This window comes from Marmota monax, unplaced genomic scaffold (assembly GCF_021218885.2).
Source record: "Marmota monax isolate L192 unplaced genomic scaffold, Marmota_monax_Labrador192_F-V1.1 WCK01_AAM20220418_F8-fsc00184, whole genome shotgun sequence".
NCBI lineage: Eukaryota > Metazoa > Chordata > Mammalia > Rodentia > Sciuridae > Marmota > Marmota monax.
This window is the reverse complement of record NW_026695008.1, coordinates 1771826-1916004: the sequence shown is the minus strand read 5'-3', so window position 1 is coordinate 1916004 and position 144179 is coordinate 1771826.

The window sequence follows — 144179 nt, the reverse complement described above, 5'->3', positions numbered from 1 at the left end:
TTTGACATTTAGGATTTTGATGCATTCTGAGTTAATTATTATATAAAATGACATGAAAGTATTCAATATCTTTCTTTTTTATGGAAATCCAGTTTCCCATGGCAATTTATTTTAGGTGGTCCAGTTCTCATTAAATGGTCTTTACACCCTTGTGAAAAATAATTTTATCAGATTTATTTCTGGGGATCTCTCTTCTATTCTTTGGTTTTTATGTCTGTCTTATTCCAGTTTAACATTGTTTTTGGCTTACTGTAGCTTTGTAGTAAATTTTGAAATCAGTAAGTATGAGTTCTATAACTTTGTTCTTTTCCAGGAATACATTGATTATTTGAGGTTCTTTGAGGTTACATATGAATTTTAGGATAGGTTTTTCTACTTCTGCAAAATACGACATTGAGATTTGTGTAGGGATTAAATGGAATCAGTCAATCACTTTGGGCACTACTGACATCTTAACCATATTAGATCTTCCAATTATAAACATGGAGTATGTTTCCATTTATTGACATCTTCTTTAATTTCAACAATACCTTATAATTTTGATTGTACAAAGCTTTCGTCTCTTTGGTTAATTTCTAAGTAGTTTGTTCTTTTGGATGCTATTGAAGATGGAATAATTCTTTTCCAAGTTTCTTATTGTTAGTGTATAAAAATGCACCTGATTTTTTAATGCTAGATTTGTCTCTTACTAACTTTCATAATCTGTTTATTAGTTTAAATAGGTTTCTTTTTCCCCTTGTGGGTCACTAAGGGTTTTCTACATATAAGATCACATCATCTATTAACTGTGATAATTTTATTTTTTTTCTTTCCAGTTTGAATTTTTTTAAACTAGATTTATCTAATTGGTCTGGCAAAAGTGGTCATTGCCTTGTTACTGATCTAAGAAGAAAAATTTTCAGTGTTTCACCACTGAATATATTTTCTGTCGATTTTTCATGTCTGGCTTTTACTATGTTGATGTAATTTTCTTCTATTCTTAGTTTGAATGCTTTAATGATGAAAGGGTGTTGAAATTTTGTCCAATGCATTTATCATCCATTATCATCCAGACTCTGTTCACTTTTCCTCAGATTTTTCCCCTGGTTTTCTGTTTTTTTCTCAGACTTAATAAATACCATTTTTCTATCTTCAAGTTCACTGATCTTGTTTATTCTGCCTGTTCAAATATGCAGATAAATTCATCTATTGGAATTTTCATTTCAGTTATTGTGTTTTTAGCTCTATAATTTCATTTTGTTTTATTTTTAGATTTTCTGCATTTTTATTGATATTTATATTTTGTTCATATATTGTTTTCTTGACTTTATCCATATACTCCTTTAGATTTTTGAAGGTCTTTAAGATACTGTTTTAATCTCTTGGACTAATAGGTCTGTCAGCAGGCTTTTATCTAGGAAAGTTTCTGTTGTTTCAATTTTTTTCCTTTGGAATGGCCATACTTTTCTGTTTCTTTGTGTGTCTGGTGTTTTTTGTTGTTGTTGAAGCCTGAACATTTGAATCTACTAATGCAGTAACTCGAATTGAGTTCTCCTTTCCCAGGGTCAACTGTTTCTATTATCTTTTTAATTCCTATTTTTTAAAAATTGTTTTATGTCAGATCTGCACAAATGATATCAACTTGAGATATAAACTCAAGGTCTTCTCAGTTTATTTTTCTGATACTGCATCTTTTCCTGGGTATGTAATCACTTTCTAACTTTCCTTGTTTATGCAGCTGCTGATGACTACCCTCCCTTTTAATGTCTGATCCCAAAAGGAAAAAAAGAGGAAAGTTAGTGGTAGGAGGAATATGAACAAGGTCCAAACCTTTAAATTCACTGGAAATCATTTTGGTCTGATAGCAAGGAGCTTGCAATGAAGACAGGCACTGCGGCCAACAATGGCTACTAATCCCTTGTCTGTACCTTGATAATCAGAAGTGGCAGTGATCTGAATTCAGATCCCCAACATTGAAGGACAGGCTTCTTTAACATACCCTGTGTCCTGCAAACTATGTGCAGCCTGCCCCAGGAAGAAGGGCACACCTTCCTGCCACTGCACTAGATGGGAAATAGTAGTTTCTATTGTGTTGAGAGCTAAAGTTGACTGAAATGAACTGCATTTTACTATACAAACCTTTCCCCAGAAGTTGAAAGCCTTCAACGGAGCCCATAGTTCTTTATCCTCTCTGAATCCTCTCTTGAGACCATCATCATTTTCAACTGTTACTCTACCATCTACAGAAGTAACTACAACCTGTAGGTCCATTAATAAACACTTAATAAATGAATGGCTATCATCTTTTTATGATTGTTATATTTTTAGGTACCATATCACAATTTCAGAATTTCCAAAGCTTTTAATATTCTAAATTTAATTTCTTTAATTTGTTTTTAATTTGTAAAGGCTTTTAATATTCTTCTAAATTAAAAAAAGTTGTTCATTCTCTTTACTTACAGGTTTCACTGAAATTTCATTGATAATATGTCTATTTTAAGCTATCTTATAAATAATTTGTAAAGAAGAAAACAAAGAAAAAAACTTTTGATCTTGAGATAGACATAGATTTCTTAGATCCTCATAAAAGAAAAACAATGATTGATAAATTGGACCTCATCAAAAAGAACACATCATTCTATAAATGACACTTTTAAAATAATTAAAAGACATAGATTTGGAGAGAATATTTGAAATCTCTTAATTGAAAAATAATTTCAATCCAGCTTACATTGCTTTTACAAGGCAATAATAAAAAATTATCAATTAAAATCAGAACTGAAATCAATGAAATTGAAACAAAAAAATTAAAAAATTGACAGAACAAAAGGTTGGTTCTTTGAAAAAATAAATATAATTGAAAGATCCTTAGCCATGCTAATAAAGAGAAGGATTTACAAAACTCAAATTCTAACATAAATGATGAAAAAGGAAATATCACAACAGACACTATAGAAATACAGAAGATAATTAGAAATTATTTTGAACACTTGTATTCCAATAAAATAGAAAATATTTAAGGCATCAACAAATTTCTGGAGTCATATAATTTGCGCAAATTGAATCAGGATGATATACGCAATTTAAACAGATCAATTTCAAGTGACAAAATAGGAAGACTCCATCAAAAGTCTATCAACCAAGAAAAGCCCAGAACCAGATGGCTACACAATCGAGTTCTACAAGAACTTTAGAGAAGAACTAATACCAGTACTCTTCAATTTATTTTAGGAAATAGAAAAAAAAAAGGAGCACTTCCAAACTCATTCTTTGAGGCCAATATCACCCTGATTCCAAAACCAAGCAAAGACAGATCAAAAAAAGAAAACTTTAGACCAATATCTCTAATGAACATAGATGCTAAAATTCTGGCAAATCGATTACAAAAATATATCAAAAAGATTGTACACCACGATCAAGTGGGATTCATCCCAGGATGCAAGTTTGGTTTAACATATGGAAATCAATAATTGTAATTGATCACATCAATAGACTTAAAGATAAGAATCATATGATCATCTCAATATACACAGAAAAAGCATTTGACAAAATACAGCACCCCTTTATGTTCAAAACACTAGAAAAATTTGGGATAACAGGAACATATCTCAACACCATAAAGGCTATCTATGCTAAGCCCCAGGCCAACATCATTCTAAATGGAGAAAAATTGAAGGCATTTCCTCTAAAATCTGGAACAAGATATGAATGCCCTCTTTCACCACTTCTATTTAGCATAGTTCTGGAAACACTGGCCAGAGCAATTAGACAGATGAAAGAAATTAAAGGGATACATATAGGAAAAGAATACAAATTGGCCCTATTTGCTGATGATATGATTTTATACCTAGAAGACCCTAAAAGTTCCACTAGAAAACTTCTAGAACTAATAAATGAATTCAGCAAAGTAGCAGGATACAAAATTAACACTTATATATCAAAGGCATTTCTGTATGTCAGTGATAAATCCTCAGAAATGGAAATGAGAAAAACTACCCCATTAAAAAAATAGGTGGGAATCAATTTAACAAAAGAGATGAAAGATCTAGATAATGAAAATTACAGAAGCCTAAATAAAGAAGTCAAAGAAAACCTTAGAAGATGGAAAGGTCTACCTTGCTGTGGATAGGCAGAATTAATATTATCAAAATGACCATACCGCTAAAAGCACTATACAGATTTAATGAAATTCTGATTAAAATTACAATGACATTTCTTATAGAAATAGAAAAAGCAATTATTAAAATCAGGTGGCAAAATAAGAGACCCAGAATACCTAAAGTAATCCTTAGCAGGAAGAGTGAAGCAGGGGGCATCACTATACCAGACCATAAACTATACTACAGAGCAATAGTAACAAAAACAGCATGGTATTGGCACCAAAACAGACTGGCAGACCAATGGTACAGAACAGAGGACACAGAGACTAACCCACAAAATTATAATTATCTTATCTTAGACAAAGGTGCCAAAAGTATGCATTGGAGAAAAGATAGCATCTTCAACAAATAGTGCTGGTAAAACTGGAAATCCATATGTAACAAAATGAAATTAAACCCTTATCTCACACCATGCACAAAACTCAATCAAAATGGATCAATGACTTAGGAATAAAACCAGAGACCCTGCATATAATAGAAGAAAAAATAACCCCTAATCTCTATCATGTGGGATTAGGCCCCAACTTCCTTAATAAGACTGCTTTGGTGCACAAATTAAAATCAAGAATCAATAAATGGGATGGACTCAAACTAAAAAATTTCTTCTCAGCAAAAGAAACCATCTGTGAGGTGAATAGAGAGCCTACATCTCGGTAACAAATCTTTACACCTCACACATCAGATTGAGCACTAATTTCTATGGTATATAAAGAGCTCAAAAAGTTAAACACCAAAGAAACAAATAACCCAATCAGTAAATGGGCCAAGGACCTGAACAGACACTTCTCAGAAGATGATATACAGTCAATCAACAAATATATGAAAAAAAAATGTTCATCATCTCTAGCAATTAGAGAAATGCAAATCAAAATCACTAAAGATTTCATTTCACTCCAGTCAGAATGGAAGCTATTACAAAGACAAACAACAATAAGTGTTGATGAAGATGTGGGAAAAGGTACACTCATACATTGCTGGTGGGACTGCAAATTGGTGCAGCCAATATGGAAAGCAGTATGGAGATTCCTTGGAAAATTGGAAATGAAACCACCATTTGACCCAGCTATCTCTCTCCAAAGGACTTAAAAACAGCATACTACAGGGACATGGCTACATCAGTGTTTATAGCAGCACAATTCACAATAGCTAAACTGTGGAACCAACCTAGATGCCCTTCAGTAGATGAATGGATTAAAAAAATGTGGAATATGTACACAATGGAATAATACTCAGCATTAAAAGAGAATAAAATCATGGCATTTGCAGGTAAATGGATGGAGTTAGAGAAGATAATGCTATGTGAAGTTAGCCAATCCCAAAAAACCAAATGCTAAATGTTTTCTTTGATATAAGCAGGCTGATTAATAGTGGGATAGGGAGAGGGAGCATGGGAGGAATAGACGAACTCTAGATAGTGCAGAGGGGTTGAAGGGAAAGGGGGGGCATGGGGTTCGAAATGATGGTGGAATGTGATGATCATTACTATCCAAAGTACATGTATGAAGACACGAATTGGTGTGAGTATACTGTGTATACAACCAGAGATATGAAAAATTCATTGTATTATCATGAGCAATTAATAAAAAAATTATCCTCTATATATGTAATAAGAGTTGCAGTGCATTCAGCTCTCATGTATAAATAAAAAAAAAGAAAAGAGAACTAAGGATAAAAGAGAAGAAAAATAAATGGAATGGGAGACAGAAAAAATTATCAACCCAATTTTAAACAATGAGCAAAATATTTAAATAGACACTTCACTAAAGAGAATATAAGAATGACATTTAAGCATATTAAAGATGTTTAAGATTATTATTCATTAGGAATTTCAATCACAATCTGAAACCATAACAGTCCTATTAGAATAGCTAAAAGACACACTTAATATAATTGATAATGTCAAGTGCTGGGAAACATGTGGAGCAACTGAAACTCCCAAACATTGCTTGCAAGAATATGAAATAGTTCAGCTACTTTTCAAAATAGTTTGGAAGTTTTTTTTTTGTAAAAATCAAACATATACTTACTATGTAAGCCAGAGTTATCTCCATAGGTATAAATTAAAGCCCACATTTACAGAAAAACTTATAAGTAAATATTTATAGAGGCTTTACTAATCACCAATGAGTGCAATTAGTTCAAAATTTTATTGCATACCCATGCAATAAAATACTACGTGGCCAAAGAAGAAAAATACATAACAGTAACTTGGATGGGTCTTAAACACATTTTTATATATGAGAGAAATCAGACTTACAAGACAATATTCTGAACTTAAGGGAAAGGAGGAAGAGAGGCAAAGAAGAAATATTGGTAAACAATATTGACAAAATCATATTGTGATGTGCATGTATGATTATGTAACAATGACATTTATAATATATAATTATAATGCACCAATAAAATCATGGGGAAAAAGACTATTTAACGAATAATTCCATTATATGATATTCTGGAAAAGATGAAACTATAGGGATGGAAAACAGATAAGTGGCTGTCAGGGACTTGGAAAGTAAGGAGTGTTTCATTACAGAAAAGTAGGGAGGAATGGGGAGAATAATTGAGCTATTCTTTATTTTGACTAGTGTTGGTAACATGGCTATCTGTGTTTGTCAAAATTCACAAAGCCTTATGCTAAAAGGTATAAATTTTACTGTATATAAATCATGCCTTATTATAGAAGTGGCAGACACTTTTTTTTCTTAAATAATTTATGCTTTCAAAGCCCAGGTGCTATAACCATTTGCCTTCCCTGTTCTGAATACAAGCAATGTGGGCATGTGTGGTTGCATGCCTGTTTAAAAAGAAATGTAGGACAAATTATAGATTTAAATAGCCCCAACTGTTGTCTAAAAGTAGAAGTCATTAAAAGTTATTTGACTAATAGCAGCTTGAAAAATCCAGATTCATGCTGGAGTATTACATTGTGAGTGGCTGGATCCCAGGTGAAGTGATTGATTGCATTATTGAGGTACACATGTTTTACTGGTCTACCCATAAATTACCTTTAGCTCCAGGGCTATAGTAATAGGTTTTCATTTTAGAACATTTTCCTCCATTTAAAATTCCTTGATTTTTCAGTCTGATCCTTTGCTCATTTTTATCTTGTTCATTTGCGGAAATAATTTCAGTTTTGTATTATTTGGTGGAGAGCTCTCCCATTATGTAGAAATGCCTAAAATGCTGGTGGTAACTATTTTGAATGACTGATTTCTAAAGGAACAAAAAAGAATGTGAAGTTCTTTCTTGGCACATTCTCATTTCATGGGGAAAGGTCAATAATTCAAGAGAAATCCTATTTCACATCTCTATTAGGGGGCAGAGAGGGCCAGTCATTCTCATATATTGAAAAAGTCTCACCCCATGTTATAGTAAAGAACAAAAATTCTTGCATATAGATATGACTTTTAACATTTGAGGTTAGATCATTTAAACACACACATTATTTATAAAGCAGAGATAATTTGCCTTCTAAATGACAAGGTTTCATTCTTCATTTTCCTTTCCAATAAAATGTCTACCAAAGTATGTGCCCAATAACCTTAAGTTGTTTAAAAGAAGAAGAGCACTGTGGAAACCATGCTAACATGTATTGTATACTGGACCTGTAGAATGGTCATTCAGTTATCTCCACCAGGCTATTGAATACATGATGGCTCTTTTGTCACAAGCTCTGTTCCTTTCAGTAGTTTTCACAACTAAACCTTCACCCCTTCATCCCTTATTTATTCCAGTATATACCTATTCATTGACATTTAAAGCCATTTCCTTTATGCAGATCTGGATTTGTTATCAGAAATCAATATTTTGAAGACATTTTTCTTCATAGATCACTATCATTTTCAAATCAAAATATTTTGCAGTTGCTGAAAGCTCACAGAAATATTCTGTGCCTGAGCTGACAGGAAACTATAATCAAATTGTCAAGCAATTGCTCTGGCTGTGGCAAAGTGAGAATGTTAGATTACATGTGTCAGCACGTGAAGATAACGGCTGCGCAGTGAGCAGCTTGCGGAAGGCTTGATTGGAGATGGCAAGTTCATTGCTACAAACTGCAACCCATTGTAGACGGTAGCGCCATCTCAGCAGTCCCTCCCTTATATTAGGAACCCTTTATGATCAATAAAGTAACTCAGCTTAACCATTTGGAAAGCATTCTGAAAATTCCCAGAAAAATGTGTTCTGTCATTTTGTGCTAATATGCAAGCCAGCACATCATGGTTTTGAATGGGTAATATTGGTCCATCTTTCTTAGACTAAATCCAACAGCATTAATATATTCAGTTCAAATCAGTGATTCTTTTAGCAAGAGAACAAATGCTCTTCTGCTATCATGGATAAAAATCTTTAGATGTACTATTTGGGAGGTTATTGAAAGATTTATTATCAATCTTGCCTCTGGTTTTACCCTAGACACCACAAGACCCTTGAAGTTCTTCAACATCTTCCCTTCCTCCATAGCGGTCTTGCAGCCTCCACCAAGAGCTCCCAAGCATATCCATTATTCAGCACCTATGCGTGCTGCTGCTACCTCTGTGCAGCCTCTAGCACCCTCAGTCTCTTCTTCCCCAGAGACTGGAAGCTGTGGAATTTGAGGTCAACTTACTGCCTTCTCTGCTCTTTTATCCATCTTGGCAGTCAGGTATTTTAAGGTGCTGTATTTATTATTCAGTTGCAAAACCAGGGTGATTTTTGTGTGATTGCTGTTGTGGTACACTAGGTGTTTACTAAATAAATACATATTTTATGTTATGCATTATTTATATTAAGTTAAAAATTATTCTACTCAAGTGTATCATTGACATTTTTTTCTTTAATTTTTTTTCTGTTAGTTTTATGGATGGATTCCTGCTCATTGGCCTCAATAGTCTGTATGCCTGAGATAGTCTCTAGGAGGAGTTTGGAAGCTTGGGAAGCTACATGAGCTCTCCTAGCTATCTGGCTATCATTTTAAAATTTATTGTTTCAACACCCCAAAAGGGATCTTATCCTTCTGAGAGCAGATGCCTTTCCATGGAGTATTAAATTTCCTCCAAGAAGCAGACAGACTGTGAAGCAAGTTTTTAAAACAGATATATACAGATCTTTTCAGAATAGACTTAGATTTGGGCAATGTTTTTTGAAGCCTGGGATTTTTCAGTACCTGAAGAAGAAGTCGACTCAGAAACTCACAAAGTCTATGATTTGGGTGTTGACCATCCCCTATTCTATTCCCTACTTCCCAATCCTTGTTCCATTCAGTATTGTTCTGGCCTTGAGGCAATGTGGGTAACTTTGGGAAGTAAGTGACATGAATAGTTTTAACTTAAAAAAGAACTTCACAGAGGAATTCAATCACCATTTCAATGGAGGACCTGAAAATAGTTACCTGGTGGATGCTAAGGTTTCTATCATAGGTTACGAGTTCCCCAAAACAGTATGGAATTGGGTGTGTATCTCACTCTATCACCCTCAAATATATATTATATTAGAAAAATGCATTATTTTAAAATTATTAGGTAAGCAGCAGTCTGTGATAGTACTAGGGGACATCAAATGAACTGAAGATCAAATAGGGACTCCTATATCTTCCATGTTTTTTCTATCCTCCTTCCAAAAATCCAGTGCAGTAATACATACTGGGGTTCCTGCTTCATAAGACTGATCACAAGAAAGCCATGGGCAACTGTATTATGGGTCCCAGGACAATAACAAGTTCACACCTAATATTTGTAGTTTGTATCTGGGGTCATAATATAAACAGAGTCCCTTGGCCAGCATCCCAGACCCTGTGATACAAATGTCTGTGGAAGAGGCCCCGTTGTTGACCAGAGCTATGGGCAATACAGAAGATCCACAGCAACAATTACCTGTTGCCCAGCCTTATTTTCCCTGTGTCTTCTAGAATATGTCTTTTTTTATGACTTTCTTTTAAAATAATTCATTTATTTTCCATTTGTACTTTGAAAATGAAAATGTAAATCAAACATAAGATTTCTATATTATGGATCTACCTAGAGTTCAAGGTCTTCAAAGCACCATTAATGGGGCTTTTGCAGTCTTCACAATGCTTGGAATATGACTAGGGACAGAGTGATGATAATAATGATATAATAATTTTACTATGGTATAACTTTGGAATTAACTTGGTTTTATAAAAATCCATAATTCTTAAGACTGTGAGATAAATATCAGATACAGAGGAACTATATTTTTACAAGAAGTGACTTAGAAAATGTACTCCTTCCTATACCTTAAATCCATTTTTTAAAAAAAATATTGTAATTATACATAATAGTGGATTCACTGTGACACATTTGTACATACACACAACAAGTTGATCAGTCTCATTCTCTAGTACTTCATATTATCATTTCCTCCTACCTTCTCTGGTCCTCTTCTTCTAATCTAATTTTTTTATTTTTGGTACATTATAATTATATATAATAATGGGATTTTCTATGTCACATTTGTAATGCACATAGTTTGCTCAATGTCCTTCCCTATTCTACTGGTTTTTAATTAAGCTTTACTTAGTCTTCTCCTTCCTCAACTAGGCTTCAAATAAACATCTTCGGGTTTAGCAGAAATTAACCTATATTTCATCTTTGTACCCCTAACAATTTTTCCATGTAACCCTTTTTAGCAATTCTTAGATCTTATTTTTGTTATTGTTATTTGTGCATGCGTCTTTAGCTCCCCTTCTGAAACATGAAATGTTCAGGCAGAAAGCAAGCCTTACTCTTATCCTGTAAAGATGCCCCTGGCAGGCCTTCAGTAGATGTTTGTTTGTTTGAAATGAATTCTGAGAATCGCCTAATGCAACATCTTCATTAAATGTACTTTATAGTGAAGATAAGTATTGAACCAATAAATTGTCTTTCATACTTTGTAGAACCTAACATATGCTCAAAAATACAATGCTGTGGCATGGTGATTATTCACATGTAAGTAATGCTTTTGTTTAAAAGTGATTTTAAACTTGAAAACTGGCTCAGTGTTTTTATACAGTAGATAGCTCATTGATTAAGACTCTACCCAGATTTATTTGCTAAAAGAGCTGATTAATATAAAAATAACACTTTTAAAAATTATAAATTGAAAAGTGATAAAACATTACCTTCTCTGAATGTGGTGTAAGAAGTATTAGGATGCCACTTATCATCTCTACATCAATTTCCAGCAGAGTATTTGTTCTTTAGGCAAAGTTATTCATGATTAAGCAAGAGAGGATGATAACAGATATATAAGACTTCAAAACTGCATGAAATTTTCTATTGCAGTTATACAATGTGAACAGCTTTTAACTTCAACAATGAAGTAGATTTCCTTCCATTATGCAAAGACTTTTTTCACATTACACTATGAAATTCACTTTTACCTTTCCACCCACTCATTATATTTTTTAAATTATTGTTTAACAAATTTTGACAGTACCTCCCAGATGACGTTTGAATAATGCTCATCTTTCTCTATATCACCTGTACTTGCTGATGCTCAAAAAAATCATATGATGAGATCTTATAGCTATCAGTAGAGGAATTATAAGCTGGAAGTGGGGAGGCAATAGATGTTTATGGGAAACCTAATTACTGACATATCATTTGTGTTAAGTGATTCATATCCCAAAGGGGTCTTAAAGTTCTGGGAACTGCATATCCTTGTATTCTCTTTCCCCTGAACACCACATTATACTTCTAAATCATTCCTGCACATTTCTTCTTCTTCCAGATAGGAGCACATCCTTCCTGAAGTGACAAGACTTCTGGGAGATACTTTGAGATAACTTTTTTTTTCCTTACCAAAGAATTAATGCATGTTCAACAATGAAAAAACCCAAACTGTCTTTACAAGCTGAGAAATAGCACTGAATAGCCGTGTTACTAATTTTCTTTTAAAATAAACAAAGATTACCTATTTATGGAAACATTTCTCACTCTGCTTCTATTATTTGGAAAATACGGTCAAAGTTTGCTGTCTATAAAGGTTGATGAATCTGACTGTTCTCAATGTAACTCTGAAATCTCCTACCATTGAGCCCTATTCCTTCCAAACTCAGATTCAATGACCCCTTCTCAAGTTTATTGTCTATGACCTCTCAGCACAATACTGCCTTGGACTATATTTGCTTTTCTTTAAAGTCAAGCTCTTTCTCACCCAGGATCTTCAAATGTATTCCCTCTTCAATCTCAAATGTTCTACTTTTGTCTCTGTTTTCTCCTTCCCTCCTTCTCCTTAATGCACTTCATTTATTTTTCCCAGTCTGAGTAGTATTCCACTTTTAAGTCCTAGCTTGGATGTTACCTCTACCAGGACTTTCTTTTGAGAAGGGGTATTAACAAATTAAGGGACTGGATAAAGTTTAACAATAAAGGCACCCAAAATTAATTTTCACAAGAGCAGAATGTCAAACCTGAGCAAAAAGAGAAGACATTTGGAACTTTAGGTGGCCCATTCTTTACTTAGTAATACCTCTTCTCCCCAAACTTATACAGCTACACCTCTCCTAGTGACTTTCCATTCTTGGGTATTTCCAGCATCTGCTTTGATGATCTCAGTGTTTGGACCTTCTGAGAGAAACACAGCCTTTCTAGTGTCAAATTTTGATGGAAACAAAATTTGATAATGGGAAATTTTGTAGCAAACATATTTATAATGGGGTTTAAAATATTTTTATTAACTTTTCTTTCTCAGAGAAAGGCTTAGATGTGACACTGATTATTCCTCAAGGTATCGTGACTGCCACGTAATCAATATGATCTCCTGTCATTCTTAAAACTAAATGGTCTCTACCTTCTTTTCCCAGGCTAATTACTCTAGGATTCCTAGGGACCATGGATTGTGGGCTCAATAAAATCAAAGCAAAGGGAAAAACAGCTGATAGTTTTGGAGGCAGAGCTTGGAAATATTCCCTGAGACAGTAGTTAAGCATTTGGGGAAGTTTGGGGCAGGGTAGAGACTGGGACAGTGGTCACAAAGTGGTGGGGAAATTTTATGGAGCTCCAGTAGTGGGAGAGAAGTTCATGGTATCAAGATTTTACAGACATGAGCCATATAAAGAAGGGTAGGGGTGTGAGAGAAATGTAAAGGACAATCTTAGAATTTAGTAATGTGGTTGGTGACATGGAATTAAGCCTGAGGTTGCTAAACATCCATGTAGATAAATGTATGGTTAAGTGACCAAGTAAGTGCTAAGGGAATGAGGTGAAAACAGGATGGGTACAACCATCTAAAATGCAGGAAATTTGAAATATTTTTCTTTTTTCCTAATCTTTTAAATTTCCTTATTCTTGTACTTGTTAGTGTCTATGGGATAGGGGATTAGCCCCACCATCCCACAATTTCCATCAGAATTTTAGGCAAAAGTAAAATTTTAATAAAATACGTTAAAAAATGATGCATGCTGTGAAAGCACAATTTCAAGTAAAGTCTCTTATCCTAGGTTTCCCAATTGACATGTCATGAATCCTACAAATTAGCAGTGGTAGCCATTTTGTTTTAATAGTGAAGAGGATTTAATCACTTAAAATGTTATAAATTTGTAAAGGTTGACATTATGTCTGAATAATGTGTAAGAGGTACTGTTAGGTTTGTAATAGGGTACTTATGGTTTTATTACTTCAGGATTTACACATATCATCCATTACACAGACCCCTCTATTGGAGCTTCACCCCTGCATCATTTCCTACTCACCCTCATATTGAACAATCCCTATTAATCCATTAATTATTTTTAGCTGGTGTTTTTTTTTTTTAATAGAGAACTAAACTTGAAACTATACTACTATACTACATGTCTACATGAGTTCAACCCTTGGCTTTATCACTTCTTTTACATTTGGTAAAATTATAAATTTGTTTGGCTTCATTTTTTCATCTGTGAAATATAGATAATAATATGTACCTTATAGGATTATTGGTAAGATTAAATAAGCCCTATATAGCCTATCATATTGTCATACTCAGTGTTAGAAATTATGACTATGCTTGTAATTATTATCAGTAATACATAAAACCTAATTATTAAAGTTTTTTCAAATTACTTTTTTCTTTTTTATATAGTAATAATTAAGATTTTTATGTTAACAGTGAACAAGTCTGGTGCTTGATTAAGTTTTATAATGAGTTATTTTTGTTTCTGTAAATTAAAACATCAATAGTTTATAATAATAAAAAACAATTAAATTGTTTTTTTTTAAAAAAAAATTGTAGTTGTGTGTATGGACAGTGGGCCTTTATTTTGTTTGTTTATTATGGGGGCTGAGCATGGAACCCAGTGCCTCACACATACTAGGCAAGTGCTCTGCCTCTGAGCTACAGCCCCATCCCCAATTAAATTGTTTTTAAAAGGTACTATAGGTCACAAAAGTTACAGAAATCAATATATATGATTATACATATGTGACTATTAAGAATGTTTTTATAATATGTTTTCAGAATTTTAATTTTTAAAGTAAATTAAAATTAATATTTATTACTTCCAGTTTAACTTAAAATTATTATTCATTTTTAAAAAATATGTTATAAATTTTCATATGAATACAAATGATATAAATTTAATCTTAAATAAATTTTTGAAAATTTAAAGTCTATAGTCTTTTAAGTATTTTCTATTTAGTTGATTTTATATTTGTATTTGTTTATATTTAATAGAAACCCTTTCATTTGAAGTGGAAAGCTATCATATTCCCAAGGACCCAACAGTGCAAAAATATTAAGTCCTCATTAAGCAACATAATGAGAATTTTCTCAAATGTACATTGCAGAGTCCCTATAATTCTTTTATGCCTTACCTGGAATACCATATTTGCATGGAATATTATTAGCAAATGAATTAATGATCATAAGTAAATTCTTTGGCATCTTCATTTTTCTTAAAAATACTTTTCGACTTTCAGAGTATTTTACTTATCTATTGCTGCATAACAATTGATAATAAATATAAGGGCTTAAAAACAACAAATATTGATTATCTTCACAATTTCTGCAGGTCAGGAATCCAAGTAGGCTTAGCTAGGTTCTCTGGCTAGGGGTTAGATATAATGTTTATTTATCCAAGTTTTGGGATTGGGATGCTTTGTTATCTGCAGACTTGAAGAGGGGAAGTTAACTTCTGAATTTTCTCCTGTAGCTATTGGAAGGATTCAGTTCATTGTGGGCTTTGGACCTTAGCCTTGGTTCCTCACTGGCTTCTGACCAAAGACATCTCTCAGTTTCTTACCATTTGAATCTGTTCATAGAGCAGTTTAGATCATGACAGTTGCAAAAATGAGAGAATCCATGACTTTAGTCACAGTCTGTCATTAACCTAGTGTTGTAATTGACATTGCATCACTTAAGCTGTAATGCACTTGCTAAAACAAATCACTAGGTGCAACCTACACTGAAGAGGAAAATATTCAAGAGAACAAGACTACCAAGAGATGGGAGGCATTAGGAGTTGTTTTAGAGAGTGCTTATAAGAAAGACTGTGCTGAAGACCTGCTTCACTAACAATCTCTTCCCTCTCTAAACTGATAGCAACACTTCTTTTTAGGTACATAATCAAAAACTACTGAGTCATTCTTGAATTGCCTTTTTCTTCACATGTATGTGAAAAGAGCTCATTAGGTTCACTTTAAAAAATAAATGTAGACTTCTATTTCTTTCTTACACTTCCTCTCCTATTTACCTGGTCCAAACCCCACTACCTTGTGTCTGAATTATGAAAATAAACCCCTAATAAATCTTTCTTCTTTTATCCTTACCTTCCAAAAGTCTATTAACTCTACAGCAGATAGAGTGACTATTGTAAAACAGTCAATTTACATTGCTCTATGCAAAATCTGTCCTGGATCTCCATTTCACTCAGAGCAGGAACCAAAGTTTACAAAATTTGCAATGGCCTATAAAGCTCTATATGGATTTACTGTGTATTCTCTCTGACTCCTTCTACTTGTGTCTTCTGTCAGGCATACCATGGTCTGCAACAATCATGCTGCCTTACTTGACATTCCTCAAACTGAGTAGAGTGCATTGGCCCAATAAATAAAATCCAAGTTGTCCTAACTTGTTTGTTTATAGCTTATGTAGAGAAATAAGATCAGACACCATTTTATGCTATTTCATAATGAATTGTGGTGCTCATCCAAAGATAGACTTTTTTTAAGAATGTGTAAGTTGTAAGAATAAAATTTTTTCCAAATAATTTTCACATTGGATATTTTTTTAAGCATAGTTATTGCCGTGCTAAACTTTACCTTAGTGAGCCTCCAAAGGAACTTATTGAAAAACAGCAAGGAGCCCATGGAGATATTAACATGTACAGAATTTATAGATTCAAATAAAAAATTAAATCTTGAAAATACGAAGGGGAAAAATGATTTTCTAATAATGTTTAGTTGATCCTATAATTTGAATCTTAGTGATGAATTATTAAAGTCCTATAGGGCAAAACTGGCTGTAAGTAAGGAAAAGCTTTATCATGCTTTTAAAATACTTGATATGAAAAAATTGTATTGATATAAAATTCAATCATGCATTATTGGAATATTTTTCAAAATAATATTGGTCAATGAATGAAAACACAGGGCTATTAGAGTTCATGACATGCAAGTAAAAAAAAGTAAATGATCTAAATTCTAGCAACAGTGAGAATTGCATCCATTACTCAAAAGGTCATTAATAATCTTCTGATATTTTCTACTTCTGCTTGTATGAACAAATTTTCTTATCAATGGTTGAGTATAAAAAATTGAGAAATTGTTCTGATTATTTATTTTTATATAGCCAACTAACCAAAAGCTTTATGGTTTGAAGTATAATTAACTATTATTACTCATTTTTCTGTAGATTAACTGAATGTGATGTGTGGTTTTGGATCTCTTGTGTGGCAGCAGTAAATATGAGCTGGGCCTACTGTCATTTGAGGTTTCATTAGTCTGGTGTTTAAGATGCCTGGGAGTTGATGCTGGCTGTCAACTGATCACTCAGTTGGAGCTATCAACACGAGTGCCTGGCATTTGGCTTCTTTATGCAGCTTAGACTTCTCTTATATGGCAGCTAGGTTTTGAAATAAGTCATCCACAGAATAAGGATTTATAGAGACCCAGATGTAAGTGGGAAAACTTCTTAGAAATGTTAGTTTCAAAAGTTCAAGATTATTATCTCTACTGCATTTTATTGGTTAAACAATTCACGAAGAGTCCCTAACTCAAGGGATGAGGAACTTAATTTTATTTCTTGATGTAGAAGCAGTATTCATGTACAGTGAGGGTAAAAAACTCACAGAGGCCATCTTGGAGATGCTCTAGCAAATAACGAACTTTTAATAGAATTTATTTCTTTGAATCAGTTTAAGGTTTACAGAAAAATTGAGCAGAATATACAAATGTTTCCCACAAATTCCCTGCCTTTCCACATGCCTCAATGGATATATTTCAATCTATGTGTGTCAATATAAGTTTATTTGTAACAAATGTACCACTCTGGTGAGCCCATATTGACACATCATTATCACCCAAAGTCCATAGTCTACCTTAAGGTGCAGTCTTGGTGCATTCTATTGGACAAATTTGTACTGACAAGTGTCTACCATTATAATATCATACAGAGTGGTTTAACTGTCCTAAAATTTTCTATGTCCTATCTAGTCATAAAGTTTTGATGAGAAATTGAATATAAAAACTTAGAGGATAAAATATAAATTGAAATATGCCCACTGAAGCAAATTTAAGTTAATAATTAATAATATGAAAATATTTCATTTAAAAATAGGATTTATCTTATAGATAGGACTAATGAGTGCCTTTCTCATAAGATAGGCTCAATAAGTGTTACCTATTACTGGATGTTACCTTTTCAATATTGGACTTCTGGTTAAAGATGTCAAAATAGCAGTGATAATACTTATATAGTCATTTTTCAAGTATCAAGTACAATTGAACATACTTTGTAAATATTAACTTATTTAAAGCTTCCAAATCTCCCTCCCTTGTGATAGGTTATTATTGAGAGTTTCATAGCATAGATGATAGAAATGAGGTACACACAGATTGGGAAATTTGCACAAGAGCAAGTAAGCAATAGAACCACCATATAAACCCTGGCTCTGGTTTTAGGTACCAGAACTAACCAGTATGTTTTATTATACAGATTCTAGTTTTTTTTGTGGAAAAAGAAGCAAAAATTGTAGGTAAAAAAATATTATTCAATTTCATACTCTCTTGCATTAAACTGTGCTTGGTAAATAATTTATTGGGTTATTACATATTGTGTTTCCATTTAAAGGATAATACTCAGAACTCAGATCGTGGTTTCTAATACCATTCTCCAATAAAAGAAAGTAAGGCTCTTTTGAGAAATGGCTGAGTCTTAGGGACAAGGGCAACAAGCATAAAGCATCTTGTATGGCCAAGAAGTAAAGAAATGCTCTCAAAAAAAGAAAAAGAAAAGACAAGACTAGAAAAAAAGCGAGAAAAGTAAATTTTGAAAGGATATAAGAGCAGACATAAAGAGCTCTCAATGGCCAAATTGGGATCAATTTGAGCCACAAAATAAACAATACAATGTAACAAAAAGTATGAAATAAGTATACATGAGTCCATACTGACAAAAATAAATAATGGGATAAATAAATGAATCAATAAGTAGAAGAGATAATTTATCATTGGGGAAAAATCCAAATAATATTTGAAGTTACTCTTCCTAGAGGAGGTGCAACTTAAATCTCTGTCTTTGGGGTAGTCTGTACAGAGTATGGAAAGGAGAAAAATAGAAGCCTGAAGAGAAACCACCTTGATCAAGGGATCAAGGTTAAGTTCCCCAGTGATAATTACGTTGATATAATGTACTCCTCGTTATGATGTGATGAGAAGGAGACTTATCATGAGGAAAAAATCTAAATTTATGGACAACCTGTGGAATACCTGACCATTTCTTCAAAAGCATCAGGGCCATGAAAAACAACAGTCTGAGAAAATGTCACAGAGGAGGCAGAAACACAATGACTAATTGCAATGTGGTTCCCTGTTTTGCATCCTGAGATAGAATAAGGATATTGGTATAATAACTGGTGAAATCTGAAGAAAATATATAGCTGAATTAATAATTTATTTCTTAGTTTTACAACATGCACCATAGTTATATAAGATGTTTATAGTAAAAGATCTGCAAAGGGTTTTTAGGAACTCTACTAACTTTAGGGCTATTCTGTAAATATGAAATTGCTCCAAAACTTATTAAAATAATAATATCATATAACATGTTCTTATAAAATATATTTTCTAGTAAAACATGTATAAACACACAGAGGAGCAGAAAGAAGGAAAACTTTGCAAGGAAATAAATCATCAACTGTTAACTGTGGTTATTTCTAAGTTTTAAAGATGTGGATTAATTTTTCTCCCCTTAATATTCATCTATATTTTTCAATTACCTATAATGAGCATATTTTACTTTCATAATTTAAAATGTGAAAAAAGGAAAAGTGATGTAGTATAAACAGAGTTTATTAACAGCATTTGTTAGAGTTCTCAGAATGTTAATTGATGCAAATGAGAATGTTAACTAATTTTTTTTTTTGAGTAGTTAAGAACAAGTACATTGGGAGCTAGGATGATAGTTGGGTGAAGCATCTGGAGGGTGTAAACTGCTTCTTATTTTCTAATTTTCATCACTTTTGAGAAAGAAGTTATAGTGAAATTGATGCTTTCTCCCTACCCCTAATGAGTAATGAATTAACTTTGCAAATTGTTGGGTTTATTTGAATCTCATTTTCCTCATGTGGAACTACATGAAGAAAGCCAACTAAAAGTAGAACTGGAATTAAATGTGTAAAGTAGTATACAAATGTTAGAGACTATTATTATTATTTTTTTATTAATAGTAATGTTACAGTGGCAATAGAACCAATGTTTGAAATTTATTAGTAATATTGTTATTTAATAAATGTTATTTATTAGTAATATCATTCAACATTATTCAGTACAATGCAATATCCTCTCTTGGATTCTAGAACAAGAAAAGGATATATATTGTACAATTAAGCATGAATTAACTGCTATTGGTTCTTGAAGTGAAGTACCAGGTTGAAGAAATTCTGAAAACCTCACCTTCCTGTTTTACCTACTGTAAGGGGTTTCCTGCTTGCCCTAAGAAGAACCTGTCTGTCTTTCCTTGGTTATCTTCACTGTGCCTTCAATTATACCTATTACAGCAGTCATTACGTTGGCATCTGTTCATTTTTGTGTCTCTTTTTTCACTGTTTTGGGCTCTCTGGGGACAGGCCCTGTGTTAGATATATTTGTATTCTTAACAGCATACAAGACAATGTTTTTCCAGTATGTATCAAGTGTTCAAAAATTTTACTATATTGAATTATTTGTATATCATTCAGACAGGTTTAGAGTTTTGTTTCAAGGTTCCTGGAAAACAACAAGATTTTAGAGGGTAACACCATATTCCAAAATAGTGATAATACATTGCAGACCTATTTAAATAGTAAAATGCCTCTTCTTGGTATCATTAAAAACAGAGATGCAAAATATCTGCTAATGTGCAGAAAAATATTGATAGGCATAAGGAATGGAATCTGTAGGCTTTTTATTAGAACAGCAGAAGATTGATGGAGTCCCATCTGTGTAACTATGAGAATCTGTGGATTCTCATGGAAAAGAAGGGGGTGGAACCAAATAATTAACCTTAATTTAGCTTTTTCTGCTTGCCAGATACTTTGTGAAGCCTTTTACTTTATTTGTTTGTGTGTTCATCCAGTTGAATGGGGGCCTGTTTTTATCTCTCTGGCCTTTTAGATGAAGAAAGGTTCAGAGTCACACAGAGGTAAGGTCAGTCTCATCCTTCACCCTAAAAGGGAAGCTTTTTATAAAATCAGTTTCTTTTTGACCACATGCTATCCTGCTCAGACTGCCATAACAAAATATCATAGACTGTTGGTTACAAGAACCAAAATACATTTTTTCAGAGACTTGGAGGCTGAGATATCTAACTTCATGGTATTAGCCAATTCAGTTCCTGGTCTGGGTTTTTATCCTGGCCTGCAGATGGCCTCCTGCAGCAATCTAGCTGGGCAAATAACCGGGAGGTGACAAGCAACTTGAAGGCTGAATCGGGAACTGCTTTATTAGGGAACAACAGCGGTATATATACCTAACTAATTACACACAGCTTGACTCAATTAGCATCATCCAGATACGGCAATCAGCCAATAAGGAATCTCCACCATCTTAATGGCTCGGTGGCGTTGCCTCACAAACCACTCCTCCTGGCAAACTGCCAGGCGCCATCTTGACTTGGTTGCGGCCCTCAACAGCCTCCTTTGAGAAGTGTCTTATTTGGTGGACCGAGAGCTGAGAGCAGTCTTTTTTGTGTCTCTTCTTAAAAGAGCACCAAAACCATCATGAGAACCTGCTCTAACCTGGATGTGGACTATCTCCCAAAGGTTCATGTGTTAAAGGCTTGGTTTTCAGGGTAGTATCAATGAGAAGTGATGAGACTATTAGGAAGTGGGCCTAGCAAAGGGTCCTCAGGTCAGTCATTGGGGCATGCCCTTGAAGGGGATTGTGGGACCTAGTCTGTTTATCTGTGTCTTTGTTCCCTGGCTCATAATGCAAGAGGTTTGGTTCTGCCACATGCTCCCACCATTTTGTACAGTTTCATCACAATCCCAAAGCCATGGGGTAATTTGGTTTATAGCCTGGAAGCTTCAGAATTTGAACCAAAGTTAACCTTTTCTCTGATAAGTAATTGTCTCGGATATTTCATTATACTGACAGAAGGCTAATAGAGAACATCCTCATGACGTTATTTAACTATAGTCATTCTCAAAGGCCCCATCTGAAAGTACCATCACATTGTTTCTTAGAGATGCAACATATATATTCTGCCTATAACACTATGATATGGGATTTAGGGCATCCACATGTTTTTATTTATTTTTGTTGTTGTTATTTGTTTTGTTTTGCTTTTTGAAATTCATAGACCAAAAATTTCATGTAGGTACTTAGGAAAGCCCTACCCTTTGAAAGTATATCTTTGATATTTTTTAGTCGACAACTATTTATTTATTTATTTATTTTTATTTGCAGTGCAGAACATCAAGCATGCTAGGCAAGTGCTCTACTGCTGAGCTATATTCTCAGCTGTTATATTTTTTCTTCAACTATTTAAATAAAGAAAGAAAAGAGTCTTTAACAGAGAGTAAAATTGAGTTAATATCAGACAAAGTAGAACAAATTTTATGAGATCAGATTTTCAGGGCTTTTCTAAAATTATTATTTTTCCCCAAACTTTTGGCCATTACCAACTTATGTTGCTTTCATTAGTCAGTTTGTGTTTATCCTTGTTAATTGTCTTTGAGTCTCCAGGGAGTCCAGGCTCTACTTCACCTGGCTAATGCACTCCTTTAATAAAACATTTGTTGAGTGTTGTGCTTGACAACTGGAGCGTTTGACCACTTTTATGTACTTTCTATGATTAAGCAATTAATTCCCATTGGTAGGTCTTGGTGCATCATTGTATTAGATGCAAAATGAAATAAAAAGAACCAACATGACTGCTTTAACCCTGGACTAGTATTTTTTCCCTGGAATTTTGTTATCTTACATCTGCCTATTGCTTCTGCATAGCACTGTGGGCTAGAAATTGAATTCTGAATGTTGTGTTACTACTTAGAGTTACATTTACTCCAGAGGATTTGTGGAGTGTGTGTGTGTGTGTGTGTGTGTGTGTGTGTAACAGGAGCAATGACACAATTGTTTTTTCCTTTTGACTTGGAATATAAATAATGAAGGAAGGAGAGTCTATATTAAATTCCCTACCTTGTGCCTACTACATTCTTCACTCTTGCAAGTTTTACTTCCATATCTCAAAATACATTTATGGTGACAAATATATTAAAGCAAAGAATCTCAGATATGTTCTTATTTCTTCTCTAATACTCTATAAGTGAAAATTCAGTTTCAGTCCTTCAAATATATGCTTTTATTTTGTGTTTTAAAAAGAATTCTTACTATTTCTCAGTTTATAACATACTGGGCTTTAAATATTAAAATTCTTTAGTATCAGGAAAAATGACTTAGCCTCAGAATTAGTTTGGAGGGATTTGATATGATTTTGTTCACTTTTCAGCAATCAGGTCAGTCTACCTTGTTCACTTCTTGGGAAGCAGCTCTACTATAGTATCATTCAAGGAGAGAACATTGCCAAATCTTTCATAAAATGACTCCTCCTAATTAAATCTTACAACCCAAATATCTATTCTCCTAGACACATAAGCAAGGTAAGACTATAATATCCAGTAGCAATAACCAAATAAAACCTCAACTTGCATGATGCAAGAAACAACAGAAAATAACAAGGTGATTTGATTGAGGTTAAGCAAATTATAAAAATATGGAACCTAAATAGCTGGTGCAAACTGAAGCCATACTGGATCCAGATGAAGTCTAAAAACTATTTCCATGCTGAATTTTTTTTTAAAAGAGAGAGAGAGAGAGAGAGAGAGAGAGAGAGAGAGAGAGAGAGAGAGAGAGAGAAAATTTTAATATTTAGTTTTTAGTTTTTGGCGGACACAACATCTTTGTTTGTATGTGGTGCTGAGGATGGAACCCTGGCTGCAGGCATGCCAGGTGAGCACACTACCGCTTGAGCCACATCCTCAGCCCATGCTGGATCTTAAGTGGTGAAAAAGTTACAGCTTGGTTCAAATATTTGTCCAAGTGTTAAATTTTCTTCAAGTAAATAAGCAAGGGTGGGAGACAAATGTGAAAAATGGAACTCATGAACCACTGCACAAGCTCCTGGCTTACTTTGGTGATGATTTGTGACATAATGTTTTGATTGTGCAGTTCTGTTAGTTTTCTTGATTCCTTCTTTCTTCCTTCCTTCCCTCCTTCCCTCCCTTCCTTCCTTCCTACTTTGAATATTGATAACTATCTTGGCCCCATTCTCCACAAAGTAAAATAAATAAGTACTATCAATTTTTCCTTTGACTTTTGGGGTTCTGGAAGTTATTTTGAGTATTTTGCTTGAAACTGGTAGGACTGCTACTGTGTGGGTTATGTTACTGACTGTGCTTTGCACAGTGGGTTTATGGCATAGATGGAATTAACAAAAAGCCTCTCTAATACATTCTATTTAATACAAAAACAGAACTCTATTAAAACAAAAAAAATGTTAACCAGGATTTCTAAATGCCATCTCTAAAAGATTACACAGAGATGAAAATTTCTAAGAAAACAAACATCTAGTTTCAATTAGATACCATTTCCATTATCTGTGTTTGTTACGTACTTATTCCAAACCCAATCTTGTTAGACTCTGATGAGGATGTTTCTCTAAAACTCACCAATTTCTCTTAATGTAGAGGCAAAACATGTCTTTCTGGTTCAAAGAAATGTGCCTATGTATTTAAAAGGAACTTCCCTCAATGTGCTTTCCAAAAGTGAGAATTTTTATGTGTGATGTATATTTTCTATTTCACTAAGACCCTGTTTGCCTTTGCAATACCATCAACCAACTATTTAAGTTTCTTCTAAAGCAAAGAAGAAAAAAAGCTTTAATCATTGCTACATGCAGTTCTTGATTTCCACCTTCCAGTTTTGGTTAAATGGTATCTCTGTTCTTTACTAGTTGTCCTTTATAAATCCTGAATTTATCACAAAACTATAAAGCAAAAGCATGTATTAAAAAACACATTTAGATGACTGTAGGAAAATTGAACATAAACTGCCTAAAGTTTTAGAATTTAATAGCAATTAATTCCAAAGATTTCCAAGTTTGTGGAGAACATTGTGATGTCTATATGAAACACTAAGTTTAAAATCACTCATTCTTATCAGTGTAGAGAAAACTTTTTCATTGCATTAAGAATTCCATCAATGGTCCAAGCTTTCCAAACCTAACTTCTACCTTGAATTTCATTGTTTCAGAGTCACATCCAAAGAAACAGTGAAAAGAGAAATGTCGCTACAAACAACCTATTTACTTAAAGATTAGTGAACAGCAGGAACAGAAAAATCTAATAAAATATCAAGTTTCTTTCATAGATGACTAATTGAGATCTTGAATTTATGATTATGTTTGATGTGAAAATAAGTATTTCATAAACATGGATCTAAATGTGGAATTGCTTATAAAGCCTGACTTTATCTTTCTATTCCCTTCCTCTCTCCTCTCCCTTTCTCTCCCTCCTTTTCCCCTTCCTCTCTTCCCTCTTTTTTCTTTCCCCACAACCATCTCACTCCCCCCCTCTTTTTCTTCCTCTTTTCTCTCCCTCTCCCTTCCTCCCTTCCTCCCTCCCTCCCTCTCTCTCTTTCCACCTATATGGAAGCTAAAATAACGAATGTGGTAGATTATTTTGATCTTTCAGATGCGATCACTCCCTCCTCCCTTCTTCTCCCTTTCCTGGCTCACAGAATCCAAATTTATTCTTTTATATTCAGAGTCTCTTACTTAATCTCAGAAGACTAAGTTAGAATGCATGAGGGGAAATGAGATACAAGGAGGAAGCTGGTGGTAGTACCCCTGAGAAGAGAGAGGTCATTCCTTGTGTTTACTACCTTTAAAGATAATTGTGTGGCCCAAGATGCTTGGAATAGCTACAGTTTTCTCTAAACGAAATTGTAAATTTATAGAAAATCCACCCCAAGTCCTTGACTAGGTTGACCTTTATAACTAAACCTGGAACTGACTCCCTTTAGATGTCTTGTGGAAGAAAAAAATCCATTATTTACAAGGGTAAAATACTTAAAGTAGTATAACTTTTCCTCCAAAATAAATCAATGGTCTGGTCTATTTTAATCAAAATAATGATATTTATTAATTATTTCTATTATATAAAAATTACTGATCATTAAAATGTATATAAAATCTTCCAAATGTCTCCAGATGATTATTAAGATAGAAAGTCATTCATGCATATATGTATGAGTATGTACATTAACATACACTTAATGATATATAATAAGAAATGTATTTAGTCAAATTATTCCCGAATTTGTATCAAGAACAAGAAATTGAAATGAAACTGAAGGAATTCAAAACTGTTTTTATATACTAAACTTTTTATTGATAATTCCTTTTTTGCAACTTTTTTGAGGTATAATTTTTATAATAGAAAATTGCACATATTTAATATATACAACTTGATGAGTTTGGACACATGCAGATACCTATGATAGATACTATTACCACATTCTAAGTAATACAGATATCCATCACCTCCTCAAATTTCCCATGTCCTTCTGCTTCTGTGTGTGTGTGTGTGTGTGTGTGTGTGTATGTGTGGAGAGAGGGGGGGAGAGAATATTTTCCATTTACTTTTTAACATGATTTTATGTGCACTGTACCATGTGGTTGTAAAGCATATGTTTAGAACACATTCATCTTCTATAACTGTAACTTTGTAATCATTGAATAAAACCTTCTCATTTCCCTTAGTCCCCAACCCATAGAAATTACCATTCTATTTTCTACATCTGTTAGTTTGAGTATTTTAAATACTATTAGATACCTTAGATAATGTATCTAATAATACTAGATACCTTAGTAAATGGAATCATGCAGTGTTTGTCCTCAAGTTATTGACTTCTTTTGTCAAAATGTTTTTCAGGGCTATCCATGTTGTAAGAGTTGGTACTGTTTCCTTCTTTTTTAAGTCTGAATAATATTCCATCACATGCGTACACTACCTTTTGTTTATTTTTTCATTTGTCAATGGACATTTTAGTTGTTTCCTATTTTTGCAATTGAAAATAAAGCTGGAAAGAACATAAAAGTGCAAATATCTCTTTGAGATCCTAATTTTAATTTTTTGGATACATACTCAACAGCAGGATTGCTGGATCACATGGAAGTCCTATTTAGTTTTTCTGAATCAAAACTTTTAATCAAAACTTTTATTTTTATTTGAAAGACATTTTTTTTTTCTTAACTAACTTCTCAGGTTAGAAAAAAATATAATTCTTAAAATTGAGAGTTTGAAATTGAGTTGTCAATCAACAACAGTGTCCACTGTTCACTCGCAATGACAAAATATGCCCTGAACAGCTTATTCCTGGTCTTGCCTTTGGCTGTAGCTTCGGCTGTTTAGATTTCAGTCATCCTTGTTCAATTCTTGTTTTATTCTTAAGTCTTTCTGTGAATGCTGTCATTGATTGATCTCCTCTTTTCTATGTAAATTGTTTATAACTTTTTTCTCTTACTGCAACTAAGAGCTCTGATTTGGAAAAAGATTATTTGTATTTTTATTTTCAATATATATTGAGAGATTGTTTTGCCAGGGACCAAAATAATTTCTTTTTCCCATATTCCATATTCTACATTCATCCTAAGCAAAGTGTTTATTATGTCTTTAAATTTTGCCCATATGAAATTGACCAAAAATAGCTCAATAATGATTTGATTTGTGTTTGATTATTGATGAGATTACTTGTCTACTGAGCATAAACTTATCAAATTCAAATTTATTCTCATTATTTGCCATAACTTATAATTTTCTTATTTGGTGATTTGCCTTTTTTTATTTTTTAATAAACAGGTCTTTGAATACATACTATTTATAGCATTTTTTGTACAAAATAATAAATATTTTACTATATTTAAAAATGGTTTTTCTACATAGTCAAATATATCTTTCCTATCTTTTAGATAAGAAATGTATACTACTGCTTAGTTATTTCTACATTTGTAAAAAAATCAATATTTTGTTTTCACCCACCATATTTTTGTACTTCATAAACCATGTTTAGACTACTGTGATGTTAACTATCTTGTTATATATACACATACCCAGTCCTCTTGATAACCCACAAGTATGGAAGTAGATTCTCTCTGTGGTAGTGAATTTTTTTTTCTAGTTATAAATCTAACTGAACTTAATAAGAATTACAGAACCTTAAAATTTGGAAAGAGCCTTAGAGGTCATTACTGTGTTAATGACCTCGTCTAGATTTTCAATTTTGATTAAATTTCCCCATTTAAAGATATCTACATATATGTCCTTTTTCATGTACTGAAAAAAAAAAACTACTTGTTTTAATCCATCTGGAATTTGCTGTTGAATCTCTGCAAAATGAGAAGTATCAAGTCAACTTTATTTTTTGCCAGATGAATGGCCATTTGTGCCAAGACTGTTTATTAAATTAATTTTATTTTTGTTGATTAGTTAAAATCACCATTGCCAAAAAAAGTGGCTCTTCATATATGCTTTATTTCTAAACAGTGATTTTTGATATACTGAGCTATATTTTCTCAATGAAAATATTAATGAATTGCAAATAATTTATATAATTTTATTTTAAAAAAGTTTATATAATTTTAATACCTGGTAGGATGAACCATATTTTATTATAGTTTCTTTTTCACTCTAGCTTCTTTATAATCCTACAATATTAACTTCAAGATATTTTAATTCATCTCCTTTCTTTAAAAAACTTTGGGATTGAATTAAAAGTATATATTAACTTGAGTGAAATTCACATTTTAATGATGAATTGTTCTAAAATATTTTTTAAGTTCTATGAAATAAGCAAGGATTTTAAAAAATGCTTATGATATTTTTATCAAAAGATAACATAAATAAGTCAGTTTGCTTTTTTCCCCTGTGTCAAATAAATAAGTTCCCCACTTTACAATGTAAAAAATATTTTTTAGAACATTTTACATCCATATATATTTTTGTGTTATCCAGCTATCTGGAAAGAAAGATTTGGAAAGGATAGAAAAGTGGGTGATTAGAATACCAGGAGGAAAAGATGAGCAGAAAGTCCAAATACTGTGTTTGTTCCAGGGATAATTTTGGCTATATGCTTAATCAAAGTATTAAATTATGTTAGGACACAAGCCTTTGCAACTGTGGAGAGTGAAGTATTACAACTAAATAAATAACTACATCTCAATGGTAAGGAGTATAAATGGGAAATTTTTATGCTCTCAGTCGCATTCCAACTGAAGTTGATCGACAACCTTGCAGAATACTATGGAAGACTTTGGCTCAATAGTTTCCAAACTGCTCCCGAGTGCAGTTTCTAAGTGGTCCTCAGGAATGAAGGAGGAGGGTGAGCAGACAAATTTTGATTTTTTCCTATAAATTAGAACAGTTTTGCTGTCTTTAGTTTCATATATTGAGGTTTCAAGAAAAAAAGGGGGAAAAATTTAACAACATTGGAAAACTGCTAGTCTATATTTCATTGCTTCTCAAACTTGGCTGTGTATCAAAATCCCTTGGGGAGAATCATAAAAGTACTAATTTCTGGGTATTTTTCCATACCTACTAAGTCCAAATTTATGGGGCTGGGTTATAATATCTGTATTTTTACCAAGCTCCCAAGGCAAGTTTTATTCAGCTGGCTTTTGGAAGTAATGACCTCTAAGGCTCTTTCCAAATTTTAAGGTTCTATAATTCTTATTAAGTTCAGTTAGATTTAAACTAGAAAAAAAATTTCACTACCACAGAGAGACTCTACTTCCATACTTGTGGGTTATCAGGAGGACTGGGTATGTGTATTATACAACAAGAGAGATATCTAACATCACAGTAGTCTAAACATGGTTTATGAAGTACAAAATATGGTGGGTGAAAACAAAATATTTTTTTTTTTGGTAAATGTAGAAATAACTAAGCAGTGGAATATATTTAGAATAATGAGGAGGAAAATCATAATCTAGGTAAGGGAGAAGTTGAGCATTTATGGAAAATTCTAAGGGTGTCCAACACAATGTGTTAGGATTTTATGACACATACTTTTATTTAAGTTTGATGACAACTATAGGAGATAAATGTTATTATTATCCTCATTTTAACAATAAGGAAACTGAAGTCTAGAGAAGGCAAATAATTTGCTGAAGGATACAAAGTTAACACCTGCCAATGGAAGTATTAGAACTTATATTTTCTGTCTTCAAAGTCAGTGTTTCTCTTAATATTCTGCCTTGACCCAATGTAACAGATTTGGACTTAGCAAAAGTTTTGTTTGATTAACCCCCTGGGGAAAGAAGGGGTAATGTGTTGGACAATGGCAGAGTCTCATCTCCCTGTGTCTGTGTGTCTCTCTGTTTCCCAGTCTTTCTGTCTCTGGCCTCCACCCAGTCTATCTCTTTCTCTCTCTCTTTCTTCCTCTCAGACATATTATCATAGACATGAAAGCCAGGAAAAAGAAAACCAAAGCCAAGAGGAGATTAGTGTTCTACTAACATTTATGGTTCTTTCATTTCATCACCACAGATACCAAGAGGCTCAGAATTTCATTTGGAGGAAAAAGCAGGGGATTTGGAGACAGAAAATTCTCAGTTCATGTCCTGTATGTGGCTTTTCTCATCTCCAAGATGGGAATAACAACACTGCCACAGAGTATTATGGGGATTAACTGAGGCCTTTGGCACCCTTGATATGAGATGGGGCTCCAGATGGTTTAGAATGGAATGGAGGCGATGGACTCTCTCCTTTTGAGATGAAACATGTCTAATCAAGGCAAATCAGAGAAGCAGCATATTATGAATACAGTGGTTATGCTAATGCTGACAAAGCACATGTGCACGTAGTCCATCATTCATTCATTCATGCCATTATTATTCACTAAGTATTTCCTTCATGCCTATTCATATTCTGATATTCTGTGCTGCAGGGAAGATAGAGAAGGTCCCTGCTCTTAAACTCTATTTGAAGAGAGATAAAACAAGCAGAATTCTAGTAAAATAATTTAACATGTGTAAGAGCTATGCAAAAAGCTTTCAATTAAATAATGTCTGAAATACCGATGTTATATAAAATAAGGTAGTCAGAAATAGGGCTTTTAGGAAGTATCAATTAAAATGTGACTAAAGAATATAAAGAAGAATCCTGCAGTGGCACAGGGAAGAACATTCCATGCAGAGGATTTAGAGGTGCAAAAGACTTAGTCCCTATAGTTCAGCCCTTTGTTTCCGGCTTAGCACGTGTCTGCCCTAGAGCTCTCTTGAGGTACACAGCTCTGATCAGCTAGTTCCAGATTGCTCTGAACCAGATCTCTGCTCACTTATTGCATATTTGGTGCCAGAAACTTCACTGTCACCTTTTTTCAATGGTTATGAAGTTCTTATTTGTGTTTCTGCCTTCAAAACTGAAGGATACTTATTCAAACTATATTTCCATTTATTTTTACAGCCAGACACAACTTCTATGGATACCTAGGAAGTTCACCTATTTTTCTTTTTCCCTGTGGACAAGTTACCTGATTATGTGCACAGTGAGTAGAATTTCATGTCTGGTTGTGGTTCCCTGTCAAGGCCAGAACATAGATATATGTACGAATTTGGATAGAAAAAGACTTTTAACATTGGGATAATTAATTTGAACCTAAAGGTCCTGGGGATTTTGGGGTTCCATTAGTGTACATGATAGTGATCTACTAATTGTAAGCTACTATTAGTTTCTGATTTCTACTCTAAAGCATCAAAGCTGGAATTTCCTGGAGGGTTGTATATTCTGAGAAGTTTTGTTTCAATAGCAGTCTTGTCAATAGTAAGTTTTTATATTGATGATATGCTGCAGGGGTGGTCCAAAAGCCAGTTCTCATTAATATTCATCAATATCTTGAGTGAAGGAAAAGCAAATTAACTTCCTATGTGAGCCGAACATTCTAAATGTGATGTGGAGAATGGCATCAGAACACCAAATTGCACTTCAAATGGCCATGAGAGGTTTATTTGACAGTGAAAATAATTGATCAAAAATTTATTCTCATATGTTCTCCATATTGTCCTGTGGAACCAACAGTGGACTAATAGAAAAACAAGCAACCTACCACAAACACTAGTGGAAATGGGAAAAGCAAAGACCATGACTCACTGTTCACCTATCTATCTGCTATTGGCCTCCTACCATGACCCAAAATAACAAATTATTCTCCTCCCTGGATGCCTGACAATATGAGAATGAAGGCGTAGCACAGTGAGTCTCTAGCTTTTGATAGATTTGTTTGCAAATATAAAATTTAATAAGATAATAGCAAAAGGGTAAGAGCAATATAACATAAGGGCTTCATGGGTGTTTTTGCAACCTATGGAAATACAGAAAAAAAACGTCATCTTTTAAAGATGTATCTGTATAAATGACACCTTCAGAAGAACAAATAAAGATTTTAGGGAGTTAGGGATTTTCAGGTTAATGTGGTTGCCATGAAACAGCAAAATATGAAGCTCATTTTTTATGTGTGTGGGCTCTCATTATTATGTTTGAATTTTACTTATTTAAAATAAAGTTATTTTTCTTTTATTGTCTTATTGCATGTATTCCTTTTACTCTAAGTTTTTTATTTTCAAATTTAAGAAGGGGCCATCAATAACTAGGAAAGAAGTATTCATGTTGTTCCATGATCACCATGAGGATAGACCATAAAGAGTTCAAAAAGACACAAAGATAAAAGTGAAATCAATATTTATTCCAGGTTGTCTAAGAGTACATGCTATATATTCTTAATTTGAAGTTGTCAGGTAGTTATATCTGCATGTTTGGTCATCATTCCTTCACTAAGCAACAATTTTAAAGCACATAATAATGTATCAGGTATTTTATTAAATTCTGGATGTTTAATGGTGAACAAAATAAGTACTTTCTTCTGAGATGGTAATTGAGTGGAGGAGACAGAAAATTAAACAAGCATTACCAAATACTGAGTGCTGTGATAGAGAAAATATTTTTCTTCTTTGAGAGCCAGAGTGGGGTTAATGAAGACTCCCAGTTGAGCAACTTCCATGTTGAGCCTTAAAAGAGAGGAAGAATTGAGCAGAAAAGGAAGAGGCAGATAGCATGGTCAGAACTGCAGAAATCCTCCAGCTTCATATATTTTCCTGCAGATGATGGATAGCATTGTGTATGTAAAGCACATTTCCTTTATTATTCATCTGTTGATGAGCATCTAGGTTGATTTCATAGCTTAGCTATAGTGAATAATTCTGTGGCAAACATAGGCATGCAGATGACTCTTAGGTTAAAATCATTTTGTTTGGATTCATACCCAGGAGTCAGATAGCTAGATCATATAGTAGCTGCATTTTTAATTTTTTGAGGAACCTTCATACTGTTTTCCATAGCTGCTGTAGAAATTTATATTCCCATCAACAGTGTATAAGAGTTCTCCTTTTCCAACATTCTTGCCAACATTTTCTATTTTTCTCTTTTGATAAGAGCCATTCTAACTGGAGTAAGATGATATCACATTGTAGTTTTGATTTGCTGAAAGCTAATGATATAGAACATTTTTTTCATACATTCCTTGGCCATTCTTGATATGTTTTACCCATCTTTAAATTGGCTTATTCTTTTTTATTTGAATTGTTTTAATGTGCCCCATAATCAAAATAATAATTAATAAAAATACACAAAAGGATATATAAAACAAAATACTTGCAACGTATATTGATATGGCAATGGCAAGTGACAAAAACAAACTGTAATTTTAAAAAAGTTTAAGAGCATAGTATTATTTCAATAAGTGAAAAGTGGTGTGTGTGTGTGTGTGTGTGTGTGTATGTAGTCATGTTGATGACGTTTGATGTACACTGCTGCAGCAATTTTGGGAACTTCGCAAACAACAATTGTTAATAATTTTAGATTCAGTGAGGAAAATTGTTTCTGCCCATAACAAAGTATGTTGTATATTTTGTTTTCTTGTTGGTCATCCTATGGAGGACATAAGAATTTTTCTTTTTTAACTTTGTCCCACAGTAAGAAGTATATTTCATGACAAATAAATATTTCATAAAACAATACATACCTCATTGTAGTGTAAGGCACTCATATTTTTCTAATATTTTGGTTTTTTATTCTTTCTTTTTTATTGTGACAAAATGTACATTACATAAAACTGATAATTTTAACCATTTTTAGTGTACATTCAGTGTGAGATTAAGTGCATTCATATTGTTGGGTAACACAACCACCATCTATCTCCAGAAAAATTTTATTTTTCTCAAATAGAAATGCTCTACCCATTCAACAAGAAGCTCCTTCTCTCTATCTGCTTGTTTCTGGGAAACCACCATTCTTCTTTCTGTTTCTATAAACTTGACTGTTCTGATATTTTGTATAAATGAAATCATGTGATACTTATTCTTTTGTGACTGGTTTCTTTTGTGACTTTTCCTGAAGGTTCATCCATGTGATAGGATTAATTAAGTTTTAAACTTTAAAAAGTTGAATTTTCTTTCTTTTTAAAGGTTTCTTCATTTAATATTTAGTGTTTTAAATGTTTTATATCTACAAACTCATTTAAACACTCTAACAACCACCTATATTTTTTCTATTTCATTCTAAAAATATTGAGTATAGAAATTTCCTTGTTTGATCTCTGGGTCAAGTTTCACAGTTTGAAGATTTCTGATCAATGTCATGTCCTAATGCTCAACCTGAGTTCACATAAGTGCAAGGCACAGATTTAGGGAGAACATAAGATGAAGGCACATAGAGATATTCAGAAAGGAACCAGTCTATATGTGTCTACATTGTATACATACTAAGAGCTAAAAGCTATATGTTCCACATTGTTTAGGAGCCAGAATGATGGTGACATTATGAACTCTAAGAACTAACAAAAAACCAAACCATAACATATGAGGAAGCCCTGAAATAAAACAAGAATGCATAGCCTAGCGAATGTGATGGTTCCTTAAGCATCAAGTGCATTTTTTTTCATCATAATTGCTCTACCTGCCGTAGTTAGGTTATTGTTACAAAGATGCTTCTGTATGTTAACGTTTTGCTGCACCTGGGGAATCCACCAGCTCTCATTTTTCAGGCTTTTTACATGCAAATGACACATTTTAGCCAGTAGGACGTGAGTGTAAGAGAAGGGGCCAGCTACAGGTCCTGATGTCTAAGAGTTCATGTCCTACAGTCTTTCATGAAGCCATTATCTCAGGACCAAGGACAGAGGACCCACAGCAATGAGGATTCCAGTTGGAAGAAGCCTGTATTCTCGATTGTCCAATTTTATAGTGACAAGAACAAGAAATAAAGTTTTTCTGTGGTAAGGCTCTGGGATTTGAAGATTTATTTTTTTTTGAGAAGCAGTTAGCTTATACTGATTAATTCTGGATATGATGTATAAAGTTAATAGTCTTCTCAACTTAATAGATAGCCAATATTTCTTTCCTTATAGACATTATATAGACAAAAAAATGTGAGACAAGAGAATTTAAGTAACTTGCCCAAGGTCACACAATGAGAACCAAGGTTCAAACCAGGCCACCAGGTTTCAGAGCCCATACACATTACTACTAGGGTCTGCTCATTGGCCCTGAGCAGCATTTAGCTAATTATCAAATCAATTTCATGAGGTGTTATCCTCATAGGAGAAGAAACTGAGTTTGAAAAAGAATAAATGATCACTAAGTGCAGGAGTTCATATTTGAGCCCAAGTTTGTAAGACACTGGTGCTCTTTCTGATGTGACATGGCTTATAAGTAAAGGATTTATGCGTTTCTGTATAGCTGCGGAAGCCACAGGAATAGCAGCTACAGAGAAGTCAATTTTGGTTTAATCTTGGAAAATATTTCTAATGATTTTAGCTGCCCAACAATGGAGTGATGTTGCCTCATGAGGCGATGAGTCCCTGTCACAGAACTGCAGCAGGGGATGGATAAAACTTCAAATATAATGTTTTAAAGACCACTATATGTGCTATTGTTTTACTTGCAATTTTTAAAAACATCCTTAAAATCTGAAATTCTGTGCAAGGACCTAATGAAAGATCAGGTGCTTAGGAATGGAACTTGTTCTGCAAAACCATATGGAAAGTGACAATCTGAAGATCCTGAATGTGGTAGATTACATGGAGTTAATCATTACTAATCCATAAATTCCATTACTTATTTGCTATTGCTAGAATTAGGTGCCTGTTGGAGGTAGAGACTTGATTGCTGCGGTTAGGTCTTGATTCTAATGAGCAGGCATATGATTCTGCCTGTGAACCTGGGATGTTGCTAAAGGTAAGGAAAGCAACCTCCTCCCAGAGAAGTGACAGAAGAGCAGATGTGAATGTTTCATGCTTGATAGGCCACTTCCTTGCCCCTGCCTCTGTCTGGAAACGTGGTGTCCTGAGACATATCCACTCTTTTCAAGGAGGCTGTCTGACCCTGACCAGACGCTTCATCTGTTAATGTATTCATTATGTCTGAGGTCGGCTTTAATTTTTCAGGTCCTCTTCTAGCTGCCTAGGGATAAGTGTATAAAAAGCCAATTGTCAAAACCTCATGCCCCCTACTCCACAAGTCTTTTGGTATCCTCTTCGGGATTTCAAAAGCATAGACAAAATGCAAGTCACATTTTATATCCAATGTAGGATAATTTTTATTTCTTTGCTTTACAGTAAGTGCCAAATTTGATTCCTGTGACAATTCATATTGTACAAAGTGAAAGGAAGCTTTTCAGCCTGTTCTTTCTTCTTTTTTCCATATGGCTGATTGATTCATCTCATACTACAAACTCTTTCACTCACTAAAATGTGATCTCTGGTGCCTTAAATGAATATATCATTGCTTAAATGGTGCAGCATGGCATAGTCTTTCCATTTCAAACACGGGCTGTGGAGTTGGAGAGACCTGGGATTAAAATATAGCCCTAATATCTGACTAGCTGTGAAACACTGAGCAAGTCATTTAACTTCTCATGGTTTTTATTTCCTTAACTGCAATATCAGGATAAATCTGAAACTGTAAATTTCTTCCCTTATCTAAGAATCTTCATATGCATTAATTACTTTATTTACTGTTTATTCATTTGATAATATACGTTCATTGTCCTACCTCTGTGTTTCATCCATGAAAACCATGGGACATAGTAGTGAATAAGACAGGGTGGTACCTGCTGTCATGGAGCTTAAAAGCTGATAAAAATATAAGTTAAAGAGTCAATTATCTAGCTCATCACTTATTCACAATTGTGAGTAGTGCTATGGAGGAGAAGATTGGGAGCTTAAGAGTGAGTAATAGGAAATATAACCTATTGCTGTATATTTTAGAGATGGCTGATCTGAGAAAATGACATTTACCTTAACTTCACTCTTTCATGTATTTATTAATTATTCACAAGTATTTATTAAATACTGATTATATTCCAGATATGATGATAGGTTTTAAGAGAAAAAAATTTTAGGAGACAAAATTCTCTGAAAGAACTTAAAATCTAAATGATGTTTTTTTCCAACTTCATTTGCAGTACCAAAATATGCTGTTGGAGACTGAGGAGAATTTGTTATAAGACAATAAAATGGAGAAGGCACTTTGAGGTGAAAGCATTGGCATTCATTTTATGGGATGAAAGAAAAACAGGAAAGAAATTTAAAATAAGTTAGGCTAAAGCTTTGGCTGAGAGCAATATGGAGGGAAATTTATGTATAAAACTTGGTAATTTGTCTGGGGAACTTAGTTTGATGCCAGAATGAGTTCTGATGAGAATATTACGGAGAGCTGTTACTCAGCTCTCTGATTTGGTTGGGTGCTTGTTCTTTCTAGAATAAATGGTCGCATTGTTCACTAGCTTGCACACTCAATGACAAAGCAGAGCAAGCCACATAATCTGTGAATTCTGCTGTCAAATTCAAATAACATACCTTTTGAGAAAATCAGAAGGATTTTTTCTCATTGTAGATATTCAATTTCTACTTAATGATGGGGGGACTTCATGCTGCAGTTGGTGGTAGTGCTTTGTTATCATGTAAATGTGACCATTATATCCATATTGGAGATGCAATAAACATCAGTTTGCCTACCCCATCAAATGAGTGTCACTTATGGGAGATTCAATTTATCAACAAGATTGTTGCTTCTGCTTCTAAATATCTAACAACTTACCCCATTGCCACCTTTCCAAAGTCACAATCACTTTTATTCTAGAACGATTGTAATAGCCCCTCCATTGGTACATTTCATTCATATCGGCACCTTCTCCAAATGAGTGTCCTTGTTAAGGCCACAATGACCTTTTCAGAAATGCAAACCTGATAAAGCTACTTTTTCCTTATTATCTTTCTGATTATAACAAAATTTCTCAATGGCTTTGATTGATCTGACTCCTATCTATCTATTTAGCCTCATCATAAGCAAAGTCCCCAGTAACTTCTTTAGAAAATATATTTAAAAACAGGTGCAGATATTTCCACATATCCCTTATCCCCACACATTAGTCATCTTTTCATCACTGTGACAAAATCCCTGAGGAAATCAACATAAAGGAGGAAAGATTTATTATGGCTGATGATTTCAGAGGTTTCAGTCCATTATCAACTGGCTCTATGGAGTCTGGGCCTGTGGTGAGGCATAACATCATGGAGTGGAGGGCATGGCAGAACAAAGCTGCTCACTTCATGGTGCCCAGAAAGAAAAGAAAGATGAAGGGGCTATGGACATAATATAATCCCAGAGGGTACAACACAAGACTCACTCCCTTCAAATAGGTCCTACCTCCTATAGTTGGCCACCTCCAATTAGTCTATTCATCTATGAATCCATCAATGGACTAATCCAACAATGATGTCAGAGCCCTCATAATCCAATAACTCCCTAAAAGCCTCACCTCTGAACATTGCCACGCTGGGAACCAAACCTTCAACATGTGAGCCTTTGGGGAACATTCCAGATCCAAACCCTAATACTTCTCCTGTTATCAGTATCCTCCACCAGAGTGGCACTTGTGTTACAATCAATTAACTTACATTGACACATCATTGCCTCGTCTATAGTTAACACTAAAGTGAACTCTTGGTGTTATACATTCTATGGGTTGGAACAAATACACAACGATTTCCACCATTATCATGCATGGTAGTTTCACTGTCTTAAAAATCTATGTGTTTCTCATGTTCTTCTTTACCACCCCTAAGTCCTGACAACCACTGATCTTCTACTATCTCCCCTGTTTTGCATTTTTCAAAATGCTGCAATTTGATACTATATATCCTTTTCTCATCATTCTGAAGGACATCAAGTTTGGGTAATTATTTAAAAAAAAGTTGCTATAAACTTCTATGTGCAGGTTTTCATGTGGACAGACATTTTTAACTCTCAAGTACACGGTTGCTGGATTGCTTGGTAAGAATCTGTTCAGTTTTCTAAGAAACTGCTAAACTGGTTTCCAACGTGGCTTTGCCATTTGCATTTCCACAAGCAATGAATAAGAGTTTGTGCTTCTCCTCATCCTTGTCAGCATTTCATATTTTTGGTGTTCTGGGTATTGGCCATCCTAAATGATGTGCAATGGTAGCTGATTGTTATTTTATTTTTTATTTCCATGGTGACATGGAAATACGCTTTTCATATGCTTACTTGCCATTTATTTATCTTCTTTGGTGATATGCCTGTGCAGGTTATTGACCCATTTTTTAGCAGGTTATTTTTTCATTGAGTTGTAGTTTTATTATACTTTTGATAACACTCCATTATTGAGGTGTCTTCTACAAATATTTTCTCCCAGTTGGTAGTTTGTCATTTTATTTTCTTACAGTGTCTATTGCAAAGATGAATTTTTTATACTAATAAAATATAGTTTACCAATTCTTTTTTATGCATCATGCCTTTAACATTATATCTAAAATTCTATCACCAAACCCAAGTTCATTTACATGTTTTTCCTGTGTTATCTTCTTGGAGCTTATAGCTTTGCATTCTATATTAAGATCTGTGATTCACTTTGCATTAATTTTAGTGAAGGATTTAAGGCCTGTGTTTAGAATCTTTTGTATTTTCTTTTATGGAGATGCTCAATAGTTCTAGCACCACTGGTTGAAATAATGATCTTTTATTTTTCATTGTAATTCTTTTCTCCTTTGTCAAGGATCAATTGACTTATTTATGTTGGTTTACTTCTGGGATCTCTCTTTTGTGCATCTATAGTAAGTCTTGAGATCTGGTAATATAAATAATCTAACTTTATTCTTTTCCTTCAATGTTTTACAGGCTATTTTGGTCTTCCACATGTCCACACAAATGAGTTACTTTGTTGACATCTAATAAAATAACTTGCTCTAATATTGTTTGGACAATATTGAGTTTTGTTATCCATAAAATAAAGTGGTATTTCTGTTTATTTAGTATTTATATTTTTTAAATTAGGGTTTTGAAGTTTTTCTTATGCAGACTATCTCTCTCACACACACACACACACACACATACACACGTATGCATGTATATATTAGATTTATACCTCAGAATTTAATTTTAAATGGTACTAACGTAAATGTTACTATGTTTTCATTTCAAATTCTATATGTTTTTGTTGGTATAGAGCAAAATTATATAACTTTTGCATGTTAATCTTAAATCTGCAACCTTATTTTAATCATGTAATAGTTCCAAGAGGTTTTTATTTTTTTATTTTTTGGCTAATTCTTTCAGATTTTCTACATTGCTGATTTATTTATTTTTGCAGCTATTTTCTATCAAGTTTAGATTATCTTCTATTTCTTGTCTACTGAAAGCTTGATTGTGAGGCATTAAATTTTGTCACATGCTTTCTCCTGCACCTACTGATATAATCATGTGTTTTTCTCATTAACTTCTTGATATGATAGATTACATTAATTGATTTTTGAATATTGAAACAGCCTTGAATATCTGAGATCAATTCCCTAAAGCCAGGGTGCATAATTCTCCTTATATATTCTTGTACTTGTGAATATTTTGTTGAAAATTTGTGTATGTATCTACCTAACATATGAGAATTCTAGTTTTTTGTTTTTTTTTTAAATGTCTTCATTAAGTTGTGGTTTTAAAAAATGGTGGTCTCATAGAATTAGAAATTTTTTTTCCACTTCAGTTTTCTTAGAGACTGTATATATTTATATGATTATTTTTTGTTAAATGTTTGGTAGAATTCACCAATAAATTCACCTGTGCCTGATACTTTCTGTTTTGAAAGATTATGGATCATTGCTTCAGTTTCTTAAATTGTCTAGTTTTTCTTGTCTGAGTCTTGGCAGATTATTTCTTTCAAGAAATTGGTCAACTAAATCTAGGTTATAGGGTTGGGGTTGTGGCTCAGTGGGAGAGCACTTGCCTAGCATGTGTGAAGCACTGGGTTCAAATCTCAGCACCACATACAAATTAATAAATGAAGGTCCATTGACAACTAAAAAAATTTTAAAAATCTAGGTTATCACATTTTTGAACATGAAATGATTTATTTTATTACTTCATTATTCTTTAGTGTTTTTTAGAGCCATAGTGATTTCCCTCTTTCATTTCAGATATTTGTAATTTTTGTCCTTTTTTTCTTTATTACTTAACCTGGCTAGAATCTTATAGAGTTTATTGATCTATTTGAAAAATAACCTATCTTTTTTTAAATTTTAATTTCTCTATTGATTTCCTGCTTCAGTTTCTTTGATATATAGAAAAAAATATTTTTTTCTTTTCATTTTCTTACTTTGAATTTAATTTTCTCTTCTTTTTGTAGTTTCCTAACATGTAAGATTATACAGTTGACTTCAAACTTTTCTTCTTTTACTAATATAAACACTTTTTTATGCTATAAATTTTATGCTATAAATTTCCCTCTAAGTTCTGCTTTTGTTGCATTGCACAACTATGTATAGGTTGTGTTCTCATTTTCATTTAGTTAGAATATTTTTAGGGGTTGGGATTGTGACTCAACAGTAGAGTGCTTGCCTAGCACATGCAAGACACTGGGTTTGATCCTCAGCACCACATAAAAATGAATAAAATAAAATACTTTAAAATTTCTCTTGAGATTTCTATTTTTACCTAAATGTTATTTAGAAATGTGTTGTTTAAATTTAAAGGCTTTCTGAGAATTTTCTATTTATCTTTCTGGTATTGATTTCAAATTAATTCCATTGTTTTCTAGGAGCTAACATATGCTTTCTAGGCTTGCAAAACTTGTAAAGTACACTTTACGCTATGGAGTATGGCCTCTGTTGGTGAATGTTTCATGTGAATTTGAGAAGAATCTGTATTCTTTGTTGTCAAATGAAGTAGTCTATAGACGCTCCTATGTTCCCTTGACTATTGGTGTTATTGGATTTAACTCTGTCCTTACTGATACTCTTCCTACTGGATCTATCCATTTCTTATAGTGAGACGTTGAAGCATTTAATTGTAATGGTAGATTTATTGATTTCACCTTGCAGTTCTACTAGTTTTATTCTCACATATTTTGATGCTACATACATATTATAGATTACTAGCTATGTCTTCTTGGATAATTGAGCTCATTATCATTCTGCAATAACACTCGTTATCCTGATAACTTTCCTTGCTTTTCCTAACTTTGGGTATTCTAGTCATAGAGATTTCCATTTATGCTTCATACCACTGAAGTACTTGTGCATGATTACTCTTTCTAGAAATATTTCCCACCTTATCTTTGTTTCCATTAACTTCTAGTTATTAATATTTCAGCTCAATGATGATTTCCTCCAAGAGCCTTCTTTTTGAATTTTCTTAATTTTATATTCCCATAGCATCTCTCATATTTCCCTTAAAATACTCATGTATTTTGATGTATTATTTATTTATGACATTATTGTATTAATACCCTCCCCCTCCCAGCATTCCCCATCAAGTAGACAAACGTCTATAAGGTTAGAAGTTACATCTGTTTTTACTCATCATTTTGACAGATACTACTAGTCTTGAAATAACTATTCAAACAACAAATGAATGCCTATTGAATTGGGTTGATGAGTAGAAGAATGCACTTTATGGCAAGCCCAGAACTTGGGTCAGGTACTGTAGAATCTTTTACTATTAATTTTTCCTAATGATCCATTACATAAAGTTGTGGCCTCCTACCTCTAAAATTATCTGTTTGACCTAGTCTTATTAGTAAACTTGGAATCTGTAAAGAAATACTCAGAAAACAGCAATTTCATATTATTGTGCTGATTCAATAAATACCTTAACTTCTTTTCTTTAAACATATGTTTTCATTCTTCTTTTCAATTTATGTCAACCATAAAAAAATCCCTCTTCAAAAATCTCTTAACTTGTTGTTGTTTCTTTTTATCCTATTCATTTTAGCATAATTTAGTACAATTTTTTTATGTTTCCAGAATTAGTAAAATTCTGCTCTGATGATGTTACCTGAACACAATGCTGAAAGCTGGTGGTTTTATTAAAATTAACATTTCCTTCTTTATCTACATGGGTTTGTGGATTGTCTCTAGTTTTTTTTTTAAATATTTATTTTTAGGTGTAGATGGACACAACACAATGCCTTTATTTTTATTTTTATGTGGTGCTGAGGATTGAACCCGGGTCCCGCCTGCCCTAGGCGAGCGCTCTACTGCTGAGCCACAATCCCAGCCCCAATTGTCTCTAGTTTTTGAGGCTCACCTGGATTAATCTGAATTTTGAGATTCATTGTGGGTTCAAACTTGCTTCATCTTCTTATCTTACCAAGATTCAAGCATAGGGATCTACAGTTACATGAGATGTGTCATTTCTAAGGTCAAGAGTAGTAGAGACTCAAGAGGTTTTATGAAAAGTGTTTTGCTTCTTAAAGCTTCACTTTAGAGCTGCCACACTGTTAGTTGTGTCTGCATAGTTTTAACCATAGTAAATCACATAGCCAGGGTTAGCACTGATAAACAAGAAATATATATTTTATGAGGGAGAATATGGAAAGTGAGTATTTTTGAATAATAGTCTACCATGCCACTTTTCTCTTGCTATCTTAAGATCAATTTCATTCTCCCTTCTGAAACATAGCATGAAATTAAGGATGGAAATTATAATTGCTGAGAATCAGTTCTAAATAATTAGCAAAAGTTTTCTAGGTTTCTGTGATGTGAATATCCAGACACCTTGTCTGGGCTCAAGAGTAAAGAAGATATAAATATATTAAATCAAATTAGAGTATTTGAAGATTTGCTGTCAGTTCATGCTCAACCTGGGTCCCCTGAAATCATGGTTGCAATGGTTTCTGAGTGCCCGTGAAGCTGAGAATGATTAAAAGAAACAAAACAAAACAAAAAAACCCCAAAACAGATCTCTTCCCAAAGGAATTGTCTCTTCTATATTCTGGAGTCTATAGTGGGTTCAGTCTTACCCTGAATTCCTCAGATGCCCTAAGGTATCTTTCCTGTTGTTTACATGTAAAGTACTTAGCATCTCTTTAGTGGCTATAATCTCTTCAACAATTATACTGTTATTTACCCTGGTTTTACAAGTATTTTTTTTGGTCAGATATCAATATAATCTATGTTATAAATGTGGTGCCACTATCTGAGTTAAAGAGATAGAGATTAGAGTTTGAGTGAGGAGATTGAAATCTGGAATATACATAGAAAAAGAATACTAGAAATATCTGTACAGTCCTCCTTAAGGTTTTAGCTACATAATAACATGCACACGTATAGAGCAAAACTTCATGATACAGGAAAATGAAATCTTTGTTGTAGGTTGTCCGTTGAACAATTTTAAGACTGTGAGATATTTGAAATTCATTCAGGCAAAGTGCAGATGGAATGCATGGGGTATTTAGTAGATACCTCAGAATGGAAAGAGGAGTAAAATAGTCATGAATAAAAATCTACTCTAGATTTACCCTAAGAAAAACTTATAAACATCTCTATAAGAAATTAATCCAGCTTTCAAGTTACTTAACAACCTATTGTAACAACATTAAATATTATTTTTTTTCTAAAATTAATAACACATTATTACCACCTATGCTATAAATTAGATTGCCAGAATTATTAATGATATACATAATATACACTGCACTTTGAACAATGTCTCCCTATTTTTTCCAACCCTCAGTCCCTGAAAACCACCATTCTCCTGATTTTATGAGTTTGACATTTTTGCTTAGAATGTCATGTAGTATTTATCTTTGTGTTTATAGTTTATTTTACTTAATGTACTATCCTCAATTTCATCCATATTCTTAAAAATGACAGGATTTTCTTTCTTTTTTTGTGGCTGAATATTCCCTTGTTATTGTGTATGCATGTGTGAATACTGCATTTTTCCCCAATTTATATGCTGATAGAAACTTCGGGTGTTTTACCCATATTTTGGCTGTTGTGGGCAATTCTACAACAATCATGGATTTGCAGATATTTTATCAAGATAGTGGCTTCATTTCTTGTGGGAATATATAACTAGAAGTGGGATTGCTAGATCTTATGGTGGTTCTATTTAAAATTTTTTTTTACATATTTTTATTAGTGCATAATAATTAAACATAATTGTGGGATTCATTGCTATATTTCATTCATACACAAAATATAACAGTATAATTTGACCAGTATCATTCCACAGTACTTCTCCTTTATTTTTAAGTTTTTGAGAAATCTCTATTCCTCTTCCATAATGGCTATACCAACTTATATTCTCACAAACAGTGGACAAGGATTACCTTTCTCTGCACCCCCACTAATGCAGGTTTTCTCTTCTTTTGTGATAATAGCTATACTAACAGATGTAAGGTGATGTCATTGTGTTTTTTACTTGCATTACTCTGGTGATTAATGAGAAACTTTTCATATGCTTCTTAGACATATTTTTGGCTTTCGATTTGTTTAATTCCATGTATATTTTGGATATTAACTACTTATAAAATATATACCTGGCAAAATTTTTCTCCCATTCCACAGGTTACTTTTCATTTTGTTGATTTTTTTTTTTTTTTGATATATGGAAACTTTTTAGTGCATGAAGTAGTCCAAGTTGTTTATTTTTGTTTGTGCTTTTGGTATTGTATCTAGAAATTTGGTGCCAAAACAAATGTTAAGGGTATTTTTACTTATGTTTTAAAAGTTTCATTTCAGTTCTTACATTTAAGTCTTTTAGTTAAAGTCAAACATTCTTTATATAAAAACATCAAGGACAATCAATAGTGTACACTTCATACTGTTCAGAATTCAATTAAAACTCATGAGAAAAGAAGAAAAATTGGACCTCTTTACAAGGTGAAAAATTAGTTAACAGAAATAGATTTATAAATTACAGATGATAGGATTACTAGACAATAACTTTAAAAGGGTGTTAATAAATAAATGTGCTGAAGCAATTAAGAAAACATAACATAATTGGCAAACTAAAATATGAAAAACGACTTGGTAATTGTAGAGTTGAAAATGCAATATAGGAAGTGAAAATTTTAATGAGTGGTATTAGAATAGATGGAAAACTTCATAAAAAATATTAATGACCTTGAAGATATTTTAATAAAAACTACTTAAACTGAAACACAAAGAGAAAGTAGCAAAAAAGAAAATAGAAGATCATAGTGAGATGAATGGAAATATCAAGTAGCCTTGGGTACAGGCAGAAGAATCTGATAAAACTGAAAGGCATAGAGAAATTGTTATAATTTTTCACAATCCTGCCTCAGGAACTGATTAGAACAAATAGACACATCTACAGATATCAAACTAGTGGAACTGATGTGTCAAAGTACTCATAGGTCAGGTAGAAATTTTGTGGTTTCTAACTGGAAGACCATGAAAACACAACATATCAAAATTTAAGTGATGCACCTAAAGCAGTATGTAGAGGAAATTTTGTAGCACTAACTCCATAGTTTAGAAAAAAGTCAAATATATAAAAAATAATCTAACTAAACTACTTTCATAAATGCTACCAAAAGAAAAAAAATTGAAGCCATAGTAAGTTAATGATCATAACAAAAATAAAGATAAATAATCAAATAAATAAAATAAAATAAGCAAATTGTAATAAGTACCTAGGAGATAATAGTAAGAGTAGAAAGCAATGGAAGGAGAAATGGAAAAGTAGTAAAGAAATAATTAAGTCAAAGTACTATTTCTTGAAATTCCCAGTAAAATTGAACACTTTCAAGCTAGATTGAAGAACAGGAAATTTCTGTAATGAAAGAGTGGATAGTACTGTAAATTATACAGATATTAAGAGGAATATCTGTAAACATAAGAATTATCTTGCAATAATATGTAAATATTATGATACTATGATTTGGATAATATGCTAATACATTTATCAGTTTAGATATAATAGATATATTCTTTAAAAGGCACTAATCACAAAAATAGAGCTAAGAAGAAAAAATTAATGGGTAAATATCTATAAAAATATGGAATTTATAAATGAAACTTTATCATGTGAATTTAAAGGAGAAACAACATACAATAATCTTAATAGATGAAGAAAATGAATATAACGAAACTCAATACTAAATAATGACAAAAACTCTCGAGAGATTAGGAATAGATAAGAACATCTTCAAATTGGAAAATGGAATCTATAAGAACCTTCATCTAACATTATATATAATGGCTTTAAGACTGAGAAAAATGATAAAAATCTTCATTCTCAATACTTGTCTTCAACATTATACTAAAGTCCTAGAAATGTAAAAAGGAAAGTAAAAGCAAAAAAAAAATTAGAAAGAAAGCAGTACATGTGCTATTATGTGCAGATGACATAGGTATGTAAAAGAATCTAGGAGCCTACCAAAAAAAAACAAAACAAAACAAAAAATCAAACAAAAAAACCCAACTAGGATTAGAAAGAGAATTTAGCAAGATAGCAAGATACAAAATTGACTGAGAAAAATCCATTGTATTTCTCCATCATAGCAATGAAGAATTAAAAAAGAAATTTAAAAATTCTATGTGAGTCATTGTAAAATTGACATGGAAAACATGTAATACTTGAAGATGATTTTAATTATATATGGACAAGAATTGTAGCCTGAAATGGCATAAAATTTCTAAGAAAAATAAATATCTAAATAAATGGAGAGAAATATTCATTTGGAATGGGTGGTTCTTATTTTATGTAAATTGTGCTTCAATAAATTTGATTTATAGAAAATGAAACATATACCCACACACATACACAATGAATCATTGATAAATGATAAATGCATGATAGACGTTATACTAAAGGACCAAAGCTAAGGACTCCTAATATAATTTTTTTTGTGCATAGACCTTGTTCAGAAATCCTCCCCATCATTGAGAATTGTAGGAAGAAGATTAAGAGTGACAAAGGGGGAAGGGTGTCCCTGACAGACATTTAGGAACCATCATGAAGTTCAGGATACTTGGGGTATAGTGTGTGAGGCATGAATATTGAAAGATTAAAAATGATCAGAATATAAAAGGTCTCATAGCATGACCTTGAGAATGAGTACCTTCTTAAATTTTGGTCCTTAGATGTCTCCCTGGCCTAAACCTTATCCTGACCCAGCTTGTAAGTCATGCTATAGAGTTTGAGACTTTCTCTTAAGAATCCGTTAGTTCCTTAGGACTGCTCTTGAGGAATAAGACAGATGGAATGGTTTCCCACTTGAATCTTCCAAAATACTCCTAGATTTGGTGATAATTTCCCTTCTGGGAGATACAGAGAAATTATGTATCTTGGGGGTCTAAATGGAAAATGGTCACTTGAAGCCATTTTGAAGATATTAGAGGCTGTTTGGATACATTTGTTGTTCAGATTCTTTTGTTTACAGTACATCTTTGGTTCTGAAGTGGGAAGAAGGACCAGAATGGGGACCAAGCAAGAGTAATATGGATACTGGTGGCTCGTTCTTCAGGACTTATTTCCATTTATAAACATATGTTCAAATTTGGGTTTTCTTCTACATCAATTCACTTAGCTTCAAGTTTAGGAATGATGACAGGGACTCTTACAGAATTCTATCCCAGAATTTGGCTTCAGTGGACAAGGTGCAACAATTCTGGAAATAAGAAATTTTGGTGATACTCTCATTTAGCATATTTTGTCCGGATTCTTTTGCTATATAACTACCAGCATCTTTAATCATTTCTCATCATGTTAATAATCGTCATTCAGTTACCCTAGTTTGCCCATGCTCTTTTTAAAACCTCTAGGCCTTGTTCCCAAAATTGTGCCTTATTTTCAGGAGAATGCCTTATCTTGTAGAGTATCTTAAGCAAAGCAGAGTAGGAACAAGTTCTACTTCTGATCTGGACCCACTGTGGTTCCCTAAGTTTGTAATTACTTTTACTTTTTTTTCCGCCATTAAAAATAAACATTATTCCACATTTAATTCTGGAATAAAATAGATTTGTGAGAATGGAAATATCAACTCTCATTCATATTTTTGGCTGTACATATATATATATAAAACCATTTATAACAGAAAATTCAATTAAATGATTGAATATTAAAATAACCATAGCAGCAACACACTTATCCAAAATATGTTGTTAAAAAGCCAAGTTGAATTAAAAGTTAAAAAATACATTTGGTTTTTCATACTTAGTGACTTAATTAAGTAGAAACAGACACCAACAGAACTCTAACCTGCACGAGAGGTAATAGAATGATAAAGGTATAATACTGTCATAACACTCTCACTGGCATAACACTGTCACAGGGTTATCACTCATCTGTAAACAAACTGAACACTACTTTCTCTCTTTTGTTGTGTTTGTTATTGTTATTTTTTTTAAAAAAGTTTGCATTTTTGGATGAAGATCGAAATTTATTAGGATAAGAAACCTGGAAGTTCAACATCTATTTTCTACTGAAATTCAGTATTATATAACATATTTTTGATGCAAAGATACATCTTTCTCTAGAAAATATCATAATAACAAAAGGAAGATATTGAGCTGAGAATCATGCTAGTGTGTGCTCTTTAGTCTAAAAACAGTGAGGTGTCAGTTCATAAAAATCAGTGATGACCATGTCTACTATTGCTTTATTTGATATCTTGTGCTATTCTTTTCCTTGAAAGCTTCCAGCAACAATTTTCATCTGTGAATCTTCTTTAAAGGATATTTATATCAACTCAGTAAGATTTGGAAATATACCTTATTATTAGAGGCCACGTTTCCAAGGCTAGCATGCCTGATGGAGGACCCACTTAGGACCAGAAAGTGAGGTCAGCCACACACAAAGGAGAAGTACCTGAAGAATCTTTACCTTACTTCTAATGAAATTTACCTTCAACTTTAGAAATTGGAGGCTATCAAAACTTCAATAGCCCAATAAAAGACAGAATTCTCAGTCCTTGGGTGTTGAGGTAGCTTGTGTCATTTAGGAAACAAAATCTGCTTGATTGACTGTCAAATTATCTAAAAAACAGTTTAAAATGTTAATCTTTAATGTGCCATAAAACATTGGAAGTTTTTATTCTGGGAGACATGGATGACAGTCACATCTGATTTCTTCCATGTGTTTTGGCTGGAGCCAAGTCCTCTTTGGCGTGTCCTGTGGAGCCGCTGTTTTGGATTTAGATGGCTGTGTCCAACATCTTAGCTTCCACTGGGATGGGCATAGGGGTTCTGGGCTTCTTTTGCTTCTGCTGTTCTGCCAATTTCTGTCACAAATCATTAACTTCATCTCTTATGTGCTGAACAGATTTCAGGATAATTTTTTCTTCCAAGAAGGGAGTGTTTCTTTTTTTTAGTTTAGTTCAAGTTCAGCTGAAACTCTTCGAAGGCCTTGACACAGGTTCTTCTTGCTTGTTCCACGTCATTGTTTGCTTATCCAGCTCTCTACTATCTATTTTTTGTAATTAATACTTGATTATTTTAGTCTCCAAAGCCATTCTCTAGTGCTGAGATCTGGAAGATTTCAGAATGTTGCTTTTGCTAGCTCCTCCAGGAGGCAGTTATTTTCTGACTTGAAAATCCTAGAATCCTTGTTCCTAGTTTGTTTCAGTGGTTCCTTTTGCTCGTTGTTTGCTTCTCTTTGAGAATTTTTGCAGTTCTGTGAGTTCTTTGCCCTTTGCTCCTTTGTTGTTTCTCTAGTAACCAGCCTCTTCCTCATGTATAAACATTTCCCTTCCCTGTTAATATGGAAGATCTCCTGTGCTAGTTGTGGCCTGGTGTGGAGGTATTGGTGGTATTGGTGTGGAGGTATTGGTGGTATGGATGGTGGTTTCTGACTTGGTTATGACTTGAGCTACAGTCACAGCTTATTTTGAGGCTTGTTGTGGACTATAATTCCTGAATTTTTCTTTATGAACTTCAGTTTAGTCAAATTTCTTTCAGACCTATATTTGGATACTTCTTTATAAAGTCTGAATAGAAGATTTGAAATTGTCCCTTTATTCAATTTTAGATGATTTGGATTATGGACTTTGTACTCAACAAATGAGCTGCCCATCTCCCTAGCTTTTTTCATTCTTAGATTTGATGAGCTTAATCTGGTGGATTCTTGTAAGAAATTTGATTGCATGTCTCCTATGAGCTAAATATTGTGTGAAAAAGAGTGTGAAGAATCATAAGATAAAATTATTCTGTTTGAATTGGTCACAATTTGGTGGAAAAACAAAAGTAACCCAATAATTACCATACTAAGCTAAGTAATGTAGTTGACAATTATGATGCAATTAACGTTGTTTTAGAACCTTCCAAATTGGAAGTTATTCTCTTATCTGGACAGGGCTTCACTCTGATTCCTTGTTTTTTTTTTTTTTTTTTTTTTTTTTTTTTAAAGGAAAAAGAAAAAGAAAGTTCTAGGATAATAAAAGAAAAAAGCCAATTAAAAAGTTAGTGTACTATGTACTCATTCACTAAGACAATATTTGCAAGTTCAAGTTCGCATATCAGCCATTGATTTTCAGCATTCTGCCAGAGGGGAGATTTTCTTTATGCATCTGAACAGTTTTAGATTCCTCAATGGCAGAGTTCACTTGGAGGTAGAGGGGTGATACAAAGGTGTTTCTTCACAACCTCAGACAAGCTCAGCGGGCATAACCCAGTGACTTCTTGATAGGCTGGAAGATGCTTTGGTTCTCTCTTCTGGAATGTAAGTGATGGACTGTAATGATAGCTCTTCACATCTTCATAATAGAATCTGAGTGATCCTTAAACCATGAGTTCCTTCTGTTTATGAATAGCAAACGACAGTTCTTCCTGGTCAAAGGGAATTTTCCTTAAAATAGTTCAAATGTTTTCTGCAACATGTATAATTTATTATGCAGACAGAATAACTGTCTTAAGAACAATATATGGAAGTCAGGCATATTTTATTTATTTATTTTTCTTGAAAGAGAAAAAAAATTCAGAATGGGAGATATGCATAGCTTAGTTTTAGAGCACTTCCCCAGCATGTGTAAGGCCCTGGGTTCAATCTTCAGCATTGCAAAAAGAAAGAAAGTGAGAATATCTTACTAATTGTAAAGTTCTTTCAGATCTTTCAAGAGATATTTTATCAAGAGTCTCCCAAGTTAGTTATTTAAAATTCTAAGAGACAAAGAGGAAATAGTGACAGGATTTCTCATTTTTTACCCAAGTTTAATGAAAAGAATGCATTGAACAGACCTACTAGAGGAAAAAAGTGTAATTTGACATCAAAACATAATTCTTGATTTGGCATAGTCCATAAACTGGTAGAAAGTACCTTTGGAATTATACAACTTTGATTTAACCTAATTTTCAAGGTTGGATACCTCCTGTGACTCTTCGATGTATCTGGCTTGAGTGACAATTTCCTATTTTCCATTTTTTTCTTTTCATAAGATATAGTAATGGTGATTTTCATGGTTCAAAGTGAGAGAGGTATTGAAAGGATAATTTTCTATTATAAGTCTTTATCTTGAATGATCACATTTTCAAATAATTTTTTCAAATGTATACAGTGAATCTTTAATCTATGACTTCTTTTTCATCTAAACTCTTTGTTTTTCTTCCAGTTCCTGTTAGTCAAACTCTAGCTCAATTTTTTAAACTACCATCGTTGTGTGTGTGTGTGTGTATGTATATATATGTATACATATATAAGTGTGTGTGTGTGTATATATATATATATATATATATATATATATATATATATATATATATGATTTTCTTTATGCAAACTCCTAAACTCGCTTTTAAAAAAATATTTATTTATACATGTGGTATAACAGTTTATATTTTATAACATATGTAGATACCATTGTTGTTCTTTTACCTGTATGGTTTTGTATGTTTGTTTACTCTATTACTAGAGTAAAATATATATTTGAGTACTGATAATGTGCCATGTTAATTTTGAGCTTTGGTTACAGCAGTGAACAAAAGAAACTTGTGGGGTATACATTCAAGAAGAATAGACAGAAAATAAAGACAAGTAAAATAGACACCTAAAAAATAGAATAATAACAAGACAACAGCAAACAATGAAAAATATTAGTGGTTTTAGATAGAGTGACTGAAAAGGACCTCCTCAGAAAAATAATAGTTGAGTAAAGAAATGGTGGAAGTGAGAAAGAAAGCCAAAAGATATGTAGAGGAAGAGCATTTTGAATTAATGAGAGCCACATGTACAAAGCCTGTGTTGAGAAGGCTCTTGGTGAATCCCAAACAAAACATGATAGCCAAGGTGGCTGAAGTATCTTAGTAGGGGAGAGAGGATGGGGGGCAGGGGTCTGATTCTATAGCCATTTAGAGGTGCTCAGAAGACTTTGGGTTTTACTTCAAAGAAGATGGAAACATACCAGGGACTTTATTATTGGCATGATTGTATTTTGTCTTCAATAGGATCACAGTGTCCACTATATTAAAAATAGAATATATAAGGCAAAAGCAGAAGCAAGAAACACAGAAAGCTATACTAATCATCTCAGTTGTGAAGGAGGGAAGAAGTAGCCTGATTCAAGAAGGCAGAGCTCTGCATTGATTCACTAGTATTTTCCTAGCACTGGAATCACCAAATCTGAGTCCTTGGCTCTCTTTAATAAAGAGAAGAGTATTTAGAAATCAAGATCTGGAAACTAGGCCTGCTCATTGCTTCTGAGCATATCTATAGACAAGAAATATGATTAGTTTTTTTTTAATTTCATAAGGTCCTACTGACTCCTTTTTATTTCAATTCCAACCATAGGTTTCTTTTTTGCCTTCTGACATTCCCTTTGTGGATTTTCCTTCTCCCATAGTAAAACTCTGCACCCCAAACATGTCAATATATTTATTCATAACTTGATATCACAATATACATAAAATAGTTACAGAATTTCCACACCTACACACTATCAAGACAAGTGTAGAAAGTTAAGTTGAAGATTTCTTGGCAATTCTCATTGGTTTTAGACTGAGGATATATAATCAGAGTAATACTTCAAAATATTATATAGATTAATTTGTTTTTCCTGCTGTGATTTGATAATACATTTGCTACACAGTGTAATTTACTCATTTCTATTTGTGTTCAGTTTTAGTGTGTCCCCGTTAATTTTGATTTAATGTTATATTTGAATACAACTCTCCCTTTTTATCTGCAGTTTCATTTTCTGCACTTTTAGTGCCCAATAGTCAAGTTCCCCTAAATAGTAAATGGAATAGTCCACAATTTAAAAATTGATGTGTTTCATCTTGCATGTTGTTCTAAGAAGCATGATGAAGTATTACACCATCTGGCATTGTGCTGCTCCACCTTGCCTGAGATTTTATTCATCTTTTTGCCAAAGGTATCCAGGCTATAAATGTTATCCACTTGTTAGCCACTTAGTAGCTTTCTGGGTTATCAAACTGGCATGGTGTCTAGTACTCTTGGTCAAGTAAGTCTTATTTTACTCATATGTAGTAAATTTAATGATGCTGGTAGTTAGAATATTCTAAAGAAAAAAACAAATCACAGTAAGTACAGCGTTTAGTACTTCCATATTTCTAGGCATCTGCTCGGAATCCTGGAACATATCTTCTACAGATAAGGGGTGTTTACAGCATGTAGAACATCATTGTGGTATCCAAAATCAAAATTATACAAAGAATTATTCTCAGAGAGGTGCTGCTTCCTACCATCCGATTCTGACCCATCCACCGTAGGTAACCAACTACATTAATGTCTAGTTTATCATTTATGTATTACTTTTAACAAACATAAACAAATCCATATATATACCTGTCTCTATCTTGTCCTTTCTAAGATACAGTATATTATGCATTGTACTCTTCTTTTTAATGTAATATTATACACTGAAAATTGTTTTGTATCAATTTATAGACAGTCTCCTATTCTATAAAACTACAGGTACATCATCGGGTGCATGAACTATAGTTTACTCATTTAATTTCTATATATGGATTTAAAGTTGTTTCTAATATTTTATAGTAACAAAAAATGTTGCAATGAAAAATCTCATGCATACATGGTACCTTATTTATGGAGGTATATCCTCCAAGTAATTCTAGGAAGACTGCTTGTTCAAACAATAAATAAAAATATGATTAAAAATTTTATTAAATTTTTAAATTGAAAGACAAAAATTATATGTATTTTTCATACACAATATGATGTTTTGAAATATGTATACATTGTGGAATGGCTCAATCAAGTTATTCAACATATGCATTACCTCACTTGCTTATTATATTTTGTGATGAGAATATTAAAATTCTGTTAGTTACTTCCAAAATAAAAACTTTATCATTAACTACAGTCACTATGTTGTATAGTAGATCTCTTAAACTTTTTCCTACTATGAAACTTAAATGTAATATCTTTTGATTGATCTTCCCCAAACTTTGCCCTGAGCCCTTCCTTGTCTCTCCACTTGCATGAAGTTAATTTTTTTAAGATTCTACATCTCTATCCATTCATCTATTGAAGGGCATCTAGGTTGGTTCCACAGTCTTGCTATTGTGAATTGTGCTGCTATGAACATCGATGTAGCAGTGTCCCTGTAGCATGCTCTTTTTAGGTCTTTAGGGAATAGACCGAGAAGGGGAATAGCTGGGTCAAATGGTGGCTCCATTCCCAGCTTTCCAAGAAATCTCCATACTGCTTTCCAAATTGGCTGCACCAATTTGCAGTCCCACCAGCAATGTACAAGTGTACCCTTTTCCCCACATCCTCGCCAGCACTTGTTGTTGTTTGACTTCATAATGGCTGCCAATCTAACTGGAGTGAGATGGTGTCTTAGGGTGGTTTTGATTTGCATTTCTCTGACTGCTAGAGATGGTGAGCATTTTTTCATGTACTTGTTGATTGATTGTATGTCCTCCTCTGAGAAGTGTCTGTTCAGGTCCTTGGCCCATTTGTTGATTGGGTTGTTTGTTCTCTTATTGTCTAATTTTTTGAGTTCTTGGTATACTCTGGATATTAGGGCTCTATCTGAAGTGTGAGGAGTAAAGATTTGTTCCCAGGATGTAGGCTCTCTATTTACCTCTCTTATTGTATCTTTTGCTGAGAAAAAACTTTTTAGTTTGTGTAAGTCCCATTTATACACAATGGAGTATTACTCTGCATTAAAAAATGACAAAATCATAGAATTTACAGGGAAATGGATGGCATTAGAGCAGATTATGCTAGGTGAAGCTAGCCAATCCCTAAAAAAACAAATGCCAAGTGTCTTCTTTGATATAAGGAGAGTAACTAAGAACAGAGTAGGGTTGAAGAGCATGAGAAGAAGATTAACATTAAACAGGGATGAGAGGTGGGAGGGAAAGGGAGAGAGAAGGGAAATTGCATGGAAATGGAAGGAGACCCTCAGAGTTATACAAAAGTACATACAAGAGGAAGTGAGGGGAGAGGGAAAAATAATACAAGGGGGACAAATGAATGTCAGTAGAGGGGGCAGAGAGAGAAGAGGGGAGGGGAGGGGAGGGGAGGGGGGATAGTAGAGGATAGGAAAGGCAGCAGAACACAACAGACACTAGTATGGCAATATGTAAATCAATGGATGTGTAACTGATGTGATTCTGCAATCTGTATATGGGGTAAAAATGGGAGCTCATAACCCACTTGAATCAAAGTGTGAAATATGATATATTAAGAACTATGTAATGTTTTGAACAACCAACAATAAAAAATTTAAAAAAAAGATTCTACATCTCTCTCTCTATAAATGTGATATATATATATATATATATATATATATATATATACACACACACACACACACACACACACAAAAGGTAGATGTGATATATATAGTAATGTGATTATATATATATATATATATATATATATAATCATATTCAATTTTTGATTCATTTCCATTAATGGACCCTTAGGTTGTTTTAATATCTTGTCTGATGTGAATAATACTGCAATGAACATGGTAACAAAAAATATCTCTTTGGCACACAGAGTTTCCTTTGGCTATTTACCTAATCATGGGATTGCTGGATCACATGATAGTCCTATTTAATTTTTTTGAGAACAGTCCATGCTCTTTTCCATAATGGCTACACGAATTTCCATTGCCATCAATAGTATACAAGGACACCTTTTTCTCTGAATACTCTCCAACACTTATTTTTATCTTTTTGATAATTGCCACTCTAACAGTTATAAAGTGATATCTCATTGTGGTTTTAATTTACATTTTGATGATGGTTAATGATGTTGTGAACATTTATTCGCATACTTGTTGGCCTTTTATATATTATCTTTTCATAAAGTTTATTCAGGTTTTTTCCCATTTTTGATTGATCTATTTTCTTGCTATTAAATTGATAGAACCTGTGGGTTTGGCATACATGTTGGGGTATATTTTTTTCTATCTAACTTATTGTGAGTTTTTAGAATGAAATTATATTGAATTTTATCAGATGATTTCCTGCATCTATTAAGTTTATCCTGGTTTGGTCCTTCATTCTGTAATGTGGTGTATCATTTATAGTTTTGCCTATATTGAACCATTCTTGCATCCCTAGGATAAATCCCACTTGATCATGGTGAATGATCCTTTTAATGTGCTGTTGAATTCAGTTTGCTAATATTTTGTTGAGAATTTTTGCATCTATGATCCTCAGGGATATTAGCCCATACAAAACAATATAGACTTTTAAAACATCAAAATTTCTCCCAGAGGAGTTGGATTATTTCCGGTTGTCATAAGTATATGGAAAATAGTGTATTGTCAATTTTTGAATATTTGTAAATGCTACAATGTCTCAGTGTATTATTAATTTACATAATTATTATTTTGAGGGAGAACTACATTTTTAACTTTAGTAATTATGAGACTGAAAGTTATAAAAATGGCATAGAATATTGTAAAAAATGTAAGTTTTGTAATCACTTTCAAAGTCTTGGTATTGGACACAGTAGTTTTAAGTTTCTTATTGGATTGTCAAGTGATTTTGTTGAGTTGATAGTTGATATATAAGTCTGGAGTTTAAGTGAATGGTATGGGCTAGAGATAGAAATTCATGATATTATAAATATCTGATATGTAAGTATTTGAGACTGTGAGCACGAAAGAAGTGCATTGAGAAAAAGAGAAGATATACAAAAATTCATTCAGTTAGCTCTCTAACATTAAGAGATTGGGGAAATGAGAAGGTACTAGGTAAGGACATTGAGAATGGATGTTCAGAGAGGCAATGAGAAAAACAGAAATCTGATGTCCTAGAAGTCAGATGTACAGTGTTTTAAGGAAGAGAGACAAATATTGTGAATGCTTCAAATTATCTGAAATGTGACTTAGGAACATTAAAGTCTTTAGTGACCTTGAATGAAAGCCTGATTAGTTCGACTCGGAATATGCAGAAAAACAAACACCAAAAAGCACTGGGTGATGACTGGTTGTATATATCATTCTTTTAAAAAAGAGAAAAAAGGAAAACCTACTGGGGAGGGAAGTAGAGAACTGGGCAGCCATTTGTGTGTTTTAAGGATAGATATCACGTCTGTAGTTTTTGGTATGGTCTCCACACCTGCCACATTGAACCTCTTTATAATAAAAGCATAAACTTCCAGTTGGAAATGTGGCAATCAGGAATCTTTTTTATATCTTTGCAGATAAAGTAAACTGAAAGAATTCTTGTTCAGAAATAAGTCCCTTATTTTCATATAGAGAAAGAAACAAAAATAAGACTCCAATCTAACACTGAAGCTTCAGGATCTTTCTTACACACAAGACTGACAGGATTCTTCATTACTGCATTGATCTTCCAAACAAACCAGCATGTCTTTTGTAGTCAGTTGTAGGCTCACCTAGATTATGAGTGTGAATGTATTTTGGGAAATGTTTTATAGCTTTTCAGGGGCAGGATGTCATCAGTGGGATAATCTCTGAACATATGGTGTGGCATTCAGTTTTCCTGAATAAAATATAGTTAGATCTATTATTGACACACTGTTTTAGTCAGATTTCTTGCTACTAAAATACTGATCAGAACAATTTTAGGGGAGGAAAAGTTTATTTGCGGGCTCATGGTTTCAGAGGTCTTGTTCATAGAAAACTGGTTTCATTCCTTGGGGCTCAGGATGAGGCAGAACATCATGGCAGAAGAGTGTGGCAGAGGCAAGCAGCTCACATGATGGTCAGAAAGCAGAGAAAGACTCCACTTGCCAGGTACAAAATATATATCCCAAAGTCATGACCCCAATGATCCCCACTCCTCTAACCACACCCTATCTGCCTAAATTACCACTAGTTAATCCAGGCAGGGGATTAATTCACTGATTGGATTAAGGCTCTCCTAACCAATCCTTTCTGCACTAAACCTTCTTCTTTGTCTCACATATGAGCTTATGATGGACACCTAATATCCAAACCATAACACACTCTCTGGAACAAATTATTATGATTTGTTTTAATTTTTCTGATCTATTAACACAATTCCACTATCAGATCTTTTTTGAAATGTTGATATAGAAGCACTCTCACAAATAGAACTGCCTTCTATTTTTTCCATTCAGCTTTTCATTTTGAACTGAGCTGTTTTATGCAATTGCCATAACTTATGTTAGCTCCCACTCCCCAATTATCAACCTAAGTGAATAAATACATTTTGAAGATCTCACCAAAAACACACTTAAGAGTGTGTTAAAGTGAATAAACATCCTTTGAATATCTCACCAAAAACACACTTAAGAGGCTGAAAATGATACAGCACTACATATTTGAAGGTCATTGGTTGTATTCTAAAAAGATATCTCATTGCTAAAACAGCTTTCAGCCAAAAGTGTGGATATATTTTGTCAAACTTTATTCTTATTTGGTACAGAAAAAGTGAAGGTGTTTTAAATTTTTATGAGATTATATTTCAAATAACTAAACAAACAAGATGTTCAAAAGCAGGGAAATTTTTAATTAGATAACCATTCTTTGTGTTCATTTATTAATTTCATGAAATTATAAGGAATTTTATTGTACTGCTTCTCCTTTGGAAATAAGTATTTCATTCTATTTGCTTTACTTTTGCTAATTATAAATGGAGATTAAACTCTTTGATATGTTTAGCTATATTGGTAAATATGTTTAAATCTGTTTCATGAACATAGAAATTTTTCCTTTCCTGTCGACCGTTTAAGTATCCAGGATAAAAGCATGGATAAAATTAAGGTATCAGTCATAAGTTTTGGTAATAATTCATTTTTTCATTTATTTATTCTAGGAACTATTAGCAGCTCTTTTCATGAAAAACACTAACAAATTAAAACAAATAATTATTAAAAGCTTTTTCTCTGTAAGGTACTATGCTAAGTGCATCCTTTTATTTAACACAGCAACCCTATGAGATAGTTACTGGTATTATTTGTTTAATAAATAAACATAAAGATGTGAAAACAGACTCAGGGAGGTATATAAACTAATTCAAGGTCAGCCAGTTAGTGCACTTCAAAGTTCAAACTTGACAAAGGTTACCTTAGCCCCACCAGTTCACACTATCAACCACAGATTCTAGAGAATGAGGTATAACTCTTGCTTCTGAGACAATTGTGGGTTAGAGGTGAGTGAGGGGCATCGTGGAAGCCTGGCATAGACCTGGGTGGGCAGGAATCTGTTGTTAAAAGTCAGAGGACAAAGGAGAATTTTTCTTCATGAACTGATTCACACCAATTAGTTTTTGCACATTGAATACTGCTTTTATGGAATGAGGTGTGACCCAGCACCTGCTGGGCTCTGGAGAAATGGTGGTAATTTATCCGACAGTAAGGAGTTTAAGTGAAGTGCTATGTAGTATGTGTGAGCATCTGAACATTAATGGGGTTCAAATTCATGTCTTCTTGGCCTCTGAGGATTCCCTTTATGGCCTCCTCTAATTCACAATATTTGGCTTAAAAGGATGGACCTCTAGTAGAGTACAAGAAGGAGAATGGAGGAGGAGAGGGAGGATGGAATGGAAAAAGGAGAGGGGAAAAAGTAGGGAATTATGAACTGAAATCAAATTCCATGCATGTATGAGTTAAGATAAACTTAACTACTATATAATTATAAAGCTTCAATAAGAAAAGAAAAAAATAAATAAAAGTATAGAATTCAAGTAAAATATACTGCTATTCCTGAAATGATTTTATTTAAAACTTAGAGTAGGCTAAGGAGGGGTAGCCCATGCCTGTAATCCCAGCTACTGTACTCAGAAGGTTGAGGCAGGAGGATCTCAAGTTTGACCTCAACAACTAGGCAAAAATAAAAAAATAAAAAGGGCTGGAGAAGTAGTTCAGCAATTAAGTATTCTTGGGTTCAATCCCCAGTACCAAAAACAAAACCAAATAAAAAAAAACTATATAGAATATTAAAGTTGAAATTGATGCATAATATCAGCAAGCTCAGTCTTTCTGGTTTCAGCAAGAAACAGAGTTCATTAGCTGGAAGTTACCCACATGTCCAGTGTCAGTATTATAAATCACATTTTCTGGCTCACAATTTAGCCCACTCTGGGAAGACCTGTTTTATATCTGTTGCAGATTTGGTAAAAAAAAATCTTCAGGTTACCAATCATAAAAGCACTTGTTATCTGTATATGATATTATCACTAAGATAATAAAGAATTTGATAACAACTGAGGGAGGATTATAAAAATTGTCATAATCTTTTTTTATATAATAAAATATTTGAGCTAATGTTTCAGATTTAGTATGAAATGCTAGATCAAATAGAGCCTCATTATTTGGATTAAGACCTACCAGTCAATGCCCTATATGGTTTTAATTTTAAAACATTCAATTTTGCTTCAAGCTGTTAGGAAAATTAAAATGCATTATTTTTAGGTTTTACAGCACTTTCAACAAGTCTGTTGTCATGAGATGAATATTGTAATCTATCAGTTTTTTATTCATGATGCTATTTAAATAAATATCAGGTTTTGTATGTGCTGTTCAACTTCTCATTATCATGCAACAAAGCTTTTTTCCAAATTGCCTGAGGTTCTGTGTTAGAACCTGGAAGATTGGAAAACATAGCTTGGATAACGAAAAAGTTAACTGACCTAGATCTGAAAAAAAATATACAATTATGAAAATTAACATCGAGGTCACACCACCAGAGTTAGCCATTGTCAGACTTGAATTACTAAAGATTAGAACTCATGATGATTAATTCATAGCAATATAATGTATCTTTGCATGGTCATCCTCATTTAACACCTGGCTCAAAAAAAAAAAAAAAATTGGTGTTGGAAATGTTCTGGGTCAGAGAGTGTTTGGGGTTGCCTGGGCTTAAAAGCAGTAAAAGAACGTAAGTGAAACACATAAATTACCCCTTATTTTGAATGCAAAAAATAGTAAAAAGTGGAATAGCTCTACCAGAAAACTAAGCAGAAGCTGCTCTGCTCTTGAGTTGAAAGGTTTATGATTCATTTAAAAGTGACTGTTGGTGATGACTAGAGTTTAGTGCGAAGGACATTTTGATTATGAGTTTTTCAAAGTGTCAGTTCATCTATTTAGCTTGTAAGTGGAGAGAAAATGCCATGCAGCAGATGCTCATGTGCGTAACAAATGGGTAAGTACTTATTCTATCACTCGGCCTAATAATTCTGCATTTGGAAATACAAAAAGATCAAAACATTTAACTTGTTAAGGAGCTACAGCACATGGCAATTGACCAGGCACATTTGACCTCCTTTCATTTGAATGAGAGCTCTTCTACTTGCTGTTACCAGCACTAAAGTCCTCTGCTGAATCATATCCATAGTTTTGATGCAAGTTTGCAATTCCTTATTGGCAACTCAGAAATCTAGAATTTGTTCATCATTGTTTATTTGGGAAAGTCCCTTTCGTGACTTCTACCAATATGAGATAATTTATAATTTATTTATTTTATATTTTACTTCATTGCTCTTAACATATTTTGGTGTGAATATTAATTTTGTTCACTACAGAAATATAGCTTTGTTTAAATTTTTAAATTTTTCTACATCCTTATATGAGTGGTATGTACACATAGCATGGGGACTGAACTACCTCTCTGAAAATTTCTGAATTCTAAAACTCACCTGGCCCCAGAGTTATCCTTTAAGGAATTACAAGCTCCTCTCACTTATTATATATAGCATGCTCTGGCAGCTATGGCTAATACTTATGCCTCCTTTTCTATATTGTAGAACTGGGAGTGGCTGCAAATGCCGAGTTTTTATTTTCCAGCCAGCTTTGCTGGAAATTAAGATCACATAATTAACTATAGCCAATAGAGTGTGAGCATAAGCAAGAAGTATCACTTCTCAGTGAAAACTTTCCTTTTATTTATTTATTAATTTTTTTTTTAACACTGGGGCTCACTATTTTGCTCAGGTTGACCTCAAATTGCTGGGCTCAAGGGATCCTTCTGCCTCAGCCTCCCAAGTAGCTGGCACTACTGCTGTACATCATCATGCTCAGCTGAAAACTTTCTTAAGAAGCAGTTTGTAGTTATTTGGCTTTCCCTTTCCTCTGATTAATGAACTCCCAGGCCCAAGGAGAAAGCAGAATCACAAGGTGGATAGGACTTGGGTCCATAAATCACCACTGGCAGAAAGATGCTGATATTCAACTTTGCATCAAGTAACCAAAATACCTGACAAGAACAACTTAGAGGAGGAAAAAGTTCATTTCAGCTCATGGTTTCAGAGGTTTAGTCCATGCTCAGATGGGTCCATTGCTCCATGGGTCCCAAGGTAAGGCAGAACATCTTGGTGAAATGGCATGGTGAAGGAGTGCTGCTCTATCACAGCAGGAAGGAAGCAGAAAAGGAGCAGCAGGGGAGAAGCACCCTTCCAGAGCATACCCTCAGTGACCCACCTCTTCCAGTCATGCCCACTTGCCTTCAGTTACCACCCCCTTGGTCCATTCAAACTATGATGGACTGATTAGGTTCCAGCCCTCACAATCCAATCATTTCACCTCTGAATAATCCTGTATTAGCACAGGCACATTAATTAATGTTAAACATATTAACAATGCACTTGTTAAATGAGTGGAAAATCAACTTCATTGATGCGTTTTAAGAGTTTATTTGGTATAGCAGTTAAAGGTATTCTAACTGATAAATACATATGATATCATGTGATTATGTTATTTTCTAATTACCAAAAATATGTAATTATAATTCCTAAATAGATCATACGTGTCCTGAGGGAAACTTCTGTCTTATGTCCTTATCTTGTCACTATTCCCCAGTAAAGAGGAAGAATAAAGAGGATACTTTTATATACTTGGAAAAATCTGTCCTTTGGATTTTTTGGATTCTGAAGAATCGTGTTTCAATTTTCATTTAACCATTGTTTAATTTTGGGCATTCCATAATCTTTTGAGCTATAGTTTTCCCCTATAAAATGGAGATAATGATATTTGTTTGTGACAGGTCCGTTACAGGAATCATAGTATATGGACTAGAATCCTCCATCACAGTTCAGATTGCTTGACACAAAGTTGTGCTTAACAATATAAAGCTTTAAATCAGTTCATTAAGGTACTTTTAAAAACTGAAACAGTAGCCACTAGAAATAAGCAATGACTTACAATATCCATGTGTTTTCTTTATTGTATTTCATTTTATTATCATGATAACTTTGGGGAGTCACTATGGTTGGCAGTATTATTTTTTGCAATTAATAAAAAGGGAGGTGGGGCTGGGGTTGTGGCTCAGTGATAGGGTGCTCGCCTAGAACATGCCGGGCACTGGGTTCGATCCTCAGCACCACATAAAAATAAAAATAAAGGTATTGTGTCCAACTACAACTAAAGAACCAAAATATTTAAAACAAACAAACACACACACACAAAAAAAAACAACAGAGGCCCAGAAGTTCTTGTAATTCATAAACAAATACCTCAGAGGTGGAAGCTAATTCTCCTCATGTCAAACCCCTGATCTTCCTACCATTATAAAATCTTAAAATAAACAGGTTCCCTTATTCCTCTTCTATTCTTGGGAAAGTATTGGCAGAAAATGCTTCTGTATTTTTCCTTTTCCTCTTGAGGTCAGATATACTCCGCAGACCCAGTATAACTTAAGCAAATACTTATTTATGAATCTAGGAATAAGTTTGCTTGTTCAGCCTGAAAATAAGCTATCAATCATTTTTTTCTGGATTAATTAGAATAGGTTTATTGATATTATGAACACATATTTTACTAATTGCAACATGTAAAAATGCTTAGCATATGACAACTATTCTAAATGTTTTTGGTTACATTAATTCTTTTCATAGCAACAACAATCTGATGAACTAGTTAATTAAGTATCCCCAATTTTCAGATGAAAAATTTGAGGCACAGCACAGTGAACTAACTTTCTCAAACTCATATGGCTATAATCTGCATGGCCAGATTTCAAATCCAGTCTCACTTTAGAGCCTATACTCTTTTTTGGCAGGGAGGGATACTAGGGATTGAACTCAGGGGCACTCGACCACTGAGCCACATCCACAGCCCTATTTTGTATTTTATTTAGAGGCAGGGTCTCACTGAGTTGCTTAAGCTGAGGATGGCTTTGAGTTTATGATCCTCCTACATCAGCCTCCTGAGCTGCTGAAATTTCAGGAGTGGGCCTACCCTCTTAAATATCATAATATTATGTCCTTAAACATGTGTCAACATGTCAACATGTCAACATCAAATTAGATGTCAGTTTTTGGTCTAACTGAATAAATGACACATAATTTACAACTTAATACTGTAATTGCGTGTCTAAAGTGGAACTTTTAAAGTGCTGAATATTACTTTGGATTTAGACAGTTGCATTAAATTCCATTTTCTATATATATATTTTATAAAACAGGTCTATGTTTCAATGGATCTTGGAGACTCACGTTTCATTAGTTAATCATAAAAGGAGGAAGCATATTTAAGAATGAAATGGAGAAGGAATGGAAGGGAGGCAAGGCCCATCTTCAGAGGAAAAGAGATTCAGAAGCAAAAGATGCAAAGGAAAAGAAATGCCTAGTAGACAGTTACTGAGACACTTCAAATACCATTGAAGGAATAGATGGTGTATGGTGTAAACAGTTCCTGCGCTCCTAGATCCTTAATAGGATGGTTTAATAACACAGTAAACAATAGTTTAATAACATAGGTTCAGTGGGATCTGGGAAGCCCAGTGAGTCCAGGTGGAGAAATACTGAGAACATCAGCAGTCCTGCAGAAGAGCTGTCACTTCAGAACTAACTGAAGATACTTCCATTGAGTTTTAGTTATTCCATCCTATATTTTTTTGTGGACGGTGAGGTCCTAAGTTCATAAGTACTAGTATTATAGTATTAATATATTAGTGCTGTTGAGATTTCAGAGTTTTAAACATTCAATTACTATCTAATTTTATCAAGTACCTTGTTCATTTTTATAATTGACTATTATTTATTTAGTGCTTTCTCTCTTTTTTGCATGAATATGTGAGGTATTATAGTATATTAATTCAAGGGAAAACTCTGGGGGCAGGGTGGATATGGATTATAATCTTTGCACATCTACTTCCTAGCTCTGTGACCTTGAGCATGTTACATAACCTCTCTAAATCTTAGTTACATCATTTGTAAGCTGGGGAATAATAAAATTACCTACTTCATAAAGCTGTAGTGATGGTTTAATGAAATAATGTTTGTAAATCACTCAGTGCAGTGCCTGGCCCATAATTAGTGCTCAATAAATACAGACTTTTATTAAACTGATGGTACACTTGGTGAAGTTGATTTACCTTTACAAAGTGAGCAATGTCACTCTCTTCTTCCTGGCAGGAATAAGCTCACCAATATATCCTAACAGTGCCACTGACGCCCTGGCCTAAGTGCAGCAACTAAAAAGGAAACAAGGGAAAGGCAGCTGAATAGTCCAGGGGTCCAGTGCTAGACAATGATGGGTGGGATCTGGAAGAATCCTGTGTTGACACTGACAAAATACCTTCTTACTGACACTTGTTCAAAAACAAAACAAAACAAAAAACAAAAGAAAATGAAAGAATAAACCACCAAATTAGTTTATCAAGAGTGGTTAAGTAGAATGACAGATGTGAGCCTGATTATCAGAGACTCAATCCAGGGAAGAAAGCCACATACGTAGGGTTGAATATAAGCCGAAGAAACTAATCACCAGAAATATCCCAGTGTCTATATTGTATACAGAAAAAGCAAAGTGCATGAGAATCTTTTTTTCTGCAATTTTTGAATGAACTGTGTGTGTAGTTTAGGAGACAATAACAGGAAGGGGAAAACATTTTAGTCCCCCCCTCCTTTTTTTAATTTTTAAATAATGTAGTCTTCAAATAGAGAATGGTATCCACATTTTTTTTTACTTTGTGATTTCATGGTGGATATGAAACCAAGAGGTGATTGTTGTTTGTTGAATATTTACATCCTTGGGCTTGATGTGAGCTATTACTATCACTTCATGCCCACAGGCCTCCATCAATTTTATGAATGTCATTAATCTTGTCACTTAGCCATCTTGGCCTTTGCTTTTTGCTCTCCTCCACCTTGCTTGTCCTTGGTGGGATAGAGCAAGGTGTATTCATTCTTAGAAGGGGAGGTGAAACTCTTTTCTTCTCATGATCAACAAACCCCAGCTGTGCACGTACTTTGTGGGTCAGTTTTCCTGTAAATTCTCATCACTAGTTTTGCTGAAGTGCTGGAAACTAAGGCACTTTCTTTTCCTTTGAGGAAATATTCTGTCTTTTAAATTTTTCAAAGTGATATCTCAGGGTTTCTGTGAGCACCAAGGGATCACACAGCTCAAAGAAAAGGTTTGGGTTGTAGGTAAGAATAAAGAATAAGTTTGAATAGTGAAGGTTAGGAATAGGATCTGTACCTGGGATACTGCATAATCATTGTCAAGTGTTTGCCCCTGAAGCTTGAATGGTGAAGATCCTGGATACAGGAAGTCACAATTGCTGGTGAATCTAGATGTTGTACATTGGTTCTTCCTTCATTTATAATTCATTTGTTCATTCAATAAACATGCATCGAGTCCCTATTATGTACAGAGTCCTAAGGATGAAACAGTGAAGAATAAGGTATAAGCCTGATTCCTCTCAAGCCAGTTTACCAGAGACTCAATCCAGGGAAGAAAGCCACATACATAGGGTTGAATACAAGCAGAGGAGACTAATCACCAGAAATATCCCAGTGTCTATATTGTATATAGAAAAAGCAAAGTAAATGAGAATCTTTTTTTTTTCTCCAAATCTTGAATGAACTGTGTGTAGTTTAAACTGCTTTACCTCATTGCAGTTTTCAGCCTGACTGGGAAGGCAGACATGCAAATTACTTGTATAAACAAAGAACCAACAAAGGAAGTCTGAAAAATAGATGATTAATTCTCACTTTAGTGATAGCTAGACTCATATCTTTATGTCAAATGAAGGGTAAAGGGAGAAGGATCGGAAAGTGATGAGATAAGGTGGTTTTCTACAGCCCTGTGGTGGCCAGTGGGCTGGTGATGGCCTCAGATCCACTGGAACAATAGGAAACTTTCCCTCTGGGTGACCACGTACTGTTTTGCCTGGGACAGTTCAGTATGTAGTGTGCAGTGCACACAGACTTAGATACATAATGGTGGAGCCTCTTTTTATAGATCATCTTGTAGGACACTACTCATTTTAGGAAAACCAGCTCCAGGCCCTGAACTCTGCTGCCTTAAGATCATCTCTAGAGTTTTCTTTAATGATTCCACTGGCTGTCCTTTAATTACAAAATTGACTTTGCAACTAGCTTTCCATTCAGCAACCATATCTTTTTGTTGTTGTTCCTTCATTTATTTTTCTGATCAGACAATAGATCTAAAATATATTTGAAAAGAATTCATAACATTGTTGCCACCTAAGAGGCAAAAGGGTATAGTGGTAAAGGAGACTGACTCTGGGTTCAAACGTCACCCCTCCTTCTCTATTGACATTGAACAAATTACATAACCTCTGTGTCTCGGTTCTCTTACTCAAAAAGTAAGCACTGTACTCTATTTCATAGGGTAGCTAAGAAGACTAAACGTGGGGTATTTGTACAATGTTTAGAGCAGTTCCTACCACATAATAGATACCACCATGATTTCCCTTGGTAGCCTATGGATAACAAAGTATTTATGTAGCAGAGTTGCTCTCAAGTTCAATGAAATAGGAAGGAGAATTGCTTGGGCTACACTAATTAAGATGAACTTGAGAAGTGAGAGAGGCCATATAGATCATCAAATGAGCACTTGGTCTTAAATGCACAAGGCCCTGGGTTCAGTTCCCCCCTCCACCCAAAAAGAAAGTAAACGATATTACCAAACCTTTCTGATTTAGTTCTTCATTTATATAATCAATAAGATTTTCCCTCTCATTCTGGGGATATAGCTCAGAGATAGAATGCTTGCCTGGCATGTAAAAGGTCCTAGATTTGATTGCTAGGATAGCAAACGAAAAAAGAGAGAGTTTCCTTATTACTGGATTTCTCATATTTATATAGTTATATATGATAATATACATGAAATGCATAACAGAGTGTTTAACTTAGAGTCAGAGCTGAATGAATGCTTATTTTATTATTATTACTGCTAAACATACTAGCTCCCTCATTTTCATATCTTTCTTTCATTTTTTGGTTATTTATTTATTTATTTAGTGTGTGTGTGTGTGTGTGTGTGTACTGGGGGGATTGAACACATGAGTCCTTTATCACTGAGCTACTGCCCCAGCTCCAACCCCCATTTTAAAAATTTGGGAGCAGGGTCTCACTAAGTTGCCAAGGCTGGCCTCCAACTTGAGATCCTTCTACCTCAGTCTCCCAAATTGCTGGTATTATAGGCATGTGCGGCAGCACCCTACCAGCCCTCTCATTTTCTAGTTAAGGAACTGGAAGTTCTGAAACACGAAACAAATAAATAGTTCCCAATTTCGGTTTGTCATCATGAATATCCCATAGATTGTTAGGGTCAATATAAGGCAACATGGGCTTGATGGTCAATATAAAGAAGCTGAAAACTCCTCAGATAGGAAATCCAGATACCTGGAACATTGTACTCCTTGTTTAGTAATTATTTTAATGAGACATTGTAAAATCCTGGGCATCTGCTTTTCTTCCAAATAAAGAAGTTATTATAGGATTATTTGCTTCAGTTTCAAAAGTCCATATTTAGTGTCAGTTTTGTTTCCTGTATATGAAAGAAAATTCTGGAACAACAAGTATCAAGCAATTGGACTTGAGTAATTGGCATGTCAGGAGCAGAGATTGGGACCATAAGTGTCGTATTTGAAGTCAGTTCCTTAATTCTCAACTCCTTTTGTTGGTTTCCCTGCCTTCATTTTTACATTCTTTTCAAGATAAAAATAATTTTTTAAAAAAATATTAAGTCTAATGTCCTGTGCCAGCATGCCTCTCATACATGGGTCTCAAATTTCACTGGGGAGAATAGAGTAGCATTTTCTAACATCTCAGTGACCCCCAGGTCTAAGAAATTCAGGTCAGAATGTAATGAAGGTAGACAGGAAGCTCTGGAGACAGTGAGAGGAAAGACTGAATATATTATGAACAGTCTTCTACACTCCAAGCCGTCTCCCACTAAAAATCTAATCCCAGTCTTTCTCTAATATTAATGAATTATTTCAAAATTTACATGGATAAATAAATCAGTCAGAGAATCATGAAACACTGAGAGAAGAAAAGTGGCAGCATGACCAACCCAAGCCTTGCCTTGGCTTTGATTTATTTTGTCTCTGTGCCTGAGGGACAAAAATAGGTAATTTTTCTGCATGAAGGTAATTATCTGAGGCTGGCTATCCTGGTAAAGGACCCCCTGAAGTTTCTGTCTGACCTTGGCACTTTTATCTTTTAGTTCATGCCAACGTACCACAGGAGGGAGAGAAATCCTATATTGCAGAAATCTGCTCTTCTATTTCCCCCCTACTTGCTTGAGGTCACTTGATTTGTTCTGTTCTCCAAAGTTCTCTCACTGTGAAGCATCAGAAGCAGGAGGTAAAAAGTAAAGAATAATATAAAGAATAAAAGTAAAGAATGTGTGTGTGCAGGTGTGTTACACTCAGTTATATTAAACTTCAGATTCTAATACTACATTTTGGTCATAACCATCATCTAAGTTCTACCTAGACAGAAGTGGTAGCAACTCTTAAACCTTGAAATTGTCACGTGCTGCTGCTTGAGGTTTAAGTGGCTAATACAAAGTCAATGTGGATTAGTGAGAAATGACTTCCTACTGGAGCTAACAACGCACGTAGAGGGAATGCGAAATGATTGTTTCTCACCAGCTGAAGGAACATTTTAGAGAAAGCCAAAGTCCTTAGTGAAATTTCAAAAGGTTGCATCTCCCAATCACAATTTAATGCTTTCTGTAACTGGATAGAAATTTACCAGAGAGTTTTAGATTGCCTCCTTTTCTTCCTTAACATTTGATTTTTGTTCTGTTCATTCTTCCTTTGTAGTCCTGTATTACATTTACAAAAATGGGATCATTAACATATGTACTGTTCAGTGACTTTTTTCATTGCATTTAATGGTGAGTTTGGGCCACCTCGCTCTGGTATGGCTTAGTGCTTAAGTGCAACTGCCTATTTGTGAGCCATGTGACCTTAGACAAATTACTGTACACTTTTGTGTCTTGGTTTTGTGTCTTATCTATAATAGGAATAGTGAAACTATCTTACCTATAAGATGGCTATGATACTTAAATGCATGCAAAAATCTGACACGTCTGAAGCACACAGATGTTTACCTATTTTTTCCTAATAACTAAATATTTTTCACTTTATGGTGTTCCCTAACATATCAACTATTCTACAACTGTTGATCATGAGTTATTTCATTTTTTTTCTTTCCAGGGATTCTCTTTTTTTACCAAATTTTTGTGTCCGTTGGGTTTCTCAAGTGTTAAGATCTGTTTCTCTATTTACATGTTCTCATCCTCTTCTAATTATTGAACTGCATTCCCTCTCTTTCCATTTCTCCTGCCTAAAAATACTTTCTATCTTTAATTAAAATAGCAAGTTATTTGTCTAACTAAAGAGACAGAAATCAATTCACATTTTCACTCTTTTGAAAGGTCCAGTGTCTAGAAGCTTTTTTTCTTTCTTTTATTTTTTTTGATATTGCCATCTATGCATTTAACAAATCCCCAGCAATCTCACTACTCTATTGTTTTATTGTGAGATCTAATGCACAGGTCATAAAGATTGAGTAGCAATGAACATCTTAGCAGTGTTCTTTTCTCAGATAATCTCATTTGCCATCTAGCCCATGTCAAACTGGACTTTTTACATTAAAGACCATTCCCACCCTAATTACTGTAATTCCTTTCCCACTATCCTTTCTTAACCTCCTTCCTTCTCCCTATATACTAGTTGCTGGGTAAAGAAAGATAAGTGAGAGATAATCCCTGACTTCAAGAAGCTAATGTAGGGAGAAAAACAGCAAATTCGGCCTGGAAGGTCACAAGCTTGACACATACACACTTTTAGAAAATGAAGAAAGAAGTTATTCTGTGACTGCAACATAGTATATGCATCCCTGTGACATAGAGTTGTAGAAAGGAAAGCAGGAAGACACAGCTATTCATCACTGACTTTGAGTGTATGAGGTAAGGACTTCAGGCTGGAGTTGTATGTTGGAAATAGTATCTTCTATTGGACAGGAAATTTGGGCTGACATTTTTAGATGAAATAAATAGGAAAAATATGGATGATAAAAATTCCAATAAAATGTGAATATATACTAAATGCTCACCATTTTCAAAATGAGAAAATATTTGACTGAATATCCATATGCTTAAAAAAGTCACTTCCAGGTTTTCAGTGTAAAGTAAATATATATTTTAATGTCAACTGTATGTCAAATTAGTTTCATATTTTAAAAAGTTAATGATTTGGACAGTAATAATCATTTTAAGCATTTTTCTCCCTAAAGAATGTTAAAAAATGTTATCTCTAGGAAGAATTATTTAGATAAAATAAAAATGGAAGAATAGAACTAAATAGAAACTCTAGGTAATGTCAGGTAACTCTGGGTTTGAATTTTTGACTCTCAAACTGCAACAGTAATAATCAACATTTATTTGGCCCTTACTAGATGTCAGGCATTGTTATAACTACGTCAAGAGTTTAGTTGAATGACTACATGTTAATTTGTATAACTTATTTAATCATCAAAATAACTCTATGATATAGGCTGCTATTATTATTTCCAGGTTTCAAGCAAGAAAACTGAGACTAGAGGTTAATATATTGCCCTGCTTCACATAGCTAGTAGTGCTAGAGCTGAATTTAAGCTCATGAAGCCACATTATTCACTATTATATTATTGATTCTCAGAGTGAGGTCCCCGGATTAGCAGTATTAGCACCATCTAAGAACTTGCTAACAATGCAAATCTTTAGACCTCATCCAAAACTCATTGAGTCAGAAACACTGGGGGTGGGAACCCCAAAATCTGTCTTCTAACAAGCTTTTCAAACTATTTTTTTTCTGCTTACCAAAGTTTGAGAACCACCACATTTCACGATGCTGATTTATAAAAGGCAATCAAAGTTAAAATTAACAAATTTTTATGAAGGTTAACTTGAAGAACTAAATAACTCCCTAAACTCTGAGGAGATAAAAACTGGAATTACCCTTAGATCAAGACTGGCTGTAATATGGCTTCTTTGAATCATAGGTGACAATCTTTTTATATATGTGTGGGACATTGTAGAACAGTAAAACAGCATATGGAGATGTCCAACTACATAAATTTAACTAACACATTTGAAAATAGAGAAAAAATATGACTATGACCAAATCTTTAAATTGTAAACTAGCTTTCCCCCATGCCTGATAGAAATCTGGACCTGCTTTTCCTGTCATTACCTAGGTAGAATAAGGAAATGCAAGGTAATTGCATTATTAAATTAAGCAAAACATAATAAGGTTACTTAGCTGTGCCAAAAATATATAATGCATTCATTAGTTCAATGAACATGGGATTTGAATTTTTTGCTCATTTGTATTATTTGTGCCATGCCTAACCACTTCTTTTAGCTCAGATAATCAAGTCTTGAATGTGTGTATATGTACAGTTGGGACTAATTGGTGTAATTAATGTACGCGTAACAACTTTAGCTGCCTAATGTCTGAAGGGAGCAGAAAAAATAAGCAAATTCATGAAGTAGGTTTTACATTAACATCATACCCAAGATGATTTTTTTTTCAGCAAGAAATTCAGCCTTCATTATGGCCTTCAGTTAATAAAGATGTGGTTGGATTTCATAAGTGAACTTGCTTCACCCAAAGGAGTCCAGTTTAGCAAAGACATTTTACATAAACTATTAGCTGTACAAAGCACAAGTCTTTGGTTAAATGATACTCTGACAACATAAGGTAAACTGGAAAAACAATTACAAAAATAAATTCACCAATGACCTTTTCCTCCCTTTGTTAAAGTGTTGAATTAACATTCTTTATTTCTTCCTTTCTGCCTTATTCCAGAAAGGTGTCCAGGCTATTTAAAGAAGTAAGTATTTAAAAAGAAAAAACTAATTATAAATAAAAGAAGAAACCTAGAGATGGTTTAAAAATTGATATCTTTATACTTGTATTAAATAAAATTAAATATTATGTTGAAATTCAAATTCATGGAAATACACATGGAGGCTCTCTTCAATGTATGATGTTTCATTAATCTTCTATTCTGCAGAACCTTATAGTCTAATGTAAGGGTGAGATGGTAGTGGGAACAGACACTTGAAAATATGTATTTTAGCCACAATTCATTTAGAGTGATTGTGAACATGATCAAAATTTTATATTCCAAGCAGGTTAACTGGTAAACCAGAAGACACACAGATTTGTATGTTGCAAAGGGAAGGTATTACAAACTCCCCCTAAGCAACTAGTTTCTTTCTTTTTTTTTTTTTTGCTGGTTATCAGCTTTGTATTTTATTTACCAGCGTGTTCTTTTTTAAATCGGCAAAAGCATGTGTTAATATTGTGCTAACATTTAGGCTAATCTAAAATCTTATAACCTGGTGTTCTTACTAGCACATGTTAATATTTCTTTCTCTATATGAAACTGACAAATTTATCTGAACATTAATCACCCTCAATAGGATGATTGGGAAAACAATCACAGGGTAGCAGGTAGGAGAACAGCAATTAATATGCAGCATTAAATCTATCGGAAGGGTATGGATGGAAAAGAACACTCAGTCATTCCACTGGATTTAATTTGCTCAGAGAAACAGACTTCACACCTGAGTCATAGTCACAGCTTGGTTTTCTCTCAATTAAACCCATGCTCATCTGAAGCAATGAGGGTTTTGAGGACAAGACCAGGGCACATGCTAATGAAATTCCCTGCAGAACAAGGCATTAAGCAGAAAGTGTTGCAAAGGAGGAATTACATAATACGTATTTAAAGTTTCTCAATAATTAAGCATTTAAGACTTCATTGTATAACAGCTCTTTCACACAAAAGCAACCATAAAAATCAGGGAGCATTACAGGGTGAAGCCTGAGTCTATGCCAGAAAAAGATTATTGTGAAATATATATTTGTAATTAAAATGTGAAAATTCTGTACGGTTTTAATTTTGCTGATAAGGGGGCTTTTTGTTTTTATCAATTTTCAGCTTAGACTTATCTGTGGTTATGCTTGTAAACAACATTATTTTAAAGGACTGTCTGAATGTCAGTCTGTAGTATTACGTATAGCCTTATAAGGCCAGAGTATTTAAGACCAATTTCTCTTTATAGCCATTTAGGAAAACAAAAGCAAACCCAAAACCTAGAACTTAACTGATGTTGATGAAATTCCTCAAGAACCAAGGTTGCACCTCTGAACCTGCTGAGCCCCTGAATTAACTTCTACTATATGACATCTTTTTAAATAAAAGTAAAATTTCAGTTTCTACCAAATTAGTTCAAAATAGCCTAATAGAATTACAATTTATTGCAAGCATTATTTCGTGGTGTTAGTGGCACTAATTTCTTGTACATGAATGGATTATTCAGAATATGTATATAGATTATATACTATAGGCAAGTGTTGGTTTATGTACTGGGGATATAATAGATGGAACAGTCTCTACTTTTAAGGTTCTTGCAGTTGAGTAGAGGAGATACCTGACTATAACTATACCCAGTGTGGAAAGTACTGAGAGACAAGCATGTGAAGAAGAAAACAGGAGCCCAGAGAACATTAATGGAGTAGAAACTTTTCCCACATTGTCTGAGTGAGTATGGAAGGTCCTAGGAGGTGAGTCTTAAAGGAGAAAGAAGTTAGCAGAGGCAGAACAGAGGGGAGAGCACAGAGATGGGAGGCCTTCCAGCAGTGGGAATCATTTGTTCAAGGCAGACTGTGAATCATCATGGCATGAATTGTTGGTGTACATGTGTTGAGTGTGTGTGGGGCTGTATTAGAAATAGGGTTAGAAGCCCATAGTGATTGGAATGTAAACAAAAAAGGGCTATAAAACAAAAACAAATAGTCATACTGTGTTTAAATGAATGTATGACAGAGGGTTGTACAGCTGTAGCCTTCTACATGTTATTTAAGAATTAAGGCTTATTCTTTGGGCGACAGGAAGCCACTGAAAACATTTAGGCAGGGGAACAAACAGGCATTTTGGAAACTTGAAGGTAAGTGGGTGAATGGAACAGGTGAGTGTGAGGATCCTGTCACCGTTGCTCTGGCTAAGGGAGGACATTGTTTTCCAATGTAAAGCCTGTGAATGATCTTAAAAAAATCTTTACGCTTTACTGAGGTTAAAGACAAAATACTTGATTGTTAAATTACTATGTTAGACACTTTTTGTCCTTTGTGTTGATACTTATTTATTTTATGTTATGAATATTTTTGTGTGTCTCTCCCCCAAATTTATACGTCAAAATTGAATTTTCATTACAATCACATTTGGAGACAGGCTCTACGTTCATGAATAGGATAAATGTCCTTATACAAGAGCACCCAGAGCATCCTCATTCTTTCTGCCAGATGAGGTTATATTGGAAAGATAGCCCTTGCTATACCCTGAATCTGCTAGGGCCTTGCTGTTAGAATTCTCAGTATTCAGACCACAAGAAATTAATGTCTATGGTTTATAAGCCATCTGGTATATGGTATTTTTGTTACAGCAGCCTAACAGACTAACACACAATTAAAACTTAGTCTGATTTCCCTGCTAAACTATAAGGAATATATGAGAATAGGGGCTATATATTCTCAGGAGTTAGCATAGTGCCAGACATCTATAGAAGTACAACAAATATTTCTTGAGATGATCAGAACTGATTGGAATTTTCAGTTTCTAGATTTTCATTGAAAGGTATTACTAAGTCACCTTCAAGAAAAACAAAATTAAACAATATATATTTTCATCCCATATTGTTGTTATGCAATTCACACTAAGAATAATTAAGAGGATCGCCCTTCCTGGATATATTTAAAATAATAAAATCTAGCAGCAAACTAGTATAGGTAAAACATCATTCACTTCCTTGGAAGTGGGACCCATTGATCTCTTCAGTTCACTTTGAGGTTCTTCAAAGAGCAAACTGTTCACAGTACTCATGCTGGGAAACAAAGTGTCACTGATTTATGTGCTGAGCAGTGTTCCATCAGGCTGTGGGACATTTTAGGGCAGCAAGCCAGGAGTGTGAGAGCCAAGGAAAACTTGGAAACACAAATTGGAGATAGAGACAAAATATGCTGATCATGGGAAGTTTCCAGAAGCTGATGGTTAAACAACCAAGGAACGTAGAATTAGAAGATAAATTAGGCAAGTAGTCTTTTTTTCCCCTCTCTCTGTTTACAAGCTTACTCTCACGAAGAATGCTTGCCTAATAAGCTGTAATTTTTCCTAATTGTGTTTGCTTTAAATTCTCCTTCTAGTGGTTACTCCAGTTAATACCATTGGTGTATTTGAGATGAATCTCTTCCAGACAACATCTCTCATTTCTGATCAACAGGTTGCAAAGTGTGGTCTAGAAGCATCTACAGGGTGGTAAATATTGTCCTCATTTAGAAAGAGATATAATGTCCTTACTTCTAAAAGCTCACATTTTTGCTAAGAAAATGACTAGAAAAATCTTATGCAGTATTAAATGGGATGTATGACAGAGGTTGTACTTGGTGTTATTAGGGACAATGGAAGGATAAACTGCCCTTGAGGTGCAAGTAGTAGGGAGGAAGAGTGAGTGTTAGCAGGAGGTGGCTGAGAAGAAGGCAGAGGGGAAAGTTCTTCATCTAGGCACTCAGGAACCAATCTGAAAAGTCAGACACACGTAGTATTAAGCTTCAATACTAGCCCTTTTCTTTTCGGAATCTCACCAAGCTTTACATCTCTTTGTAGGCTACTTCCTGCTTTTCACATGTTTTTCTGACTTTTTTAAAAAAAATTATCCTTTTTGTACCAGGGATTGAACCCAGGGGCGCTTAACCATTGAGCCACATCTCCAGTCCTTTTTAATTTTTTTTTTTTTTAAATTTTGAGACAAGATCTCGCTTAGTTGCATAGGGTTCCACTAAGTTGTCGAGTCTGGCTTTGAACTTGCAATCCTCCTGCCTCAGCCTCCCAAGCTGCTAGGAGTACAGGCTTACACCACTGTTGGTTTTGACAGTGTCATCTGCATCTGTTATGCCTCGCCTCTCTGTTCTTTGTCTGCCCCTCATTTCCCATGATCCACTCTGACGCGTAGGACTAGCTGAGGACTCTACCTTTGGTCTTTTGCAGTCTTGCTCTGCTATGCTTCTGTGAGTTAACTCATCTACTTGTATGCTTTGAGGTATGATAGAGTGTTGCTTCTTAATTTTGTCAGATTAATTCTAAGTATTTCCAAGCACAGCAGATCAACTGCATTCTGGATGGTATCTAATAACATATTCTACATGTACTTCAACTTTAGCATAAATTTATTATAACAACCTCCATCCAAAATAAAATCAGCTCTGCTTCTTATAATCCTAATCTGGCAGCATCATTAAATGCTTTATAATCTGAAAATATATATACTAATCTGTTATACCTTTTTTCCTTTACTTCTATTATATCACTTACTGAAATCTTTTTCAGATGATCCAGTTTCTTTTTCAATTACTAATGTCTTAAATTAGTCTTTTATCTCATTCCTCCTTCATTTCTATAATGTCATTTTAAAATGAACTAGGGATTGTTCTTATGGCTTCTGGAATTATCTCCTACCTCCTCCCCCCCAAGTTAATAACACCATCACCAACAAACCTTATCATGTTCCTGTCAATATCACTGTTTCACCCAGTATTCTTCACAACTTTTTCAGTCCCTTGATTATAGCAAAAAGCTAACATGTGTGCTCTTTTTTTGATTTTATGTATGTGTGTTACCTAATAATCACTTTGTATTTTTGGTTTTGGGTCAAGAAAAGATGAGTAGATCTCAATGCAAAACCACCGGTAAAAATAGCTAGCCAGAATTCAGGAACATTATTTTTGTAATTATTTTAGGACTTGCCAAACCAGATATCTTTACAATCTGAGCTAAGCATTGTCTTTACTCTCTCAATTTCAGTATAATGGAATAGAAGAGAAGACATACAGTTTTCTGTTTGCTTTTAAACCCCACCAACTCCATCCTCTGGGCTGTATAATCTGTCCTGCTTTAGTTCTGAGGTTTAAGGAAAAATTACTTCAATCATGGCCCTTGAAGTAGAGAAGGGATGGCCACTCAATCCACAGTCTTGCTAAAGGGCCATGATCAGACACTTGTGGCAAGGGGCCCTTGTTGATACCTCCCCCAAGAGGAAGAATCCATGACCCTATAAGACAGTCTATCCCACCTTCCAATCTTCACTTTAGTATTTAGGTATTATCCAGCCTCTTTTTGGGAACCAGTTACTCTCCATTCACTGAGATACATATTTAAAAGAGAAAGCATATTTTCTTTTCAGGAAAGTTTCTTATAGATATATTTTTTTCCCCAAAGAGTACATGTTTTCTTTCTTTGTTGCAATATGTATCATTTGTCTTTTGGCAATAGAGACTTTAGTGAAAATTTCTTAAAAACCACAGTGTTTAACAACCATGTTTAATGACAATGTTTGTTTTTTTTTTCTTTTAATCATGCAAGAAAGAAAATGATTTCTATTTTCTTGGCATTTCAGGAATCTTCAGGTCTATTTGACTCAGTCTTTATGTTGATATGTTCTATTTTTACCCAGCGATATAGACTTTCAATGCCTGATGAGGATAAAAATGTTCTTTCAAATATAAATTTAGTTTAATTTAAATAAACAAATATATGTAAAGATAAAATGTTAGGGAAGTAATACTATGGATGATACATGGATTTGGTGATAATCTCCCAAATGGCAAATGAAGAGTCTGTAGTGCAGAAAACAGTGACATGGGAAAGGGACTGCTATAGCCTAGCATCCCTTGCTTTGAACCCAGAATCATGCCCAATGTGAGCAACTGCCAAATTCTACTTACTACTTAGTCTGCTTCCCCTGGCTCCCTTCCTCTATTATTTGTTTTCCTTCTCCCACTTCCTGCAGACAAAGCGATACCTGGCTCCAACTCACTTTTCAACCCTTACCTGCTATCAAGGAATGAAGGCAGATTTGCTTTTTCTTTTGAGTCCTCCTGTCTCCACATACCTAGGCACTGCTCACCTGCTCTGGCCTCATGTTCTGGGCTGCCAGAGCTTCCTTCCTGCCTGCCTGCCTGCCTGCCTCATACCTTCTTTCCTCCTTCTTTCTCTTCTGCCCTTACTTTCAATTTACTTCTTCAAATACTCATCAAGTATCAACTTTTTTATTTTTCTTGATTATCCATTACTTATAACAAACCAACCACAGTCAACACTATAAAACAATGATTATTTATGATATTCAAGGATTTTATGGGTCTGGAATTTGGATGAGGCATAGAAACGATGGCTTGTCCCATATCACAGTTACTGGAGATTTCCTTATACAAATGTCTGGTCTCCACTGAAGCTACAGTCCATGTGTTAACACTTTCTGACAGCAGTTGAGAAAGGTGTGGAAACAATGACTTCATTCTTTGATGAGAAAGAGCGAAAATACTCCAAAGTCTTGTTTAAAATGGATAAGTAGAGAATGTCTCCTTCCTCAAAGTCCTTATGTTTTGTTTTGGTTTTACTGCCATTCAATGATGTCATCTTTATTGACATTTTTGAACAGGTTCAGTTATTATGGAAAGAGATAATTTCTAAACTTTGATTGAATGAATGGATGCAGTGCAGAGGAGTGCCATCATTGGGCACTGTGAATGCAAGGTTGAAGAATTGAGAACCACACCCTCAGATGCTGGACCACATGCAAAAGTTGACTCTTCCTGGAGTCAACTTTGTACTTGGATGTCATGACCACCTTGTAGTTGCTTGCCCCAGAGATGAGCCTCTGCTTGTCAGTTAGGCAGGAAGAGTTCTCTTTATTTTGGATATTGTGTTTATTTAGGATTTTGTCTACTAACATTCATGTTGGTAGCACTGGGTTTCCTCCCCAGGGTAATGGTCTTTCTGGTCTCAACTATTTCTCAACAATTAGCTGAAGTATACTGACACACTACAATAATATCTTTCCTTTTCTGTAGTTCTACATCCTTGTGGACATGTTTCATAACAGGAATCTCATTATATATTGCACCATTATTTTTATATACAGCATAACTTTCTCACTAGCATTTTCAGGGAATTGAAGGGAATTTGTCCATTTGACAGTAGCTCATGAAGTGTCTTGCTTCTACTATGATTTCCACAAACATTAATTGAATTGGATTTCTTCTACAAAAAATAGGAATTAAAAATTTCCAATATTTCATGAGAATGGCTCCACACCAAATGGTTCATTGAAAGCTGAACAATGCTATATCATTAAATTCCTGTCATAGTTAGTGAACCTCATGGAAGTTATAGTTTGTTGCAAATAACTTTCTTTAACAAGATATGTTGCACATTTTTATGACACTGTACTAGCCACAGTGATTAAACTGCGTCCTGCCCTTCTAGAGAATGCTGTGTGGCGGGAGGTACTAATAAGAGACCCTGTGATTACATTCCATTGTTAGGTTGGTAAAGTTCAGATTCAGTAGAAACAAAGGTGAGTTGGCTGCTGGCCTGAACACAGAAGAAAGAAAGGCTTCCAACAACCAGATGACATCAGAGCTGGGGAAAAGTAGGAGAAATAGGAGCCATTTATGTAAAGTGCAGACTTGGTAGAACAGAGTGTTCCAGGTAGAGGCAAATAACTTTTACTGTGAATAATATGGAGCTAGTGAGCTCATGAAACTACTGAGTGCAGAAAGAAAGTGGGAAAAGGGCATGGGATATCAAGAAATAAGGCTAAAGGAGGAAACAGGGCAAACTTAAAATACAAGCAAACAAGTTTTATCCTTATGTTGAGGGAAACAGAGACTCACTGATGAATTTTAAGCAGCCAATCTGCAGAGTGAGTATTGTGTTTTGAAACAGATGAGGTAATGAAAGAGGCAACTTGCAAGGAAATAGATCAGAAGTCTGAGAAGTGACGGTGACCTGAATTTTGTTGGTAACAGTGAAGATATAGAAAAGCTGATTAGTTTAAAAGACATTTAGGATACAGCATCAGTAGAACTCTGTGTTGAATCTGTGGAGCAAGAGAGTTAGAAAAGAATCAAGGATAACAGTTGTCTGAGTTGAACCATTAAATATATGGCATTCATTGAGAATAAGTATTGGAGAAAGAAGAGACTTAAGAGAAAAGGGTGGGTCAGTGCTATATATTATGGTTGATAGATTACTGGGATCTCAAAGATATACATGTCCCTATCTCAAAAAAAGACTGTTCCAATAAAATCAAATAAGGACCAAGAAATAAGTACGATTTTCTAGGCCAACTGCTGTAATCATAAGAGGGAGGCAGGAAGGTTGGAGTACAAGAAGGAGATATGACTGTGGAGTTATAGGTTGATGCAATCTGAGAAAAAGAAAAAAATTGGAAGCTGGAAAATACAATTTTTTTCCTACAGTTTCCAGAAAGGAAACACCCTGCTGACACCTTGTTTTTAGGACTTTCAACCTCTAGAACTGAACAGTAATAAATAAATTTGTCTTGTTTTAAGATACTGCAATTGTGTTTGTTACCACAACAATATATACCACGAGCATGACGAGTTTTAAGGTGTGTGGGTCATGCACCTCAGGTCTGGTGTGCTATTGGACACATGGAAGCTCAGAAGAGACAGAGAGTGGGCCTGCTGATGTAGACTTGAGAATCATTGACATTAAGGTGGACACTAGATGCAATGAGGTTGGAAGAGACCATGTGGATGGAAAACTGGAATGAAGAGTTTACCATAGAGAACCCGGAGGCGCTTTAAAAATGGATGTTAACAGAGTAAGTTGGTAAGTAGCTCTCAGAGAAGAGAAAGATGATAGAATAAGGGGGTGAGGAAAACCAAAAGCAGAAAATACTGTCATTAAATAGGTTTGGTTCATAGTGTCAAAAGCTGCTAAGAGAAAGTGAGTAAGACAATTTTAGGTTGCATAAGTATTCAAAGGTGCCTATGGGATGGGAAGGGAGCACTGTGGGGAAGTTCAGAAATGAGAAAGAGGAAACACGCTGAATGAACAAGTTCCTTGGAGGGGAGGAGAGCATTGCAGCACAGTAGACTTGAAGAGAGGGCTATCACTCCTATGGCTGCAGATCCCTGCCTTTCTTGGGATGAGTGCAGAGGCCACAGCAAAGGAGTACACAGCTATGCATTAGAAATAAAAAAAAAAATTCCTCATTCTGCTCTAATTTTATAATATTTATTATATTGTATAATAATATATGTCAAGTTAAACGAATATCACAATGAGTAAGTGATTTATAGGGTTTTCTAATTCAAATATTCAAAGAAAAATATATTTAGTTAATTAATGCAATGCTGGGGATCAAACTATGGTTCTTGCACACTCTCGGCAAACATGTCCCCTTATAAAAAAAGAAAATTGACAAAAATGCAGAGTAAAAAAATTCCAAATAGTAGAACATTTTAGATTACTTGATTGGACTCAAGATGAGGTTATCATTGCCATTCAAAGATCCTTAGTACAAAACATTTAACAAAACACAGAACCAAAAAAATAAAACTACTATTATACTAATAACAAAAGAAAAAATATACCTAAACATGAATATGTTTCTTTCAGCACTAAGAAGTGGTGAAATGTTTTAGTTCCAACACCAATGACAAAAAATAAGGTAACATTTGAGAAAAGTGAGATTATCCATTTTCTTCATTTCTTTATCAAATATGTATCAACTATCCTTTGTGTACAAAGAGCTTTACCAAATAACAAAGGGTAGAACATTAAAAAATAGAGGATGTGAGTGCCACAGTATTTACTATTCAACCCCCACTGAAATCACAATTGACTAACTGCATCCTTACTGCATCCTAACCTGGGTAATGCAAATTCTAAGAGTCGATTTAAGTGATAGGATGATTTACGTATTGAACCATAACCAAGAGAAATTATGCTACAAGAAAGAAACACACACATACACACACAATAGTTTATGTACCTGAAAAGTAAACAAATAACTGAAATACAGGTAATTTCACTTACGTGCAGCAAGCTAATAGAGCATTTGTTTATCCATCTGGATAAATTTGTGTGTGTGTGTGTGTGTGTGTGTGTAGACAAGTGGATATTCTTATCTAGATATGTATGTGGGAAAGAGTTCACAGCCTTTTTGATATAAATTAATGTAACCTAACTTTCTCTTGTAAGTTTAACCTTTTTAAAATGTTGTATTTGATCAATCCACATATATAGGTATTATGTAAAAGAGAAACTAACCTGTGAAATATACTGTCAAGCATCAGAGATTAAATTGGTTTGTTCTATAATTCCAGTAAAGTGCACACAGGAGAAATGAGGTGGAAGCATTTAGGGAGGTGAATGATAATGGGAGGGTTTGGCAATTTGCTCAGGAAGCAAGGAAGCAGAGCTAAAGAGAAGATTCAGATGTTTTCTAGCATAAAGAAATAAGAGAAAGCAATGAAATGTTGAATTTTTACCCCCTGGAAAAGTAGGCAGTTTTACTGAATCCTTTTTGAAATAATTATAACTAATAAATAGGTTAACTTGAATAATGATAATCAATGGGAGAGAATTAAAAGTGTCACCTACATGACTAACAAAAAAATATGTGAGAAGATATGGTGGGATTTAGCTAGTTTTGGGAACTGTGTCAGAGCTCCTGATCCATATTAAAAGAAAACACAAACAACAAAGAATCACCTTAAATGGGAATTGGATCTATATATGTAAATACACATGTATATATGTAAATATACATTCTACACAGAAGACATCTTTCTATAAAAGTTGGTCATTTTTTAAAAAGTCTTAGGTGACATTGTATATATAATAGAGCACTTGTGGTTCGTATTATATAATAAGAATGCTTAAGACAGAATTTTTATCCATGACTTGCAACTCCTTACAAAAACATTCTAATAAATGAACCTAAGAATTAAAGCAATATGGGAATTCTACAGCAAATAACACCAATCAGAAGTTCATTTTGTGAATTTTTTAAAGTACTTTTTCTGACAGTTTTTCCTACACATGAAAGTTCTTAATGAGAAAAGATCTCTTGAGCATTAGCCTAACTGTCCCACCAATAGCCTTTTGCATAGAAGGGAAAGGAGTAAGAGTCAGGAGTGCTCTGCTTATCATCAAATGTGACTTTGAAAAAATAACCAAAAAAATCCTTATCCCTGAGAAATAATGACCACATTACCTGACGGGGCTCATGCCTGGAAGGAAGTCTTCAGATAATGAGCTACACTTGAGGAGCATCTGCTCAGTCGTGACAAGCATGTAGGTGATAAGATGGCAAGACTATAGCCTACCTGATGCAAGTTCTGTGCTTTAAACTAGGTCAGGTATATTATTTCAATTTAAAATAAGGAATACTAGAGTACCAGAACTTTTCTGGAAGAATGCCTACAAACGTTTGGTGCAGACAAACCCCTGATGAACTTTGGAATGCCTTTGGAGACAGTCTGCCTTGACCTCCATTGGCAATAGCCACACAGCAGCTCATGGACACACGTTTTAGAATTCACTCCTTCGTGCCAATCTGAATGTTGCTCATTTTGAAACTATAATAATGGTTATTACCTTCTATGTTATGGGTATCATAAGTACTACTATCAATATGTATGCTCTGTTTTAGCACACATTAGAAAGTGAATAATATAAGGGTAGATATATATTTAAGAATGCTGCTTGCTCTTATCTCACCTTTCCAATACAGAATGTAATGGTTTATTCCTAATTACTTGAATAGAAGCCTAGGCTAATCAGAATCCTTCCTAAGTTTTTATTCACACTAAATTTATTGCATGCTTTCTATTGAAAAAGCTTTCATCTATTTGGGCCTGAAATATGAATAATTTTCTTATATGTGAAAATTATCACCCTGTAAACTCATTAGGATGATCATCTTTTGCTTTTCTAAATGATTTTTTAAAAAGAAAAAAAAAAGAAGACCCATAGTGACTAATATAAATTATTAGGTATTTCAACTCAAAGTGAAAATTCTTATGAAAATTATGTCTTAAAAAAGAAGCATTACTGGGCTTGGGATGTGGTTCAAGCGGTAGTGCGCTCGCTTGGCATGCGTGTGGCCCGAGTTCGATCCTCAGCACCACATACAAACGAAGATGTTGTGTCCGCTGAAAACTAAAAAATAAATATTAAAAAATTCTCTCTCTCTCTCTCTCTCTCTCTCTCTTTAAAAAAAAAAGAAGCATTACTTAAAATAGATTCTTATGAGTCTGTCTTTGTAGTAATGGCACTTACAAACATTCTATAGTGGCATTTATTTTCGTTTTTCTTTGATATTCATTAAGATGTGTTTAAATCATTCTCTTCTCTCAACTAAGTTGCTAAGAATAACATATTCATTGGCTGGTTCTTGCACTTACCCTTAGGATTCCATTGTTCAATACCAAGCAATCCTAAATTATATTTTATCTTAACAGGACTTACATTATTTGGGGAACTTATGTTTTTTTTTCCCCCAATGTTTTTCTGGCAGTATTTGCATCACTCTATGTAACATGGATAAGCTGAAAATTATAAATTCATTGAAGAAATTGGAATGGAGAAAAAATTTTGAGAGGACTAATTTTGAGAAGGATTTTTAAATATAATATCTATTATGAGATTATTATGATGATGGAAATAGTAATTCTAACAGTATTAACAATGTCAACTTCAACATTTATGTCAATAAAATTAGTTAAGCCTTTTTTGGTGGAGGTGGGGAGTACTGCAGATTGAACCCAGGTGGGCTTTACCACTGACCTACATTCCCAGCCCTTTTCACTTGTTTTTGTTTTGAGACAGTTTCTCTGGCTAGCCTTAAACTTGTGATCTTCCTGCCTTGGCCTCCAGAGTAGCTGGGATGATACATATATACCCCCATGCCCTGCTAGTTGAGCATTTTCATAATAAATACATGAGGATATAAGCCAAGATGATTTCTTTGATCTGAAGATGAGAAAGGTGTGCAACATCTTGCCTCAGTATTGAGGACAGCAGGGTTAAGTACACACTGGATAAAAATATTTCTCTATGTTTCCTTAGCCTGCTTTAACCAGGGCACCATCAGAGCCCAATCCAACACTGTGTGGTTAAGCCTTAAAAGCATCCCTGCCAAGTGACAAACAACCTTTCATAAATGCCAAGTAAGTCATGGTTTGACCATTTACCAAGTTGCTTTCTGTATTATAATACAACATTCATTATATCAAGCAGAGAATAGAGAAAAGCTAGACCTATCATTTTTTTGTCAAGTGAAATACTTGGCTTCATTTAATTAATCTCAGCTGCTTTTGATGGAAAGCTAGGGAGATCTAGAGAAAATAGAAAGTTGCCCGGTATATTATTAATTCTCTATATCTTTATTGTAGTGCCAACACTATTCATTCCATTTTGAAATCTCCAGGTCTCTCATCTCTGGCAGTGACAGCTGTTGTGGCTACTGGGGCCACTTTTTCTTTTGCTTTTCTTTTCCTTTTTTTTTTTCTCCCTGTCTAAAAAGGCAGGGAACAGCTGCCTTTCTTTCTAAGGCTGAGTAAGGGATCAGTTTTCAGAGGCACTCCAATGACTGAGAAAGTATCTCTCTCCTTTATCACCAAGTCCCTCTCCTTGAGGAAATGATCAAATTCTGCTCACTCAATACGCTGGGACTTTGAGATTGTTCTTTGACCTGACAATGTCAAATCCTTTATTGCCTTCTTGTATGATCCAATAATGACCTGTTTCTAAAGTCAAACATTGACTATTAATTAAATCATTCAAGCACAGTTTCCAGGTTGTAACATTTGGGCAACTATATTTTCTTCCCAGAATTCCAGAGGTGCCAATGCCCATTTTTTGCTGTGCCTTATTGAATTCCTGAATATATTCCTGGTGTCTCTCTCTGTGTGTCTATACAAATTTAGAGTGTAAAAGATCACTTTCAGAGAACTATGATGGATCAAAATACTACCTGACGCTTCCATATCTAGAATAGTAATTTTTCTTCCAATCCCAATAAAAATCAGCTATTTCTTTTTATAAGTGAAGTTTTCATGCTTCTCACAATTTTATTCTATTGATTTCCAGCACCAAATTTCTCTCTTATTGAGGGACACTCCCCATCAATTGCAAACTGTCAACTATGTTTACAAAATATTGCATCCCTTCCATCACTGAGTTCCATTCAATTAAATATATCATAAAGGAACATGAGAACTGGGAAGCGTACCATGGAAAAATAATACAGAAGCAGAGATTTGTTACCCCTGCTTTCAGAGTTAATCTAAATGAGCTAGATTAAAAGGACTGTGTTGAGACATGTCTTTTCAGAAATAATCTCTGCAACTGGATGAATATAGTTCACACTTTTGGAAGAGTTACACTTAAATATTTATTTTATCAAACCATGATTCAGTTTGGTAGTGCTTTCTTCATATGTATATTCCACCACCGTTATTTCAAAAACATTTTGAACCACTTCTCAAGTTTATGAATCATTATGGAAATAAAATTTTTGTTTCCTCATACTCAAGCTGAGTAAATCAATTCTCTTAATGGTCAAATAACTTGCTCCTGGGATCCTACAGCCTATGAAGAACAGGACTGGAATTTACATCCAGATTTCCAGCTAAACATAGTATTATTATTTTATTTTACCATACTCAAGTTTCTTTGTTCAGATTTTAGGACAATATATGTCTTGTTATTTCTTTAAATTATTTTGAAAGAAAATAAATAAAAGAGTGAGTTTTGTTTTGGGTCTCAGACTTAAAATTAATTTTTGTACTTTTTCCAACAATAAAAAAGTTGAATTCTGTACTCCTAGGGGAAAAACACATGCATAGATAGCCAACTGACTTTTGAGAAAGGTGGCAGGAACACATAATGGAGAAACGATACCTTTTCAATACATAGTGTTGGAAAAATTTTACATCCATATGCAGAAGAATGAAGCTCGACCCCTCTCTCTCACAAGTCGTAAGGATCCAGTCAAAATGGATTAAAGAGTTAAGTATGAGACCTGAAACTATGAAACTACTAGAAGAAAGCATAGGGGAAATATTTCAGATTCTTCAGGACAGTGACATGGACAAGGGTTTTGTTTGTTTTATTTTCATTTTTTTGGACAGATCTCAAAACCATAGGAAACAGAAGGAAAAAAATAGATGAATGAAATTATATCAAATTAAAAAGCTTCTCCAAAACAGAATGTAGAGAAAACCAACAGAAGGGGATAAAGTATTTGCAATGTATTAATCTGATAAAGGGTTAATATCCAAACTATATAAGGAAGTCCAAAAACTTAATAGCAGAAATAACCAAATAATTTGATTTAACAATGACTAACAGATCTCAATAGATATTTCTCCAAAGGATACATATAAATTACCAATAAGTACATGAAAAATTGCTGAATATTACTAATCTTTAGGGAGATGTAAATCAAAGCTACAGTGAGATTTCACTTGACCCCAATAAACATCACTGCTATCAAAAATATTGAAGATAATATATGCTAGTAAGAATGTGGAGAAAAGGGAACACTTGCACATTGTTGGTGGGAATCTAATAGTATGAAACAGTATAAATATACCTTAAAAATTAAACATAGGATTAGCAGAAGATTCAATAATCCCACTACTAAGTATGTACCCCAAAGAAGTGAAATTGATATGCTGAAGAGACCCCTGCATTCCCATGTTCACTGCACACTATCCATAATAACCAGGAAGTGAAACAATCTACCTGTCCATGTAATGATCAATGGATGAAGAAAATGTTGTAATGTGTACAATGGCATACTATTTATCCCTAAGAAAGAATGAAATCCTGTCATTTGCAACAGCACAGATGGAAATGGAGATCAATATGTTATGTGAAATAAGTCAGACAAATACTTCATGATCTCATTCATATAAATACTTCGTAATATCATTCATATGTGGAAACAATGTCCCATCTTATAGAAATTGAGAGTGGAATGGTGGTTGCCAGAGGCTGGGGAGGGTTAGGGGGCTGGGGAAAGGTTAACCAATGGGTATTAATTTAGAGTTACAATAAGTGGAAGCAGTACTGGGTATTATTTTGCAGTATGGTGGCTATAGATAACAACAATGTATTGCAAATTTCAAAAAGCTAGAAGAAAGTATTTTGAGTTTTCATCATAAAGAAATGACAAATATTTTAGATTAATGTTTTACCTCATTCAAATAGTACACAATGTATGCATGGTTGAACATATTAATGGTATCCCATTAATACATAAAACGTTTGTTGTGTATGTATCAGTTAAAAATAAATTAAAAATTTAAAAAAGAAATATTAAAAATAGAAGATTTCCATACTAAACACTTCAGAAAAATGGATAAGTGTGAATGAGAGGCCTCTGACATCTATGCCAGTTAAAGAAAACCTACAAGGTAGAGGTGTTTATTTAGTAGAAAAGAAGACAAAGAAGAGGTATTTGTTTTAAAATATTTAAACAACTATAATGTGTAAGGTATGTAGTTTGTTTCTTTTGAAGGCAAATAGAGTTATTGTGTAGCAGCCCCAGGAGATAGATCTGAGCTCAAATATCTACTTGGAGATTAATGAGAGATGGAAAGAGAAAGAGAAAGAAAAAGAAGAAAGAGAGAAATGAAAGGAAGAAAGGAAGGAGAGAGAAAGGAAGAGAAAGAGAAAAGAGAAAAAGAGTGAGTTAGATGATACAGAAGTATTTAAGCAGGAGACTTAGGAGGAAATTTGTGTACTGAGTGCAAATTTCAATAAACTTCCTTTCTACCATCTATTTCAATATTTTACTACATATAAAATGGTATTCTTTCTATCTATCATCTATCTATCTATCTATCTATCTATCTATCTATCTATCTATCTCCAAAGTAAGCCACAGTGATACTATAACATACCCATGGGCAGCAGCCATATGGGCAATATGGGTTGATTCCAACCTGAAGATCTCAAGCATGTACCTATAGACCCCTGTAGTTTAACAGAGTAAAGAACTGGAGTACTTCATGGTAAGGAAAGGAATAAAATATCAACAATTATATGTCTGTGATATGTTCTAAATAGGATCGTTGTTGACATTTATTCAAGTTTTCATTGTATACATTTGATTTTTCTTCATCTTATTGACTTTTTAATATTGTCTTTCTTTACATGTTTTAAAATTTTGGTTTGCAGATTCATCTTTGAAATGCACTTTCTCTCTCTCTATCTCTATCTCTCTCTCCCTCTATCCTCCCCCCCCCCTTCCTTCCCTCTCTCTATCTCTGGATTTATTACAATCTGCAATCTACAATCTATGCAGATATATCCAGGTGTCTATATCTAGATGCCTAGGGCCTCCAGAGTTATACTGGGTATGTTGCAGATTCCATTGCTGTGTCCAGTCTAGCTTAAGTTTTTGTTATGTTCACATAGCATGAATGAAATTGCATTTGTCACATTTGAAGTATCAGAAGGTATTTGGTAATTGAAATTATTTTCCAAATGCTTTCATGTTTTATTTCACCAGCTATGTATGAGAATACTTGACACAAACTCTACAAAGACAAATTTTTCTGGACTGTCTATTGAAAGGTCAGAAAACATGTACAGAGATTCAAATCAGTTCTGCACTGTAGTTTGTCCTGTTCACTTTATTGGCATGCCAGGACTCTCCTGTTTTATTTTCTCCTCACCTCACCAGTTCCATTTCTTTCTCTCTCCTTTCCTATAGGCATATTTTCTAAGGGTTGAAATATATCCTGTTGTTTCCTTGGGCATAAGTTTTAAAGTAATAATAGATCTAATCATCTTTCTTTATCAAAAATCCAAAGCTATATTTTTAAGATATTTAAGTTGCCTCATATATTACTACAGTAGAGTATTATGAAGTTTGGAATGTATATCAACAAAACTCTGTATTCACTACTCTGGGAGTGGAATTTGTGACTATATTTAATATATATATTTGTGACTATATGCTATATTTAATTTTGTTTTATTAGGCTTTGTCAGATTTATTTCCAGAAGGAACTTAACTGTATATTTCTAACAGTAGTATATAAAGTGTCTGTCTTTCCATATGCTAACATTTAGTTCTATACTATATATATATATATATATATATATATATATATATATATATAAAATATATGTGTGTGTATATCTATACACACACACACACTTTTAGTGGAGTGAATATATATAGTATATGAATATATATATATAGTTTAGTAGACACAACCTGCATCTAATGTGTATTTTAATTTGTCTTCATTGCTAACCATTAAAATTTACCTATTCCTATTTTTGTCCACTTTTTAATTGAGCTTTTCTAGTTTTCTCAATGTTTGTTTGTTTTTGCATGTGTCATCATACATGTACTCTGGATAAAAATGAGTTTTCTCAATGTTTGTTTGTTTTTGCGTGTGTCTTCATACAAGTACTTTGGATAAAAGTGATCATTACATTCCATCATCATTTATAATCCCATGACCTCTTCCTTCCCCTCCAACCCCATCTGCCTTATCTCGAGTTTGTCTATTCCTCCCATGCTCCCTCTCTCTATCCTACTGTGAATCAGCCTCCTTATATCAAAGAAAACATTTGGAGTTTGTTTTTTGGGATTGGCTAACTACACTTAGCATTATCTTCTCTAACTCTATCCATTTACCTAAAAATGCCATGCTTTTATTTTTTTTTATTGCTGAGTAATATTCCATTGTATATGATGCCACATTTTGTTTTATCCATTCATCTATTGAAGGGCATCTAGGTTACACATTTTAGGTATTGTGAATTGTGCTGCTATAAACATTGATGTGGCTGTGTTCCTGTATGCTATTTTTAAGTCCTTTGGGTATAGACCAAGGAAAGGGATAGCTGGGTCAAATGGTGGTTCCATTCCCAATTTGCCAAGAAATTTCCATACTGCTTTCCATATTGACTGCACCAATTTGCAGTCCCACCAGCAGTGTATGAGTGTACCTTTATCCCCACATCCTCGCCCACACTTATTGTTGTTTGTCTTCATAATAGCTGCCATTCTGACTGGAGTGAGACGAAATCTTTAGTGATTTTGATTTGCATATCTCTCATTGCTAGCAATGATGAACATTTTTTTCATATATTTGTTAATTGTGTATCATCTTCTGAGAAGTGTCTGTCCAGGTCCTTAGCCCATTTATTGATTGGGTTATTTGTTTTCTTGGTGCTTAGCTTTTTGAGTTCTTTATATATCTTAGAGATTAGTGCTCTATGTGATGTGTAAAAGGTAAAGATCTCTATAATGAAAGTTATAGAATCCTAAAGAAAGAAGTCAAAGAAGATCTTGGAAGATGAAAAGATCTACCTTGCTCTTGGATAGGCAGAATTAATATTATCAAAATGACCATACTTCCAAAAGCACTATATAGATTTAATGCAATTCTGATTAAAATCCCAATGACATCCTCATAGAAATAGAAATAGCAATCATGAAATTCATCTGGAAAAATAAGACACCCAGAATAGCTAAAGCAATCCTTAGCAGGAAGAGTGAAGCAGGTGACATCACTATACCACACCTTAAACTATACTACAGAGCAATAGTAACAAAACCAGTATGGTATTGGCACCAAAACAGACTGGCAAACAAATGGTACAGAATAGAGGACACAGAGACTAATACATAAAATTTAACAGTAATTAAATTAAGCTTAAAATTTAATTACTAGTCAAAGGTGCCAAAAATATGCATTGGAGAAAAGATAGCCTCTCCAAAAAATGGTGCTGGGAAAACTGGAAATCCATATGCAACAAAATGAAATTAAACCCCTATCTCTCACCATGCACAAAACTCAACTCAAAATGGATCAAGGACTTAGAAATAAAACCTGTATCTAATAGAAGATCCTGTATCTAATAGAAGAAAAAGTCAGTCCTAATCTCCATCATGTGGGATTAGGCCCCAACTTCCTTAATAAGACCCCTGTGGAGCAAGAATTAAAATCAAGAATTAATAAATGGGATGGACTCAAACTAAAAATTTTCTTCTCAGCAAAAGAAACAATCTGTGAGGTGAATAGAGAGCCTACATCTCAATGTTTATTTTTTGAGTTTCATTTAGATTACAGATATTAATGCTTTTAGTTTTGGACTATAATTTTCTTTCTTCCAATATATCATTCATTTATTTATAGTACTTATAAACACAAATTTTATTTTGATGTAGTCAAATGTGTCTTTACTACTGTTTCAGTATAATTTGTGAGTTCTTTTAGATTGAAAAGTGTACTTTTTCTTCGGAAGATTAGCAATTTATTTTAAAATTTCTTTTGTCATTTTTACTTTTACCACATTTAAATATTTAATCTACCTTTTATTTTTTTAAAGATTCACTTTAATTTTTTTTCACCATGAAAGCAAAACAAGAGAAAAATAATTTTCTTAAACTAAGCAACTTTCAATTTTCAAATTCTCTTTATGGTTTTTAAGTTTTATTCTGGATATTCTTTGGTTCCTTGTTGTAGGGTTTATAAGTATGTCTGAATTCCTTACTCCATCAACCTACTTTTCTTCTTTTAGTACATTCTTTATTTTGCATGTATTTAGGTGGATATATACTTCAAAATTGTATTTACTTTTTTGATATTAAAATTATTATATTTTCTTTATTTGATTCATAAGTGTGTGGTGTATATTATACCTTGCCTTTAATTTCAAACTTTTATAATGTCTTAGTTTTTTATCTATAACATATACAGTGTATGGTAGGATGTTATCTTTATTTTTCAGTATGATATTTTCAACTTTAATTAATGAATTTAAAATTTTAAGCTTATTTTAATTATTGTTAAATTCTGCTTTCTTGACATGTTCTATTTTTGACTCTTTCCTGCATATTTTCTACTGTTTTTTTGCTTCTATTAATGCTGTGTATTCTTACATATTCTATATTCTTAATAAAATAACCATATATTTATGTATATGTGTGTATGTAATAAGTGCATTATTTCTACATATTTTATGAAATATAAATGTATATATACAATTTACCTTTCAATACCTAAATTTAACAGTGTATCTTTGACCCAATTGAGACTTACAGTGGTGACCACCGACAGAACAAGCCTAGCGGCCCGCAGAGGGACAGAGCCGCCGCCCGCGCCTGCGAGGGAGACTTTGCAACTATACAAGACCAATATAAATATATAGGGGGAAAATTCAATAGCACAACAGTTTCACCAAGTAGAAAGGAACACGAACAGTATGAAGAGACAAGGAAAGAAAGGACCACAAGCATTGCAGGTCAACTCAACGTTAGAAGAGGTAATAGCTGCAGCAGATGGAATGTCAGATAAAGAATTCAGGATATACATGCTTCAGATGATCTGGAGTCTCAAGGAAGACATCAGACAGCAAAATCAGACAATGAAAGATCACTTCAACAATGAATTACATAAACAAATCCAAGAAGCAAAAGATCAACTATACAGGGAAATAGAGGTTATAAAAAACAAACAAACAGAAATCCTAGAAATGCAGGAAGCAATAAGCCAACTTAAAAACTCAATTGAGAATACTACCAGCAGAGTAGAACACTTAGAAGACAGAAAATCAGACAATGAAGATAAAGTATTTCAACTTGAAAAGAACATAGACAGCTCAGCAAGACTGTTAAGAAACCATGAGCAGAACATCCAAGAAATATGGGATAACATCAAGAGACCAAATTTAAGAGTCATTGGGATACAGGAAGGTACAGAGTTTCAAACCAAAGGAATGAGCAATCTATTCAATGAAATAATACAAGAAAACTTCCCAGACTTGAAGAATGAGACAGAACCCCAAATCCTAGAAGCCTACAGGACGCCGAATGTGCAAAATCATAAGAGACCCACACCTAGACACATTATAATGAAGATGCCCAACATACAGAATAAGGAGAGAATTTTAAAAGCTACAAGAGAAAGGAAGCAGATCACATTTAGGGGTAAGCCAATCAGGATAACAGCTGATCTTTCAACACAGACTCTGAAAGCTAGAAGATCCTGGAATAACATATTTCAAACACTGAAAGAAAATGGGTTCCAACCAAGAATTGTGTTTCCAGCGAAATTAAGCTTCAGGATGGAAGATGAAATTAAAACCTTCCACGATAAACAAAAGTTAAAAGAATTTGCAGCTAGAAAACCATCTCTTCAAAACATCCTTGGCAAAACATTACAGGAAGAGGAAATGGAAAATAACAATGAAAACCAACAGTGGGAGGTAGGACACTAAAGGGGGGGAAAATAATCAAAGAGGAAAACAAACCATGTTTAGTAACATAAATAAACAAATATGGCTGGAAGAACAACCCATATCTCAATAATAACCCTAAATGTTAATGGCTTAATCTCACCAATCAAGAGACACAGGCTAGTAGAATGGATCACAAAACAAGACCCAACAATATGCTGCCTACAGGAGACGCATTTGATAGGAAAAGACATACATAGGCTGAAGGTGAAAGGTTGGGAAAAATCATATCACTCATATGGACTTCAGAAACAAGCAGGAGTATCCATACTCATATCAAATAAAATAGATTTCAAGCCAAAGTTAATCAAAAGGGATAAAGAGGGACACTACATACTGCTCAAGGGAACCATACACCAACAAGACATAACAATCATAAATATATATGCCCCAAACAATGGTGCAGCTATGTTCATCAAACAAACTCTTCTCAAGTTCAAGAGTCTAATAGACCACCATACAATAATCATGGGAGACTTCAACACACCTCTATCACCACTGGACAGATCTTCCAAACAAAAGTTGAATAAGGAAACTATAGAACTCAATAACACAATTAATAACCTAGACTTAATTGACATATATAGAATATACCACCCAACATCAAGCAGTTACACTTTTTTCTCAGCAGCACATGGATCCTTCTCAAAAATAGATCATATATTATGTCACAGGGAAACTCTTAGACAATATAAAGGAGTAGAGATAATACCATGCATCCTATCTGATCATAATGGAATGGAACTGAAAATCAACGATAAAAGAAGGAAGGGAAAAGAATACATCACTTGGAGAATGAACAATAGGTTACTGAATGATCAATGGGTTATAGAAGACATCAAGGAGGAAATTAAAAAATTCTTAGAGATTAATGAAAACACAGACACAACATATCGGAATCTATGGGACACATTGAAAGCAGTTCTAAGAGGAAAATTCATTGCTTGGAGTTCATTCCTTAAAAAAAGAAAAAAACCAACAAATAAATGATCTCATACTTCATCTCAAAATCCTAGAAAAAGAAGAGCAAAACAACAGCAAAAGAAGTAGAAGGCAAGAAATAATTAAAATCAGAGCTGAAATTAATGAAATTGAAACAAAAGAAACAATTGAAAAAATTGACAAAACTAAAAGTTGGTTCTTTGAAAAAATAAACAAAATCGACAGACCCTTAGCCATGCTTGCGAAGAGAAGAAGAGAGAGAACTCAAATTACTAACATACGGGATGAAAAAGGCAATATCACAACAGACACCTCAGATATACAGAAGATAATCAAAAATTATTTTGAATCCTTATACTCCAATAAATTAAAAGATAGTGAAGGCATCGATAAATTTCTTAAGTCATATGATCTGCCCAGATTGAGTCAGGAGGATATAGACAACCTAAACAGACCAATATCAATTGAGGAAATAGAAGAAACCATCAAAAGCCTACCAACTAAGAAAAGCCCAGGACCAGATGGGTATACAGCAGAGTTTTACAAAACCTTTAAAGAGGAACTAATACCAATACTTTTCAAGCTACTTCGGGAAATAGAAAAAGAGGGAGAACTTCCAAATTCATTCTACGAGGCCAACATCACCCTGATACCTAAACCAGACAAAGACACTTCAAAGAAAGAAAACTACAGACCAATATCTCTAATGAACCTAGATGCAAAAATCCTCAATAAAATTCTGGCGAATTGGATACAAAAACATATCAAAAAAATTGTGCACCATGATCAAGTAGGATTCATCCCTGGGATGCAAGGCTGGTTCAATATAGGGAAATCAATAAATGTTATTCACCACATCAATAGACTTAAAAATAAGAACCATATGATCATCTCAATAGATGCGGAAAAAGCATTTGACAAAGTACAGCATCCCTTTATGTTCAAAACTCTAGAAAAACTAGGGATAACAGGAACATACCTCAATATTGTAAAAGCAATCTATGCTAAGCCTCAGGCTAGCATCATTCTGAATGGAGAAAAATTGAAGGCATTCCCTCTAAAATCTGGAACAAGACAGGGATGCCCTCTCTCACCACTTCTGTTCAACATAGTTCTCGAAACACTGGCCAGAGCAATTAGACAGACGAAAGAATTTAAAGGCATCAAAATAGGAAAAGAAGAACTTAAATTATTACTATTTGCAGATGACATGATTCTATACTTAGCAGACCCAAAAGGGTCTACAAAGAAACTATTAGAGCTAATAAATGAATTCAGCAAAGTGGCAGGATATAAAATCAACACGCATAAATCAAAGGCATTCCTGTATATCAGCGACAAATCCTCTGAAATGGAAATGAGGACAACCACTCCATTCACAATATCTTCAAAAAAAATAAAATACTTGGGAATCAACCTAACAAAAGAGGTGAAAGACTTATACAATGAAAACTACAGAACCCTAAAGAGAGAAATAGAAGAAGATCTTAGAAGATGGAAAAATATACCCTGTTCATGGATAGGCAGAACTAACATCATCAAAATGGCGATATTACCAAAAGTTCTCTATAGGTTTAATGCAATGCCAATCAAAATCCCAACGGCATTTCTTGTAGAAATAGAGAAAGCAATCATGAAATTCATATGGAAAAACAAAAGACCCAGAATAGCAAAAACAATGCTAAGCAGGAAGTGTGAATCAGGCGGTATAGCGATACCAGACTTCAAACTATACTACAGAGCAATAGTAACAAAAACAGCATGGTACTGGTACCAAAACAGGCGGGTAGACCAATGGTACAGAATAGAGGACACAGAAACCAATCCAGAAAACTACAACTACCTTATATTTGATAAAGGGGCTAAAAGCATGCAATGGAGGAAGGATAGCATCTTCAACAAATGGTGCTGGGAAAACTGGAAATCCATATGCAACAAAATGAAACTGAATCCCTTTCTCTCGCCATGCACAAAAGTTAATTCAAAATGGATCAAGGAGCTTGATATCAAATCAGAGACACGCCATCTGATAGAAGAAAAAGTTGGCTACGATCTACATACTGTGGGGTCGGGCTCCAAATTCCTCAATAGGACACCCATAGCACAAAAGTTAATAACTAGAATCAACAAATGGGACTTACTCAAACTAAAAAGTTTTTTCTCAGCAAAAGATACAATAAGAGAGGTAAATAGAGAGCCTACATCCTGGGAACAAATCTTTACTCCTCACACTTCAGATAGAGCCCTAATATCCAGAGTATACAAAGAACTCAAAAAATTAGACAATAAGAGAACAAACAACCCAATCAACAAATGGGCCAAGGACCTGAACAGACACTTCTCAGAGGAGGACATACAATCAATCAACAAGTACATGAAAAAATGCTCACCATCTCTATCAGTCAGAGAAATGCAAATCAAAACCACCCTAAGATACCATCTCACTCCAGTTAGATTGGCAGCCATTATGAAGTCAAACAACAACAAGTGCTGGCGAGGATGTGGGGAAAAGGGTACACTTATACATTGCTGGTGGGACTGCAAATTGGTGCAGCCAATTTGGAAAGCAGTATGGAGATTTCTTGGAAAGCTGGGAATGGAGCCACCATTTGACCCAGCTATTCCCCTTCTCGGTCTATTCCCTAAAGACCTAAAAAGAGCATGCTACAGGGACACTGCTACATCGATGTTCATAGCAGCACAATTCACAATAGCTAGACTGTGGAACCAACCTAGATGCCCTTCTATGGATGAATGGATAAAAAAAATGTGGCATTTATACACAATGGAGTATTACTCTGCATTAAAAAATGACAAAATCATAGAATTTACAGGGAAATGGATGGCATTAGAGCAGATTATGCTAAGTGAAGCTAGCCAATCCCTAAAAAACAAATGCCAAATGTCTTCTTTGATATAAGGAGAGTAACTAAGAACAGAATAGGGTCGAAGAGCATGAGAAGAAGATTAACATTAAACAGGGATGAGAGGTGGGAGGGAAAGGGAGAGAGAAGGGAAAATGCATGGAAATGGAAGGAGACCCTCAGAGTTATACAAAAGTACATACAAGAGGAAGTGAGGGGAAGGGGAAAAATAATATAAGGGGGACAAACGAATGTCAGTAGAGGGAGCAGAGAGAGAAGAGGGGAGGGGAGGGGAGGGGAGGGAAGGGGAGGGGAGGGGAGGGGGGATAGTAGAGGACAGGAAAGGCAGCAGAATACAACAGACACTAGTATGGCAATATGTAAATCAATGGATGTGTAACTGATGTGATTCTGCAATCTGTATATGGGGTAAAAATGGGAGCTCATAACCCACTTGAATCAAATTGTGAAATATGGTATATCAAGAACTATGTAATGTTTTGAACAGCCAACAATAAAAAATTAAAAAAAAAAAAAAAGACTTACAGTGTTTCCTTTTCATTTTCTCCAGGGAATGCCATCTTCCTTCACCACCTCCATTATTGCTAATATAGATATTTTAGTCCATGATTGTTTGGTTATACTTCAGTAGTGCTGTTTTGACTGATTTATAAAATAATGGAAAATTTTATTAAATTATTTATACTCCCTTAGAAAATCCTGGGTTTTTTTCTGTTTTTCCAACTATAATTTCAAGGAGGGTCACTATGTAAATACTTTTAAGTTCTGTATTCTTAGGTCTATCTTTGTACCAACACATTTAAATAGGAAGTGATCTAGATATAATGTCCAGAGTTCAAAGTTCCACTCCTCTAAATATTTTTGAATATTACTCTAGTTCCTTTGCAGCTAGTCTTGCTGTTGACATGTTGTTGTCAATCTAATTTTTCTTTATCTTCAAAATACTCTTTCTAAAAAAAACCTTAAAATGTACTTATTGTCGAAATTTTTGTTAATATTTTTGCCAGACTGTGTCTCGACTCCATGTAGTACAGATGGATGAATTGCATTTTCATTGTACTTTTTGCCTTTTCAGTTTTCTTTCCCTGTAATAGAGAATATTGGCTACACTGGGTTGTAATGTTTAATCAGGCTGAAAAGCTGAAACTCAAGCGCTCCCTACATAACACTTGGTGAATTTAGTGTGGGATCAGATGGGGCCATAGCACAGGTTGGTAGTTCTTGTTTAATCGCTCTATACCTCTCATAATTGTATCCCAGGAATTATATTCTCCAAGGGTTTTATGGGTTTAATGTCTTAGCTTTTTTTCTGTGGAAAGAGTGGAGAATAGCAGAAGAAATGCATAGAGACTTCATATTTTGTCTTGATTACTTATTTTTCTCTCTCTTCTAGCTAGGCTTGCTGTACCATGACTATTGTTGTTTCTCTAATTTGATTATGGGTAGCATTTCCCAAAGGCTACCCATGAAAGATAGACCCTCAGGATGGCACTATTGTGAGCTACTATGGACCTTTAGATGATGGGGTATTGTGGGAGAGCCTTAATGATTGGAGGTTTGCCCTCAGAGGGGATTGTGCCACCAGGGTCTCCTCCTATCTTTTTGTTTGTTTGTTTCCTGGCACATGAAATAAGAAATTTGCTCTTCCATGCATTCTCACCTGATATACTGCCCTGTCAAGAGGCCCCAAATAGAGTCCACCTAATCTTAAACTGTATCCTCCAGAGTAATGATACAAAATCACCCTTTTCTGTTTATAAGTTATTTGCCTCAGGTATTTCATTATAGTAAAAAGAAGGTGATTAATACAGTCATATGTGTCTGGTGTTATGATTTTATTACTTCTATTGGTGATGGTAATGAGGGAACAGAAACAAGGACCTATCAAGGATAATAAGTAAGAAAATGAGATAACCAGAATATTTCCCCACAACCCATTCTTTTCTGTACTTTCTTCTTGGGTCAGGGTTGAGTGACAAACCACAAAAACTTGTGTTAATTCATCATTATGCATAGACCTAAAATGGGGCCAATTCAATCTGCTACAACATTATATGATGAGGAGTCCCCTGGGAGTGAAGTAGATCATAGAGGTTTTATAATTATGGCTGTTTCATAAACCTCACATTTTTCAATTAGATATAATTTGTTTAAGCAAACCAAGTGTATGAAAATTGGAAGTTATAAACCAGTAAAATTAACTGGTGTTTCTCTTCCAAAATAATTTGCCATCAAATACCTCCAAATATGAAACTTCCCTAGTGCATTTAAATGTGATGTATTTAATAAATTTCAGCTTATATTTAGTTTGGGGGAGTAAAGGCGTAAGAGTATACTATTGAGAACCTGGAAGACAGAAAATTTTGATTCTTCCCTAATGAGCCAGTGTCTAGGTGAGTAATTCATTCCTTCATTATTTCCTATCTTTTTCTTTACTCTTTCATCCAGCCTACCATTTGTTTATTTGAATCAGCTGCAAATCCACCCTTTGCTGCTTGCTTTGGTATTCTGGTATTGGATTCCTGCACAAGTTTCTGCTTTGACTGCTGGCCCAGGTTTAGGAATTGCCAATGGAATGGAAAAGGGAGATTGGAATTCTGGGAAAGGGTTTTTCTTCCTCTCCTTAGAGACCTGAACATATATATCTCCTTTTCCACTCCTGGACTTGGAGAGTCCAGCACCAACCAGGCAGCTATACACCTTGGGAGAACTGAATGTCAGCTATGTGTGCTTTACCTTGAGCACCTGAGTTTATTTCTGCCCATTCTCTTATTATGACAGCTGTTTTCACACGATACATTACAGAGGTAAGGTACCTTTGTGACACCTTGGTGTTTATGTTCTACACGTTCAATAACTCTGTTAAAATAATAATTATGACTACATCCTCTGATTGGAGTCTGACAGATAAAATATTCAACAAATTTACTTTTAAAAAAATATAATCACTGCTATATCACTGTTAATAATGGTTAACTCACCCATGCTCTTTGCCTTAATGTTTTAGGATATATTAGTTAAAATTTTACAAATTATTTTATAGTTTTTATATTTTTGTGTATGTGGGGGAAATTACATAAAGAAAGGAAGGTTACTGTACTATTGAAATAGGAATACTTGACATTCATGTCGTGTTCTACAGATTTAAAAGTACTTACATGTGCATTATACCTTGTTAAATTACAGTGCAGCTATTATTCACATTTTACAAATGTGAGAAAAACTTTCTTTTTTAGACCTTAAATCTTTATTCATTGGGAAAAATTAAGTTATTAAATTTTACAATGCAAAAGAAATATGATACTAAAATCACAGATTCTTAAACTCTAATATTTGTTTTTCTACCATACTGGACATTGGAATTTTTAGAGACAAAAGGAAATGATTCCTCCACCCAATAGAGATGTCAGTGATAGGAACATGAGGTTAAGGGAATGATTCTATAAACAGGACCCACTGTGCTGACCCCCACCATGCTTTCTTTATTAAAAAGCAATTTACCGGAAGCCCTGACTGGCTTAAGTTGACAAGATACGTTTCATTCCACAGCAAACAACCTATTATCTGCTGACAGAACACAAGTTCCCCTAATGTGGGGCACTTTTGTGATCCTTACACAGACCAGATCCCAGAACTCAGGGAGAAAAGGATAATTCCCTTTATCCATAATATCAAAAGAACACGTTCCAATTAGAACCAGTCAGCATGGACCAAAGTGACCTAGAGTTGTCAGGTGCACTGGGGACTTGAAAGTCTGATATCATCCTGTTATCAGCCCTGGGGGAGGTAGCTGAAAGTTTCTGGAAGATAGGTGTAGAACTTGACTATGAACAAAAGTCATCAATATACCATGAAGATGAAGTCTTCTAGGTAGCTTTCAGAGCTTCCTTAAGTGGAATAGAGGTGGCTGATCTTTCGTGGTTATTTGATGATGTTCCTGGGCAGAGGATTGAAGACAATCACATTATTTCTCAGAGGGGAACTTCTAGATAGAGAAAGGGGGTCAAAGAGCTGTAGAAATTAGGAGATGCATAGGGAAAGAAAGGTAAGAGAGACCTTACTTCTGAGACTTCTTCCTGGGATCAGAAAATCATAAGTGTCATTACTTTGGGGTTACATTTTCTTGACTCTAGTGAAATCATGTATTAAAAAAATACATGTGTGTGTATATACACATAAATATGTGTGTATATCTATATATATATATTTGTGGAAAGGAGATTGAAATAACTCTGGTGAGCTAATGATTTATGTGTGTGTGTTACATATAAATGTGTGTGTGTGTATATATATATATATATATATATATATATATATATATATATATATATATACACACACACACACACATATTTATATACCCTCTCATAAAATGCCAAGTTAAAGACTATCGCAATATCATAACCCATGCCTTTCATTGAAAATTCATTCCTTTAATTCAAGTGCAGTGTTAGTACCATGAATTTGTTCACAACACAAAGTAAGAAAAAAAAATGACCAATCCCTTACTTCCCATAAAGCAGTCCTACTTTCTAGGCTTGTACCCCCAAACTAGTCTTGGCTGTGTGTGTCACAAAACCTTTTAAAAGAAAAGATAAATAGAAACTTTTCCCATAATTATTTGGGTGAAATTGATTCTCCAGGGTGATGCAACAGATTTATATCCATTGTTCTCTTTTCCCCTAATATATTGCTACAAACCTCTTGGTGAGGATCCAGATTAAAAAAATTACAGCCCGAATGCATATTTTTTTAAAAAAATCAGGGTTCAGAAATATTGCAATGAACACTATTACTGACATACTTTCAAAATTTGATTTCAAAGAGGTACTTTCTAGTTTTAGTAGAGATAAATGCAATAGGAATAGGTTCAGCCTGCTGCCAGCACTAGGTTTTGGGGGGTTTTGTTTAAGTCAACTGTTGATTGTAGATATTCTTCCTTTAAAAACTGTGTCACTCTATGTTTTCTTTGTGTTTTCCCTATTTAGTGATGCAGATTGTCAGTTTCAGACAAAGTATCATAGAGTGCTCTGCAGACATTTTGAAACACTTTACCTTGCTGGCTCTTTATGAATGAAGGTTTCTAAATGACACTGGGTAAATATGGCAGATTAAGAGGGGAAGGAAGACTGAGCCATTATTAACCTTCTTTTCTTCCAGATTATATCCTTTAAGTGATTTTTTTTTAAAAAAAATGGCTTAAAATGTTTCAATGTTCTACAAGAAGCTTGATATTTTGCTTAGCCATTCCCCTTTGCTGCTTTGAATATTTTTTTCTACATCATTGTTTAAGCCAGGATCTGATTTCGAAGTAGGGCATTACTTTGACATGAATTACAGCATGCTTGAATGCTTAATCTTCTCAGTCACATTTTATTGCTGTCCTGTATAAATAACACATAATAATTTGTTTTATTAATATAGTGATCCATCTTTATTGCCCTGTGCTTGTTAATGAAGATTGAAATTGAAGGTCTCTAACTATAAATTAGAAGTATTTAAACAACTGACAAAAAGGATTCAACTTTTCACCTATTAGATTAGGTTTCCTCTTAGTGGATATATTTATACATAGAATTCCAAGTCCACTTTGATATTTTTGTTGTTTGAGGAGGATTATGTTCAGTCATATGTGTGGGAATGCTTAAAATTATTTATTTGTAAGGTTAATTAACCAATCAGCACATATTAATTCTAGAGGAAAAATCTCAGGTGAGCTCAGCTGAGTGGCTAGGATTTTATTTAACCTATTTCATGAGTCAAGAAAACAAACTCAACTACTGAGAAGTGAGAATAATAGAGAGTTTGAGTGGGTTCTTTAGGGTTAGAAGCTGAAAGAAACAAACAAAAATGAAGATCTTTGAAAATTTTCCTTCTTTATTCATCTGTTACCATACACTTTCTTTTACACTCCTTACAATTATAAAGAACTAATAATATGCCAAACCCTTTGACTCATAATGTTGTACATATCCTCTTCCTTTTATTGAAATATTCTCTGTAGCCACCTTTCTCTAACCACCCGTGGTGTTGTGCTTTGAGTCCCTCAACTAACTTGCTTGCAGGAGCTCCTTCTGACCTCAGCTTTGATGACATTTCCTCTGCAGAGCCTTTTCAACCCCAAGTCTGAGAATGGGTTTCCTTCCTGTATACTTCTATGATATTCTGTTCTTGTCTGTATTGTAATACTTATCAATGGTTGGTTGTAGGTTTGTTTTCATTTCTCGATTCTTCATTATAATGTAGGCTTCCTGAAATGATGAAGGAAATCTTGTTCTAGATTACATTCTTAGCATGTGTCATGGTATCCGACATGTAACAGGTATTTATTTGATTTTATTGACATTAGTAGCTGCAAGAAGAATGAAGTGAATGTAAAATGAGAGGTTATGGGTGGTGGTTTTGTAGTAGTTAAGAGTACAGAGCCTGGAGCCACATTGCCTGAATTTGGTTCTCATACTCACCCTATGACCTCGCACAAGTTCTATCTATGCCTTAGTTCTCTTAGAACTAGAGGGACAGTAAAACAATCTGATCTTGTACATTTTTATGGGTTTAAAAACATTGGTATAGAAGACTTACTACAATGTAGTATGTATTAGATGAATGCCTATTAAAATGTAAAAGTCTCAAGGTGAGCATTGGGGACATTGTAGTTACAAAGAGATGGAGATGCCCAAAGCTCAGTATTCCAGGCCATAATTTCCAGGATGTGGGAATTTACCTGGCTATAGTCTTCTTCTCTTCCTGCTCAGTTTTAGGACCTAGAACATGTAGTTGCAGTACTTATCCCTAGAGTAGTATGTCTCAGAAGTTTGTCCTTCAGCTTTTGGAATCAGAATCACCTAATCAGGTTAGTAGCAAAGGCAGTGCCAAGGGCCTCCCTGTGGAATCCTTATGGTAGGGGGTGGGGGGCTGCATTTATTGGACCATAGGTGGTTTTTATGCCTGGAGTCTAAGGATTGCTCATGGAGGTTCACTTCTCTGGACAGATTTCTAGAAGCAAAGTTGGGCAGGTGAGGTTTGAAAGGACTCCCTGCTGATTCAGAGGTGCCTTGCATCCCTCCATTGCTCTTGGTCATACTTTTTATAGCTTCTTTAGCATTGCTTGCTTTGTTCCCCGTGTTTTCAAGTTTTCAAAAATATCATCTAATCTTTGTCCTCAAGTAGTTTATGGTATAGTTAGTTGAGAGATGAGTGCCTCTCTGACACTCAACTGCCTTCCTCTCTACACCAGCTCTAATCCATTTTTAAATAAAAATTGCATAAAATTACAAACTAAAGTTTTGGATTGACTCTTAAGTGTAGAATAAAATAGAAGGACTGAGAGACTGGAGTAATTGGGGAAGATTTTGGAAAGTGAGGTGGCCATGAAGAATGAGTAATGTTGGTTTGGTAGGAAGAGATGGGGAGACCACGGGGGCAGGAGTGAACTGTAAGGGAAAAAATAGAGACCTGCTTGAGGATGAAACTTTTCGGTAAGAATAGAGACCCAGACTCTGATCTTTCATGTTAAGCAATAGAAAGAAGGGGAATCAAGACACAGTGCATCATTTCTAGTTACTCTCCATAATCTTAAAAAAAAAAAAGTGCAAGGGATGTCAGAATTTGACCAGAATGTAGAGGCCCATTAGAAAGTATTTAGGAAGTGAAAAAGTAAAAACTGTAACGTAGGTGGATTATGTCAGTGTGGCAAATTATCTACTTGCTCTCTTATAAATGTAGTTTTCTTTCCTGGAGTATTTCTAAACTAGTTGAAATGAGAGGAAACACTAATTGAATGAAAACATAACCAAAGTCAGTGCAAAATATGAGAAGAAACAGTTGCTAGTAGAGTCGAGCTCTGGTGCTCCATGGCAGGGACAGGAGCCGGTGGTTCTGAAGGATTATTGTGTTCACTCATGTGTGTGCAGTAGGAAAGGGACGTGGCTTGAGAAGACCCATGTGAGGAAGTAGAAGAATTGTGGTAGTAGTCTATCTAAACAAAGGCAGGAGCTAGAAGAGGGAGAAGAAAAATGAGGAGGTAGGTAGAATCCTGGTTCAGTTAATGGAGAAGGGAAAAGTTGGGAGAGTCATGTTGCAAGAAAAGCATTCAAAATAATGATATGAAAAGAAGATGAGAAAAAGCATCCAGAGATACCTTCCTCCTCTCTTCAATTTACTCTATTAGACTTTTATATCATAACCTAAATTTCTCACTCCATGAAATAGCTCCATACATCTAGTTTTAGGGTGAGGAAATTATGGCTCAGAGTAGTTAGACAAATTGCCTATAAGCAAAGCAGCCCACAGAGCCCATCCTCTGACGTTGATCTTTTCCCACTCATTCATCAGCATTAAATAAACAGAAACAAGTTGACTATAATTATTCTTGCATTGTCTTATGGGACTCTTACCTGTGCTTGTCCTTACTTGATTTGTTCCTCCAATTCTTTCTAGTCTTCCAATTTCTAAATTTTTTCTTGGATTTTATAATTCCTATTTTTCCTCTGACACTCAACTGCCTTCCTCTCTGCACCAGCTCTGATCCATTGTAACAGTGGCTGGTAAGATCTCCCCCCTTCTGTTTAATTAAACAACAAGCAATGTGGCTTAGGGACTGTGCCTGTTAGGTTGTCCAATACACATATGGTTCTTACCCATCATCGGATGAGCTGACCTCAAGGCGTCAGCCTCCTGTCTTAGGTTGGTACCACTGCAATTGGATCATACCCATCACTGACTACCGGTCCAGCATACAGCCATACTTGTGGATAGGCTTATGCACCAGTGGGGGGGGTGAGGTTCTTTGCCTCACCTCTGTTGGCCCCCAAATTTGGCCTTTGCACCAGTGGGGGGGTGAGGTTCTTTGCCTCACCTCTGTTGGCCCCCAAATTTTAGACCATCACTAGCAGAAGAGAGGAGGATACAGAAATGCCACGACACCAAGCCAATTGACGGCTCCTATGGAAAAATTGTACCACTGGTGACACCATCAGCAAAGATATGCCAGCACTACCACAATTCGCTGCACCAACAGATAGTTCACAATGCATACAAGTGATATATAGTCCAGGCAAGTTCTGCAAGCAGTTCAAAGCAGAGGAATCTATCAATATGTCCATTTCTTCCCAAAGTAAATTGACTCCTTGATTGAGCATTACTTGTTGAGTTATTATTCATTGATGCATCAGTTTATACAGTTTACTGTGATAGCTATCGGAGAAGCTGTAGTTTGGTTTTATCTTTGTCTTCACTGGCACTGGGATGAAGATTCCTATCTTCATAGGCTAAAAAAAAATTATGTAACATTCCAACATGCACTAAGAAAACAATTTTCTGAACAATTTACATTATCCTGAACAGAATTATTAAATATAATGAAAAGGAAAGGTGAAAGTAAACAAACAGCTCTGTTAACCTCCTTATTTGTTCACATATTAAAACAATCCTCAACAGCTGTTTACCCAATTTAAATTAAACCATTTAAATCACGTGAATAAAAAAAAATTCGGATCCATTTTTTCATGAGTGTTCCTCCTATATAATATATGGACATACACACATACAGACATACAACACAAAACACAAGTGTGCACACATAACATACAACTCATAAGACAATAGTAAAGGCCTTGTAGCTTTACACAGGTGAAATCTCCATTGCAATGTTTAAAAACTCCACAGTCAAAAAATGAAACTGATCAGAAAAACATTAACCTAGGTCTGTATGAGCTCAAAAAACAAAATAAAACTTTATGATTTGGGAAAAGGCAATAATAAAATAGATATTGAAAAAAGACATCCTGCTTACCACCTGGGTTTGACTCTTTTTTGGATATCCCATCCTTTTTTTTTTTTTAAACTTGCATATAGGTCTGAAGGTATTCCCACAAGCAAGCCTCAAGGTTTTTTGCATTTGAAATAGGCCTTAATGGTGTTCATTATTCATTAGCCTCCAGGTGTGGGAGAACCACTGTTGCAGATGTAAGAATAGCCAAGCTGGAGCTCTGGATATCAGCTGTTATGGATTTGAGTCAAATATCTTCTTTTTGGTCTGTAGAAATCGCTTTGGTTAGTCTCTCTGGAATCCAAATCTGCTGCTGTTCTCCCTCTGAGCTTCAGGCATTCCCCGAACGGGCCACCAAATGCCACAGTCTGGCTGGGCACAAATCATGAGCCACTGAAGCAGGAACAAATTTTATTTCTGAACTCCACCAGCACACTCCACACACGCTCCCTGGGAACTCTCCCGAATGCCACGCGGCTCCTCCAGGAACCAACAACCGGAAATCCCTCTTCCGGAAATCCCTCCTCCCGCACTTCCCCAACCAATGGGAACTCTCCGGGAATCCCCACGAGAACTCCAAAGTAGCGCGAGAACACCAAAGTAGCAGGCTGAGGTGGACAGTAAAGGTCTAATATACAACCGAATCAATCCAGCATCATCTTAATGGCTTGCCTATCAACCAATACTATTGGCAAAACGCCAGGGGCCATTCTGACTCGGCTGTGGCTCTCAGCAAAGATCCTTCAAAAAGACAAATTTGATCATATCATATTTCTGAAGAAAATCTTCTCACTGGCCTAGAAGGCACTGGATATACAAGGCTATGACTAATTCTTTACCCTAATGACTTGTCAGTCATACATACTTTTATTTTCTTCTTTTTTAGTTTCTAAGAAGCATTAAGACTCTTATATTAGCTTCCTGAAGCTTCCATAACAAACCACCATAAACTCAGTGTCTTAAAATGACAAATACAATTTTTCACAGTCAGAAGTCCAAAATCACGGTGTCAGCAGAGTTTTTCCTAGAGGCTCTGATGGAGACCCATTCCGTGCCTTATCTCCTAGTGAATGGTGGCCGCAGCAGGCAATCCTTGACCTTCCTTGGTTCCTCCATGCAGCACTCCAATCTCTGCTTTAATTTTCACCTGGCCTTATCCCATGTGTCTTTGGGTTTTCTCCTTCTGTATCTTCTGTTAGTACATTCAACATTATATTGAGGGCCAAATATAATCTATGATTATAATCTATAATCTCAAGATCTTTTTTTATTCACAAAATACTCATTCAGATAAAGTGTCATTCTGAGTTTCCAAGTAGACATGTCTTTTGGAAGGACACAATTGATCTACTACAGTGTTCTCTCTGGTTTCCAAAGCCTCATATCCGTCGCACGTACCAAATACGCTCAACCTACCTCCAGTGTCCCGCAAAGTCTCAATCAATTGCAGCATTAACCTCAAGTATAAAACCTTCATAGCGTCATCTCAAAAAGACTCCAATTTCATCATTAAAATCACCTAAATCAGGTAAAAGTGAGTCTGTAGGTACGATCATCATACCACAAAATTCCTATGAGTCTATATATCCAGAAAATAACTTATCTCCTTTTAAAATTCAGTGGTGATAGAAACTTGGTTACATATTCACATACCAAATGAGAGAACATGGAAAGCATAAAGGAATCATTGACTCTAAGCAGTTTTGGAATCTAGTAAGGCAAATTCCATTAGATCTGAAGACTTAAAAATAATTTTCTCCAGCTCAGGAGACAACAGCAGCAGCAATGGAGAGGCACTAAGCAACTCAGTGAGACCCTGTTTCTAAATAAAATACAGAAGTAATTCTGGGGATGTGGCTCAGTGGTCAAATACTCCTGAGTACAAATTTTCTCTGCCTCAAGACTCTGCCACACTCTCAAAGGCAGCTTCCTTATCATTTTCACCCTTATCAACAGTTGCATCACTGTTGTTCTCACTTTTCTTTTATTTATTTTTTATTTCTTATTTTTATAATTATAGCTGAGGTTTACATCTGGATAAACCTATTGACCTGTTTCCCCTTTTATAATTTTAAAAGTTTGATAACCCTCTTTCATTTAATCTGATCCATGTCCCTTTCTGTCTAAACTGATAGTATTTCTGCTAATAAAAGAGTCAGTCTCAAAATACCTGAATATCAAGGTGATCCATACCATTCCAGAAGACATTCCCTGTATGTCTGTCTCTCACTATACTTGGCTCTTGCTGAGATGGTTGTTTGGATCCATGAATCGCATACCTAATTTCTCTAACAAAATTTGGTTAGCCACCCCCTTATACTTCTCTTCAGAATACACTTCCTCAAAATTGTGATTTTCTTAATTTCATCATCCTTTTTAATATGGTTAAGGAAGAACTTCCTAAATCAGTAAGTGCTAGTTTCTTGTTGTTAATGATTGCTTCCTCAGTTTATCTATATCACTTGCATTTTAATAAAAGCAGTAAGGAGAAAGCAGGCTATACCTTCCACACTTTTCTTGGAAATTTCCTTAAACATCCAAGTTCATAGCCTACAAAATTGGCTTTTCACACAACTGTAGAACACAATTCAGTCAAGTTTTCTGCCACTTAAACAAAGGTCTCCTTTTCTCTTTTTTCACTTATGATTTCTTCAAAACAATCTAGTCTTTTTATATTATGTATCTCCAAATTCTTCTAACCTCCCATTATCCTATTAAATGTCTAAATTTTAAGATGTTTATTTAAATATCACCCCTCTTTCAAAGGAAATTTTTCAAAATATCTCTATCAGAATTCTAATATTAATGCATATAATGACTTATTAGAGGGATTTTAGTATGTGAATATGTGTTTTATATATATTTATGTGTGTGTGTGTGTGTGTGTGTGTGTGTGTGTGTGATATATAGCTTATTTCAAGAATTTGGCTTGTACAATTGTTGGGGCTGGCAAACGTGAAACATTTAGAGTAGCCAAGAGATAGAATTCTCAGGCAGAAGTTAAACCTGCAGCCCACATATGGCATTTATTTTCCTCAGGGAAATTTCAGTTTGTCATTTCAAGCCATTCTGTTAATTGCATAAAGCCCATGGAGATTATCAAGGAATATCCCCTTCACTTAAAACTTGATGATAGTAGATGTTAATCACAAAAATATCCTTATTTCAACTGCAAGATTAGTGTTTAATTCAATATCAAGATACTAGATACTATAATGTAGCCAAGTTGACACATACAACTGACCATCAGAGACACTGAATGTTTTTCTAGTTCCCCAAATACCTGCCCTCCTTCTCTTTCTTTTTATTTTTTATTTTGAGACAGGGTTTTGTTCAGCTGCATAGGGCCTCACTAAGTTGCTGAGGCTGGCTTTGAACTTGTGATCTTCCTTCCCCAGCCTCCCGAGTCACAGTGATTATAGGCATAAGCCACTGCCCTGGAAAATCTGCTGTTTTTTTAGCCAACTCAGTCATACTTCAGATTTCAGCATAAATATCTTTTTACTATTTAAAGATAGCCTACTTTAGTACCAAACCTAACAGTACCTCAGCTTCTGTAAATCATACTCCTTATGAGTTATCCAATATTTAAACCACTTGTTGGATTGCAAATACCATGCAGTTCCATGATTCTGTCTTGTTTGCCTCCACAGCTGGCATTCAATAGTGTCTGATGATTGATGGAATGAATAAATCACAGGGTAGGATGATCCAGATGACAGATCCTCTATATCCATGGTCAGTTCTTGAAATGTAAATTGGTGACAAAATAATTGAGAAAACAATTTTCTTGCTCAATCACACTTGGTTTTTAAGAACATTGTGTCTTGGGAACTAAACAAAGTTTAGGATTCAACTAAACAGTTGAAGTTGAACAATTACATTCTTTCTCCTAGGTATCTGTGTTTCCATAGCAAGATGTAAAAATATTGGTTCAATGAGAGAGGATGTCCAAAATAAGAATTTTAGAGTTTGACATTAAATCTAAAAATATATTTTTAAAAGTGTTTGGATGAATGGCTTTTCAAATGACATAGATATGGTTTCATGCTTATAATACTTCCCATCAAGTGGTCTTGACCAAATTACTTTCTTAAGCCTCAATATCTTTATAATGTTAAATTTCAGTAGAATCAATCTGTTAGAATGGAATTCTATTTTTTTTAACTGAATATCTATCTTTTACTGAAGTGAACAAGTCAAACTTGGGTTCCCAATGGAAAAGTACTTTGTTTTTCTAGAACCTCCAATGTTCAGGTGAATGAGGTTCAAAGTATATCTATAGCTAGAAGGACAGTCATCAGCAGGAAAGTATGAAAGTGGAGACCCCACTGTTGATAATGGAAAACAACAAAATTGTAGTAAATACCATTTATTGAGCACTTTAGTTGAGTCAGGCAAAATTACTATTACTCAATATGCAAATCATTGTTCTGTCTTACGTGTCATTTGGAGAAAATAAGACAAATTCATTGAGACAGTTATACCTGCACAATGGAAGCCCCACTTACAGTCTTCATTTGCAAAATAAATATAATCCTTGTAGTACTGATAGCCCAGAGGTGGTTGGGAAGATCAGAACAAAAATGAGATTATATATTTGAAACTGATTTGTACCCTGTGAAGAAAATAAAAGCTATGATTATTAAAAGGCATGTATCTACATGCTACAACAACTGAACAAATTTGTACTTAAAAAAACATATCAATCAAACTTGTGGTTATTTGGCATCATGTAGACAAAACAATTGTTGATTTGACAATCTTCCACATTTCAAATGGTTGTCATGGCATCGTGTTGACTGAAAAGAAAAGTGATTCTCTCTGCTCCACAGTTCTCGGATTCCATAAAACATTAAATAAAGAGATCTGAAAATAGAGGACTGTTTTAAAGTTTCTACTCAAGGCTGTCATAGGATAAATTTTAGAACATGTCTTTGGTGCATCCTGAATAAGCTGATATTGAACATGCCCCATGCTGTTTGTCTTTTGGAGATGCCCTAATTTAGACTCTGCTTTTGACCTTCTGGACAGATGTAGAATAGAAATAGCCATGGAATTGGCCAGAACATGAACAATGGTGGCTTCTCTTTTAGTTACCAGGAATATAAATCAAGAACGATACAATGTTATAATTGAAAATGTCCTTAAGCCAGATTTTCCAAAGATCACATTTCAATTTAATTTAAGAAGACTATAATGCAGGTTTCCTGAGGCCAAGTTAAATATCTCCTACTCCCACTCCTCAGCCTCAACTGTGGTAGAATGTAAAATAAATAGAAATCATGTAGGTTTTACTTTTCCTTTTTATTTGAATTCTATATAAAAATAGCATTAAGGTCTCCACAATTACCCATCACCTCACCTGTATTTTGACTTGATAACTTGGCAGAGAATAGAATGTTCTTTCCCAACTTTCTGCATACTAAATGACTAATGGTTAGGGCCTGCCTGTTATGGACACAGTTGGAGATGCACTTCATTCCACCATCCTGTTGCCTGACAAGTTCTTAAGAAAATTTCTTTTACATTAAACAGAGAGACTGCAGGTAAGGCCCTCCTGTTGGCCTACCTAATGATAGGAAGTCTCATCACTCCCCATTTCAGAGCTCATTTATCTGGGGCAGTTATTCTGAGTAGATGGATCACTTTGCTGCCAAAAGTGCTTATTTTCCTTTTACCCAACATTTCCCAGAGGCAATCAGGACATGAGTCATCCTTAATCTTTGTTAACAGAGGCCAGCATGAGCCTAATTTAAACATTGCAGTAGTGGCCAGTAGACCTACACAGTTAAACAAAACAGAATGAAGCAAAACAAAGCAAAACAAACAAACCATGATAGAACCTTATGACAAGAGCCAAATCACTCTCTGAATGTTTTTATGTGAGGAGGACGGCAAAGCCACCTAAATTATAGAAGTTTGACTAAGGCCAAAGATACAATGTTAGTTACAAACATATTATGGACTTGATGAAATGATAGTTCATTCAAATTTAAATATGAAGCTGAAAAATGATTACTGTGCTGTCATTATACATATAATCAAACATTTCTTTTATTAACACTGAATAAAGTGCATGCAAAATTACCAATGTAGTCAACTCTGTTTTCATAAAGTTATATTTGCAAAAGCATTTTATAGCACACTTTCCCCTCCATCCTCATGTATACCATACATGTCTTTTTTAAAGTTTTTTTAAATTCTAATTTGTTATATACGACAGCAGAATGCATTAAAATTCATATTATACATATAGAGCACAATTTTTCATATCTCTGGTTGTATACAAAGTTTATTCACACCATTCGTGTCTTCATACAGGTACTTAGGGTAATGATGTCCATCTCATTCCACCATCTTTTTTACCCCCTTGCCCCCTCCCTTTCCCTCCCTCCCCTCTATCCTATCTAGAGTTCCTCTAATCTTCCCATACTCCCCCTCCCAACCCCACTAATACATGTCTTTTAAAATAGCTTGTGTCTTAAGAGGTTTTTTTTTAAACCATGGATTAAACCAAGGGGTGTTTAATCACTGAGCCACATCACCAGTACATTTACTTTATTCTATTTTGAGACAGAGTCTGGCTAAGTTACTGAGGGCCTCACTAAAGCGCTGAGGCTGACCTTGAACTTGAGGTCCTCCTGCCTCAGCTTCTTGAGTTGCTGGGATGACAGGCATCCACTGTTACATCTGGCTCAAGAGATTTTTAACAATAATATAGGGACAAGTCTCTGGCATTTAAATGAATTTTCTGAATTCAATTTTGTTGAATTTCAATTCATTTTTATGTTGTAGTTAGTACATAGGGAAACCAGACTTTCTGGAACAGTAGTTGTTTTCAACATTTCATACTGCCCCTGGTGGAGCTCTTTCTGGGAAACTCACTTTTTTCCTCTGTTTCACCAGAGAGTCGCTTACTTCTTCTTTATAATTGTGCATGACTCTTGATTTTAGTTCCTGTTTTTGCTCTACCCACAAAGTATTTTTTTTTCACGATGACCATATGTCTACACAGCCTACCAGTTCATCACTGGACAATTTTCCTTCCACAGTGCCATGCTGTAAGACTAAGGTATCTGGTGGCATAAGTCGGGTACTCCAGACACTTTTCAAAGAATCAATGTTTAAAACATGAGCTTAATTTAGCAGGTGCTGTTCATAGAATGAAGTAGAGGCTTCTGGTAGAGTCCTAAGCAATCTAGAAACTCTAGAGTTGAAATCGCCCAGAATCTAGAATGGAAAGCTAGACCTTATTTACCTTCTTTATGTCTATATTTAAGAGAACTGTTGCTGTTTCCATTTGTGGAGATTGTCATCTCAAAGAAAAATGTAGAATATGTGATTATAGTGTGAATTTCACGAAAGGGCAACTGTAGGGAGCGTCATACACTGTGCTTGGCATACATATTCTAAAAAGGTTCATATTTCCTCTTCCTAAGTGCAATGATATACATATTTCATGCAGATACCCACTGCTTGCTTTAGTGTGCTGGAAATGTCCAATAGATCATAGCTAACAGTGTATGTTGCCTGTGTTATGTGATGTTAATCTTTATTTTATTGTTTTGAAACCAAATTACTCTTTCTCTGGTGAACAGTATGGTTTAGGAGAATAATACAGATTCACAAAAACTGGTTAAAATCCAGTGACCATGGATGAGTTACCTAATGTATAAAAGGCTCACGTATAAATGTAGGTGGAGACTGATAATTACTTTACTTCCTTTTGATATGAGGATTATGTAAACTACTATACATGGAAGTGTTTTCATGTACAAACTGCAAATATTACTTGCTTTATGCTAGTTAGTTTCAGAATATCTCAAGGAAGGTGAGGATTGAGTTTGTGTATAGTGCTCTGTTTTTTTTAAAAAAATATTTTTTAGTAGTTGGTGTGCCTTTATTTTATTTATTTGTATGTGGTGCTGAGAATTAAATCCAGTGCCTCATAAATGCTAGGCAAGTGCTCTTCCACTGAGGTACAACACCAGCTACTGTTTTTTTTTTTTTTTCCCTGATCTCTCTTTGCTTTTTTTCCATAATAAACTTATATTCCATGCTGCTATAGCACAAAGACCTGGAGAAACACCTAATCTACAGCCTCAGATGGAGCTATTACACAGCAGAAAAGAATGATTTCTGAGGAAAAATCTAGGGGCTTTGAAAAGTTGATGTTTAGCATTAAATAGAACCTGCAATATATACTACCTATACATTCATTTGTGTGTGTGTGTGTGTGTGTGTGTGTGTGTGTGTGTGTGAATGCCCCAAACTATCACTTTAAAACCTTGATGGATTGGGGAAAGGGAACTATAGAGGCACGATTCTGATTCTGAGAAAGCAGAAGGCAACTGTAGAAATGGAGTATGGCTCTTGAGCTGGGCTCTTCTCCCTGAGCATTTCTTGTTTTGAGTGGTGTTTGACCAGATGAGCTGACAAATCAAAGGCTTGGTGTGATGTGGCTGAGATGGAGACAAATGTCCTCTGAAACACATGGGACTGAAAATGAAAATGAGGGGTACAGAATTAATCCAATACATCACCACTCTCCCCTATGTCAGCTTTAAAGATTTGGTCTCTCAGAAACTAAAGAAGGAAGAGGCTGGTGAATTAATCCAATGCATCATCACAGGATCCCTGGGTATCTATCTGTAAATTCTAGCCTCTAAGAGTGCAGGGGACAAGTGTAGTCATGTTAGAGTATTTATGAATCGTACAAGTTTCCCTTCAACTCATTCACTGCAAGTTTTCCATAAAAAAACAAGTGTACAGGACAAATCAACTACATTAGACTGGAATCAGGTTTCCTCCTGAACTAAAAATAGGAAGAGCTCCATTGCCATGTTATAAAAATAAATTCCAACCCAATTATTTTATCCTATTCAATTCAGTTACCATACTGTGTCCTAGGGTTGATAGGTTCTGCCTGTCAAAGGAGAGTCCCATGAGAGCAGAAAGCATGACACTTTGTGTTTGTGCCAAAAGCCCATGTGTATTTCTGATGAGTTTGTTGTGTATGGTATTACTTTCAATTTATATAGTTTCTCATTAAATAATTTCTGTTTTTAATCAGTCAGACAGCAATCCATGTACATAAATTTTATAAAGGATTAAGTCTGATTCAGATTGACATAATTTCACAATTCAAATAAGAGAAAAAGCATATCCAACTTCTCTTGGGCTAGATACCCTGAGTGGAATATGAGATGTTACATAGTCATGAGACCATTGTTCTGAATAATAAGCAAAAACCATAAAACCAACAACATTTTCGCTTGAATAACAGATCATTAGTGCTTATAAATGAGAGAATCTTGATGATGGAGTGGGGTAGGGCTTATAAAAATATGTTTATGATACATCATTCCCCTGTGAGAAACCAAAGCTACTTTTCTTCATACATGCAATCCTAAGAACTATAGTTCACTTTTATTTCAATCTAAAATCATAAAACTAAGCCATGGCCGGAGTTGGAAAAGGCAACTATTTTTAATAATGCAGTAAAACCACCTTGGCCTGACAGTTTTGCAAACATACATTTGGAAGCAGAGGTTATTAGCTTTTACTCTTGGTAACAGAATGACAGCATAAATCTGCAGACCGCTGTACATTGCAGTACATTCATTAACATACCCCAAAACTTCTGGATTGCCTGGTTATCAGGTGACAGTACCACGCACTTCAGTGTCAAGGGGCAGTGGCGGCTGTCACAAAGAACAGCAGGTGGCCATGCAATTGCTGGCTCTCCACTTTAACTTTCACAACTGCTTGAGTTAGGAGCTGAACTGTAGCACAGAAGGAGCACCCACCTTACTCTCATTTATTTAACAGATGTGAAGGGTACATTGAGGTGAATTATTATTCTTTGTCAAAGTGGTCTAATGGCTTGTGGAGTTACCTTTCAAAGTGGAGAAGTGAGTGGCCTGAGGGACTGAATGGAAACCACATTGGTTTTAGTGGTAAGAGATATTGCCAAGAAGGAAAGGAGGAGTGGATGAGGAGTCATGTTGATCCTTTGCTTAGGACTTAAAATGCCATAAAATATTTTTATAAATTATCTGGCAAATCACAGGGAAGGGAAAACAGAACTGATTTTCCTTCAAGGGTAAATTAAGCTAAAAGGGTCATTTGGGATTGGATAAAATTATGTAAACCCACAGAATTTTTATTTATTTTAATTTACTTTTTGATAGCTATCCAATTCCTACTTCAGATACAGAAGAACTTAATCCTGGACCTCAAAATAGTATGGATTTAATTAATAGCTCAATACACATTAGACATAAGGATTATTTTTCTTGCCTGCTAATTAGTTACTTTTTATTGAGAATAGGAAGTATCTATTTCCTTTAATACATATGTAGGTGGGCTAGAATATATCAGAAAGTAAATTATTATTTGACCCTGGTTGGCTGTGAAACATAATGTCATAGAGACTCAATACTGGCACTCAATAAGTAGTGGAATTTTTTATGTTATTTTCAGTGTGTTTGTAAAACCACCATATGATTTCCTTAACTTTTAGTCTCTTTAATTAGTACATTCATTAACATTGTTGAATTTTTTGGTGCTTTTTTAAAGTCATGGGCCACTGATATTTTCTAATTCTGAGCAGACATTTTTTTTTTTTCACTGTGGTCTTTAATGTTTTGTTGCCTTTAAAATGTATAGTGTCTCCTCAGCAGAAAGAAAGGATATTATCTTAACATTTTGTTTCTTCCTTCAGCCAAGAACCTACTGTTCCTTTGAAGATGACTTGATTGTCCTCCACAAAGTGGGGTCAAATCCTTTCCTGTTGTTATTTTATGCCCATTCCAGTAGTGAGTATAACAAGTCAGGAACTTGGGATGGGCTCAGGATTTAGCTCAGTGGTACAGCACTTGCCTAGCATGCACAAGACCTTGGGTTCAATCCTCAGCACCACAAAATAAAACAGAAGCAATTTACTAGTGCCAGTACTTGCTAGGTTTCTCAGTGTGGCAACACAAAAATGGAAGACTCTGTTGTATCTCGAAGAACCAAATTTAAGGCTTATACTTAAGTACTGGGTTGAGTGATTCAAACTGCAAGCACAACAGGGGCTCAGAGGATAGAAAGGGTGAAAAATCCAAGATCAGAATTGTTTACTTGAAATTATTTACCAGAGTGCTTATTTATAACTTGAAAAGTCCAAGTAGCACAAATTTGTGGCAAGATGAAAAATCTGACACAGGAGCTCAGTGTTCACATGGAAATAGTAGACTAAATAGTAGGTTGCTCTAATCCAGCTGTGATATTGAAAATGCCACTTTTACTTGTTATGTATTATGATTCTGAATTCTTTTATATGTAAAACTCAATGGTCACCTGACACGCTATTAGGCAATTACTATTTCTTTGATTGTGTAAGTCCCTGGCTTGATAAAGTACACATCATTATAGTTCAGGAATGCTCTATTCTTTTCCTCTTACACCCAAGCACCTCCTCCATGGCATGCACAGTTTGTCAGGGGTAGGGAAATAAAGTTGGTAAGAGTAATCACACTGCTGCCTGCTGAGAAGAAGAGTGAGTTTTATTTACAGCACAGCACTCTGGTTTGGCTTTAAGAGAATTACATCAACTAAAAATTATACATAATAGACTTGGCAGGAACACAAGGTGGTGGTCAGGCCTGATTTTATCAAATAGGAATACTTGGAAAGTGATATTGCCAGGGCTTCGCTTACTCAGATTTATAACAGGTGTCCACAGGATGGTAATCCTCCCTGATCCTCAACTGCTTCTTAAATGCTCAGGTTTTGAGCTAGAGACATCCTGTGGCTCCTGACAAACAGCATTATGCTAATTAAGATCTAGCCAAGTCTTCTGATCTAAGAGAAGTCAGAACCTCAAAGGAAATCCTCTTCTGAATTCATTCTCTCATTATAAATTTTGGAGAAAATTTTGGACTCCATATATAGATCAGGTTAGATGAAAAAATAGAAAACTAATAGGATTAGCCAGAAAAAGACTCTTGGGGGGGGGGGGAAGTTCAATGACATATATAAAATCATTAGTGTTGTTTGCATTTAGTTTTAATTTTGCATTATTTACTGTAGCAAGAAATTACCTGCTTGCCTAGTTATTTTTTCCCGAGATTGTGAGTTTGACAAAGACAAGGAATGTCACTTATTACTATCCATATTGCCAGTACCAGGTGCAATTCCTATCCTGTATTGTATACTGAGGAAATATTGGGTAATGATGCTGATCAGAAATATTTTCAGTAACGGAATTTCTTAATAACACAAAAACATCAAGGAAAACAACATCAATGGGTGGAGACTGCAAGTTTTTATGGTATGATGTTGTTTGAGCAAAACAAGAGCTGATATTCCAAGTTGGCACTGACTTTGTGTGTGTGTGTGTGTGTGTGTGTGTGTGTGTGTGTGTGGTGCTGGGAATTGAACCCAGAGGTGCTATACCACTGAGCTACATCCCCAGCCCTTCTTATTTTTTATTTTGAGACAGGGTCTCATTAAGTTGCTTAGGCCTTTAACTTGGAGTACAGCAGAATAGAGTAGCTGGGATCACACGCCATGCCCTGACTCATTTTAAAACTAGAAATGTAAAATACAGTAGCAGTGTTGGGGGCTAATGAGTCATTCTTCTCTTTCCTTTACATACCAGTAAGCAGGTTGTTTTAGTCAGCTTTTTCGCTACTGTTACTAAAGGATCTGACCAGAACAACTATAGGGAGGAAAATTTTATTTGAGGGCTTACGGTTTGAGAGGCCTTAGGCCATAGAAGACCAGCTCTACTTCTCAGGGTTTGGGGTGAGGCTGAACATCATGGTGGGAGAGGAGAGTGTAGCAGAGGGAAGCAGCAACTCCACTCTCCAGGTACAAATATATACTCCAAACCATGCCCCAATTCCTACTCCCTCCAGTTACACCCTCCCACTTCAGGATTAACTCACTGATTAGCCTAAAGTTATAGACACCTCACATCCAAACCATAACACAGGTATTATCTAGGATTCCTCTCAGAGTTATCATCTGAGCAATTTTTCTACCATGTTATATGCATTTATATTTTACAACATAATTTTGCTATTTGGTCAGAGTTTTCTAAACTTTGGAGGTAATAATAATGGAAATAAACTTACAACTATTAAGAAGACATTTTTGTAAGAAAAAATGTAGCCAGGGGTAGAAAGTTGATGTAACTATACATGAGAAAGGGTGTTCAATGGAAAATCATTCCATTTATTGATTTTTTGCTGAATTTTCCATTTACAGATCTCATAATTATATTAGTTGTATATGAAAAATGGTCTAATCTAAGGATGTAATTAAATTCATGGCTAAAATCCACATGTACCCCTAAATTGATACAATTAACTTTCATTTTTAGATTTTAATATATAGTTTATATAAACATCCTCTCTGTAATATGGAACATCTAAACAGTATATTATATGTTTGGGGGATTAGGAATGTATCTCTCCCATTTAAATATTATACTCCTTAATACAAGATTCAATTTTCACAAATTATTTGCATGCCCATGAAGCTACTTCTACTTACAAGTTTGTATTATAAATAGAATTGGTGAAGAAATATTTCCCATAGGTAATTACATTCACATAAGTAGTAAATGGCAGAGATAGGATTTGAACTCTACAATCTTGTTTAGAGGCAGAATATGTTTTTCCTTTTTATAAAAGTCTAAATATTGTATAAACTTTTTTAAAAAGAGATAAAGGTTAGTTTCATGACCACCACATCTAATCCTAGTCCACTTCTTGATTTTCCTCAAAGATAATTAATGACCTCTCTGGCATATATTCTTTCAGTCCTGTTCTGTGCTTTTATATTATGTTCATAATACTCCTAGAGATTATATAATATGTATTTTATAAATTTTATATATAAAAAAGTAATAATGATTTGTTATTTTGAAACAATTTTAACTTCATATATTTTATATATACTTCCTCATTTACATATTTAATTCTACATCCTTCTAACAAACTATGTGGTATTTTAAAATATGACCACATTTTTTAAAATTTAGACAGTTTTTTTCTTAATGAATAATACCATAATTTCAGTTTGGGGAAGAGAAGATGAATGTATATGGTAATTTCATGATTTCTGTTAATTTCTCAATTTCTTTTCTGTAATTGAGCATTGATATTATCGCCTATGCTGTCATGTATCTGCATATCCATGTCTACAGTTTCAAAAGTGTGAAATTTATATATATTAGGTTATGGTCTCAGTGCACAACTCAATTTATCATTAATCTATGTGGAATACTGTGATGTAGATACCATGGAAAGAATTTTACCTAAGATATGTGATATGGTGAGAATAAAAGGCACAAATATAAAACACTCAGAAAAAAATGATTACATGGTCAGAGTTCTAGGAAAGATGCAAAATTCAACTGGATCATAATGGAGAAAGAGTATTCAATCAAGAGAGGCTGTGGAGTACTCCTGAGAGGCAAACATTTGAGATACTTTTGTTAGAGTAAAGGGTAAGAGAGCTGATTGTTCAAATACCCTCTTGTATAAATAGGACTTTGATAATTTGCTCAAGCTGGCATTCTAGTGAAGATGAGACTTTCTGGCATGAAAAGATTTCTAGAGCATGACTAAGTAATTTGAAAGTTCCCATTTCATGTCAGCATTGTGCTGGGAAATCAAACATTCAACTATAATATTGGTCAATTCAAAGAATCTTCAAATAAGCAAAAGGGATATTTGATGTCATGTTCCAGAAAATGGAAGACACACCCAGGTGCACAGTAGGACTTCTGGAAGATAAATGTAAGTCAGTGTCTGGGGAGACCTTGTATAGTGCTCAAATTCAGAATGAGGTGCCTAGAGGGTGTTTCAGGCCACACAATAAAGAGGAGGGATTTTAAAGACAATGAGAGTAATTCAAACCAAGGTTGTGAATTGGGGAAATTAATAACTTGTCATTGAATAGATAGAATGCTTTAGGATATGTTTTGGGGTGATGGATGAGAGGAAGAAAGAAAGCACAGGGGGTGAGAATGCTACAGTACACTGTGACATTGAATGCCAATGTGAGTTCTGATTTTAATGATATAGGGTGAGGTATGAAAGATTTCTTCCATGATGCCTGATCAACTCTCTCCTTTAAAGAAACCTCTTCTAGGACCTGGAAGTAGATTAAAGGAGAAAAGATAGGAGAAGACAAGGACAGTTGCAAAAAAGCAGGAAATATAACTGTGCTTTTCACAAGAATAGTATCAGGGAAAAGGAGCACTGGAAAAATTTAAGAGACAGTATAGAAACTGACAAATTTTCAGCTGACTTTAAATGGGCAGGAGGGAAAGTAAGAAATCAAAGAGGGTAATAATCACCTCAGTGAAACTACTTTCCAATTAGTTATGTATAAGGCACTATGCTAACATTGATAGATAAATAGACAGATAACAGATAGATGATACATAGATAGATATAGATGCATGTATGTATAAAAATACATTCATATCTATAAATAGGTATTTTATCTGATTCTATATAACTTCTTGTCATGCCCTTTTTACCCTGAAGGAAACTGAATCTCAAATTGGTAAAACAACTTGCTGAAAGCCACGATCAAAACACTTGGCCCAGGTTCTTAACCATCATAGTTGTATTAAGACACTCTGATGTCATATGTCCATACAAAAAGATGTAAATGTCTATAGAATATTTTCCTACTTAATGATTTCATTTTAGAAATTCTTAAAAAAAAAAAGAAATTCTTTCAAACTTTGTTGGCTTACGTGCATATGCATATATTTGTAAGCATGTTCTTATGTCTCAAAATGTTTTCCTATTATCATAGCTACCAACTTTCAGAAACATGATAAAAATATAAAGTGCTGAAAAGAGGCTATTTGACAATCTTTTTGGTTTACTGTTTTCTTGATGCATGAAACCCTTTTTGCCAGCTTTTTTCAAAGAAGTGGAAAAAAATAACAATAATGCAATTTCCTAAAACCCCTTTAGTATTTGGAAATGAAAGTCCAGTTCCAGATAATGAAGTTGAGCATGGTGAAATTTAAATTCTATACAAAAAAGTTACATTAACTCACAGTTATTTATTGTAATAAAGGAGAGGGATCCCTGGATAATTGAACTTCATAGATAATTGAAAAACTGCATTTAGTAGTACTTTTCAACTTCAATCCATATCAAATTTTTTATTGGCATTGTAATCAAATAGCAAAACTTTCTCATTTAAATTTCACTTCCTCTCTTTTTTCTTCTCACTGAATGGGAAGGAAATGCCTATATTAACGAAAAGCACAAGCCACAAGATACCTGGTTCTTGTCTGCTGGTAGGTCAGAACCTAGATGGCTAAAGCACTGATAGTATGAAAAACCAAAAGCTTTGAAATATACTAATTAGGGAAACATTGGATATTTTGTTAACTAGAGGAATGCATTTTAACTGGTTTTATGTTATCAGTAGAAGCTGAGCTTTATAATGCTTTGAGTTGGAAAAAATTAGTTTTCACATTGACCTTCATATTGGCTTTTGATTAGGCAACATGGTTCTGTGAACAGATATCAGTGTAAAACCTGTCACTTATTATTTGGTTAGTTTGTTAAAGTATTTATATTTCAGTGTGGGTATAACAGGGTAATGAAATTTATAGCAAATCATCAAATGGATATTATGCTTTGTGCAGCTCATTAAGAGATGTAAGCTATGTTTACAATACTGATTTTTTTTTGGTATTGTTTTTTAGTAACTCTAGCACTTCACTAAATCATGCAATATTTATTTAGCAACTAGTACATTCCTGGTAGTAGAATTATGCATGATAAAGTCTCTGCTTGACCCAATTTAATGTAACATGTGTGGGTCTTGTGATATGGGTAAACTAAGGGTACTAAGGCTGACCTGGAGGTGAAGCATTCCTGAAATAATGTGTTTAAAATTGATTAGCATTGGCCTGGGATTGTGGCTCAGCAGTAGAGTGCTCACCCAGCGCATGCAGGACCCAGGTTTGATTCTCAACACCACATAAAAATAAAGACATTGTGTTGTGTCCATCTACAAAAAAGATTCTCTCTCTCTCTCTCTCTCTCTCTCTCTCTCTCTCTCTCTCTCTTTAAAAAAATCGATTAGCATAATCCACATGATTAACCAAAGTTGTTTTTATAAAATTGTTTGCACAGGCAGTTGCTTCACATGAAAACCTAGATAACAATACAAATTTAGAAAGTAATGACATCCTTTGATTGAAGCATGGGTGGCATGTTGGAGACTTCTTTTTTTTTTTTTTTCTTCAGCTTTCCATCTTTATTTCCCTCCATTTTCCCTTAGATCAAAATAGGTTGGGTTGTGGAGGGTAAAATGGCACTAAAGTAACCACCTACCAGATGATTAGCATTAGCCCAAGATCAGATTTGTTCCAGTCTCCCATCATCTGCATGTTGTGTATGTCATTTGTTCCTTACTGTGTATGATGAGCTTATACAGACCTAGAGCTGCTTGAGTTTTTCTCTGCTGTTGTTCCTACCAGCTGATCAAGAAGCTGATCTTTCATTGGTTTACTCATTCATTCATCTAATCAGCATTATTGAACATGTGATACACTAGACTCTGCAAAACATAGGAGTTATGAAGTCATGTAAGACAATTATATTTTAAAAACTCTATTAAGGTATGCTTTCCATAATACAGATTCATCCATTTTAAGTACAATTCTGTAATATTAACAAATTTACAAGAGTTTTGAGATCATCATCAAAATTTTAGTTTCAAACATTTTCATCACACCAAAATGATCCCTTATGCCCATTTGTAGTCTATCTCCATGACCTTTCAAATCCCAGGCAGTGACTGATCTACTTTATGTCTTTATAAGTTTGCCTTATAAATGGATTTATGGAATATGTAATCTATTACCTTTGACTTCTTTCACTTAGCATAATGTGTTTGAGGCTTATCTGAGTTGAGCCATGAGTTGGAAGTTTCTTCCTTTTACATGATTAACAACATTTTATTTTATGGATATACTACATTTTGTTTATTCATTAAGACCATCATATTTTATAAGTAAAATAAGCTAAAATTTTAATATTGTCTACAGATATAATCTGTTTCATATTTCCAAATGCTTTAAGAGATTAGAAAGTTGCTAAACATATTTGCTATTTAAGTCAGACTTTGGGGATATAGACTCTTAAGAGAAATACAGGTACAAACTGATTAAGAAACAAAGAGAATTATTTGATCCACAGTTGCAACTCCAGAGACACAAACCTTAAGCAGTCTGAAATATGCTATAGGGTACAGATTTCAAATAAGTTTGAAGTGCATAAACCATGAGTGGGGAGGGAGCTACATTATTTGTTTTCAGAATTTAGATTGGTGCAGGCAAGGTAGCTAGCTATTTTGTAAGAAAGGAATGGGTAATTTAAACATATATTTCAAGTAGTTTACTAGAAAGGAAAAAGAAAAGGGCAAGAACACAAAATTCTTGGGTGAGATGACCCTGTTGACCACGAGTAAAATTGGAATATCCTGCTCTACTGAAAACTAGAGCTCTAAGCATGTAAACCACAGGAAGCCCCAAGTTGTACAAGGGCAAAAGTTTATTTGGAGCTTGAAGCCTAGTCTCTCATGTCCCCTTGATTGAACCCACCAACTTGGAGCTGTAACAGAATCCTTGCTTGAACTGGTTAAAGGAAAGCATGTGACTAATGGATCCTGGTACGACTGTTGATAGCTTCAAGACCAGCAGGGGTTCCATATCTAGAATGGCAGCATGGAGAGCTCCATGGAACTGCTCTTCAGGGTAAGGTGTATATGTATGTATGTATCTATACATGTGTGAATATCCCTATCTCTATATGTGCACATACATACATTCATGGATATGTATTTTGTGCATACACACACTTTTTAAAATCTCTGGAAATTGTCCTAAAGGCATGTAGCATATATAGGAAGAAAAACTTTTCTGGAAGTTGAGTGACATCCCTTCACTCTCCCCACCATCTCATCTTGACAGCAGCTCTACCACTCTGGGTGGACATAGCCAAGGAAACAGAGTTTCCTCTTCCCTCAGGTCCCAATCAAGGGCACTGCATCTTATAGGAGGAACCAGTCCTTTTGATACCCTCCAAGCCAGAGTTGCAGAGGATAAACTGTTGGATGAGTTGACAGGGGCCTTCTCTACTAGTCTCTACTCTGAGGGTATATGCTCTACCAGGCATGACAGACCATGAACACTGGACTCCTCATCATCTCTACCCTAGTTCACTAGTGCAGACTGAAAAGCTATCAGAAGCCAGCTGAGAACAGAAGTTATGGGCCCCACCCATCTTTAGGTCTACAGTAGTGATCCAAAGATGTTCAAGGGAAGAAATAGTCAGTAAACACAGAGGACCCCAGAGCTTTCACCAAAGGAATTACTTCTATTTAAAATAGAGTGTGGGTAATTTCAAGAGTAAGGAATACTCCCCAAACAACAGAGATTTGAGTGATAAACAATTAAGAGGAGGCTATAAACTCGAGTGGTGAAGCTAGCCAAACTGCAGGCCAGCTCTTTTATCAAGACAACCAGGGAGATGGCTAAGAAATGTTCTCTTAGAGCAAAAATTAACCTCCAAGTTTGGCCCCAAAGTCTACTCCTGTTCAAATTTAATTGGACCATACTATAGAGTGATTTATTCCCCAGGACATAATTGGTGAAGACTAACATCTGGGTGTGATACCAATAGAGGCAGAGAGCTTAACAGAGAGATCATGAAAAGAGACAGAAGGCCCTGTTAAAACAACTGCTGTCCCATGAAGATTGCGCACAAACCCAACTCTAAACCCAAGAAGGTGTGAACTCAAGCTTCATGCAGCAGGAAGAAGAGGCTTCGGTGGAAAAGTTTTAGCCAAGTCATTGTGCAAGTAAAGAAACCAACAACAATAAAATCAAGCTCTGGAAAGGCAGATTAAAACAATATGTATAAGGTTGTGGTAGTAATTTACCTAAAATGTGCAGTTTTCAAGAAAAAACAATGATGAGCCAAACACAACCCAAATATAGAGGAAAAGACAGACACAAAAGTATTGCTTATGAATGGGGTTAGAGGTCTGATTGAGACAAACAGTAATCCCTCGACAGAATTTGCTCATTTGGCTGGAGCAGAAAGACTCTGAGCAAATGCTCAGAGCTTGAGGTTCCTGACTCACAGCTTCTGGAGAGAGACCAGAGGGACAGCAGAGATAAGAACTATCTGTGGACAGCAAGGAGTTACAATATGTTCAGTAGCCTGCTGATCTTTTAAAAGTAATTTTTAATACTTTGATGTGTTAACATGTATATATTTGTGATATAAAGGGATAAATTTGATGGAAAAATAAAATGGGGGCCACCTTTTTTCTAAGTGATAAATGGAATACTAAATTGAAACATTATGAGCTAGATTATATTTAATGATTCAAAAATACATTATCTTAAATCCTTGTAGTTTATTATTATGCAATAGAACCCAGATATTTTTCTGCCCTTATTATCAAGAATACAAAACTCACTTTATAAGGTAATTTTCCACTTAAACTGATTTTTCATCTTTCCTGCCAAGTGATTTTTTTTTCAATTTCTTTATTACTTTAGATATTTACAGGATGCTTCAACCATCTTGGATATTTGGTAGATCTGTTATAATATAGTTATTGTAGGGCAAGATTGTATCCAATAAAATAAATGATTTGATGCTATATATAGTTACCATCCTTCCAAAACCCTTTGGTATATGAGCTTCCTCTGTATTTGAAAGTTTGTGATGAGAATACCAGATATCAGCTAATAAATTGATACAGAAGTTCCAAAAACACAAATTCAAAGATAGATTTTAAATTTCTATAAATGACCAAATTAATAATTAAATAAAAACACGAAAGCTGTTCATTTAGAAATAGAAGCAAGTAAGTTCTAAGGTAGTCACAAATGTTACTGGAGAGAGGCATGTAAGTTTTTGTAGTACCTGCACACATGTAAAACTGTCTCCTCTATGTACATGTGATAAACATGATTAGAAATTCTTCCATAACAGAATTATAACATTATTTGAAAATATTGTGGATCAATTCAATGAATCATGTTAATTACCTCTGAACTCAAAAAAGGAAAAAAATTCAAGCAAGATGCAATTATCCTTTAAGTTCCTATCTTTTCTCTCCCTGTGTCTCTTTTTTAAATCATGGCGATCTATACTACAAAGGTTAAAAATTTTAAATATTTAGCGAAATGTACCTTTTAACCTTCTCTCTCTCAGAAGGCAATACAGACTATTTAATTCATTAAATTAATCCTTTGTGGCCACAGCAGAATAAAAATTCCATTGCTTTAGCTTGCAAATGATGCTATTAATGTGTGGAAATATACAGCATAAAGTCATTTACTTGTCCAAGTGAATTTTGTTCCGATGCCTGCAATGTATTTCATATATAAGCAATGAAGATTAAAAGCAATGTAAAATTTAATCTGACAGAAATTGCCAAACATTGGTTTTGTTTTTATAAGTAAAAATTGTTTAAAAATTGTTTTGAGAAGACTATGGCGCTTAGTTTTTGACATAAAATTGTAATGGACTGTGCATTTTGAACATTTTTCATGTTTAATGGACTTGAAGCCTTTAGGATAAAAACTTTCAGTGGCTGGAATGTGATGTGATCTATTCATAGATATTTCAGATCATAAATATGTACTCAGCTTCAAAGAGCATGGTTTTCTTAAAAATAAACTTTTTTCTTTTAGAACAGATTTCGATTTACAGAAATATTTCCAAAGTAAAAAAGAAAAGCAGAGAGGGTCTAACACACTCCTGTTCCCTCAATTACTAATAATGGGACGTAACAAAGTGTGTCTGGGATACCACATTACGTGTATCTCCTCAAGCTTCTGCTCATTCGGAGGAGTTTTCAAATTTTGATTATTTTTGACGACCTTGGTAATTCTGAGGATTACTGGTCCTGTGTTTTTTAGAATGTCATCAGTTGAGATTGGTTCAATGTGCTTCTCATGATGACAGTGTGGATATAGTGAAATGCCATCCTCATCACATCAGATCAAGGGTCCATGCCATCAGTTTGGCTTAACATTGCTGATGTTCATCTTGACCACAGGGCTTGGGTAGTGTTTGTCAGGTTTCTCTGCTGTAAAGTTATTCCTTCTCCCCCTTTCCAAACTACACCCTTCAGAAGAAATTTATCAAATACAGCTCAGATATAAAGGGTAGGAAGTAATACCTTAACTTCTTAAGGATAAAGTACCTAAATATTTAGAATAATCCTGTTTCAGGATTTGCCTGTTCTCCCGTTTATTTATTTATTTGATCATATTTATATCAGTATACATTAACAGATATTTATTTTCTACTTTGGGCTATAATTTAATACTGTATCTCCAGTTTTGTTGCTCCAATGACTTTAGCTCTGTCCATTAGAAATCTCTTTGAGTTGACTCCTTAGTCTCTTCAACAAAACCCTGTTTGTTTTTGAGCATTTTTTGTAGTTTTTTTGGCACTGCAAGATTCTCTAGATTCTTTTCTATCCCATTCCTAGAATTTAATCTTTTCTCAAAGAACCTTGTTTTTTTTTTTTTTTAATTGGACAATGGTATTAAAAACCAAGATCTGTGCACTAAGTGTGCTCATTCTTACTAGGTTCTTGAAGCTTCAAAGTCTTCTAAGTTGTTGGCACAAGATGTATGTGTGTTTGCATACTAACATATCTATCTATTATCTATCAATGTATCTTCTGTCTATATCTCCATCTATATCTGTGTTAAACTAAGCATTTGTTCATTTTCTTTCTAACTCTACTCTGGTTACCACATGAGTCATTCCAAGCTTCCTCCTTTGCCTATGGTCCTATTCCACCAGTGAGAAATGTGTTTCCCACCCTCTTCTTCTGTCCATTTGCTTAATCATTCAGTTGCACTATTCTTGCACAGGACTTTCAGAATTGCTAAGCCATATATTAGAGGGAGATAGCTTATCATATAGAGAACAGTGCTGCGTATTATTGCTTTTGTCTCTAGTCATAAATTCTACTAATTTCCAAAAATTTTTAAGGTTAGAATCTTTGTCTGCAACCCTGTTAGGGATGTTGCTTCATGACTTTAAAATACATTTAGATTTTTTTTTGTCCCCTTCTGCATTCCATCCTAGGATAGATCAACCAACTTCTTAAATATTTTTTTTAATTTTCATACACTAATGTTATCTTTATGTTATAATTTATAGGGTGTTCTTTTTGTTGTTGTTTATTTTGTTTTGTGTTTTCTTGGTGCTGGGAATTGAAGCCAGAGTCAGTTTACCGTTGAGCTAAAGCCTCAGATTTTTCCTTTTTATTTTCTTTTTAATTTTAATTTTGAGACAGATCTCACTAAATTGCAGAGGCTAAACTTGAACTTTTGATCCTCCTGCCTCAGCCTCCCAAGTATCTAGGATTGTCAGTGTGTATGTTACCAGGTTTGTCATATGTTCATTTTATATTTTTATAAGTCCATCTGTTTATTCTGGCACCATTTGATGAAAAGACTTTCCTTTCTCCAATGAATTGGCCTTATGCCTTTGTCAAAAACCATTTGAGTATATTTGGGTAGATCTATTTCTAGGCTGTCTATTGTCTTCCACTGGCCCTTATGCCTTTTCCCCCCACCAATACTTTGATATCTTGACTACTATATGGAGTCTGAATAATCAAGTAAACTAAGTCCTCCACGTTTGTGCTTTTTCATCTTTGAGCTGGCTATTCTAGTTCTTTCTCTATTCCATATACACTTCAAAATCATTTTTGTTGACATACACAAAATAGCTTGCTGGGATTTTATTGGAATTGTCTTAAATCTATAGATCAAGTTGAGGAATTGACATCTGAGCAATATTCTTTCAATCCTCAAATATAATATCTCTTATTTAGATAATCTTTGATTTTTTTCTTCCATCAATATTTTGTAGTTTTTTCATATCATTTCTAGCTTATTCTATTAATTTATATCATAAGTATTTCAGTTTTGTGGTGCTATTCTAAATGGTATTATTTTAAATTCCAAATTTCTGTTATTTTTTGTTGATAAAACACAATAATTAATCTTGTCTTTAGCAATCTGACTCCTGTGACCTTGCTATAATTTCTTAACATTTTCAGGAGTCATTTTTAAATCAATGTTTTATATTTCTCCAGTGACAAATATGTTATTTATAATTAGAGACATTTTTTGTTTGTTTTGCATTATGTAGTCTTTGATTCCTTTTTCCTGGTGTGCTGAATGGGTTTCAAGAGTGACACTAAATAGGAATGATAAGAAAGGAACTCTAGAGTTGGGGATGTGGCTCAAGCGGTAACATGCTCGCCTGGCATGCGCAGGGCGCTGGGTTCAATCCTCAGCACCACATAAAAATAAAATAAAGATGTTATATCCACCGAAAACTGGAAAATAAATATTAAAAAATCTCTCTCTCTCTCTCTCTCTCTCTCTCTCTCTTTCTCTCAAAAAGAAAAAGAAAAAGAAAGGAACTCTAGATGGGTTGGAGGGGAAGGGAAGGGACATGAAGTTATAAATGATGGTGGAATGTGATGATCATTATTATCCAAAGTGCAGGTATAAAGACATGAATTGGTGTGAACATACTTTGTATACAACCGGAGATATGAAAAATTGTGCTCTATATATGTAATAAGAATTGTACTGCATTCCGCTGTCATATGTAAATTAAAAAAAAAAAGAAAGGACATCTTTTCCATGTGTTCCTGATCTTAGCAGGAAGAAAGGGTCTGGCTTCTCACTATTAAATATTTCATTAACTATGAGTTTTTATATGTGGTTATCTAGTTGAAAAGTTGCCCATGTACCTGTTTGCTAAAAGTTTTATAACAATTGATGAATTATTCATACGCATTAATGCATCAACTGATATGTCCACATGATTTTTCTTCACTAGTGAATTGATATGGTGGATTTCAGGGCTTAGTTTGTGTGTATTGAAGTAGGTTTGCTTACCTAGAACAATTCTTATTTTATCATGATGAAATTTCACAAAATGACTATAAGTTTTATTAATATTTTCCTCAGGTGCTCAAATGGTAAAATCTACAGCCTGATAAAGGCCCAGGTTTCAAATGATTTCAATGAGTTTTTGGTAGTTTTTCATTATTACAAAGTCTTTATCTGGTTTTAATGTTAAGGTAATGAAGACTACATAGAATGATTCTGGAATCATTCCCTCTGCTAGAACAGATTGTGAATATATGGAATTATTTCACTCTTAAAATTTGCTACATTTTACAAATGAAAACTTATCAGCTTGATGTTTATTACTTGGGGAAGAATATTTGTTACTGATTCAATTTATTTAAAAGACATAGTTATTTAGATTATCTATTTCTTATTGAGTAAATTTTCCTAGTTTGAATCTTTCAAAGAATTGATAATTTTTCAAATCTGTGTGCATAAACTTTTAGTATTTTTATTCTTTTAATATCCATGGAGTTGGTAGTGATGACTCCCTCCTTCACATTGGAGATAGACAATTTGTATCTTTTTGTTTTCTTGTTTATTCTACCTATGGGTTCATTAATTTTCTTAATATTTTTGAAGACAAGTTTTTTGTTCGGCTGATATTCCCTGTTGGTCTTCTGTTTTTATTTTGTTGAGTTCTGCTTTGTATTTTATTTATTTTTTTTCTACTGCTATTTATTTATTTAGTTACTTTGTGTGTGTATGTGTAGTTTAGTCTACTTTCACTAATTTCCTTAGGCAGAACCTTAATTGATTTTAGGTCTTTCTTCCTATGTACTTAATGCTAGGAACATTCCCTCTAAGTCACAGTCATTTGATGGGATCATGTTTTTGACTGTGACCTTCACATGAATTTTTTCTTGCATAGCTTTTCTCACCTGCATCCCTACCTCCACACCAGTCAGATAACCTGGAAGAAGCTGGGGTGAGAGGCATGGGGTCTGGAACAAGGCTCTGGAAAGCCTTTCCTTCTGGAAAGTGGGCTTTGTTATGGGGAAGACTCTTCATACATTTTTACAGGGATTACTGTGTCTTCACCTTACTAGAGCAAGAAGAGGATCCACAGGAGGATCTTTCTCAGATTTTCATGTGAAAATATGACTGAATTCTAGGTTAAAAAAAATCTCATGAAAATGTGAGGACTTTAGCTCCTACTTAGCACCCTGCCATTTCTACTAGTTGATGGCTCCAGTGCTTCTGCTACAAATAAGCAGATGCTACCTGTGACTTTATGGAGTCACTTGTCTCTCAAATTTGGGGATGGCTATTTTCCTCCACAAATATTCTGTCTGATGAATCCAAGAAATGTCATTAATTTTTCATTATGTTAAGCTTTTTCTTGTTTCTTTTAAGAATTTTTAAAAGTTGGACCTAAAATCTGACATCTCTGATATGTTTTTAAAGTAATGTCATTTCACAAAATGACTATAAGTTTTATTAATATTTTCCTCAGGTACTCAAATGGTAAAATCTACAGCCTGATAAAGGCCCAGGTTTCAAATCTGTGATAAATTCTCACCTTGACCTGGGCTTCAATGGAGAGGAACTGTAGGCTCGGTGTTTACCTTCAATACCTGAGACCTTCCCTTCAGGACTTCTGAAATACAATTTTGAGTTCTGTGTTAGATACATATTAAATATTTTTTGAAAAGATTTGAAATCACTTTAGCTAATGCATTGCTTTTCAAATGATATTAGATTTGTAAGATGCAATTAATTAAAGAAGAAATATTTTCAAAGAGCTTCACTTTAATTGGAAAAATAGATGACTTTTGGGAATAGAAACATTTAAGAAATATAATTTCCATCTAAAATATAGTAGGTTTTTGATAAAGTTATGGCTTAAAACATACTTCAATTATTTCAAATTTTTATTTCTAGACCTGGCATATCTAATTCAGGAGCAAAATGAGTTCCATTTCTTTGGTTTCCTATGGTTCAGTTTTCTCCTCTTCTAAGATTGTGTTAACGGGATTCACAATGGGAATCCAGACTTAGATGTGACTTCAGTTACCCAATAGGCTGATGAGCTCTCAGATTTTGTTATTATGAAGACACATCTGGACTTTTATTTACAAAAGGTATAAATATCAAATTCAGTTGTGTGATATTCAAAGCATTCTACAATATATCCTCAAGCTATGCTGCAAAGACATTTCCACTGCTTTTCTTAGGTTGAGATTTAGAGGTTACCAACTGATTTGTGAGAGCAAGCTGACACCTTCCTCTCTTCTGGGGAAGCCTCTGTAGAACTGGCATTTATCCTTCCAGGTGTGGGTAATTATACATAAATTCACCTAAAAACTAGAAGATCAACCAATTAGCTCAGAGCTATCCTATAGTCACAGGGAATACTGAGATGGAAATTCAAGCCCTACTCTTAAAAATCCACAAGTTACTGGGAGACACAGAGATGGAAACAGATAGCTACTCTATACTGAGATAGATATTATGTGAATGGATAATATGAAATCTTCTGTAATTCCTATGTTCAGAATAATATGATCATTTTTCTTTGCATATGCTAACCTTATTTTACTTATTTTCTATTATGATAAATTATTTTCATAAATCTCGTAATTCAATATGTTGTAACATTCATGAAGACAAATAAAATATCTTATTTATTACTGTATTTCTGTAGCATCTAGTATAGTGATTTGACCAGATAATGGCTATTCAAAAGGATTAAAAATATATCTTTAATATATTACTAATATTTAAAATATTCCTTTAACAAAGTAATCTTATTATAAAAGTCATAACATTTTTTGGAAGCCTTTGTATTTAGGATTAGATAATGTAACTTAAGAATAGGTATTTTATGTGTAGTCACTTGAGTCCTTTTAATTAAAGTTTATAATTTATTATGGAAGCATTGTTATAATCTTTAAAAGGAAAAATACAAACTAGTATCTCAAATGTAAAATTCTTTTAGATAATATGAAATACATTTAAATCTGAAGATAATTGTTGGGCATTTATTATGTTTAAAGTTTTGATATACCTGAAAACAGGAAGTCTAATCTGAAATTAATAAGACAAATAAAGTTCTTTTGGAAATTAGAAGTGAACAGATATTGTTAATGTAAATTTTGGTAATTGTTGAATATTTTAAAAGTTTTTTCAAAGTACATATTTAATAACTGATTTTAAGAAACCATTAACATTACCAAGTACAGACTAATGAATGCTCTAACTTATCAGTTTACTGAAGGTATTTCATTTTCATGTACTTTTGTTCAAAGGAAGTTAAATCCAATTGCCTGCTTTGTATTGGTTAAAGACAGTAAATTTAGTGCCGAATATCAAATATACCTACACAAATTAGCTGCTGCTAAGAGATGATATTCAGCAAAGATTTGGGGTAGAAAAACAAAGAAAGAGCAGGAGGAGAAGAGGACAAGTTGCACTCCAATCAGAGTGGCTTCTTGAAGAACTCAGCAGTTCAGCATAAAGATCACATGCACATAATAACATAGTCCCTATCTTCTTGACTGACAATACTTATGAATGGAGCAGAGTTTTTGAAGATGTTTTAAGATTTGATAATATAAGCATGTGATATTTTTATAGAATGGAACGGGAAGCCTCATTTTTAATCATTCATTATCTCAGCATATATGTATGAAAAACATACTATGAGCAAGTTGATGTCTTGTGGGAGAATAGATACATAAAGAAGTTACCTGATCCTTTGCTTTCCCTCTCTTTTGCTCTTTTCCTTCATTGAGAAAATGTGCAATGTAACGTTAATTGTAGAATTTTATGTAAATATTTGCTTTGTTTTTTCCATTTTATTTTGATAATTGAAATAACCTGTGTAGCAGATGCTATAATGTTAACCAAAACACTCCCTTCAGGGCAGAGGTCCTCCAGTCTAGTGTGGCCAAACAGCTCCCAGTTGCATTAATTCAGTTCACTTCTGCTAAATGGTGTGTACATCCCTTCCCCTGAAACAGTGGCATCCAAGCTCTGCTTCATATAGGGGAACAAGGTATAGCCCCTGTTTCTCAATTTGTGAAAACTGTCTAGTCCATCTCAGCTCCTGACTTCTCTGTGAGATTACCTGAGCATCTGGGGCCTCAGTTGCAACATCATTGAATTTCAGATCATCCTTCTGACAGTCCTGCTTCCCTAGTTCTTTCCAAGTGTTTTCCTTTGACTCCCAGTAATCTGTACACACAAGTCTTTCTCAGTTTCTACTTAAAATGAACTTAACCTAGAAGAGTCAGTACTGGAAGGGGCCTAGAAAACCAATTTCTAATCTGCATCACCTGTTGGTAAACTGGCAGGAAGTATGGCTGCTGTCATGTTATGGTGATGTGACGGACAAGAGCTTGGCTAGTAGTGAATCGAGTATTAACAAGTGCATCAATGATTGCAAGAAACTGAGATATATACAAGGACATCTATAATTGTAAAGACCGTCAAATCAAATGGTTATTTTTAGTTAATAGTGATACATTGGAGAAAGACTAAGAGTAAGTAGTAATCAAATGAAGTTCAAGTATGAACATTAATGGGTTTCCTTGGCAGCATATAAAGGCACTCTTATCTCCTACAACCAGAGGGCAGACAAAGCTGCAGAGGAGGCCTCAGATTTAAACACAAGGGTAGAAGAACTCCACAGAAGATGGATTTCCTCAATCTTACAAAGTTTTCTGTAGCTAAGTTAGGGCCCCAGTTAAGAAACTTTGATGAAGCTAATTTGCTATAGTATGGATCCTAAATGTCCCTCAAAGGCCCATCTGTTAAAGGTCAGTTGCCAGTCTGTGTCACTGCTGAGAAGGAAGAAGATCATTATTGGCAGAACCTTGAAAGGGATACTGGGATCATGGCCAATCCTATTCCTTCTTCTCTTTGCTTACTGACCACTGTGATGTTATCAGCTTCTACAAGCACACCCCACCCCCTCCACTATGAGGTACTGCCTCTCCACAAGGACAAAAGGATAGGTCCTACCATGGACCAAAACTTCCAAAATAATAAACCTTTTCTACTTATAAGTTTATTTATCTCTGATATTTGTTATAGTAATGAAAAGCTAACACATACCTGTTATGATAGAACCTAGAACAACTCTATGGCCTTGCAGAAATGGAACGTTCATATGGTAAAGGAATGTTCCCAAAATCTAACAAATCATTTTACTAGAGGATGATGAGAGACTTCTACCACACAGGACAATATAACGGTTGTTTTGAGTTGACTTGTTAATGGAGGAAAGGGACTATATGCTGCTGAAGCTATAAGATCTAGCTGGCATATACTGGTTGAGCTATGGAAATATATATGAAATTGGATCTTGAAGTTGCTCAATCAAAAGGGTCTTTGAAATATAAAGTTTAAATAAGAGAAAGCTTGCTTATATGGAAACATGCTCTCTAGAAAAGGATTTAAGTTTCCATATAAGACATCTAGTTCTATCACTCTGTGAAAAGAAGTCTTGGAAGTAGGGAAAAATGATTGCCTATACAATATTGAATAGAAATGTACATGAGAGATGGCAGAAGAAGTGATCAAAATTCTGAGAGAAGTGGACATTCTGAATAAACTACATAATCCTCATGACATCCATGACCTAGGGGAAGCCTGAGTATGGCATTATCAACATGAGAAAGAATGGTACCGACATCATTGAGAAGCACAGTGCTAGCCCTCTTCTGAGGTCAGGGCTAAATTTAGGAGATGCTGTTAGACTACTAGGTTCCTTAGTATCTGTGGATATGGTAGAATTCCACAAAGAGAGGGCAGTATCAAAACTGGAATAATTGTGTGTACAACCACTAAAATAAGTGGCAAGATTAGAGAGTGAGCCAGAGTACCTACACCAAAAAAAGCTATGAAGATAGTAGTAGATGGTTTTCATAGGGTAACATAGATGGGCAGTCTATAAAGGTATTGCTTAATTTGTAAAATAAAAATAAATAGAATTGTAACCAAAAGGTAGAGGTAATCATCCTAAGGAGTTTATTCTCTTTATTCAGTTCTCAAGTCTAGAACTCATTGGTTGGAGAGGATGGGCCCCCTAAAGAAAGACTTTGAAATGCCACAGCGCACGTCTGGTAATGATTTCCCCAGTACATCCCCAAAGAGATTTTTGACACTTTGCTCAGGTAAGCATTTATTTACTGGAGAAAGAAGAATGTCCAGACATACAGGAAATTACTGGGTGCAACATCCTGATTGACACTGATAACCAGATCCAGAGTGCCATCATGGACTCTGTAAGGAAGGTGATAGGTGTGAGCTGTGTCTGCCAATGCAACAACAGTAGTTCAGAAAACTTTCTTCCTGAAAGTTTCCTTAGAAAACAAGACAAACTGGAGTCTTGGTGGGGCCACACATTCCATTAGCAGAGAATGAGCAATGTCAGAGGTAAAGGGTAGATTGAAGATGACACTCTGCTCTGATCTACTCTTCAGTTTAGAGACACTTCTTCCCCCACCTTGAGGAGTCCTGGCTGTGAACAGCACCCAGGCAAACCTTACCAAGATTTGCTTTTGGCTTAAAGAAGCTGTTCTCCCCATAATTCACTAGCTTCAATTTCATTCCTAAAAACAGAATGTAAATATGTCACTTTAGAACTTGAGGAACTTTCAATAGCAACCAGATGCTGGCTGTTCCAAAACATACTGCCACATTGCTGCTTCAGCTGAATAAGCCAGAGGGCTTGATGGTGCCAGTGAAACAGCCCATCCAAAGAAATGCTTTTGTTGATTCCTACATCTGCTGCCATTGATGCTGAACTGTATGCTTTGGATGGTCTTTCCTGGCACTAGAGCTATAACTCAGATATATTTGGTTGAAGAACAACCAAATCACTACCAGATGCTGGTTACTTAAGAGCCCTGCCAGCTTTTCTCATGATGCAGCTTATACACACACACACACACACACACACACATACACACACCCACTTAGCATAGCCATTTCCCCTCCATTTGCTTATAAAGCTACATGCTGGGCCAAGAATTGGATCTCATCACCTCTCCAGGCTCCTACCTCTAAAAAGGAAAAGGTTGGGATCCTAATCATTTTCTTCCCAGTTGGATGTTCATGCCTTATGATAATTTTTTCATATCATGTCCAGAAAATTTAAATTCTATCTACCAAGAAACTTAGGTAGAAACTGTTTAAAGCATACAAAAAAAAATCTGTTCCAAACTTTCTCCAAAGTAATGTATACTTGCTGTCCTACATCTATAATATAAAATAGGCCACATGAGAAATTCTTCCCAAAGAATGAACACTAAAACAAGATTTATCTCTCTTATTTAGACTTAGAGCATCTAGTTTTTAGCTTTTGCTAACAACACTAACAAAGTATTGAATGAACCACCTTACTAGACATTCGTTAACATATATAACTTAATTGGTGAGAAAGGAAATACAAACTCAATATAAACATTTGAAAGGAATTCAATGAATATTGTTATGCTATCAAATCAGTTAAAAAGGAAAATCTAGTCTACTAGCTTGTTTCATTTAACTATTTCACTATTTAACACATTTTTCAGTGTAAATATCTAATGTTTTCTATAAAGTCGACTTTTTCTTAAAAGCAGGATAGAGTAGGGGCAAAGTTATTTGTGGTTAGTTTGCAGTGTAAATAAAATGTTAGAACTTTGCTATAAAGACAAATGAGTGAAGTAAAAGAAAAAGTTTAAAGTATTTTCCCTTGGAATCTAAAGATGGGTTGTCTGCACTTGATAAATATATTTTTATAATTGCTCAAATCATATTTCAAACTGCCTCTATGAATACAGCCTCCATGGAATATTTTAAATCTTTCAATGCTTTTATTAGGCGCATATATTATAAAGTGTGAAATGATTATTTAATGAACTTTCTCTTCTGCCTCAGCTCCTACTATGATGCACCCACCCACAAAACTACATTGAAGTGAAAGCAGAGTGTTATAAATAGAGCTTTCCTAAAGACTATGATACAGAATGGGTTTTAAAAAACTTTTAAGTTGCTAGCAGATGATGAATGAGTTTCCAGAAAGAAATTAGAAATTTTGAATATGGTCTGACTGGATGTGGATGAGCAACTTATCTGATACAGGAAAGCAATGTTTAAAAGTCAAGTCCAGAGCAGCTGTGGCCCGCGGAGGGCTGTGTTTTCACAGGTAGTGTTAGCAGATCTGTGACTTCTGCACCGACGGAGGTGTTGTTTTTGGTTCTAATACAAAATGGAAATTCATGGTAAAAGCACAGGGATTATAAAATTTCCAATTATTGCAATGAAACTCAGAAAGAGCTTTTCGAGACATAAAAAACAAAAATCCACTGAAGAACAGCAAAAAAAAGTAGACCACTGAACAAAGAAAGAGATGCCATTTTTAAGTAGCATCTAATGGCTTTGCATTTTACAGAGGGAATTGAAACATGAAAAACATTCCTTAGTAATGCAGCCAAATGTCTGTTGACTATCTTATTCTCTGCCTTTTAAAATTTTTTCCAAGGGTGAAGATTTGGGGGAATAAAAGGCAATATGCAGAGTAACTCTGAAGTTAGGCATTGACCCTTAGCCTAAATACCACACTAAGGTGTTTTAATGGATTATAGATAGGACAGGAAAATTGGCAAGAAGAGAAGTAGCACATCC